Source organism: Rhinoderma darwinii, chromosome 3, assembly GCF_050947455.1.
Source record: "Rhinoderma darwinii isolate aRhiDar2 chromosome 3, aRhiDar2.hap1, whole genome shotgun sequence".
Classification (NCBI taxonomy): domain Eukaryota; kingdom Metazoa; phylum Chordata; class Amphibia; order Anura; family Rhinodermatidae; genus Rhinoderma; species Rhinoderma darwinii.
In genome coordinates this window covers 184,971,885-185,116,063 of record NC_134689.1, presented here as the reverse complement: position 1 = coordinate 185,116,063, position 144,179 = coordinate 184,971,885, and positions in this window count along the sequence as shown.

Here is a 144,179-nt window from a genome sequence, read left to right as displayed (position 1 = left end):
TATTGGAAGCATAAAAGAAATGAAATGAAGCAATATATTCATTACAGATTTAGGCCTCATACACACGAACGTAAAAACGCCCGTAATCACGGGGCGTAATTACAGCCCGTAATTACCGGCCCATAGATTTCTATTGGCCACGGGTACCTTCCCGTTTGCTTACGGGAAGGTGCCCGGGCCATTGAAAAATATAGAACATGTCCTATTTCAGGCTGTAATTACGGCACGGACAGGCCCATATAGCTTCATGCTCACTTCAGTCTTTTTCATCAGGGTGCTAGCACCCTGACCCATTCATTTCAATGGGGCCATGCACACTTTAGTTTTTTTGACGGTCCCGTTGCTCCGTTCCGACAAAAGTAGAGCATGTCCTACTTTGGTCCAAGATTCCATGTCTGTGAGGCCCATGCAAGTCAATGGGGCCGTCAAAAAAACTGAAGGCACATGGAAGGCATCCGTGTGCCGTCCGTGTGTGAAGGAGCCGTTGCCTAGCAATGGCCAGGTCAGCAGAGGTACACATAGAGACAGATACTGCACTGCACTAATCGGCAGCCCCTTCTCTCAGTCAGCACTGATAGAGAGAAGAGGCTGCAGATCAGTGCTGGAACGCAGCTATATTAAGAAAAATAAGTTCATACGTACCCCAGCCGTTGTCTTGGTGACGCGTCCCTCTTCTGACATCCAGTCCGACCTCCCTGGATGACGCGGCAGTCCATTTGACCGCTGCAGCCTGTGATTGGCTGCAGTGGTCACATGGTCTGAAACGTCATCTCAGGAGGCCGGACTTGAGGAAGAAGCAGGCAAGCAGGAAGTTCTGGGTAAGTAGTAACTTTTTTTTTGTTGCACGTTTTTTTTAATAAACCATTAATCTATAGCTATATATGGTATTTTCTGTCCAGCGGTAGTCTCTGTCCAGGGTGCTGAAAGAGTTAAGGGGCTGCACTGATCGGCAGTAACTCTTTCAGCACCCTGGACAGTGAGTACCGCTGGACAGGGAATAGCATGTGCGGCGCTCACAATATCGTGTACATAGTGTGAATGGGTTTCAGTTTCCTCTCGGAAACTGAAACACAGAAGTGTACGGTTCCAATCACGGACACATGGATCCGTGAAAAACGTCCGTGAAAACGGTGATGGAAGTGTGCATGAGGCCTAAGTCTATGGGGCTCCCATAATTACGGGTGGCTACGTGTGTGCACTCGTAATTACGGGAGCGTTGTTAGGCGACGTCAGGGGATAGTCACTGTCCAGGGTGCTGAAAGAGTTAACTGATTGGCAGTAACTCTTTCAGCACCTGGGACAGTGACTACCGCTGGAGTTAAAAGTATTAAAAGTTAACTTACCCAGAACTCCTGCTTCTTCCTCCATTCCGGCCTCCCGGGATGACGTTTCATCCCATTGGACCGCTGCAGCCAATCACAGGCCAATCACAGGCTGCAGCGGTCACATGGACTGCTTTTAAACCAATGAAAAATCGGGCTTCAAACAAACTTTCCAAAATATATATTAGATGTAAAAACATATATTTATAATAATGCATAATATGGTACTAAACAGTACAATCAAATAATAGTGCATAATAATAATAATCAAAATATGTTTACCAACAAGGAGTGAAACATAAATAAGTGAACATGCAGTGATAAGTGAACATGCAGTGATAAGTGAACACGCAGTGAAACACACAGTGACAAAAACCCATAAATAATCACAATAGTAGAAAAAACAAAATACAGTGATCTTAGTGAGAGTCATTCAAACCGAAGTATCAGCATAAAATTAAGATCCAATATACCAATCCTAAACGGGTATTTAAAATGAGAATAGTCCCATGAAGAATGGTGACAAAAATGTCAGATGTCGAGGTTTCTATGCCATATCCATCATACACGTATAGAGGAAGAAAAATAGGACAGCACACAAGGGAGGAGCCATATTAAACTTGAATATATCTGTAGGACATAGATAATAAATAAAAAAAAACCACAAAGCTTAGATAATAAATAAAAAAAACACACAAACATTAAAACATATAAAACCAACTTAAAAAGCCATTTCCGAAAACCTTGGTAATGGTAATATGAAGCACTGATAACATAGATTCTATCAATTAAACATGGACATATAGGGTGGTTATGAGTGTGAGAAAATAAATAAAGGGATCTGTAGAGCTATAAACCACTATCAGTAGAAGATAATTCTAGTATTCAAAAAGATCTTAGTCAAAAATGTTATAAAGCTATAGAAACGGTGCAAAACTAATTTTCTAATTTAGTCCTTTAGGGGAAGCAGTATCAAGTATATAAATCTATCTAGCCTCCTTCTGGGCCAGAGTTCTCTTCCAATCCCCTCCCCTACCATTAATCAATACCCGATCAATCCCCCTTACCTGTAAGTATTTACTGTTGCAGTTATGATGTATCTTGAAATGCCTAGGTAGAGTCTACAACTTTGATAAATCAGTTTCACTTTCTGCTGCTTCAATATTCACAACATGTTCCCTTACACGACGTCTTAGTTCACGTGATGTTAGTCCGACATAGACTTTAGCACGTTGTATAATATATTACACCAAATGTGTTGCATCCAATGGAATGTGTGATTTTAAATTCTCTGTTCCTACATGAATTGAGGAAATTATCAACAGTTTCCACATTTGGACATGCAACACATTTACCACAAGGCTTACAGCCCCATTTGGGGCCTTTTGTCCCAAATATTTTACCTGGGACATTACATTTATGCCGCTGACATCTATGCGAGCATGCTTCCGTGGAGTACAGCAGAATACCTGCTGCTGAACTAAATATCGCTGGCATCCCGGCCAGAGTGACCAAGCTACAGACCCCTGATGATGAGTATTGAAACGCGTAGGGTCGGTTGTGAATAGGAATTTTTTAGCATTGGGAACACTAGCATTGTTTGTATACCTTAACACTAGGAGCTTCCGGTGCGGTTATCACGGACTCTAGTGTGAATTAGGGTCAAGACTATTGTTATGCCCATTTTTCAAATGCTGATTCCGTATTGATATTCTTGTTGAACACTGAGCTATAGGAGGTTCACAATTGAATTAGAACTCAGTGTTTATTATTTAATACGTTTTTATACACACGGTGGGGCTTTTTCACAGTGGTGATTGTACCCCTGTTTTTAGAGAGTTATAAATAAATGTTATATTTTACTCATATATTACACCAGTGAATCCTTTAAAATTGTTATGTTGTGGGAGCACAATTGAATATATCTTTGAAATACAGTGAATTAGACATTACATGGGTAATAACTCCGGACCAATAGATCTTTCAAATTTTTGGATCTTCGATAGGTTATCGACGGTACCTTTGGTATGTATTGGTTCAGTATTTCATCTGTCTGTAGGATATCCCAATATTTGTTAAGCGCAGCTCTCATTTCACGGCACCCAGAGTTGTATGGGGATATAAATCTTACAATGTCAGGTTGCTGTTTGGAAATTCTTCTGGGCATCAGTAAGTCATCACGTCTTGAGGTTTTCGCTTTCTTATAGCCCTGTCTAATTGACTGTTCACTATAACCACAGTTCTCCTGTTCTCCTAAGTTCTCCTGAGTCCAGTGGCTTGATTTTCAAAGCTACAGTCATCAGAGCACATTCTGCGTATTCTCAAAAATTGTCCTACAGGTATACTGTTAATCAAATTGGATGGATGAGACGAATCGGCATGTAAAAGGAAAGTCACAGAGGTGGATTTTCTATGTGCATCAGTTTCTATTTGTCCATCGTTGGTCACATGAAATTGTACATCTAGGAAATCCATCTTAGTTCTTCCGGATGTATATGTCAGCTTGATATTCATTAAGTTGTTATTTAGACTATGCCTAAAACATTTCAGTTCCTGAGATGTACCCTGTCAGATAAAAATATCATCAATATAACGCCCCCATAGATGAACCCTCTCAATAAGAGGCGTGGGCTCAGTAAGCAATATCTGACATTCCCACAGCACCAGGAAAAGGTAAGCATATGAGGGTGCACATGACGCCCCCATTGCTGTGCCCTGGAGCTGTAGGTACACAGACTTCTTAAAGAGAAAAAAGTTATGAGTCAGGGAAAACTCAAGCAGTTGGAGAATGAGCTTACCCAGATCAGGATCGACTTCAGATGTATGCAGAAAGTAACTTGCTGCTTCCAATCCGTCACTATGACGTATTGAGGTGTATAACGATTAAACGTCACCAGTGACAATAGTCATATCAGGTTCCAAGTAGATACCATTCATCTTACGTAGAATGTCAGTCGTATCCTTCAAGTAAGATGGTAAAGTCTCAACTAGAAGACGCAAAATAAAATCAATGAATATGGGTTCACAAATCCCATTAAATCCGGATACAATCAGTCTTCCGGGAGGCAGCGTTGCATGCTTATGGATCTTAGGATCATTGGGCATTAGTCCCTCATATTGTTTTTTACTTATAATCCCTTCAGACACGGCTTTTGATATAATAATCTCAAACTCAGTTTGTAATTTACTCAATGGATTAAACGTGATTAGCTTATAGCACGTTGAGTCACGAAGTTGTCTAAAAGCCTCTCTTTCATGCATGCCTTTTGGCCAGATGACGACGTTGTCCCCTCATCAGATGGTTTAATAACAACGTCGTTCTTCTGGCTCAATTCTTTAATGGCAGTACGTTGCTGATGGGTGCAATTATCATGCCTGATGGCTCTTGGGATACGCTTGAATTACTCACTGACCAGTTTAACAAACAGGTCAATGTATGGATAAAGAGACAATGCAGGGAATTTTTGGGATTTAGGTAAAACTATAGAGGGAAACTTACCCCTAGGTTTCACAGTCTGTCCCTCCATAAGATCCTCAAGAGCTTTCAATGTTTCTTGATCCTCCCGTGTAGAAAAGATGTGAGATGTTGTATCTCGATGAAAAATCCTTTTAAATATACATTTTCTTGCAAATAGGTGCAAATCCTTTATTGCTGTAAAATGGTCAAAACCATCAGAAGGAGCAAGCGAAAGACCAAAACTGAGAACCTCAGTCTGAGCCCTGGTTAAAGTAACATTAAAACTGGGAACCTCAGTCTGAGCCCTGGTTAAAGTAACATTAGATAAATTAATTAGCTTAAGTTTGGTGTCTTTGTTATCATATCTCGCATTCCCAAAAGTGTGACCCTCCTCTGCGTTTTGGCTGTGATCTTTTCGTTACATAAGATTTCATCTTGCCATAACGTGTTTTAAGACTCTGGGTAGAGTGAGTTTAAGTCGTCGATTCCGCTCCACATGATGTATACCAGGGGTCTCAAGCACGCGGCCCGCGTGCCGCATTTTGCCCCTGGGGCTGTCATCTGCGGCCCGCGGGACACAGAGCCGCTAGTATCGGCTCTGCTCCGAGACTCTGGAATTCCCTGACATCGCTGCCCATATATGGACAGTGTGTCAGGGTCTTGCCCAGAGCGGAGCAGAGCGCTGGTGTCGGCTCTGCTCCTGGACTCTGTGGAATTCCCTGACATCGCTGTCCACATATGAACAGCGATGTCTGGGGCTTTCCCAGAGCCGGAGTCCCGGGCAGAGCGCTAGTACAGGCTCTGCTCCGGGACTCTGTGGAATTCCCTGACATCGCTGCCCATATATGGACAGTGTGTCAGGGTCTTGCCCAGAGCGGAGCAGAGCGCTGGTGTCGGCTCTGCTCCTGGACTCTGTGGAATTCCCTGACATCGCTGTCCACATATGAACAGCGATGTCTGGCGCTTCCCCAGAGCCGGAGTCCCGAGCAGAGCGCTGGTGTCGGCTCTGCTCCGGGACTCTGTGGAATTCCCTGACATCGCTGTCCACATATGAACAGCGATGTCTGGGGCTTCCCCAGAGCGGAGTCCCGGGCAGAGCGCTAGTATAGGCTCTGCTCCGGGACGCTGCGGAATTCCCTGACATATCTGCGCATATTGACAGTGTGTCAGGGTCTTCCCCAGAGCGGAGTCCCGGGCAGAGCGCTAGTATCGGCTCTGCTCCGGGACTCTGTGGAATTCCCTGACATCGCTGCCCATATATGGACAGTGTGTCAGGGTCTTCCCCAGAGCGGAGTCCCGGGCAGAGCGCTATTATCGGCTCTGCTCCGGGACTCTGGGGTTGACCCTGACATCTCTGTCCATATATGGACAGTGATGTCAGGAGCAGAGCTGGAATCCCAGGCAGAGTGCCAGAAGCGGCTCTGCTCCGGGACTCCAGCTCTGGGCAAGCCCCTGACATCACTGTGGCAGAATGTACAGAGGGCACTGTGGCAGCATCTACAGAGGGCACTGTGGCAGAATGTACAGAGGGCACTGTGGCAGAATGTACAGAGGGCATTGTGGCAGCCTCTACAGAGGGCACTGTGGCAGCCTCTACAGAGGGCACTGTGGCAGCCTCTACAGAGGGCACTGTGGCAGCCTCTACAGTGGGCACTGTGGCAGCCTCTACAGAGGGCACTGTGGCATTATCTACAAGTGGGTGTGTGGCAGTATCTGAAGAGGACACTGGCATTATCTAGGGGTGTGTTGCCTTATCTACAGAGGGCACTGTGGCCTTATCTACAGAGGGCACTGTGGCCTTATCTACAGAGGGCACTGTGGCCTTATCTACAGAGGGCACTGTGGCCTTATCTACAGAGGGCACTGTGGCCTTATCTACAGAGGGCACTGTGGCCTTATCTACAGAGGGCACTGTGGCCTTATCTACAGAGGGCACTGTGGCCTTATCTACAGAGGGCACTGTGGCCTTATCTACAGAGGGCACTTCGGCAGCATCCACAGAGGGCACTGCGGCAACATCCACAGAGGGCACTGCGGCAGCATCCACAGAGGGCACTGCGGCAGCATCCATAGAGGGCACAGCGGCAGCATCCACCGAGGGCACTGCGGCAGCATCCACCGAGGGCACTGCGGCAGCATCCACCGAGGGCACTGCGGCAGCATCCACCGAGGGCACTGCTGCACTATCTAAAAAGGGGCTGCCCAATCTTGACATGTGTGCTAACTGAGCCGCCGGACTGCATTTAGCAACACTTAAACTGGAAAGCTGGATTGTTGAAATAAGCCAGTGGAGAAATATCTCAAATTTTAAACCTAGCGCTATTATTATAGTAATGTAGTGTTATAGTAGTTCAAATAACTAATTGATTAACAATAATTTTGTATTGTATCAAATTTGAAAATAATGCGGCCCGACCACTTCCCTTTTTTTCTATATGCGGCCCACTTACCCGGCCGAGTTTGAGACCCCTGATGTATACGGTGATACTGATGGAGTTCTACTCCTAGTTCTCTACTTCCATATGTACATATGTCCTGTTTGCATATCCATCATATCCCTTTTATTTTTTTTATTTATTATCTATGTCCTACAGATATATTCAAGTTTAATATGGCTCCTCCCCTTTGTGCTGCCCTATTTTTCTTCCTCTATACGTGTATGATGGATATGGCGTAGAATCCTGAACATCTGACATTTTTGTCACCATTCTTCATAGGACTATTCTCATTTTAAATACCCGTTTAGGTTTGGTATATTGGATCTTAATTTTATGCTGATACTTCGGTTTGGATGACACTCACTAATATCAATGTTTTTTGTTTTTTCTACTTTTCTACTATTGTGATTATTTATGTTTTTTTGTCACTGTGTGTTTCACTGCGTGTTCACTTATCACTGCATATTCACTTATCACTGCATATTCACTTATTTGTGTTTCACTCCTTATTGGTAAAAATATTTTGTTTATTATTATTATGCACTATTATTTGATTATACTGTTTAGTACCATATTATGCATTAATCTAAATATATGTTTTTACATGATTTTGTACACATTACATATGGATTGCACATGATGTAATACAGCGTCATATTATACATGTCCCTGTTCACACATTAATTGTTCTGCATTTATTTATTTATATTATTTTTTTATTTTATTTTATTTATTGCGGATTGAATTTTAATATTTTATTCTATCAGCATGGGGACTTTTATTTAACTTATTGTCATCAGATCTGTGTTAGTGTATCCTGAATGTATAATAATGACCGTATATAATGTTATACGCTGTGGATTCAGATATTGGTGGATGAAAAACAATTTTTTCATTAGCGGTCACATGAAATCTGATATGTTCGGATCTTATATTAATCGTGACATTTATTCAATGTTTTCCTATTTTGTCTTGTACTCTATGCACATGCGCGGCATCCTGGCCACCCTCCCATTCACCCCTCCCTCCACCCTTGTGGTGGGACGGGCGTCTAGTGATGGTGGCCATCTTGCATGCGTTCCAATGCACTCATGGGCTAATGTGCTTATGATGAGTATTTCCCAGGTGGCTGACTGTGCTCCCACTCGTCCCTGCCCCTCCCTTTGTGAGTGACGGGACAGTGTGATTGCGGTTAGCTGCACCTGGGTTTTGTTCTGTGAACAAACTCACAGATCCACACCCTCTTGTTTCCATGCGATGATACTTGGGAGGCATCTGCCAATGGGATTATATTATGTAGGACTTTAAAGGTAAATTGCTGTTTGTTACCAGCTGTATGTTTCAGCCGTTCATTGGTGGGTTGTGCTTTATATACCCGCATATCTGTACTCCTTGGTATAGTCCCTGGAAGAAGCTACGTGCGAAACAGGTGTTTCCCCCATAGTTCTGGTCTGTATGCCTCCTTAATTGTACCTTTTTGCTGTCTGGTTTTTTATATTACTTTGCTTTGGATGGTTCCTATCCATATTCATCGTATTAGTTATGTACCAGTCTTTGCATTCACTATTTGCACTTTACTATAGAGGCTGTGGGACCCGACCTATGTGGGGATCCTTTTTCTATGGGTAATGTTACTGCCAATGTACTTATTTTTAATGATTTTGTCTTTCAATAAAATATTGTCTATTTTTCGCTAAGAATGGTTCATGTGTGATTTCTTATATAGGTGTTCATATTCGTATATCACACGGTTCATTTGAGTTGCTATATGCATGTATTAGCCCAACTATTTTAGTAGGTGTTTTCAATATATATGGTAGATACGTGACATTATTCCCTCCCTCTCCTTGTTCACCCCTACTTTCCACCCCCCTCCTCATATTTTCTTCCTTTTCTACGATTTTCTTACCCCCTCTCTTTCCTCCCTTCCTCATACTGTTCCTTCTCCATATTTTACCTTACTTATGTTGAGATATACAAATTATATGTTACATGCCTCATTGCTCAACTATTTTGTATACTTTTACAATGCAGATGTATGTATTACTCTTGATATTTCTTACTACACGTATTGTATTCCTCTTATTTTTGTTTTGTTCATTAAAACTAATAAAAACAGTTTGAAAACAAACATAAAGGCATAGTTGGGTGCGTTTGGTGTGGAAGAACTTGACTGGCCCACACAGAGCCCTGACCTCAGCTACATAGAATGCCTTTGGGATAAACTAAAACGGAGATTTTGAGCCAGGTCCTCTCATCCAACATCAGTGTCTGACCTTAACAAATGCTCTTCTGGATAAATGGACAAAATTCCCACAGACACACTCTTGTAGAAATCCTTCCAAGAAGAGTGGAAGCTTTGTTAGCTGCAAAGGGGGACCAACTCGATATTAATGCCTATAGATGTAGAATGGGATGTTATAAAAGCTCCTGTAGGTGTAATTTGTAGGTTTGACAAAACTTTTATCCACATAGTTTTACATTATTGCCTATTGAAGCCAATAATTAAAAAAAAATTACAAAAATATACAAATCAAGTAACTAAGTTTGAAGAGGACATGTCTATTTTAGTAACTAATTGTATTTCCCATGAAATAACAATTCTGGAGCATGTAACACTGTGCAGGGACAAACCTGTTTGATAAGAGGAATGGTACACCCAGTTGTCAAATTATTCATAAATTTCTAGGAAGAATAACAGAGGAATGGCACAACACAGAGTTCTAAGAATTGTTATTTTGTGGGGAATATGAATATTTACTAAAGCAGACATGTCAGGAGAAGTGACAAGTCGTCTTTAAGCTGGGCCCTCATTCACATGGCCCCAAAGCAGCTTAATGGGCCAGGTCTATGATATATACAGTGAAGGAAATAAGTATTTGATCCCTTGCTGATTTTGTAAGTTTGCCCACTGTCAAAGTCATGAACAGTCTAGAATTTTTAGGCTAGGTTAATTTTACCAGTGAGAGATAGATTATATATGGAAAAAAAAAAAGAAAATCACATAGTCAAAATTATATATATTTATTTGCATTGTGCACAGAGAAATAAGTATTTGATCCCCTACCAACCATTAAGAGTTCAGCCTCCTCCAGACCAGTTACACGCTCCAAATCAACTTGGTGCCTGCATTAAAGACAGCTCTCTTAAATGGTCACCTGTATAAAAGACTCCGGTCCACAGACTCAATTAATCAGTCTGACTCTAACCTCTACAACATGGGCAAGACCAAAGAGCTTTCTAAGGATGTCAGGGACAAGATCATAGACCTGCACAAGGCTGGAATGGGCTACAAAACCATAAGTAAGATGCTGGGTGAGAAGGAGACAACTGTTGGTGCAATAGTAAGAAAATGGAAGACATACAAAATGACTGTCAATCGACATCGATCTGGGGCTCCATGCAAAATCTCACCTCGTGGGGTATCCTTGATCCTGAGGAAGGTGAGAGCTCAGCCGAAAACTACACGGGGGGAACTTGTTAATGATCTCAAGGCAGCTGGGACCACAGTCACCAAGAAAACCATTGGTAACACAGTATGCGTAATGGATTAAAATCCTGCAGTGCCCGCAAGGTCCCCCTGCTCAAGAAGGCACATGTACAGGCCCGTCTGAAGTTTGCAAATGAACATCTGGATGATTCTGAGAGTGATTGGGAGAAGGTGCTGTGGTCAGATGAGACTAAAATTGAGCTCTTTGGCATTAACTCAACTCGCCGTGTTTGGAGGAAGAGAAATGCTGCCTATGACCCAAAGAACACCGTCCCCACTGTCAAGCATGGAGGTGGAAACATTATGTTTTGGGGGTGTTTCTCTGCTAAGGGCACAGGACTACTTCACCGCATCAATGGGAGAATGGATGGAGCCATGTACCGTCAAATCCTGAGTGACAACCTCCTTCCCTCCACCAGGACATTAAAAATGGCTCGTGGCTGGGTCTTCCAGCATGACAATGACCCGAAACATACAGCCAAGGCAACAAAGGAGTGGCACAAAAAGAAGCACATTAAGGTCATGGAGTGGCCTAGCCAGTCTCCAGACCTAAATCCCATCGAAAACTTATGGAGGGAGCTGAAGATCCGAGTTGCCAAGCGACAGCCTCGAAATCTTAATGATTTAAAGAGTGGGCAAAAATTCCATCTAACGTGTGCAAACCTCATCATCAACTACAAAAACCGTCTGACTACTGTGCTTGCCAACAAGGGTTTTGCCACCAAGTATTAAAGAGGCTCTGTCACCAGATTTTGCAACCCCTATCTGCTATTGCAGCAGATAGGCGCTGCAATGTAGATTACAGTAACGTTTTTATTTTTAAAAAACGAGCATTTTTGGCCAAGTTATGACCATTTTTGTAGTTATGCAAATGAGGCTTGCAAAAGTCCAAGTGGGTGTGTTTAAAAGTAAAAGTCCAAGTGGGCGTGTATTATGTGCGTACATCGGGGCGTTTTTAATACTTTCACTAGCTGGGCGCTCTGAAGAGAAGTAACATCCTCTTCTCTTCAGAACGCCCAGCTTCTCACAGGTCCTGCATCGTGTCGGCACCAGAGGCTACAGTTGATTCTGCAGCAGCATCAGCGTTTGCAGGTAAGTCGATCTTACCTGCAAACGCTGATGCTGCCGCAGTGCCCTCCGCAGATGCTGCCGCAGTGCCCTCCGCCGATGCTTCCGCAGTGCCCTCCGCAGATGCTGCCGCAGTGATGTCAGGGGCTTGCCCAGAGCTGAAGTCCCGGAGCAGAGCCGCTTCTAGCACACTGCCTGGGATTCCAGCTCTGCTCCTGACATCACTGTCCATATATGGACAGAGATGTCAGGGGCAAACCCAGAGCTGGAGTCCCGGGCAGAGCGCTAGTAGGCTCTTCCTGGGACTCCAGCTGTGGTCTTGACATCACTGGGACTCCTGCTCTGGGGAATTCCACAGAGTCCCGGAGCAGAGCCTGTACTAGCGCTCTGCTCGGGACTCCTCTCTGGGGAAGACCCAGACACACTGTCCATATATGGACAGTGATGTCAGGGATTTCCACAGAGTCCCGGAGCAGAGCCTGTACTAGAGCTTTGCACTTGACTCCTGCTCTGGGGAAGCCCCAGACATCGCGTGTCCAAACATGGACAGCTATGTCAGGGAATTCCACAGAGTCCCGGAGCAGAGCCTGTACTAGCGCTCTGCTCGGGACTCCGCTCTGGGGAAGACCCTGACACACTGTTCATATATGGACAGCGATGTCATGGAATTCCACAGAGTCCCGGAGCAGAGCCTGTACTAGCGCTCTGCTCGGGACTCCACTCTGGGGAAGACCCTAACACACTGTCCATATATGGACAGCGATGTCAGGGAATTCCACAGAGTCCCAGAGCAGAGCCTGTACTAGCGCTCTGCTCGGGACTCCGCTCTGGGGAAGACCCTGACACACTGTCCATATATGGACAGCGATGTCAGGGAATTCCACAGAGTCCCGGAGCAGAGCCGATACTAGCGCTCTGCATGGGACTCCGGCTCTGGGGAAGCCCCAGACATCGCTGTTCATATGTGGACAGCGATGTCAGGGAATTCCAGAGTCTAGCGGCTCTGTGTCCTGCGGGCCGCAGATGACAGCCCCAGGGGCCGAATGCTGCCCGCGTGCTTGAGACCCCTGGTGTAGACAGTAAGGCTAAGGTCACATCTCATTTTTACTCTATGTCTGACGTGCATGTTTTGACATGAGAAAACATTGTCAAAACCTGTACCACAACGTGCACCTTGCTTTCTATGGTCAGGACGGATGCCCTAATGGTGTAGTTTGTGGATACGTTTTGTTTGCTTACGTTGTATCCTTTTTTTTTCTCCATGTCCTGAAAAAAGCGTAGTCTACTATGCGTTTCAGTACTTTTCCAAAACCTATACGTTTTTGTCTGTATTGAAGTCAATAGCAACGTATGGACGATGTATGCAATATTAAACCCTACGTTTGCATACGTGAAACGTATACGTTTTTGTAACCTTATATGGGAAATGTTGACTTTACAGTGTTTGATTTAGCTAAAGAACAAAAAAAGTATACATTTTTATAAGTAAGAACGGACACAAGCGTATAAAAACGTATACGACATATACCACAAAAAAATTAAGCATATGTTACAAATGCATACATTTTTGTAACTTTAAAAACGTATACGTCGTGGTATACCACGAACATGTGCACAAAACGAGATGTGAACTTAGCCTAAACAGTAGATTTAAATTAAGAAAGAGATAATGCTTATTTTGTTTTACTGTGATTGAAATTGAATTTATATCAGCCTTTAATACTGTAAATGATTTTACAGCACTTAAATAAACATTACTTATTAAACCTGCATAATAGGTAAATTGCTTGTTGACAAGGATAGAGATGAGCGAACCGGGACAACCGAACCCGGTTTCGGTCCGAACTTCCGGTAAAGTTCGGTTCGCAGCGAATCCGAACTTCACCGGGTTCGGCCGAACCCGTTTTGACCGAACCCGGTCAAAAACATTATACAAATCGGCAGCCACTTATCTCTATCAATCACTGATAGAGAAAAGAGGCTGCTGATTAAAAATAAAATAAAAAGCATTTCATACGTACCTGGTCGTTGTCTTGTTGACGAGTCCCTCTTCTTCCTCCAGTCCGACCTTTTCTGACGCGGCAGCCTGTGATTGGCTGCAGAGGCCTCTGCAGCCTGTGATTGGCTGCAGAGGCCGCGGCAGCCTGTGATTGGCTGCTGCGCTCACATGGGCTGCATCGTCATCAAGGAATGTCGGGCCGGATGTCGAGAGGGACGCGTCACCAAGGCAACGGCCAGGAGACCGGACTGGAGGAAGCAGAAAGTTCTCGGTAAGTATGAACGTCTTTTTTTTTACAGGTACTGTGATCGGTAGTCACTGTCCAGGGTACTGAAACAGTTACTGCCGATCAGTTAACTCTTTCAACACCCTGGACAGTGACTATTTAGGGTATGTGCACACACACTAATTACGTCCGTAAATGACGGACGTATTTCGGCCGCAAGTACCGGACCGAACACAGTGCAGGGAGCCGGGCTCCTAGCATCATAGTTATGTACGATGCTAGGAGTCCCTGCCTCTCTGCAGGACAACTGTCCCGTACTGTAATCATGTTTTCAGTACGGGACAGTAGTTCCACGGAGAGGCAGGGACTCCTAGCATCGTACATAAATATGATGCTAGGAGCCCGGCTCCCTGCAGGGTGTTCGGTCCGGTACTTGCGGCCGAAATACGTCCGTCAATTACGGACGTAATTAGTGTGTGTGCACATACCCTTACTGACGTCGCCTAGCAACGCTGCCGTAATGACGGGTGCACACATGTAGCCACCCGTCATTACGGGGCCTCATGCACACGACCATAAAAACACCCGTTATCACGGGTCGTAATTACGACCCGAAATAGCGGGCCCATAGACTTCTGTTAGCCACGGGTACCTTCCCGTTTTCTCACGAGAAGGTGCCCGTGCCGTTAAAAAGATAGAACATGTTCTATTTTTTTATTTTACGGGCCGTGCTCGTAATTACGACTCGTAACTACGGGCAGCCGGCCGCTTTTGCGAACCGTGCTGTCATTATAATTATAGCAGCACGGCCCGTAAAATAGAAAAATAGAACATGTTCTATTTTTTTAACGGCACGGGCACCTTCCCGTGAGAATACGGAAAGGTACCCGTGGGTAACAGAAGTCTATGAGCCCGTTATTGCGGGTCGTAATTACGACCCGCAATAACGGGTGTTTTTACGGTCGTGTGCATGATGGGAGCACGGCTCGGAAAAACGAACGGCTGCCCGTGCTCATCTCCTGAAATAATCTGTGCTGCCTTAAACTCTGTGGACAGGTCAGGATCCTGTTTCTTTTAAATGCTGCTAGGGAACCCGCTCGATCCACTATATAAGGCTACGCTACAGTGCAGCATTTAAAAGAAACAGGATCCTGACCTGTCCACAGAGTTTAAGGCAGCACAGAGTATTTCAGGAGATGAGCGTGCAGATTCAGTGCTGTTGTGAACTCTGCTCTTACCATTACGTAGCTCTCAGTCTGTTATCTCTCCTCCACTCCTGTCCTCAAGAACACCTTCACATGATTGGCAAGTCACCACGTAATGGTAAGAGCAGAGTTCACAGCAGTACAGAGTATTTCAGGAGATGAGCGTGCGGATCTTGTGCGTGGTGGTGACTTGCCAATCATGTGAACGTGTTATAGAGGACAGGAGTGGAGGAGATGTAACAGACTGAGCTACGTAATGGTAAGAACAGAGTTCACAGCAGCACAGAGTATTTCAGGAGAGGAGCGTGCAGATTCAGTGCTGCTGTGAACTCTGCTCTTACCATTACGTAGCTCAGTCTGTTACCTCTCCTCCACTCCTGTCCTCAATAACACCTTCACATGATTGGCAAGTCACCACCCCGCACAAGATCCGCACGCTCATCTCCTGAAATACTCTGTGCTGCTGTGAACTCTGCTCTTACCATTACGTGGTGACTTGCCAATCATGTGAAGGTGTTCTGGAGGACAGGAGTGGAGGAGAGGTAACAGACTGAGAGCTACGTAATGGTAAGTTCAGAGTTCGCAGCAGCACTGAATCTGCACGCTCATCTCCTGAAATACTCTGTGCTGCCTTAAACTCTATGGACAGGTCAGGATCCTGTTTCTTTTAAATGCTGCACTGTAGCGCAGCCTTATATAGTGGATCGAGCGGGTTCCCCAGCAGCATTTAAAAGAAACCGTGTTTGTGTATGTGTGTGTTTGTGTATATATGTGTGTTTGGGTATGTGACTTTGTCTGTTTTTGTTTTTATATGTGTGTGTGTATTTATGGGTGTGTTTGTGTATATGTGTTTTGTGTATATGTTTGTGTATATATGGGTGTATATGTTTGTGTGTAGATGTTTGTGTGTGTTTTTGTATATGTGTATATGAGTGTGTGTTTGTGTGTATATATGGGTGTGTTTGTGTATATGTGTTTGTGTATATGTGTGTTTGGGTATGTGTGTTTTTGTTTGTATATGTGTTTGTGTATATGTGTTCGTGTATGTGTGTATAACTGTGTGTGTGTGTGTTTGGATATGTGTGTTTTTGTTTGTATATGTGTGAGTTCGTGTATATGTGTGTGTTTGTCTGTTTATGTGTGTGTGTATATCTTGTTGTGTTTGTGTATATATGTGTGTGTCTGTGTATGGTTGTTTGTTTGTGTGTGCGTGTATATATGTGTGTAGGTGAGTAGAAGTATTGGTATTGTTCACATTGATAACTGTTTTTTTATGTTGTTGCAGATTTTGATGTACCGATTGGACTACATCTTCGATTCGTTGGACTACTGCGTAGATCTACGTTTTTTCAAATTTTAATAAAATGGTTAACGAGGGTTTTGTTGGGGATTTCTTATTTCAATAAAAAAGAATTGTCTTTGTGGTTTTTTTTCAAACTTTATTAGTGCCTAGATAATGGCAGTTGGCCGATTGACAGCGTCCATTATTAAGGCGGTTCTTAGTGTTAGCCGGTGCAGAGGCTAGCACTAACCACCCATTATTACCCCGGTACCCACCACCACCAGGGGTGCCGGGAAGAGCTTGGTACGATCCAGTACCCGACCATCTGTTGTGATGGTCGGGTACTGGGGCGGCCGTAGGCTGGTATTATGAGGCTGGGAAGGGCCAAAATCAGTGGACCTTCCCACCCTTGTAATGCTAGGCTGCTGCTGCTGTGTTGTATCGGGCTGGTTATAAAAATGGGGGGGACCCCCACGTCGTTTTTTTTTTGGAATTTAACAAATTTAGCAATAGACGGGTCCCCCACATTTTTAATAACCAGCCATATACAAGGCCGCAGCAGTCTGGCATTACATGGGTGGGAAGGGCCACTGGTTTTGTCCATTCCCAGGCTAATAACACTGTGTTGTATGTGGCTGGTTATGATAAATTGGGTGGAACCCCATGTCTTTTTAAAAAAAAAAATGTAAATAAATAAATAATTTAAAAAAATGACGTGGGGTCCCCCCCCACTTTTATAACCAGCCAGATACAACACAGCAGCAGCAGCCTAGCATTACAAGGGTGGGAAGGTCCACTGTTTTTGGCCCTTCCCAGCCTCATAATACCAGCCTGCGGCCGCCCCAGGGCCCGACCATCACAACAGATGGTCGGGTACTGGATCGTACCTGGCTCTTCCCGGCACCCCTGGTGGTGGTGGGTACCGGGGTAATAATGGTGGTTAGTGTTAGCCTCTGCACCGGCTAACAATAAGCCTCGCCTTAGTAATGGATGTTGTCACTCAGACAGCGGCCATTACTAAAGTGGTAATAATAAAATTTGAAAAGAAAAAGACAAAGATATAGATAAAATATTTTATTGAAATAAAGCACCCCCAACACAACCCTCATTAACCATTTTATTGTAGAAAAAAAAAACGTCATCTAAGTAGTCCTCGAAACCGACGTAGTCCAAACACCAAACCTGTAAAAATGAAATAAAACATGTCGTAGGCTTAGATTCAGTTTAATGTGTGATACTGACTGTTATACCATGTATAGAAGCCTCCCGTGAAGTTGACTTAGATACAGGGCGCCAGCAGACAGTATCATACATGGCCATACATACATATATACAAATATACATACATACATATATACAAACATACATACATATATACAAGCATGCACATATATACATACATGCAAACATACACACATATATACATGCAAACTATCATACATACATACACACACACATGAAAACATACATACTTACAAACAAACATGCAAAGATACATACATACATATATACAAGCATGCACAAATATACATGCAAACATAAATACATGCAAACATAATTACATACATGCACATATATATAAACATACATGCAAAAATAAAAACATGCAAACATACATACATGCACATATATACATACATACATGACAACATACATACATGCAAACATACATACATGCAAACATACATACACACATGCAAACATATATACATGCAAATATACATACAAACATGCACATGTATACATACATGCCAACATACATGCAAACATACATGCACATATATACATACATACATGACAACATACATACATGCAAATATACATACATACACACATGCACATATATACATACATGCCAACATACATGCACATATATACATACATGACAACATACATACATATATATATACACACATGCAAATATACATACAAACATGCATACATACATGCAAACATACATTCATGCAAACACACATACATGCAAACATACATACATACATACAAATATACATACACACATGCACATATATACATACATGACAACATACATACATACATGACAACATACATGCAAAAATACATACATGCAAACATACATACATACATACATGCAAATATATACATGCAAATATACATACAAACATGCACATATATACATACATGCCAACATACATGCAAACATACATGCACATATATACATACATACATGACAACATACATACATGCAAATATACATACATACACACATGCACATATATACATACATGCCAACATACATGCACATATATACATACATGACAACATACATACATACATGACAACATACATACATATATATATATATACACACATGCAAATATACATACAAACATGCATACATACATGCAAACATACATTCATGCAAACATACATACATACATACAAATATACATACACACATGCACATATATACATACATGACAACATACATACATGACAACATACATGCAAAAATACATACATGCAAACATACATACATACATACATGCAAATATATACATGCAAATATACATACAAACATGCACATATATACATACATGCCAACATACATGCACAGATATACATACATACATACATGACAACATACATACATGCCAACATACATACATACATACATACATACATGCCAAAAAATAATAATAATACGTTCATACTTACTTTCCTCCTGTCCGGCCTCCAGCGATGACGTTTCATTCATGTCGCCGCTGCAGCCTGTGATTGGCTGCAGAGGCGGTCACGTGGGATGAAGCGTCATCCTGACGTGCGTGACCGCCACTACAGCCTGTGATTGGCTGCAGCGGCGAAAGGGATGAAACGTCATCGCTGGAGGCCGGACAGGAGGAAAGTAAGTACGAACGTATATTTTTTATTTTTTTATTGCATTTAAATTGTATTTTCCGCGCGCCGAGCATGTACTGTGAAGGTTGCTGAAAGAGTTAGTGCAGCCCATTAACTCTATCAGCACCCTGGACAGTAGCATGCTCGGCGCACGTAAGTGACAGGTTCGGTCAGAACTAGTTCGGTCCGAACCGAACTTTTTTGTGAAATTCGGCGAACTAGCCGAACCGAACTTTTGATAAGTTCGCTCATCTCTAGACAAGGATCTCACATTTGTGAAATTACCTTTATGTTCTACAGCAGAAATACTTCCTGAAGCAAATTGAAATATCTTAAAAAGGGAACGTTATCCTACCACAGTGTAATCGAATAAAATAATCTATTTGATAGACATAGCTGCTTAGATTTATGTTTTCTTTAAATATAACCTATTTTTATGATTTATGTTTATGATTATTTGATCATATGGCAAAAGGAAAGCAAAAACATGTGCAAATCAGATCAAAAACTGGGAAGGTCAAATGCGCATTAGGCCGATAAATACTGTGTAGCGGTGGCAGAGGCTCAAATGAATGTCTGTTGATGGGAGAACAAATGTACCAGTCTATTGTCTGAGCTATAAATGAAGAGCAATAATACAGTTACCAGCTCTTAGGTCCTGGTGTAAAAGCTTATTTTCCAGTAGGGTCAATCAGCACCATATATAATATTGTAAAAGTTACAATAGCGCACTATAAAAATAAAGAATTCATGTGTAACATCAGATAGCTCTGTCTAGCATCACTACAATGCTTTGAAACTAGCCTGTAATACAAATATTTAGATCCAGCTGCAGAGTTACATGTGAGTGGCTACAAACAGATTACTCACAAATAATAAGGGAGAGGAGCACACAGCAACAAAGTAATGGGGAGTAGTTAAGTATTTATTAAAGAATGAGAGGGGGGAGTAACAGACACTTGGTGGACTACTCTTACTGGCAGTCTGGCATCATGACACTAAGATTGGCATCAGTATTGTGACTGGCCCTTAGGATAACTCCAGCTAGCGCTGTATGGAAGCACACTGTGGAGGTCACTGTATGGAAGCACGCTGTGGCTGTTACTGTATGGGAACACATTGTATGGGAGCATCGTTGATGTTATTCAATCAGTGATTGACATCAGACTCCTTTGTTTTCAGAAAGAGAATCTGCAAAATCTATCGTTTGTATTGCAAGGAAAAATTTACCCGCTTCTTTAAATTATTACGAATATTATTATCAAGGTGTATAAACGCATTCGGTCCTATGCGTTTATATATTAACCAAACTCCTTAGTGACGTCTAATATTCTTATATTTTATACTAGCAGGTACATATACCATGTAATGTGTGTGTGTGTATATATATATATATATATATATATATATATATATATATATGAGTGTATATATATATATATATATATATATATATATATTGTGAGGGTTTAGCATCAGGAGAGATTGGTACAGCGGTTTCTTTGTAGCCAGAGACAGGGACACTGTGCATTAAAAGTCATAACAGGGCTTTGCCTGTGTTTTATTCTTGTCAAAGTAACAGCCTCTTGTACAACAAGGCAAAATACAAAATAAATCCTGCTCGTCTGAGCACTAACTAAACAAGATATTATCTAACTATACCAAGTGCCTTCCTACCAGGCACTGGACACAAAGTAACACAGGTCTTTACTCACATAGCATACAGGCTACTCCAGCCTTAGTAGTCTCCAGTCTGAGTCAGGGGTGAGACTCCCACACACTGTGTCTGCACCTTTTTATACACAGGCTACAGGTGCAGCTAATTGAGCAGCAGCCTTCTCCTACAAACAGAGATGGACTAGGGATTGGGGAACCCACCCTGCTCTTCTCCAATCCAACTCCAGGCCCTTTTTTCCGGCTTTTCCTTAAGCCGAGATTGGAAAACTAGAGCTTTCTATTGCAAGAACTACTCATTCCCTGGAGCCTAGGATACATATGACAGGATTCTAGGGGAAATGTACCTTCCCTCAATGACTTTACCTGTCACTGTCTCACATACCCTCTTCCTCTGTTGGAGCCCGTGGGATCGGACACATTTAGCTACAAGGCAGTGTGTCCTAGACAAAGCGTCAGCATTGACCTGCAGTTTTCCTGCTCTGTGTTCCACAGTATATTTGAAGTTCTGCAAAGTAAGAAACCACCGTGTAACTCTTGCATTTCTCTCTTTAGCTTGACACATCCACGTAAGAGGAGAGTGGTCTGTAACCAACCTAAACTGACGACCCAATAAATAATATCTCAGGGACTCAAGTGCCCACTTAATTGCCAAGCACTCCCGTTCAACTATGCTATAGTTTTTCTCAGCCGGGGTAAGTTTTCTGCTCAAATAGGTCACAGGATGTTCCTCACCACCCACCTCTTGTGACAGAACTGCTCCGAGCCCCACATTAGAAGCATCAGTTTGGACAACAAACTCCTTTTTGAAGTCAGGAGTGACTAAGACTGGTTGGTTACACAGGGCCAGTTTCAACTCTTGAAAGGCGCTTTCAGCCTTGGTGTCCCACTTGACCATGACAGACTTACTTCCCTTGGTAAGATCTGTCAGGGGCGCTGCTGTGCTGGCAAAGTTTGGAATGAACCTGCGGTAATAACCTACAATTCCTAGAAAAGCTCTGACCTGCTTTTTGGTTGAGGGCTGGGGCCAGTTTTGGATAGCCTCAACTTTGTTGACCTGTGGCTTTATCACCCCTCTCCCAATTATGTACCCCAGATACCGTGCTTCCTCCAAACCTAAGGAACATTTCTTTGGGTTTGCTGTTAACCCCGCGGCTCTGAGGGAGTTTAGTACTGCTTGTACTTTTGGTAAGTGGCTTTCCCAGTCATCACTAAAGATTATAATGTCGTCCAGATATGCCGAAGCATACCGACGATGGGGTTTGATTACTATATCCATTAACCTTTGAAAGGTCGCTGGAGCCCCATGTAGCCCAAATGGTAAACAAACATATTGAAACAGACCATCCGGGGTGATGAACACAGTTTTCTCTTTGGCACCCTCCGTGAGGGGTACTTGCCAATAGCCTTTGGTTAAATCAAGTGTTGAAAAATACCTTGAATGGCCCAGTCTCTCTATTAACTCGTCAACTCTTGGCATTGGGTATGCGTCAAACTTTGACATCTCATTTAACTTGGGGAAGTCGTTACAGAAACGTAATGACCCATCTGGTTTCGGAATCAATACAATGGGACCTGACCATTCACTTTTTGACTCTTCAATAATCCCAAGGTCTAGCATTTTCTTGACCTCCTCAGATATGGCTTGTCTACGAGCTTCAGGGACTCTGTAGGGTTTCAAGTGGACCCGAACCTGAGGCTCGGTCACAATGTCATGTTTTATTATACTAGTCTGTCCTGGCAGTTCTGAAAACACGTCTGTGTTTCTCTGCACAAACTCTTTTGTCTCCTGTTTCTGTGGCTTTGCGAGGGATTCTGACACATACACATCTGGGTTAGGACTATAGGGGGTCCTTACTGCCACGAGGGTCTCTCTTTCTTTCCATGGCTTAATTAAGTTTACATGGTATAACTGCACTGTCTTCCTTTTACCTGGTTGGTAAACTTTATAATTTACATCCCCCACCTTTTCAATTATCTCATACGGCCCTTGCCATCGAGCAAGAAATTTGCTTTCTACGGTTGGCACTAAGACCAACACTCGATCACCAGAGTTAAAATTTCTAACTTTAGCCGTTCGGTTATACACCCTGCTCTGAGCATCCTGAGCTTGCTCCAAGTGTTCCTTAACTATCGGCATGACTGCAGCGATTCGGTCTTGCATCAACGTGACATGCTCAATTACACTCCTATAAGGTGTGGACTCTTGCTCCCAGGTTTCCTTGGCTATGTCCAGGAGACCACGGGGTTGTCTGCCGTATACAAGTTCGAAAGGAGAAAACCCTGTGGATGATTGAGGAACTTCACGTAGAGCGAACATCAAATAGGGCAGAAGATAGTCCCAATCCTTCCCATCCTTACTAACCACCCTCCTCAACATGCCTTTTAATGTCTTATTGAATCTTTCGACAAGACCATCAGTTTGAGGGTGATATATAGAGGTACGCAGGTGTTTAATTTTCAGCAGTTTACATAATTCCTTGGTGATTTTGGACATAAAGGGAGTTCCCTGATCGGTAAGGATTTCCTTAGGTAAACCAGTACGGGAAAACATAAAAAATAACTCTCTTGCAATGGCTTTTGAAGAGGAATTTCGCAAAGGGACTGCCTCAGGGTAGTGTGTGGCATAGTCCAACACCACTAGGATATATTGATGTCCTCTAGAGGATTTGACTAAAGGGCCGACCAGATCCATGGCAATTCTTTCAAAAGGGATCCCAATGATAGGCAAAGGCACGAGCGGACTCCTAAAATGTGGCTTAGGAGCCGTTATCTGACACTCCGGGCAGGACTCGCAATACCTCTGAACTTCCGTATATACCCCCGGCCAGAAGAATCATTGTAAGATACGCTCTCTGGTCTTTTCGCAACCTAGATGTCCACCCAGCACGTGTTTATGAGCCAGGTCCAACACCGTTCTACGATACGGTTGGGGTATCACCAGCTGTTCAACAACCTCCCCACGTACGTTATCTATCCGATACAGCAAATCCTGGTTAACCGCCATGTGTGGAAACACCTTATCAGCCCCTGGATGTTGAGGCACTCCATTTAATATCTTAGTATTTTCCCTGGCTTTTACCAATGTGGGATCGCTAAATTGAGCGGTCCCAAAATTGTTACGTGATACATTTAACTCTGGTATCTCAGAAATTTCCTCCTGCTCATCTGTTTCACCAGCAAAAACAGACAGAGGAAATGTATCAGGCTCAGTGGTCACCCCTACTGCTGGCACCTCAGCATCTTCGTTAAAGGGTTCTGGGCTAATCACAGCGCACACATTAATACCATCATTAACATTTACAGTGGAGGTTACATCTTACTTCCTCCACAAGTCCCAGAACACTGGGAAGTCTCTCCCCAGGATCACACTGTGCATCAGGGACTTGACCACACCCACTTCATGGCAAGCGGTTCCACAGGAAGTCTCTAGAGTGAAGAAAGCGGTGGGGTATTCTTTAGTGTCCCCATGTATGCACAGGACCCCTATACTATGTCCGCTGAATGTTCCAGGGTCTATCAGGCTGGCATGCACCAGGGTAACCAGACTCCCAGAATCCAGCAAGGCACTCACAGTACACCCTTCCACTTTTACGACACACAATTGTTGCTCAGTCTCGTAAACAGTCTTAGCAGAACAAACAGGACGTGCAAACAAGGATATTCGCCTTGCTGCATCACAGTCCATTGGCTCAGTAGTCAGGGGACAATTGGCAGCAATATGCCCAGGTCCATAACACCGCCAGCACTGTATGCGGCCCCGGTCCCCAACTTAAGACCCTGGTCTGGCCTTCAGTGTCTCTCTGGGATTTCTTCCCTCCGTCTGCTCCCCTTCTGAGCCACCTCCCTTAAAGACATTTCTCACCCCTCTAGTAAATGGAACAGTCTTACCGGGTGCTCCGCACGATTTGCTGTTCCTGGGGTTAGAACATCCAGGCGGTACTTCTTGGAGTAGATCCTGAGTAGCTCTGTACCTTTCAATCAGGTTCACCAGCTGTTCCGCATCTGTAGGATCTCCTTGACCGACCCAACGCTGAACCTTCGGTGGTAAGGAGCGGATGTATTTGTCAAGCACCACTCTCTCCACGATCTGCGCAGGCGTTGATTCCTCTGGCTCTAGCCATTTCCTTGCAAGATGGACAAGATCATACATTTGTGATCGCGCAGGTAGGTGTTCCACGAAAGTCCAGTTGTGCACCCGTCGAGCACGCACATTCATATTAACACCCAGACGGGCAAGGATCTCACCCTTCAGCTTGGAGTAATCCCTGGCATCCTGCTCATTGAGATCAAAGTACGCCTTTTGCGGCTCTCCGGTTAGGAAAGGTGCCACCACTGCTGCCCACTGATCTGAAGGTAACTTCTCTCGTTCTGCCACTCGCTCAAACACCATGAGATAGGCCTCAACGTCGTCGGTGGATGTCATCTTCTGCAGAGATGTCTGTACCGCTGCACGAGTGGTTTGGCGCAAACCATGAGGCCCCGCTGACCTCTCCACTGAGGCTTGAATTTGGTCTTGCAAATAGCGATTAATTTGCTGCTGTTCTTTTAAGGCCAGTCTGTGGGCTTCACCCAGCAGAATATTGGTTTCAGCCTGTGCACGCATGGCTTCCTCATGCACCATTCGCTGAGTCGCGCTGGCTTCTTGCAGAGCTGTGCTTATCTTCCCCTGGTTGATATTAGCCTGAATCAGCTGTTTAAGTATTTCATCCATTTTAACAGTCTCTTTTAGCCCTGTTGCCACCTTCACCCAAGACATACACTTCCAAGCACTCTCGGGGAGAAAAAATTGTGTTGTTGCCCCTAGCAACAATTTTCCACTTGGAGCAGCAAAAGTCCTTTTAAATAGGTGTATGTCTCTTTAAGACCGTGCCCGTGTTCTCCACCATATGTAAGGGTTTAGCATCAGGAGAGGTTGGTACAGCGGTTTCTTTGTAGCCAGAGACAGGGACACCGTGCATTAAAAGTCATAACAGGGCTTTGCCTGTGTTTTATTCTTGTCAAAGAAACAGCCTCTTGTACAACAAGGCAAAATACAAAATAAATCCTGCTCGTCTGAGCACTAACTAAACAAGATATTATCTAACTATACCAAGTGCCTTCCTACCAGGCACTGGACACAAAGTAACACAGGCCTTTACTCACATAGCATACAGGCTACTCCAGCCTTTGTAGTCTCCTGTCTGAGTCAGGGGTGAGACTCCCACACACTGTGTCTGCACCTTTTTATACACAGGCTACAGGTACAGCTAATTGAGCAGCAGCCTTGTCCTACAAACAGAGATGGACTAGGGATTGGGGAACCCACCCTGCTCTTCTCCAATCCAACTCCAGTCCCTTTTTTCCGGCTTTTCCTTAAGCCGAGATTGGAAAACTAGAGCTTTCTATTGCAAGAACTACTCATTCCCTGGAGCCTAGGATACATATGACTGGATTCTAGGGGAAATGTACCTTCCCTCAATGACTTTACCTGTCACTGTCTCACAATATATATATATATATATATATATATATATATATATATATATATATATATATATATATATATTATATATATATATATATATATATATATATATATAGCAGGAACAAAGAACAAGTAAGGGCACCAGGACTTCAATGTAGGGGAGATGTTGGTTTATTCACCACCAGGTGGAAAGAATGAGCATTTATATAGCACACAAGAAAATGGCGACTGCACTTTGTGAACACTAATGCAACTTAAGCCACTTAATATAAATATATATGCATTACTGCTAAATATACTAACAATAGGGAGGTTCTTAGCGCACATTTTGATAAAATTGTGTGAGCTAACCTGCCACGACAAGGCGACCTCTATGAGGTGGGAACCAACGTGGCACATACACCCAGAACTGGGACTAAGCCTACATTACTTGGGGATGGAAGGAACCAGCATTAAACTAATTAAAATCACCCAGGACAGAATGGGAGGAGTGCAAGATCAATAATGGAGGCAGTCACTAACCCCACATATATGAATCACATTAACAACACAAAAATTTGAACAGCACATTCCAACAAAATTAAACAAATTGTGTATACAGGTGCAAGAACGCCTGTGACTGAAAATGTATAGAGCACACAAGAAAATGGCAACAGAACTCTGCAAACAATAATGCCACCTAAGCCACTAAATATAAATAAATATCCATTAGTGCTAAATCTACTTACAATAGGGAGGTTCTTAGCGCACATTTTGATCAAATTGTGTGAGCTAACCTGCCACGACAAGGCGACCTCTATGAGGTGGGAACCTACGCAGCACATACACCCAGAACTGGAACTAAGCCTACATATACTTGGGGATGGTAGGAACCAGCATTAAACAAATTAAAATCACCCAGGACAGAATGGGAGGAGTGCAAGATCAAAAATGGAGGCAGTCACTAAACCCACATATATCAATCACATAAGCAACACAAAAATTTGAACAGCACATTCCAACAAAATGAAACAAAATGTGTCTACATGTGTAAGAACGCCTGCGACTGCAAATGTATTCAGCACACAAGAAAATGAAAACAGCACACTGTGAACACTAATGCCACCTAAGCCACTAAATGTAAATAAATAAATATGCATTACTGCTAAATCTACTTACAATAGGGAGGTTCTTAGCGCACATTTTGATCAAATAGTGTGAGCCTATCTGCCACGACAAGGCGACCTCTATACATATATATATATATATATGTATAGAGGAAAAGTTTTGGAATTGTGGAAATCACAGGATCGATAGACATAAGGAAATGCAAATGAAAAAATGGATTTAAAATATTCCAAACATCTTGATTTATTAAGTATTGAGTATAAGTGCCACACGCAGAAATACATGCACTTACACGCCTTGGCCTGCTATCAATGAGGTTATTAGTGGTTGTCTGAGGAATGTTATGCCACACTGAATGCACTTGGGCACGCAAATCATCAAGATTGGCTGGTGGCAGCTCCCTTTGCAATTGCCAACCAATGACATCCTAGATGTGCTTGATGGGAGGCAAGTCAGGAGATGCTGAAGGCCATGGTAGCACGTTTACGCCACGTAGGCTGCTCACAGTAGCACAAGAAGCATGCAGCCTGGCGCTGTACTTTTTGAAAAAAACGCTTCTGGGACACTTTGAGAAATGGCTGTACCACTGGTTCCATGACCAAATCAATGTAACGCTGAGCTGTTAGTGAACCTGAAAAGAAGACTAGAGGGGTCCGGCTACCGTACATTATGCCATCCCACATCATAATCCGGGGAGTAGGACCGGTGTACCTTGTTAAGGCCTTTTCTTGGCGTTTCTCACGTGGTCTCCAGACCAATCTCCAGTCATCATTATGTGCGAGACAAAAGCGGGACTCATAGCTGAAGACCTCCATTCCAGCCTCCATTGATGTCTTGCTGTGCACCATGATTGCGTTGAGAGCGGTGGCGTGTGGTCAATGGAACACCTGTAGCTGGATGTCTGTCTCAAAGCCCAATGTCATGCAAATGCCTTCTGATGGTATGTGTCGACACTGGTTGCCGCCCTAGGCTTGAGATGGGATGTCCAATTTCACTTGCAGTACAGAATGGATCACTACGCACCATTCTTTCAATCACATGATCCATCCATGCAGAGGTTCGCGTCTGCGCACGTCTTTCTGTTATTCCTTTTCGTTGTCGTTCTCCCAAACTCCAGGACACGCTACGTTGAACAGTGGTGACATCTCGGCCCTGGTGCGTAGTGATCTGCCGGAGTGATAAACCATGGTCCCCCAGGTAAATGGATTCTGTCCCTTTCAGTTTGCGACAAGTGGTGATAACTGGTAAGCTGACGAACAGGAGGCATCGCACAATCATCCCACACCACTTGATCTGATTTTTGAGGTTTCATGTGGCTAAAAAACTTTGCTTTCAATATCGCATTTATGCCCCTCCCACATGCCACAGATTGGAGCTAGCTGCTTGAAAATGTGATCATTTGCAGATCTTAGTGACACCTGCTACTTCCTCGATTTGCATAATCTTATGACTTGCCCTTCTTGGTGCTGCAATTTCAATGCTGAGGAGTGCAGATAATGAGATAAAAAATTAAAGAAAAAAAAAAAACATCACCAAAAATTATGTTAAAAATTAATACCCAAATTAGGCTTGCTGTTCCTCTGCTATTGTGATTATTATGCTGAACTTTGATATAGCTGGAAGGCTTGACTTAAGTTCTGCCTCGCTGCCTACTAAACCGTATACCCAGCTTTGCTACATTATTATTACCATATCCTTGGCTTGTCTGACTACTCTTTTGAACTACTTCCCATGGTACAACATACCTGGTTTTGCTCAACTTTCCTTACCAGTCCTGAGCTACCCTACTACCTGTTACGTCTCACCCTGGTACTGCATATGTGTATCTGTTTCCCATTGCTGGATTAGGGACTGCCTGACCACACTTCTGTTCTTCAAACCTCCATTATACTCTCCCAAGTATGTTTAGAGACTTTTAACCTGTGTTGTTGCCTATAGCAATTATACTTCTGACTCCTATTTGGTATGATCCTCCTTCTACTGGTCGTTGTCCAAGGAATCAACAACCGGTCCAGTTAGAGGCACCTAAGTCTAGAGCGAACTGAATACCATGACCCTAACTAAACTAATTGTAAAGGTTAAATTGTGCCTGGTTTGTTCTTTTCATGTGTATTGGAGGAATCTGTTATCACTGCACTTTATTGGATGGACACAAAGCTATTCATATTAAAAACCATTCTCCATATGTGTGAGATATTCTTCCCAAAAATACCTCAGTAATACAGCATCCAATGGAGCATGCCATGATATTTCTTGGTTATTTTTGGTCAGATTCATACGGAATATGACCAATAAAGTCTCCGAATGCATATCTTTGGTTCTCCTTTTACTTTTCTGAACAAAACGGAACCTTAATATGACCTGACTATTGTCCTAGTATAAGCTACTGTGGTAACTATCATTTTCAGCCATGACTAGTGGACATTTCATTATTAAGCTAATCCCATTCCTTTTGTAATTTATAAGCATCTATTGGTTTTGTTATTTGCAACTAACAGCTATCAGCCTAGTATGCCCACATCCAAAGTTTCTCATTTCTGTGGTCAAACCGTGATCTGACCTTTATCCTATGAAATATAACTAGGCCCACAAACAGACTAAATGTTTAACCTATGACTTATAATAATAATAATAATAATCTTTATTTATATAGCGCCAACATATTACGTAGCACTTTACAATTTAGAGGGAACATGAAACAAACAATATCAGACATTACATAGTGACAACGTTAATTTACAATTCAAGCCTGAGGAGTGAGGACCTTGCTCGCAAGAGCTTACAATCTATGAGGAAATAAGGGAGACACAAAGTGTAACAGTGTTTGTTCTGTACAATAGTCCGGCCATTTTTATACACATGGGGTGGTAACATAAAGCTGCATGAGTCGGTCACCAGCCAGTCTCCGTGTATGACTGACACGATGAGAAGGAGTGTGAGGGAATCTTATTCTGATGACTAATCTAAAAGGAGGGCCATGGAAAGGAGTCCGATTAGGGAATGTTATAGGCCTGTCTAAGTAGATGTGTTTTCAGGGCACGTTTAAAACTGTGGATATTGGGAATTAATCTGATTGTCTGGGGTAGCACATTCCAGGGGACTGGTGCAGCACGAGAAAAATCTTGGATACGGGAATGGGAGGTTCGGATTATGGAGGATTTTAATGTAAGGTTGTTAGTGGAACGGAGAGCCCGAGTAGGATGGTAGACAGAGATGAGGGAGGAGATGTAAGGAGGTGCAGCACTGTGGAGAGCTTTGTGGGTGAGAGTAATAAGTTTGAATTTTATTCTGAAGGGGATGGGCAACCAGTGCAGTGACTGGCACAGGGTAGAGGCGTTGGTGTAGCGGTTGGTCATAAATATGAGCCTGGCTGCTGCATTGAGAGTTTTGGCTGTTTCCTCAGTAAGAAAAGGGCGGATTCTGGAGATGTTTTTGAGGTGAAAATGACAGGAGCGTGAAAGCGATTGAATGTGAGGAGTAAAGGAAAGATCTGAGTCAAAAATAGCCCAGAGACAGCGGGCGTGCTGCTTAGGAGTTATGATAGTGCCACACACAGAGATAGAGACATCAGGTTTAGGGAGGTTAGTAGATGGTGGGAACACAAGGAGCTCAGTTTTAGAAAGATTCAATTTCAGATAGAGAGAGGACATGATGTTAGAGACAGCGGACAGACAATCACTGGTGTTCTGTATTAGAGCAGGGGTGATGTCACGGGAAGAGGCATATAATTGGGTGTCATCAGCGTAGAGATGGTACTGGAAGCCAAATCTGCTGATGGTTTGTCCAATAGGGGCTGTGTAGAGAGAAATGAGGAGCGGACCTAGGACTGATCCCTGAGGAACCACGATAGCAAGAGGAAGAGGAGAAGAAGTGGAACCAGCAAATGACACACTGAATAAGCGGTCAGAGAGATAGGAGGAAAACCAAGAGAGAGCCGTGTCCTTGAGGCCAATAGAGTGGAGCATGTTAAGTAGGAGTTTGTGGTCCACAGTGTCAAAGGCTGCAGAGAGATCCAGAAGAATCAGGAGAGAGGATTTACCCTCCGATTTAGCCGCCAAGAGATCATTTGAGACTTTAGTAAGGGCAGTTTCTGTGGAGTGTTGAGTGCGGAAACCAGATTGTAAGAGGTCAAGAATGGAATTGGCAGAGAGATAGTGGATAAGGCGAGAATAGACCAAGCGTTCCAGGAGTTTGGAGATGAAGGGCAGATTAGAGACTGGTCGGTAGTTATCAGCGCTGGATGGGTCAAGAGTTGTTTTTTTCAGTAATGGGTTTATAATGGCATGTTTAAAAGAGGAGGGAAAGATACCAGAGGAAAGAGAGAGGTTAAATATTTTAGTCAGGTGACTAGTGACAGCTGGGGAGAGGGACTGGAGGAGGTGTGAGGGGATAGGATCACTAGGACAGGTAGTAGGACGAGAAGAACAGAGGAGCCTAGAGACTTCTTCTTCTGTTATTGGGTCAAATGCTGAAAGTGAAGAAGAGGGAGTGCAGGAGGGAAGGGGATCGATGTTACTAGGAGACTGGGAGATAATATCATGGCGGATGTTGTCAATTTTAACTTTAAAATAAGTGGCCAGGTCTTCAGCACTGAGATCTGTGATTGGCGTCTGCAATTTAGGACTAAGGAGGGAGTGAAAAGTATCAAAGAGGCATTTTGGATTATTAGATAGTGTGGAGATGAGAGAAGTGAAATAGACTTGTTTGGCGCGGTGAAGGGCAGAGTTGTAAGTTTTGAGCATAAATTTGTAATGGAGGAAGTCTGCAGACAACTGCGATTTTCTCCACAGTCGTTCGGCACATCTTAAGCACCGCTGAAGAAAGCGGGATTGAGGCGTGTGCCAGGGTTGTCGTCGTCTTTGTCGGGGGATCGGAGTGTAGGGGGGGCTTCTTCATCCAATGCATTCTTGAGAGTGTTATTGTAAAGTTTGGCAGCCAGATTGCAACAGAAGAGGGAAGTTATAGGGGACAATGAGGACTGTAGACTGTCTATGATTTTTTGAGTGTTAATGGCATGTAAATTTCTGTATGTCTGATATGTAGGCATGGCCTTAGAAGGCAGAGAATATTTGATAGTAAAGGAGAGAAGCTTATGGTCAGAAAGCGGGAGAGGAGAGTTAATAAAGTCAGAAACTGAGCAGAGACTGAAGAAGACCAGGTCAAGCGAATGCCCGTCTTCATGTGTAGGAGAGTTAGTAAGTTGTGACAGACCTAGGGAGGAGGTTAAAGATAAAAACTGGGAGGCAGATGAGAAGATTGGGTTATCAATGGGGATGTTGAAGTCACCCATGATGAGAGTGGGTGTTTCAGAGGATAGAAATTGTGGAAGCCAGGCAGCAAAATGATCCAGGAATTGGCGGGGTGAGCCCGGGGGGCGGTAAACAACTGCCACTCGGAGGAAAAAAGGGTGAAAGAGTCTGAGGGTGTGGACTTCAAAAGAGGGAAATGTGAGTGAGGGGACCGGGGGAATGACCTGGAAGGTGCAGTGTGGGGAAAGAAGTATACCTACTCCTCCACCCTGCCTGTTCTCAGGTCTTGGGGCATGAGAGAACTGGAGCCCACCATAAGATAGCGGGGGAAGCAGTGTCAGAAAGGTGTAGCCATGTTTCTGTATGGTGAATCTAATAATTAGAATGTGTGCTAGTTTGTTTGATTTGGTAATGCAGCTTACCTGTCACTTTCCCTGTCCAACTGCCATGTATAACTGCCAGGACACTTTGACAATATGACACTTAGACAGAGACGACTTCTGATGTCGTGCCCCCCTGCACGACTTATAAATATATTGTTGTATCACTGACATCTAAAAAAATGTGTGTCTTGGTCAGTATATTTTTAGAAAAGTTTACCTGTTAGGGATCTGCCAGGTACTACGTCTAGGTATACTCCTGAGATTAATCAATCCACACCTGAGGCCAGACCTGTTCGACTGACACCATCTCCCACCAACCAGGGTGGCAGGCTCAGGAGTGGGAGAGCCTATCGCGGCCTGGTCAGTCGGAGTTAGCTCCGCCCCCTGTCCTTTATTACCTGCCGTGTTCTCTTCCTCAGTGCTTGTAATTCTTCTGGATTCCTGGCGTCACTGCTGCTTGCTCCAGCCTGCTTCTGCCGTGCTTCTGCCTTGCTGCAGTTCCGCTTAACATGCTTTGCTTTGCCCCTGGCTTGCTTCCTTCTCCGTGCTCACTTTGGTATACTCCACTTCATCCTGGTCCTGACTACTCATTCACCGCTCCGTTTCCTCGCGGCGTTCCGTGGCTACTGCCCCTTCCCTTGCGTGTTCCCTGTTTGTTCTCCCGTGCACTTAGACAGCGTAGGGACCGCCGCCCAGTTGTACCCCGTCGCCTAGGGCGGGTCGTTGCAAGTAGGCAGGGACAGGGCGGTGGGTAGATTAGGGCTCACTTTCCCTTCACCTCCTTCCTGCCATTACATAATTACAAGCCCCTACCTAGTCTACCATTTCTCCTACGCTGACGCTATCATGGACCCCCTTGAGACCCTGACCCAGCAGATGCAGGGCCTCTCCCTACAGGTCCAGGCCCTGGCCCAGAGGGTCAACCAGGGTGACGCTGCCTTAGTAGTACCCCTCACCTCACCTCTAGAACCCGACCTCAAGTTACCTGACCGGTTCTCAGGGGACCGTAAGACGTTTCTCTCCTTCCGGGAGAGTTGCAGACTGTATTTCCGCCTAAAACCCCACTCCTCAGGTTCCGAGAACCAGCGGGTGGGTATCATCATATCCCGACTCCAGGAAGGGCCCCAAGAGTGGGCCTTCTCCTTGGCTCCTGACGCCCCTGAACTTTCCTCTGTTGATAGTTTTTTCTCTGCCCTCGGACTCATTTACGACGAGACTGACAGGACTGCTTTAGCCGAGAGTCAGCTGGTGACCTTACGTCAGGGTAGGAGACCTGTTGAGGAATACTGTTCTGATTTTAGAAAGTGGTGCGTAGCTTCTCGGTGGAACGATCCGGCCCTAAGGTGCCAGTTTAGGTTAGGATTATCTGACACCCTGAAGGATCTGCTGGTTAGCTACCCCTCTTCTGACTCCCTTGACCAGGTTATGGCCCTAGCAGTACGACTTGACCGACGTCTCAGGGAACGTCAGCTTGAACGCTTCAATGTGCTCCCCTCTGACTTTTCTGCGATCCCCCCCGAGGTCCCGTCTCCTCGCCCCTCCACGGAGGACTCGGAGGTACCTATGCAACTCGGGGCCTCCATGTCCCCTCGACAACGTAGGGAGTTTCGCAGAATGAATGGTCTCTGCTTCTACTGTGGGGACGACAAGCATCTACTGAACACCTGTCCCAGGCGCAAGAATAAGAAGCCGGAAAACTTCCGCGCCTAAGTGATCATCGGGGAGGTCACTTGGGCGCACAGGTATTTCCCGTTAATGTGAAACGCAATCAAATTTTGCTTCCCTTTCAGGTCTCGTTTGCTGGCCAGTCTGCCACGGGCAGCGCTTTCGTGGATTCTGGCTCATCTGCTAATATCATGTCTGTGGAATTTGCTATGTCTCTAAAGATGCCTTTTATTGATTTACCTTATCCTATCCCTGTAGTAGGTATCGACTCAACTCCCCTTGCTAATGGTTATTTTACTCAGCATACTCCTGTTTTTGAACTCCTGGTTGGCTCCATGTATTTGGAGCAGTGCTCTGTACTGGTGATGCAGGGATTATCGTCTGATCTGGTATTAGGTCTTCCCTGGTTGCAGTTGAATAATCCCAAGTTTGATTGGAATACTGGGGATCTCACCAAATGGGGTAGTGAATGTCTTATGTCATGTCTTTCTGTTAACTCTATTTCTCCCCGGGAGGAGGTAAACACGCTTCCTGAGTTTGTTCAGGACTTCGCCGATGTGTTTTCTAAGGAGGCCTCCGAGGTGTTGCCCCCCCCATAGAGATTATGATTGCGCCATCGATTTGGTGCCTGGTGCCAAGCTTCCTAAGGGTAGGATATTTAATCTTTCATGTCCTGAACGTGAAGCTATGAGGGTGTATATCCAAGAATGCCTGGCCAAGGGTTTCATTCGCCCCTCGACTTCTCCTGTAGGTGCTGGCTTCTTCTTCGTGGGGAAGAAGGATGGTGGTCTTAGGCCGCGCATTGATTATCGTAACCGGAATAAGGTCACCGTAAGGAACCAGTACCCACTTCCTTTGATTCCGGATCTTTTTAATCAGGTTCAGGGAGCCCAATGGTTTTCTAAGTTCGATCTACGGGGGGCATATAACCTTATCCGCATCAAAGAGGGGGATGAGTGGAAAACTGCGTTCAACACACCCGAGGGTCATTTCGAATACCTGGTCATGCCCTTTGGGTTGTGTAATGCCCCTGCTGTCTTCCAGAATTTTATTAATGAAATCCTGAGAGATTACCTGGGTAATTTTCTTGTTGTGTACCTTGATGACATACTGGTGTTTTCCAAGGACTGGTCCTCCCACGTGGAGCATGTCAGGAAGGTGCTCCAGGTCCTTCGGGAGAATAATCTGTTTGCTAAGACTGAAAAATGTGTCTTTGGGGTACAGGAGATACCATTTTTAGGGCAAATCCTCACTCCTCATGAATTCCGCATGGACCCTGCCAAGGTTCAGGCTGTGGCGGAATGGGTCCAACCTGCCTCCCTTAAGGCGTTACAGTGTTTTTTAGGGTTCGCCAACTATTACAGGAGATTTATTGCCAACTTCTCGGTCGTCGCTAAGCCTCTTACGGACCTTACTCGCAAGGGTGCTGATGTCCTCCATTGGCCCCTTGAGGCCGTCCAGGCCTTTGAGACCCTCAAGAAGTGCTTTATCTCGGCCCCCGTGCTGATTCAGCCCAACCAAGAGGAGCCATTTATTGTGGAGGTTGACGCATCCGAGGTGGGAGTGGGGGCCGTCTTGTCCCAGGGTACCAGCTCCCTCACCCATCTCCGCCCCTGTGCTTACTTCTCTAGGAAGTTTTCGCCCACGGAGAGTAACTATGATATTGGCAACAGCGAACTTCTAGCCATTAAATGGGCTTTTGAAGAGTGGCGGCACTTCCTGGAGGGGGCCAGACACCAGGTAACGGTCCTTACGGATCACAAGAATCTGGTTTTCCTAGAATCGGCCCGGAGGCTTAATCCTAGACAAGCTCGGTGGGCACTATTCTTTACCAGATTTAATTTCTTGGTTACCTATAGGGCTGGGTCCAAGAATATTAAGGCTGATGCTCTGTCACGTAGTTTCATGGCCAATCCTCCTTCCGAGAAGGATCCTGCTTGTATTTTACCCCCTGGTATAATCGTTTCTGCCACGGATTCTGATTTAGCTTCTGATATCGCGGCTGATCAGGGTGCAGCTCCCGGGAACGTCCCTGGGGACAAACTGTTTGTTCCCCTGCAATACCGGCTAAAGGTACTCAGGGAAAACCATGACTCCGCTCTATCTGGTCATCCTGGCATCTTGGGCACCAAACACCTCATTACCAGAAACTATTGGTGGCCTGGGTTGCCTAAAGACGTTAGGGCTTACGTCGCCGCTTGTGAGGTTTGCGCTAGGTCCAAAACCCCTAGGTCCCGACCTGCGGGCCTACTACGTTCCTTGCCCATTCCCCAGAGACCTTGGACCCATATCTCCATGGATTTTATCACCGATTTGCCTCCATCTCAGGGCAAGTCGGTGGTGTGGGTGGTAGTAGACCGCTTCAGCAAGATGTGCCACTTTGTGCCCCTTAAGAAGCTACCTAACGCCAAGACGTTAGCTTCTTTGTTTGTGAAACACATCCTGCGTCTCCATGGGGCCCCAGTCAATATCGTTTCTGACAGAGGGGTACAATTTGTTTCCTTATTTTGGAGAGCTTTTTGTAAAAAGTTGGAGATTGATCGGTCCTTCTCCTCCGCCTTCCATCCCGAAACTAATGGCCAAACGGAAAGGACTAACCAATCCCTGGAACAATATTTAAGGTGTTTCATCTCTGACTGTCAATTCGATTGGGTCTCATTCCTTCCCCTTGCTGAATTTTCCCTGAATAACCGGGTCAGTAACTCGTCAGGGGTCTCCACATTTTTCTGTAATTTCGGGTTTAACCCAAGGTTCTCCTCCGTTTCCCCTGGTTGTTCCAATAATCCTGAGGTAGAGGATGTTCATCGGGAACTGTGCACGGTCTGGGCACAGGTTCAGAAGAACCTAGAGGCGTCCCAGAGCGCACAAAAGATTCAGGCGGATAGTAGACGTTCTGCTAACCCCCGGTTTGTCGTCGGGGATTTGGTCTGGTTGTCGTCCAGGAACTTGCGCCTTAAGGTCCCGTCCAGGAAGTTTGCTCCCCGATTTATTGGACCTTATAAGATCATTGAAGTCCTCAACCCTGTATCCTTCCGTCTGGAGCTGCCCCCATCCTTTCGCATACATGACGTCTTCCATGCCTCCCTCCTTAAACGCTGCTCCCCGTCCTGGTCCCCCTAGAGGAAACCTCCTGTTCCCGTTCTCACCCCTGAGGGGGTGGAATTCGAGGTGGCCAAGATTATGGACAGTAGGATGGTCCAGGGCTCCCTCCAGTACCTGGTCTATTGTAGAGGATACGGGCCGGAGGAGAGGACTTGGGTACCTGCCCGTGATGTTCACGCTGGGGTATTGATCAGGAGGTTCCACCTTCTCTTCCCTACTAAACTCCACTTCATCCTGGTCCTGACTACTCATTCACCGCTCCGTTTCCTCGCGGCGTTCCGTGGCTACTGCCCCTTCCCTTGCGTGTTCCCTGTTTGTTCTCCCGTGCACTTAGACAGCGTAGGGACCGCCGCCCAGTTGTACCCCGTCGCCTAGGGCGGGTCGTTGCAAGTAGGCAGGGACAGGGCGGTGGGTAGATTAGGGCTCACTTTCCCTTCACCTCCTTCCTGCCATTACATTACCACTCACTGTTAGGCCTCGTTTACACGAGCATGTTATACGTCCGTGCGACGCGCGTGATTTTCACGCGTGTCATACGGACCTATAATAGACTATGGGGCCATGCAGACAGTCCGTGAATTTTGTGCAATGTGAGTCCGTTGCAAAAAACTCACGACCTGTTCTATATTTGTGCGCTGTTCGCGCATCACGCACCCATTGAAGTCAATGGGTGTGTGAAAACCACGCATGTCACACGGAAGCACTTCCGTGCGAACTGCGTGATTCGCGCAACAGCAGTGAAAAGGATGAATGAAAACAGAAAAGCACCACGTGCTTTTCTGTTTACAAACATCCAAACAGAGTGTCATAATGATTGCGGCTGCGTGAAAATCACGCAGCCGCGCATCATATGCTGCTGACACACGGAGCTGTTAAGTGCCTTTTGCGCAAGCAAAACGCCGCGTTTTTTGCGTGCGCAAAACGCACACGCTCGTGTAAACGAGGCCTAAGAAAAAGAATATAACCATATTTAATTATTTCTGTGGAACAATTTGGTTATGATTATGTGGATAGAATAAAGTATTTTGCTGTTTAAAAAAGTCCAGACTGCCTTATATTCTCACAAATATTTTTTGGAATTGTCTTACGTGAAAAATATATGAAACATAACACAAACTCCAAAATTCATTAGCATTATGTTCTGAATTCTGAAAGATGTTTACTGCTGTGTGTAGAGATTACTTCTTTGATGAAGTAAGCTTTCATGGGTTTGCTCATTATCATTAATTTAAGGAACAACTTCTTTTATTGAGCACCATTCATTTCCATGTTAGATTCATTCTTGCTTAACAGTAATTGATTTTCATTTTGCGTTAATTCACATACGCTGAAACTGTAACATTTAAAATAATTAAAACATATTGGCTTCATGAAAATGCTTATGCAAGAGCCACACAATAATGCAATGTCTTTTCTCAATTAACAATATTAGATTTATCCAATTGGGAATTTCATTATGGCAGGTTAATTTAACCATTTTGTACTTTAATTTGCTAAAAGTGATGAGATTTTGGCAGATAGATCCCAGATAAATTTTCATATCGCAAGCAATGCATCTGGGGTATGGTGCACGTACAGTGAGCAGATAACTAACATTTTACAACAGTTATTATTTCTAAATATTGAATTGATCAAACATACAAATAAAATATTTAAAGAAACAAGTAAATATACTGTATATATTTTTTTTATAGTCATGCAATATTGCTTATATCCAAGCTGTATTATTTATCAATGACATCACAAATCAAATATCGCTGCCTACTGAATTTCCATCAGACTCCTGTGCACTCAAAGTGACACGACACTTCCCAATCACCAGGCAAACAGCAAAAGCTAATATGGTGCCAGGAGATAGGCAACAGCTTGGCAGATGTGCCAGAGTTTATCCAAAGTGTTATAGTAGTTAGAAAAAAATATAGCTTTCCCCTTCAAAAAAACATAATAGAGTGATTAGTATAAGAATAAAAAGTAAACTCACTCAAGTTGAAAGAAAGATAACATCATGTGCACTTCAAGACGCCAAATAGAGCAGGATCTTCAGTAGTACCTATAAATACATAATAGAAATAAATCACATTACTTTACTTACCTAAAATAAATATCCTCAAGGTGTTTTGTTAATTAGTATACTTAATAGTTGTATATGTGTAGCACGCAGGTGTTCTTCTATTTTGTTGTTGTCTCTTAATTTTTATCCATGGTCCCCCTTGTTCAAGGAGGACTGTTTGTAACACTCAAAATTACAAATACCATGACCTGAAGCAAACCTGATTCCATAAAGACCACAATAGCAATGTATGCCAAATAATAAACACAATAAATACATTACATGACTTCCATATACCACCAAATAAAATATCCACTTCATTTTTCCAATGTTTTTTTCTTAGCATCTGTAGATGTTCAGCTTTTCAGTTCTTTGAATCAGACCACCAGATCGTTTGTACATTGTTATCCCAAACTTGTCTTCAATTTTGGAAACTAAATATAAAGAGGGAGATTTTTTAAAAGTGGCGTTTCATAGTCTTTATATAAATATTGCTTGAGTAAGATGCACTTTATTTATTAAGAGGCGTACCCCGTAGGCACATCTCCGGCTGTTCGAGTGCTTGAAAGGGAAATCAATGCCAGAAAAAACAAAAAAAAGGGGGTAATATCTAGGACATATCCAGCACTCTTCAGAGTAAAGAAAAATGTATTAATTAAATGTACTATATTGCTATAAGGTGAAAAAACCATTCCCCAGCATATTGCATTGAATTGAATACAAGTAAAATACCACCTGGCCAGGTGTACCTATATAGTGCCAAATAATATTTACTGCAGTTTACCTATATCAAAAGACCCATAGGGCAACAATACATATCAAGATATACAGAATAGACTGATATAGAAGCCCAAAAGTATTCGGCACACAATGTTGTAGTTAGAAGAAAATCTTGTTTTATTAGAAATATGCCAATGACTTAGTGCATCGTTTTGGTCATTATGACCTTCATCAGGCACTGAGTCGTTCTGGCAGTGGGTTTATCCTGTAGTTGGTGCTTGGGAATCTAGTTGTGGCTAGCCGCTAGTAATGGCGCCATTACTTAATTATAACGGACCCATGGTCCACCGATACAATGCATAAGCAGTTCTGCAAACAGACGATCATGCACTTAATAGATGGTCAGAAAAAGAAATCCATTAATACTCATCTGTCGTTGTTTTCAATTCATGTCCGGACAGAATGAAGTGCGGCTCCCATATTTAGCAGCAGGCAAGCATATAGATAAGTAACAATATTTGCCCATTCATATTGTCAAATGCATTTCAGCGCCATCGGCACTTCCTCAGAGTCGCTGGATCACGTTCCCAGCATTCAGTTGTATTATAGAGGTACATTTAAAGATATATTACCTATTTAGAAATCGTTATGTTTTGATTTTGGTTATTAATCCATGGAGTCACCAAAACCCCCATTTATATTGTTAATACATCATGTATATTTATTTACTTAACCAAGATATCTTAAAAGTAGCTTTAAACATTTTATAGAGATAAATATCTATCAACACATATAGAAAATAATCCAACATTTATAGATAAAATATTAGAGAATTCTTAGAATATATTAACTGGTTGCCGACACTGGACTACAATACCCGTCCTGAGCGGCGGATACTTCGCGCATTAGGAAGAGCATCCTCGTCCTGTGTGACAGCCAGTGTCTGCGTGCCACGATGAGCAGTGCAGCGGCTGTAATACACAGCCGCAGCCCCGCTCTATTGGCGGAGAGAAGAGAAATCTCTTCTCTCCGCCGTTAACCCCTTGAATGCCGCGATCAAAGCTGATTGCGGCATTCAAAGTAAATAAGAGGAGGGGGGGACTGCCCTTTGATCGAGTCACAGAAAATCCCTGTGACGCGATCAATGGCTATACCTGGTATGGGCAGACAGCCCAGGGTCCATTGAAGGACCCCAGGGCTGTCTGACCATATTTCCTGCTGTTAGGGCATACTTAGGTATGCCCTAACAACTGCCTGTGTACAATCAGTACACAGGCTAATGTACTGGCATATACAGTAGATATATGCCAGTACATTAAAGTTCAAAAATCAAAATCAAAATGAAAAATCGCTTTATAGGATTTAAAAAAAAAGTAAAATTAAAAAAAAAAGTTTTGTTAAATAAAAAAATAGTAAAAAAAATACACAGAAATACAAATTTTTTCCAATGAATAAACTTTTCAAAATATATGTCCCAAAACATAAAATAATAGATGCATATTTGGTATCGCCATGTCTGTAACAACCTGTACAATAAATGTTTAATGTTACTTATGATGATTGGTGTATGGTGTAAAAAATAAATAAAGAAAACTGCAGCGGAACTGCTTTTTTTCTACGTTTTTGACAAAATAAAAATTTATAGAAATTAAATGATAATGTAAATGTACCCAAAAAATGGTACCTACATAAAGAACAACTCGTCCCGCAAAAAACAAAGTCTCATACAGCTACGTCAGACAAAAAATGAAAAAGTTATAAGCGCCGGGATGCAAAGAGGGAAATATAAAAAAAATTGTTCGGTCCCCAAGGCTAAAAGTGTCCTTAACCGATTAAGGGAGGTGTCCCTCTACCCATGTAAACATATTCAATAAGATATTACTAAATAGCCACAGGATTAGATAGATTATGAATCAATACTTTGTCCCCTTTCATGAGAGAAAATTAAAAATATTCATTATAAAGATAGATTTAAAAAAATCTTTTGGACAAAGAGAGGACTAAGATAGATCTGTGAGGGATGGCAGAGAGTTAGTCAGGGACCTAAAAAAGTCACAGACCAAATCCCTGCCCTCCTTGACAGCGAAAAGTCCAATATAACTGGGAAAGAGTCTACAAATCAGAGACTGGGTCCCAAATAACCCTATCAAAGCAGAGAAAGGTTCCAAGTATTATATAATCCTTTAATTCCCAAGTATCATCCCATAAACATATTCAGACAAGCAATAAGATAAGAAAATTTCTTAATGGATCCTGGAGAGGTGGCAATCAAATCGGGCGCTGGGACCACAGCCAACCCAAAAGAGGTCCACCCTGCAGGGACCCAATGAAAACAGGGTCAACGAAAGTAACAGATTTAATTTCCTCATTCAGAACATTAAGGAAAAGGAAACCCAGGGTATAGATCCACAAAGTTTCCTATTTATAAAGTTAATATGTCTTAGGACGTGGAACAAGTTAAAAGAGTCTGTCAAAGATGGCGGGGAGTCAGTCAGGGACTATCTAGGCCTGTGGCTATTTAGGGATATCTTATTGAATATGCTCCCCCTTCTCTCCCCCTTATTTCTGTAGGGAGAGGGACACCTCCCTAAAATATATTCTTAGAATTCTCTGTAAGATGTTATCTATAAATGTTGAATTATTTTCTATATGTATTGATAGATATTTATCTTTAAAAAATTATTAAAGCTACTATTAAGATACCTTGGTTTATTAAATAAATATACATGATGTATTAACAATATAAATGGAGGTTTTGGTGACTCCATGGATTAATAACCAAAATCAAAACATAACAATTTCTAAATAGGTAATATACCTCTATAATACAACTAAATGTTGGGAACGTGATCCAGCGGCTCTGCGTAAGTCTTGATGGTGATGAAATGCGTCAGCCTTTTGCACAGTTGCGAGTGACGTCATCACACCGGACTCCCTCAGCGTGGTTGAACGCTACACCACGCTGAGAATCACGCTGTTGTATCTGCCACGCTGGCCCCTAGAAACCAGGCTCAGTTTATCATATAGCGATTACTCACTAAAACACATTGCATTTGCTTGAGTGAAGCATTTAACAATATGGATGGGCAAATATCGTTACTTTCCTATCTGCTTGCCTGCTGCTAAATATGGGAGCCGCACTTCATTCTGTCCGGACATGAATTGAAAACAAAGACAGATGAGTATTAATGGATTTCTTTTTCTGACCATCTATTAAGTGCATGATCGTCTGTTTGCAGAACCTCTTATTCATTGTACCGGTGGACCATGGGTCCGTTATAATCAAGGATGTTATCTGCATCCATTTGTGCAATAGGACTGCTTTTGAAAAATATGCACCATGAAATAGAAATGCTAAAAGAGTTAATCGCTATATCCAGTGGACTTATTCTCCATACTTTATAGTGCCAATATAATTAGATTCTCATTGGGACACTGTGTTATTCCATCTGGACAATACTTTATAATCCAGCCTGTTGGGCTTCAGTTTATTCTGTATATCTTGATGCACATACACATTGCCCGATGTGTCTTTTTGGTATAGGTAAACTGCAGTAAATGTTATTTGGCACTATATAGGTACACCCGGAGAGGTGGTATTTTAATTGTATTCAATTCAATATGCTGGGGAATGTTTTTTTCACCTTATATTAATATAGTCAATTTAATAAATGTATTTTTCTTTACTCTGACGAGTGCTGGATATGTCCTAGATATTAACCCTTTTTTTTTCTTTTTATCATTTCTCTTTTCTGGGACGGCACCGTGTAGCATTTTGGCTACATTAGTAAGGGACTCCTATTTAGAAATTCTACTATATTTTGCGAGGCTTCTCTGACGCCCGTAAATTTTGAGCTGTGCTTCATTTAGTTCAATGAAGAACGGCTCAAATTACGTCTGAAAGAAGTGTCCTGCACTTCTTTTGACGAGCCTGTATTTTTACGCGTCGTCGTTTGACAACTGTCAAACGACAACGCGTAAATGACAGGTCGTCAGCACAGTACGTCGGCAAACCCTTTCAAATGAATGGGCAGATGTTTGCCGACGTATTGTAGCCCTGTTTTCAGACGTAAAACGAGGCATAATACGCCTCATTTACGTCTGAAAATAGGTCGTGTGAACCCAGCCTAAGTATTTCCTATGCAAAAGAAAATTGCAGTACCTCGCTTGCATACATATCCTCAGCCATTACTGACTTGAACAGGAATTAGAAGGCTATGCCAACCTTTGTTTCCCTTTTTTTTTTTAATTAAATGTATGTGTGATGTGATTAAGAACATTTTTCAAATTTACATTTATTAAAAATGTTCTTTACTTTTTTGTATGGACTCTAGTCCGTTGGTCTGACGGCTTGGCTGACAGAAGCTCCTGTCTGCCTTTAACATGCAGGATAACCCGAATACAAATCACATCTAAGTTCAGTTGTCACCTTTAGTCTTGTCCCCTTTAAAAGTCAGTCACTGATTTTGGATAGCAAACCTGAGACTTTTACTGCAAAATGGGGGAATGTAGTAACTATTCTCCATTGTGGAGAAACCCCTTTTTTGGGGAATTATACCAATTAGAAGGCATGCAAGGATGGGAGCAGAAAGGAATACTTATTTTAAGTCAATTATACGAGAAAATGACCCTGAAATCTTTCCAGCAATTAAAGGATGAATTTCACTTAGAACAGGGGATGTTTTACCAATTTTTACAGATTCGCCACGCTCTAGATTTCCAGAAAAACTCGGTGGATTTGACTATTCATGCCTTGGCAGTTTTGGAGAATGTTGCTAAAGCGCCTGCTACTAAGGGGTTGATTTCTTTAGTAGATAGGATTATGCGGTCTAAGCACTAAGGTGATCTTATGGAACACATAAAGGTGAAACGAGAACAGGATTTAGGCCCCATACCCAAAGACTATTGGGAGGAGATCCTGGCATCACCAGGAAATCTGTCCTTGAATATAGCACAGAGCAGATCTCAAATGTTTTTGTTACATGGAGTGTATAGGACGCCATTGGTTCTAAAAAGAATGGGAGTTAGGATGGATGTTATGTGCCCTAGGTGCCCGGTGGACAAAGCGGACATTTTTCATATGTTCTGGGCCTGTGGTGCTCTCAGGACCCTTTTGGAGGAAGTGGTGGAGCTGATTTGGCTGGTTTATGAAACAATGCTTCCAGATGATCCAAAGGTGCTGCTTCTTGGGAATTTAGGGGATCTGGAAGGGGACTGGCAGGAAAGATTGGCCATAGCCAAGATTCTATATCAGGTCCGGAAAGGAATAGTAAAACATTGCTTAGAAGCTTGCCCACCTTCCATGGGAGAAATTGTCAGGGCTGTCAATCATATTATTCTGATGGAGTATAAAATATACAAGAAAAGGGGAACTGTCAAGAAATTTGAAGGCCAATGGGCTAAATGGATTGATGACTCACGATTGGCTTCGCCTGCCCTGCTCAGGATGGCCTGTGATACAGGACAGGATAGCAGTACTGGTACGTATCATAACTAATACAGGAAGGTCCTTAAGAGGAGTACTTGTGGTCGGGGGACGGCCTTAATATAATTATTGACGTACTCGGACACGGGACAATTGTATAAAGAAACACAGGTGGCTGCTTATTCAATTACGTTGGGAATGTTTTGTCAATTTTCTTGAACTGATTGGAAACTGACTAAGGCCAGAGGGTATAGGGTTGTATGGGGATGGGGGGCTGTTAAGGAAGATTTGCTTCTTTTGTTTATGGAATTCCTGTATACATGTATTATGTTATGTATGAAGACATTGATGTGATATGCTGGATTTCTTGTATTATGTAACGTTAATAAACTTGAATTGATTAGAAAAAAACAAACCTGAGAAATTGATAACAACACAATGAGTAAAAACATGTATTTTATCCCCATTTAGCCCCTTCAAACAGCTGATCGGCGGAATGCTATAAAAGTCGGACCCCCACCACTCAGATATTGATGACCTATACTGAGAAGAGGACTTCAATTTGAATCCCTTTAAACTGTCTTTTCCTCTTCCAACATTTTGGGAAAACCTTATCAATTATCTTATTCCTTATTACTTGATGTACCCGTGTTATTTTTAAGCTTACAAGTTTGGTAGTATGGTAATATCACCCACTCTTTAACATCTGATTGGTTAAAATCATAGAGCTGTATAAGAGCAGTTTTCCAGTCATTTTAGTCTCGGTCTGTGTAAAGCTTTATAGCCCAGGATCACACACACAGTTTTCATGCAGTTTTTGGATCAGTTTTTTGAGTCAAACACAGTAGTGGACACAAAAAAAGGACATGCCTCAATCTTTTCTTTATACCTTTCCTTCCTTTTGGGTCCACTTTTGGCTTTGGCTCAAAAAAAAATAGCCGAAAACTGTACCAAAAACTGTATTCCAACTATGTGTGTGATCCTGGCCTAAACATGGCCATGGACTGTTTTCCTGTATGTGTAAGCACCTGCATTACATGGTACCAAACATAAATGTCTAGTACTAATACTCAATCTATTTTTCCTGAGACCCTTTCCTACATGCTGTTTCTTAAAACTAAAAATGTCTTATTTTTTTTAATGAATTTTTAACAGGCTTAGATGATCTTCATATTGCAAAGCATGCCTTCTGACATCCAAACTGTATTATTCATAAGTCCCAGTGCATAAATTAAATCCATATATTTCAAAGAAATACTTTTTTTTCTGGGAAACTAAAATAGTATTTCTAGTTAATCGCTTCCTCTACAACTTTAAAAAAGGTTGTGAAGGTTAAAGTGCTGAATGTTTGAATTTCATACTTTTTTTTTTTAACATTGAAACAGAGGAACCTGTGTTCAGAAACAATTTCAGGCTTACTGAATTTATCTGTAATTTTATTCTCTCTAAAGACTGTTAGAGCATAGTAGAAATAAATTGTGTCATCCAGGTAGACAAGCGATCAACTGAAATCCCTACTGGGTAGTCCAGTAAGGTAAAAAGAATGAAGCAAGTAACACATATGGTGCTAATAAAATATTGTTAAATGGGTACAATGCATTAGTGCTATTTTAATTAATGTTCACGTAAATATAACTTGTAGTATTAAATTAACCTAAGCAATAGACAGAATAAGACAAATGTCCACTTTAAGCCCCTGTAAGACATTTCAATGTCTAAAGTTTTGTTTTTTTACATTGTTGCACTGTGGCATTCACTTTAAAGGGGTATTTCCATAATCATATCTCAAATGCTAGTAAACTTAAAATTAGCAACGTTACCAAATACCTTGAATTTTCAAATCTTTACTATGCTGAGCAACCCTCTTTGTATTTCGCTCGTTGCCTAGGGTTGAGACCACTGCTCCAGTCCTTCAGCAGTGGCCGCGCTTACACACTGTTTACCTTTCTGCTACAGTAAAGGATGGCCAGGGTCTCGCGAGTGCACCTACCGGTGAATGCACAGTGGCTTTTGGCCTGGCTGACTCTCTCCAGCTGTAATCAGATCTGTGGAGGGGGTTGAAATGGTGGATAACAAAATAAAACCGTGTAGGGGCAAACAAAGATTGTAAGGAGGACGAGGTAGGATCGCCTCAACCACGCTTACAATGCCTGGTTGAGATGAGGGATCAGCAAGGTTTACTCCCGAGACTGCTAATACTATAGTGTATCTAGCTGCATCGGAAGTGCGCACAAAGAAGGCAGCACAGTTTGATTGACATAAAGTGCGTATCGCCCCATTTGCTCCCACTGAGGTGAATGTGCTGCAAGGAAAAAGGATAAAAAAAAAGAAAACAAAAGACACTTCTCCGGGTAATATAATGGATTGGATGGCATAATTAGACCTAGATTTGAATGTTTATTAACTAAAATAAAGGCTTTAGGTAGGAATAACCCTTTAAACTAGGTTGTAAGAGCAGTGAAAATATAGAAAAGGATTGAATTGCTTCTTTACAAGGAATTGTATCAAAGTTATTACAAATAAATTAAAAAGATAGAGTGACTGTTCCACTCAACTACAGAAAGTTAATTGAAATATATAGATCCAGAGAGGACTTCTTATCTGTTCTTTAAGGTTAAATTAGCAAATATCTCACTGAGGAAAAACGACGCTCTTTTTATAAAAGATGGCTGGACCATTGTACAAACAAAGACTTTTATCCCTTGTGTTATCCCCTATTTCCTCATAGATGGTAAGCTCTTGTGAGCAGGGTACTCACTTCTTGATTTGTTAATTAGTTTGTTGCTCTGTAATGTCTGATTTTGTTCATACATGTTCCCTCTGAATTGTAGAGTGCTGGGGAATTTATATATATATATTTATACAGTATATATACACAGTCAAGTCACATTATTATGACCACCAGCTAATATCCAGAGTAACCGGTGTGTGCAGCACAGACAGCAGCTAGATGCACTGGGAGTGACTCAATAAGCTGCTGGTACGTTGTCTCAAGTATCTGGAGACATGCTGACTGCAGTGCATCCCACATTTACCAGAGGCTGGTGGGGGAGGATACATAGAGCGAACAAGATAACCTAGGTGTTCCCACAGATGCTCAATTAGGTTCAAGTTTGAATTAGGGGGCCAGGAAAGTATGGATGTAGCCAGTGGCGGATTATCATTAGGGCGGTTCGGGCGGCTGCCCGGGGGTCCAAGGCTACCAGGGGGCCCATGGCCGCTTGAACCGCACAAGACCGCACGGGGCCCCGGTGCTAGCGGCAGCCACATTCATTTGTATCTGAGTCCTCAGATACAAATGAATATTATAGGCTGCAGGCCACATTAGGCTTGCAGCCTGTCAGGCGCTGGGAAGACTCACTGCGCAGGCCGGCGTGATGAGGTACTGCATCACGCCAGTCTGCGCATGCGTCTAGTCCAGAGGTTTCACATGCGTCCAGCTTGATCGGTCGCCACGAGAATGCAGCAAGGTAAGTAAAATATCAATTTATTTTTTTAGGTGGGGGTAGCGCTGTGCATATATTCAACGGGGGGGAGTGCTCCGTGACACTATATACAAGGGGGGGGGGTTCTCTGTGACACTATATACAAGTGGGGAGTGCTGGGTGGCCCTATATACAAGGGGGAGGGTAGCACTGTGTGGGCCTATATACAAGGGGGAGGGGAGCGCTGTGTGACACTATATACAAAGGGGGGGAGTGCTCTGTGACACTATATACAAGGGGGGGAGTTCTCTGTTACACTATATACAAGGGGGAGGGGAGCGCTGTGTGGCACTATATACAAAGGGGGGAGCACTGTGTGCACTATATACAAGGGGGAGCGCTAAGTGGCCCTATATACAAGGGGGGAGCACTATGTGGCCCTATATACAAGGGGGAGCGCTAAGTGGCCCTATATGCCAGGGGGAGCTCTGTGTAACACTGTATACAAGGGGGGGGCTGTGTGGCGCTATCCACAGTGGTATGTGTGTGGCGCTCTTTACAGGGGGGGCTCTGTGGTGCTATTTACAAGAGGGGGAGGGTTGTATGGCACTTTCTATAGGGGGCTGTGTGTAACGCTCTCTACAGGGGGATGTGTGTGGTGCTAGCTATAGGGGGGGGGTGTAATATCTACAGGGGCTATGTGTGGCGCTATCTGTGGGGGGTGTAATATCTACAGGGTCTGTATGTGGCACTATGTACAGAGGGCTGTGTGTGGCACTATGTACAGGGGGCTGTGTGTATGTGGTGTTTTACAGTGTGTGGTATTATAATATTCAGGCGCACAGACTTTGGTGCTATTATATTTAGGGGCACAGTATGTGGCACCATGATAATTTTATTTTCGTTTATAGGTGTGGAAATGTTGAAAAAGTGAGGAGCCGCAGACATCTGAGTGGCAGATTCTGCAGAAACGGTTCATGGCCAGGAGAAGTCGTCATGAGCTCTGGACCGGATGGATAAGAAAAGAGGAAACAAACTACTAGAATCTGAGACGTCGTCACCTGTGAGTCACCAGATATATAGAGAATCTGTCACCTCTCCTGACATGTTTATTATAGGAAATCCTTGTATTTCACAAAAAGTCTTTGTGCAGTCCAGGACTGATAGACAATTCCCCTTGTCAGGAGGATGTGTCCCAGCACAGTGTGATACTGTCAGTATGTAGGGACACAGCCCTGTGACAAGGGGAATCGTAACTCCCATTTGTTAATGCTTTCCCAAAAAGGTAGTGTTAACAATAGTTTCGGCGCGGAAGGGCGGCAGTGCGGAAGGGGGGCCCAAGTTTGGGTAACAGCCCAGGGCCCATGGTCTACTTAATCCGCCACTGGATGTAGCCATCTTTATCTTGACTCTGATAACTTGCTGCAGATTAATATCACATAACAAAAGCCATTGAAAAGTCATTGAAAAGATAAAGGATCTTGCCACTGTGTATTTAATGCGTTAAAAGTCAAGATGAAGATGGCTACATCTATAATTGGAAGTCTTGGTCATGCTCTTCCAACCACTGTTGGACATTTCTAGCCGTGTGACATGTTGCACTGTCTTGCTGGAAAGATCTGAAACTATGGATTCATACCCAAATCGGTTCTGGGATTCCTTTCACTTGGATGAGTGGGCCCAGAGAATGCCATGAAAAAATTCCCCAGACGATAAAGCTGCCGCCACCAGTTAATTTGTTAAGTGGATTTTAGGGCCTTATATATTAGAAACCCTTGATAAGTCACCCCATTTTAAAAACTTCACCCCTCAAAGTATTCAAAACAGCATTTAGAAAGTTTCTTAACCCTTTAGATGTTTCACAGGAATTAAGGCAAAGTAGATGTGAAGTTTTAAAATTTCTTTTTTTTGTTTTGCAGAAATAAATTTGTATCTATTTTTTTTGTAACACAGAAAGTTTTACCAGAGAAACCCAACTCAATATATATTGCCCAGATTCTGCAGTTTTTAGAAATACCCCACATGTGGCCCTAGTGCACTTGACTGAAGCACAGGCCTCAGAGACAAAGGAGCACCTAGAGGATTTTGGGGCCTCCTTTTATTAGAAAATATTTTAGGCACCATGTCGGGTCTGAAAGGCTCTTGCGGCACCAAAACAGTGGAAATCCCCCAAAAGTGACCCCATTTTGGAAACTATACCCCTTGAGGAAATTATCTAGGGGTATAGTGAGCATTTTGACACCGCAGGTTTTTTGCAGAAATTATTGGAAGTAAGCAGTGAAAATGAAAATCTACATTCTTTCAAAGAAAATGTAGGATTAGCTAATTTTTTCTAATTTCCACAAGGACTAAAAGGAGAAAATGCACCACTACTTTTGTAAAGCAATTTCTCCCGAGTAAAACAATATCCCACATTTGGTCATAAAAGGCTGTTTGGACACACGGCAGGGCTTAGAAGGGAAAGAGCGCCATTTGGCTTTTGGAGCTCAAATTTAGCAGGAATGGTTTGCGGAGACCACGTCACATTTGCAATGCCCCTAAGGGACCAAAACAGTGAAAACACCAAAAAAGTGACTCCATTTAGGAAACTACACCCCTTGAAGAATCCATCTAGGGGTGTAGTGAGCATTTTGAAACCACAGGGGTTTCATAGATTTTATTAGAATTGGGCAGCGAAGATAAAAAAAAATCCTTTTTTTCCAATAAGACGTAGATTTAGCTCAACATTTTTCATTTTCTCAACAAATAAAGGAATAATAGAACTCCAACATTTGTAAAGCAACTTCTCTGGAGTACGGCAATACCCCATTTGTGGTCATAAACTGCTGTTTGGGCACACGGCAAGGATCAGAAGAGAAGGAGCACAGATTTTGTTGTATTGGTTTCTTGACACTATGTCACTTTTGCAAAGCTCCTAAGGTACAGTTGAAACTCCCCAAAAGTGACTCGATTCACGAAACTACACCCCTTGAGGAATTCATCTAGGGGTGTAGTGAGCATTTTGACCCCACAGGTGTGTCATAGATTTTATTAGAATTGGGCAGTGAAAATAAAAAAAAAACTTTTTCTTCAATAAGATGTAGTTTTAGCTGAAAATGTTTAATTTTCTCAACAAAGAAATGAGAAAAAGCACCCGAACGCTTGTAAAGCAACTTCTCCTGTGTACGGCAATACCCCATATGTGGTCATAAACTGCTTTTTGGGCACAGAGTAGGGCTCATTAGGGAAGGGGCGCCATTTGGCTTTTCGAGTACAGATTTTGCTGGATTGGTTTCTGGGCGCTATGTCGCATTTGCAACGTCCCTGTGGGACCAAAACAGTGGATCCCCCCCAGAAGTGACCCCATTTTGGAAACTACACCCCTCAAGGTATTCACCTAGGGGTGTAGTGAGCATATTAACCCCACAGGTGATTGGCAGAAATTGGTGTGCACTCGATGTTGCAGAGTGAAAATGGGATTTTTTCCATAGATATGCCAATATGTGGAGCTTAGCTTGTGCCACTGGAGACACACACCCCAAAAATTGTTAAAAGGGTTCTCCCGGGTATGGCGATGCCATATATGTGGAAGTAAACTGCTGTTTGGGCACACTGTAGGGTTCAGAAGGGAGGTAGCGCCATTTGGCTTTTGGATTTTGCTTGTAGTAGTTTTCAGTTTATAATGTGGGGGTACATGTAAGCCGGGCGGAGTATATAAGGGGCATAGTCAGGTGGTATAATAATGGGGTAAAAAAAAACAATAAAATAATCCATAGATGTGTGTTACGCTGTGACACAATCCTTTCTGCACAGGCCGGTGTCGCACTAATAAATGGTCCTTACTTATTCCCCTTTTGGTCCACACTCGGGATTTTTGCAGTTTGAGGAATTTTGCTTAGAAGTGTTGTCCTGGTATAATACGGGCACCCTTCCAGCAGATATGTTTGGGCCCTCCCCTTCCTGGTTCCCTAATTTTAGGGGCCTTGATAATTCACCACTTGAAACAGAAGAAACGTTCCCCTCGGGCCGACACAACTGCATATTTTTATTTCCTGGCTTATTGGAGCCTTAACTAATTTTATTTTTTCATAGACATAGTGGTATGACGGCTGTTTTCTTTGCGGGACGAGCTGTAGTTTTTATTGTTGGGGTACATGCGACTTTTTGATCACTTGTTATCCTTTTTTTTTTGGGAGGCAAGGTGACCAAAAAACAGCAATTCTGGCATATTTTTTAAATTATTTTTATACAGCGTTCACCATGCGTTTTAAATTACATGTTACCTTTATACTGCAGGTCAGTCCGATTCCAGTGATACCTAATTTATAGCACTTTTTATGTTTTACAACTTTTTGCACAATAAAATAACTTTTGTAAAGAGAATGGATTTTTTCTGTCGCCAAGTTGTGAGAGCCATAACGGTTTTAATTTTTTCATCGACGGAGCTGTATGAGGGCTTGTTTTTAGCAAGACGAGTTATAGTTTTTCTAGGTACCATTTTTGGGTACATGCGACTTTTTGATCACTTTTTATTTCAATTTTTGGAAGACTGAGTGACCAAAAAATAGCAATTATGTCAATATTATTTAGGTTCGTTTTTTTACGGCGTTCACTGTGCGGAATAAATAACATAATATTTTTATAGTTAACGTCGTTACGGTCGCAGCGATACCAAATATGTATGGCTTTATTATTTTTTTCAATAATAAATGACTTGATAAGGGAAAAAGGGCGATTGTGTTTTGTGTTATTATTTGAAACTTTTATTGTAATTTTGCCAACTTTTGTTTTTACATTTTTTACACTTTTTTTACACTTTTCTTTAGTCCCACTAGGGGACTTGAAGGTCCAACTGTTTGTTTGATGTTCTAATACATTGCACTACCTATGTAGTGCAATGTATTAGAACTGTCAGTTGTTCACTGACAGCAAGCCGATTAGGCTCCACCTCCAGGCGGGGCCTAATCGGCTTCCGTAATGGCAGATAGGAAGCCATTGTTAGGCATCTTGTTGCCATAGTAACAGTAGCCAGCCTTGCCATCGCATGGCAGGGCTGCCGATTTCATACAAACCACTTTGATGCAGCGATTGTATTGAATCGCTGCATTGAAGGGGTTAATGGTAGGAATCGGAGCTAGCTCCGGTTACTGCCGATAGATCGGGGTGTCCGCTGTAACATACAGCGGACACCCACTGCTGATGACGCTGGTTTAGCTTCTGAGCCGGAAGCTGAGCCGGGGCCATCTTGCCGATGGTACCGGAAGCCTCCTGGGCCCTGCCGACGATGAGGCATAGCAGGGTTCCGTTACTGGCAGACCAGGATGTAAGTATTAGCCCTCCGATCGCCTTTGCAGCCACCGGCAACCCAGCGATCACGTTGCTGGGGTGCCGGTGGCTATAAACTCCTCACATGCTGCGATCTCTATTGAACGCAGCATGTGAGGGGTTAATCGGTCGGATCGGAGGCTAGCTCTGGTCCTGGCCGATACCTCAGGGTGCCAGCTGTAACATTCAGCTGTCACCCAGCGGTAATGTCGCTGGCTCAGCTCCTGGGCCAGCTCCATCTCTTTCACGTACAGTTACGTGGAATTGCGGGAAAACACCATCTCCCATCACGTAACTGTATGTGAAATTGCGGGAAGGGGTTAAGTGCATTCTATGTGCCATAACATACCTCAGACAACCATTAATAACCTCATTGATAGAATGTCAAGGTATGTATTTCTACGCGTGGCGTTCATACTAGATATTGAATAAATCAAGATGTTTGGAATATTTTGTATTTTATCATTAACATGTCTATTGATCCTGTGATTTCCACAATTCCAATGCTTTTCCTTTTTGATGTTGCATTTTCAATGTTGAGGTGTGTATATTAAAACTTAATCCTAAAATCTTGCCGGTTTTTTACTCTGGCCACTCCGGCTCACTATAGACTGAAATGTTCGAACTTTTTCTATGGTCTATGTGGCTACTGTAAAGCCTATCTCTGAATGCTGTTAACAACAACAACTCAGGCAAGATGGCTGCCCTCAAAATCAGGTACAGAAAATAGAGTAAAAAAAGTTCGAATATGTTTCACTATCTGGTTTTAAATAGTAATAAATGATACATTCCCTTTAACACCAAGAACTGTCACTGAGGCAAGCCTATTGCGGGGTAATTACATTACAGTAGTACATCTAAATATGCAGGTCTTGAAATAATAATACAATAATAATACCTTCATAGTTACAGTGTGTTGAGGAAGTTATGGCTCAAAATATATTGGACTCAAATTTTAGACAAGTGTTCCAACAGACACTCACTACAGGAATTTATCCAGATTATAGATTATATTGATATATTGGAGAGAAGTATTCTCTCTTCAACTGACATGAATAAACACAAGCATTTACTGTAAGTTCCCAATGCTCCCAACAGTCCCAACTATTCCCCTTTGCAGCATGTACGCAGGGATAGCCCTAATTATTTTCCATTATAGGGGCACCTTGAATTGTTAACTGGAAGTGGCAACCCCTGGTATGAATATATTGGCAGTAGAATCTATTGACCACCAATTTCACTGAAAGATTGATAGCTTTGAATGGACCTAGATCTGAGGCAATGGACTACTAAAGGTACCACATGCATATCTAAATTCTGGGAAAATAATAATTTTTGTATCGTTTAGTGTACTTATGGTACTATATGACTTACCTGGACAGGATTTACCTTGCTTACTCAACTTTAAATACTCACATTTCTTCTGAGTTTTGAAGCTGAAATATCACAAAGTTTATCAAAATGCTATGGCATTTTGAATAATGAAGACATTAGCCCAATGGAAATAATCACCAATAAGTGGAAACCTTGGCCTCCAATTCTTTTTCTCTGAATGGGAACAATCCTTCACTATGATATTTAAGTTTCCAAATGCACAATGCACAAAGCACTTGGACATATATAGAAAAATCCCATTCAGGTGATAGATACCTTTTGTTAATATAAAAAGTTTTGCTCAGAAATCAGAAAAGCTCCCCAATGTGTTGTAGATGCACCAAAGCTGAAGGTAACTAGTTAACTTTTGGCGGCATTGTCCTTCAATTACCAAGATATGGAGTCAAGTGTCTATATTCTTAACCAACTTATATAAACATTAAGTTTCTTTAACCTCTGCCATGGCACTGGTATTAACAGGATTTGAAAATTACCTAATTCAACATAGAACAATTATTAACCATGTGGTAATTGTAGTTAGATCCAAAATGGCAAAACTCCCTAATACGGTATTTAAAAATAGGTTTTTAAACCAGATGACTCATTTAAGGTAAGGGCTAATGTTTTCCAGTTTGGGTAATATACTTAAAGAGAACCGGTTACCTACCCAAACAACTACAATTGACATCTAATTTAGATTGCAGGCACCTCACAGATTCTGCCAATTTTTATCTTTTTCTTCTAGCCCCCACCGTTGCTGAGATATCGGTGGCGTTATTTCTGGTGTCCGATATGCAAATAAGGCCTTTGACTGTCAAGTGGGTGGGTAACACCTGTCACTTGATAAGCGGTAACCACCCACGGTGGAGGCTAGAAGAAGTGACTGAAAAAGCATCAGAATCTGTGAGGCCAGTGGCGTAACTATAGGGGTCGCAGCGGTCGGAATTGTGACCGGGCCCCCCCGCACCACATCAATGAAAAGTTACTATAGTAACTGGGGCCTATGTAATAAACTACATGGGCCAATGTTACTATAGTAACTGACAGTACTTAGCCCCCCTCTTTCCAGAGCGCAGCAGAGTTTCTGACATCACAACGCTCTGCGCAGCGCATGACGTCACGACGCTATGCACTGCGTACAACATCCCGACTCTTGAAAGAGTGAGGACCTCTGCTGCGGCCAAACAGGGGGGTAAGTTTAAGATTAGTGTCTTGCCGAAAATGATGGGTTGGGCTCGGACTCCCGGGACCTCCGCCAGTCAGCTGTTTTGAAGGAGGTGCAGCAGCTCGTACCAGCGCTACTTCCCCTTCATTCTGGTCAATTCCGGTCATTTCCAGAAATGAAGGGGAAGCAGCCCCTTCTAAACAGCTGATTGGCGGGGGTCCCAGGAGTCAGACCCCGACCCATCAGCTATTGATGGCCTTTCCTGAGGATAGGCCATCAATGTTTAGGGACTGGACAACCCCTTTTTAGCCTACCATGGGGTAGGCTTAGATACAGGGCTCCAGCAGACAGTAATTTTATACTGTATAAGATTACTGTCTGCTGGACCCTGTATCTAAGCCTACCTTAGGCTTAGATATAGGGTCCAACAAACAGTATCACACATGCACACAGGCCCTGTATCTAAGGCCCTGTTCACATCACCTTTGCCCTTCCATTGAGAGGTTCCGTCTGAGGTTTCCGTCGGGTTAACCCTTCAATGGAAAGGCAAACGAAAACCTTAGCTTCCGTTTGCATCACCATTGATCTCAATGGTGACGGAAACTTTGCTTATGGTTTCCGTTTGTCACCGTTGTGAATGGGTTCTGTTGTTTTGGCTGTATCAATAGCGCAGTCGACAATGCAAAACAACTGGATCCTGTCACAGCGGTGACAAACAGAATAAGGGAAACGGAAGCTGAGGTTTCAGTTTGCCTTTCTGTTGAGGGGTTAATCCAACGGAACCCCTCAACAAAAGGGCTGCGGTGATGTGAACAGGCCCTTACTAATGTTTGTTTTTGTGTTTTTTTACAGGTTCGGTCATTGGACTATGTCGGATTCGAGGACTTCTTAGATGATGGCTTTTTTATTCTCAATAAAATGGATAACGAGGGTTGTGTGGGGGTTTTTATTTCAAGAAATCTATTTTTTCTATGTTTTTGTATTTTTTTTAAACTTTATTACTACCGCTTTATTAATAGCTGTTGGCTGATTGATAGCGTCCATTACTAAGGCGGGGCTTAGTATTAGCCGGTGAAGAGGCTAACACTAACCCCCATTATTAATAATATAATAATAATAATAAATCTTTATTTATATAGCGCCATCATTTTACGCAGCACTTTACAATTTAGATGGAACATAAACAGACAATATCAGACAGTACATAGTGACAAAGCTAATTTACAATTCAGACAGGAGGATTAAGGACCCTGCTCACAAGATCTTACAATATATTAGGAAATAAGGGAGACACAATGTGTAAAAGTGTTTGTTCAGTACAATGGTCCAGCCATCTTTTATAAACATGGGGTAGTACACATAAAGCTGCATGAGCCAGTCACCAGCCAGTATCCTGGTATGACAGACATGATATGCAGTAAGGTGCAAGGAGTGTGAGGGAATCTTATTCTGATGACTAATGGGGCCAAGGAAAGGAATCAGATTAGGGAATGTTAGAGGCCTGTCTATAAAGATGCGTTTTCAGGACACGTTTAAAACTGTGGATATTGAGAATTAATCTAATTGTCTGTGGTAGCGCATTCCAAAGGACTGGTGCAGCACGAGAAAAATCTTGGAGACAGGAATGGGAGGTTCAGATTATAGAGGATTTTAATCTAAGGTAGTTGGCAGAACGTAGAGCGTGAGTAGACTGGTAGACAGAGATGAGGTACGAGATGTAAGGATTATTACCCCAGTACCCACCACCACCAGGGGTGCCGGGAAGAGTTAAAGTGCAGACTCTCAGATTTACTTTGAAGGTATTTATATCCTAATTTGAGGAAGGGTTTACAAATTACAGCTCTTTAATATGTAGCTCAAGGGACTAAAGGTAATTGGACAATTATCTCAAAAGCTATTTAATGGGTTGCATGGGCTATTCCCTCGTTAATCCATCATCAATTAAGCAGGTTAAGGGTCTGGAGTTGATTCCAGGTGTGGCATTTGCATTTGGAAGCTGTTGCTGTGATCCCACAACATGAGGTCTAAGGAGCTCTCAATGCAAGTGAAACAGACCATTGTTTGGCTGGAAAAAAATAAAGAAATTCATCAGCGAGATAGCACCAATGTTAGGAGGGGCCAAATCAACAGTTTGGTAAATTGTTGTAACAAAACAGCGCACTGGTGATCTCGTGAACTCCAAAAGGCCTGGACATCCATGGAAGACAACAGTGGTGGATGATAGCAGAATCCTTTCCATGGTGTAGAAAAACCCCTTCACAACCTCTACTCAAGTGAAGAACACTCTCCTGGAAGTAGGTGTATAAGTATCTAAGTCTGCCATAAAGCAGGCTGATGAATTCTGAAGTGTTCAGGGATCTACTTCCTGCTCAGATTCAACCAAATGCAGCAAGATTAATTGGACGTCGCTTCACAGTACAGATGGACAATGACCCAAAACATACTGCGAAGCAACCCAGGAGTTTTTTAAGGCAAAAAAGTGCAATATTCTGCAATGGCCAAGTTCAATCACCAGATCTCACCCTGATCGAGCATGCATTTCACTTGCTTAAGACAAAACTTAAGGCAGAAAGACCCACAAACAAGCAACAACTGAAGACAGCTGCAGTAAAGGTCTGGCAAAGCATCACAAAGGTTCCAGTCTTCAGGCAGTCATTGCCTGCAAAGGATTCTCTACAAAGTATTAAAAAAACACATTTTATTTATTGTAATGTTAATTTGTCCAATTACTTTTGAGCCCCTGAAATGAGGAGGCTGTGTAGCAAAATGGTTGCAATTCCTAAACGTTTCACAGGATGTTTTTGTTCAACCCCTTGAATTAAACCTGAAAGTATACACTTCAATTGCATCTCAGTTGTTTCATTTCAAATCCAATGTGGTGGCATGCAAATCATGAAGATTGTGTCCAAATAATTCTGGACATAACTGTATATTTACACATATACACACACATACATACACGCACACATTTTCTTGGGGGGGGACACATATGTATTAGGAGGATAAGTGAGCAGGAAAAAAAGCAGTGTAGATTCAGGTAACGGTGCCAGGCTCAGGAGGACAAGGAACGAGTTGATGAAGGGACCAGTCCAGTCCAGAAACGCGTCGTCGTTCAAATAAAAGATTACCTTGATCAAATATACCTGTGAACTCGTTCCTTGTCCTCCTGAGCCTGGCGCCATTACACGATACTACACTGCTTTTTTGCTGCTCATTTATCCTCTATATGCTCTGTCCCCGGTACAAAGGAATCTACTACCGAGGGACCGCAGTGGGTGGCAGCCGGCAACCAACATCACTTCACTCCACGCATAGCCTCGGAGGAGTGCCGTTGATCCCTCACCTTTTTCATCCCAGTGTGCAACATATGTATTGGGGCGTTTCCCCTGATATTTTAAGTCCTTAGTGACGCCTCTGGCTGCTAGTGCTGCATTGTTGGATCACTTAGGAGACCCAGCGATGCAGCTGAAAGCTGCGGGCCATTGGCCATGAGAAGTTTGTGGGAGGGGGCCCAAGAAAAACCCTTGCATCGGGGCCCATGAGCCTTTAGCTACGACCCTGTGTGAGGCGCCTGCAATCTAACTGAGATATCAACTGCAGTTTTTTGGGCAGGTTACAGGTTTTCTTTAAGAATAGTAAAAAGGAGACTGCACATTGGTTATGTGGAAGAATTTCTAACTGTGCTGATAGTTTGAACATATTGACAACAGCTCAAATGCTTGCTCTTCTGCTTGACTATGGAAGTTGAGGGTTAATGAGGAAGAAATGTATTGCCATTCATGTACAGTATGTATTTATTTTCCATGCACAATTAATAACATATTGAAACATGAATATTAGGGGTTTTTAGTTCATACTGGTTCAAAGGAGCAGTTCATAAAAAGGAAGAAGGCCAATACTTAAAAAAATATTTTCGCTTCCTCACTGCGGGCAAATAGAATGTTGTTGCATGCTTAAATATTCTTCGGGAAGCAAACGTCCTTTACTCTCATGACAAATTCAAGATCCCTTATTATGTCGGCATATTATTGTAATAATGCAGGCAGTCCGTGTTCTCCTTTAAGCTGTTCACTCCGGAAAAGAAAGAGTTAAAACAACATACTAATGCCGATCAACAAGTGTAATAACAGCTCTACTTGTTGGCAGCGACTCTCTAATTTTCACAGCGCACAGCTCAGGCCCTGCTCGCAACATAAATATGCCTGATTAACAAACAAGAGGTATAATTATCATACAACTCTTCTGTTTCCATACTTTTCTAGAAGTACTCTTGTTCCTATATTTAAAACTGTACTCAATAAACATAACTTAATATAACAAACATCAAAACAAATTTATTACATATTTACTCAATCATAACTAAAATGCCATTGGCACCTGGAAGTCCTGCACAACTCCAGTTCTCAAAAAAACCACACATTGGCGTTACTATAGGGGTCGCAGCAGTCGCAACTGCGACTGGGCCCGAAGCCATGGGGGGCCCGTGGCCCCCCCACCACATCAATAAAAAGTTACTATAGTAACTGGGGCCTTTGTAATAAACTACACGGGCCCCCGTTACCATAGTAACTGACAGTACTTACCTTTCTCGTTCCGGAGTGCAGCGGAGATCCTGATGTCACAGCGCTGTGCGCAGCAAATTATGTCACAACACTAAGCGCTGAGCACAACATCCTGAAACCGGATTGAGTTAGGACCTCCGCTGCGGCCGAAGAGGAGGGTTAGATTAATATTACTGTCTGTGTGTTAATATTACAATCTGGAGCTGATGGGTCGGGGTCTGACTCCCGGGACCACCGCCAAACAGCTGTTTTAAAGAGGGTGCAGCCGCTCGTACGAGCGCTACTTCCCCTTCATTCCGGTCACTTTCTCACACTGTGGATCGCCGACACGGGAGTGTCAGCGATTCACAGTGTGAGCCAGTAAGGGAAATGAAGGAGAAGTACGAGCGGCTGCTCCCTCTTCAAAAAAGCTGATTGGTGGGGGTCCCGGGAGTAAGACCCCGACCTATCAGCTATTGATGGCCTATCCTGAGGACAGACCATCAATGTTTAGGGTCTGGACAACCCCTTTAAGCCTACCATGTGGTAGGCTTAGATACAGGGCCCCAGCAGACAGTAATCTTATACTGTATAAGATTAATGTCTGCTGGACCCTGTATCTAAGCCTACCTTGTGGTAGGCTTAGATACAGGGTCCAACAAACAGTATCACACGTGCACATGGGCCCTGTATCTAAGCCTACCATATGTGTTACTAATGTTATTTTTTTGTGTTTGTGTTTATTTGCAGGTTTGGTCATTGGACTACGTCGCATTCGAGGACTACTTCAATGACAACTTTCTTTTATTATCGATAAAATGGTTAACGAGGGTTGTGTGTTTTTTTTTTATTTCAATAAATGTGTTTTTTCTATGTCTTTGTATTTTTTTTTTAAACTTTATTACTACTGCCTTAGTAATGGCCGCTGACTGATTGACAGCCTCTATTACTAAAGCAGGGCTTAGTGTTAGCCGGTAAAAAAGCTAACACTAACCCCCATTATTACCTCGGTACCCACAGCCACCAGGGGTACCTTGAAGAGTCGGGTACGATTCAGTACCCGACCATCTGTAGCGATGGTCGGGCACTGGGGTGGCCGCAGGCTGGTATTATTAGGCTGAAAAAAGGCCAAACACAGTGGCCCTTCCCACCCTAGTAATCCTAGGCTCCCGCTGCTCTGTTGTATCTGGCTGGTTACGAAAAAAGGGGGAGGGGAGGGCCCACATCATTTTAATTTTTTAAAAATAAATAAATAACTAAATAAATTGGAAAGAAGGATGTGGGGTTCCCCCATTTTTATAACCAGCCAAATACAACATATCAGCAGCAGCCTAGCATTACCAGGGTAGGAAGGCCCACTGTTTTTGGGCTTTCCCAGCCTAATAATACCAGCCTGCGGCCGCGCGAGTGCCCCTCCAGCACTACAGATGGTCAGGTACTGGATCATACCTGGCTCTTCCCGGTCCTCCTGGTGGCGGTGGATACTGGGGTAATAATGGGGGTTAATGTTATCCTCTGCAGCGGCTAACACTAAGCCCCACCTTAGTAATGGATGTTGTCAATCAGCCAGCAGCCATTACTAAGGTGGTAGTAATAAAGTTTAGACAAATACAAGGACATAGAATAAATATTTTATTGAAATAAAAATCCCACACACAACCCTAGTTATCCATTTTATTGAGAATTTAAAAAATGCCGTTATCGAAGTAGTCCTCGAATCTGAAGTAGTCCAATAACCGAACCTATAAAAAACACACACACACACACACACACACACACAAAAATAATTAGTAACACATAAAAAAGCAAAACAATTCTTATACTTACATTTCCTGTGTCCAGCGCTGGAGCCGCAATGTCAGGGAGCTGGGCCTCATATCTAATCCTATCATATACTGTCTGCTGAGCCAATGTATCTAATCCTATAATTTGTGATACTGTCTGCTGAGCCACTGTCCTATCCATAGCTATAGAGCCGTAGTGCTATAAATATGCTGTCTCCTATATACACATATGCATACACATTTTTTTGGGGGGTATATGTATTGGGGCTATTTCCCCTGTCGTTTCTAGACCTTAGTGACGCCCCCGGCTGCTAGTACTGCATCGTTGGGTCACTTAGGAGACCCAGTGATGCAGCTGAAAGCTGCGGGTTGTCGGCCATGAGAAGTTTGTGGGGAGCCCAAGAAGAACCTTTGCATCGGGGCCCATGAGCCTTTAGCTATGCCCCTGAAACCACCCATACTATTACATAGCATCAAAAGCGTAAGTTGAAGCTCCCAGGCCCCAATGCAAAATCTATTACAGGGACACCACATAACATATATCATTTATAATACTGGTGTCTTTCTATGCGGCTCTCAGGCTCTAGGGCCCGGGTGCGACTACCTCTGCACCCCCCCCCCCCACAGCTACGCCCCTCCATAGCAGTTAAATACAGAGCACATAATGCAAATATGGATATATTAGAGTAAAACATGATTTAGCTGTGCAAGCCTATTATAAATTGTCGTATTCAACTGTGACAAATTATCTATTTCAACTGGTGCTTATTACTACTGAATATCTATAACATTTTAAAGAAGAAACATGTTATTATTAATATTTTTCTACCTAATGCCATGTAATAATGACCAATATGTGCATTTGTTTGCAATGGACCTGTACCAATATTATTTAAAAAGTTTAGATATTTATAATAATAGAAAGTAACAAAAAATAATAATAAAAAAACAAAAACCCACACACATTATTTGACAGGCCATAAAAACTATTTCTCATTTAGGAACATTTTTGATAATGATGTTCTCTTAAAATGCAATAATGCTAATTAATTATCAAACTAATTTTGGTTGGATACTTAATGTCTTAGCACTCTACCCTTTTTGATAGCAAACAACAGGATCCATGCCCAGGAGAGAGTAGAAGAGAGCTCTGCTCACATCCATTATCTGCATCTTGACATTAATTACTTTTAGTTATTACTTTTAGACATTAGTCATTTGGTGCTCTTAGACCATTTAATAAAAAATGTATTCTTTCTAAACAGAACGTAGCAAAATGTATGTAAGTGAAACTTAATTACTCTGATTTTAATAACGTCAGCTCCTTTGTTTTATTTCTAAGAAACGTTCAACACAATCTATGGGGATTAAAACAGCATATAATGTAGTGCTGGACCATTTGGCACTCAGAAAAATTAATTGTATCAATTATTATTAAAAAAAAAAAAGCATTATCGATCCAGATAACCACTATAGTATTTAGACTTTTTATTTTCACTTTTTTCCTTGTGCTTTTCAATGTGTCACAAAGTTGAACCACAGAGCAGAAGAAATATTCACAACTTTAATTCGACAGAATGCTTCTAGCCTTTCTACAAGCATCACACTGTGGATGATGTGGAGTTGCAATTACCAAGAGCAGAAGAGAGATCTATTTTGAAACATATTGATATAGTGTTCAAAATTGCCCATGTTAATAACTATTGGTTTCTCCCTGATAGAACTGGAACTGAAGATGCTTTTATGTCACAGTGCCAATCCCATTATATTTGATGCAAAAAAAGACACAATTTCACATTTAATTAAAAAGATTGTAAAGTAAAAACGGTGAGAAAGAATATTCATTTATTCCCCCTGGTTCTCCCTTAAATTTATTTAAATTAATGATTAGATGCATATAATTTCACTTAAGTCATCAGAAAAGATGAAAGAAGAAAAGTGCTGCCAGTGCTCAATAAGTCTGGAAGTTATCAATGGGAGGTGATGTGTTTTAGGCACAAGTTTAAAAATGTGAACCACAGCAACAATTCTCAATATGTAACAGTTCAGACCTTAGGAAAAAAACAAGTACAACGTGTTCCATTTTTTTAAAAAAACTATAGGGACTTGGGATATATTTTTTTTTTTAAACTCGTTTTATTAAAAGTAACTGTCAGAGTCAATCCATCACATACATCAGGAGAACATTATACATTCAATAGTGCATATGTCAGAAGACTCAATATATACAAAGGGATTACTCGCAGGTATCCATCATAATAACCCGTGGTTCGCAGACCACACACATAATACAGGATTCTCAATGCATTCCACCCCGACTTTTATTACATTACATCATGAGAATAGGAATACTCCCACATTTCAATATTCTATCACCCCGCCCCAATCCTCTTGTACATCATACCCTGGAGCACCTGGACATGTCATCCTCCCTAGTCTTTTACCCTCTCCCACCCCCAGCTTGTGCCAGAGCAGCTGTCAGCCCTTGGACTGTACAATGAGTGAGGCTCGATGAGCACCACCCATCCCAGATCAGATCAAATTTAGCTGGCTTTCCCCAGTGTTTATACACTATTTTCTCAAATGGAAGCATGTCATTGACCATTTTGCGCCATTGCGCTACTGTCGGGATCCTATCCGCCATCCATCTCATGGCCACCGCCTTTCTTGCCATAAACAGTGTTTCTCTGAGAAAGATCTTCTCATATACTGACCATTGCTCCTCATTTAGCAGTCCCAATAAACACATCTCCGGCCTGCAAGTTATCGTCCTCCCCATCACTGCCGTTAATAATGCAACCACCTCCTCCCAAAAACGAAGAATCCGGTGACAACCCCACATTAGGTGTATAAAGTCTGCCCTCATCTCTCCACACCTATGACATTGTGAGGACTCCAATCTTCCCATACGATGTAACTTTACGGGCGTTAAATAACATTGGTGGATGATGAACAGTTGCACAAGTTTATTATTTGCAGCTGGTGAAACCAGCAGATGGGAGCCCTGCGCCTCCCTCCATTCCTCTGCTGTGAGTTGTGGGATTAATGCACGCCACCTATCCTCCACCCCCAGGGGCTCCATTTGCATTTTAGCCTCCATTAGATAAGAATAAATTTGGGAAATAGCACCCCTTGTAAACGGCGTGCACAGCCTCACCACCAAGTCACAACTAGAGTATGTCACGGAGTTCAATGGGAATTGTGCCATTAGAGCATGATGAAGCTGTATGCAATATAATTCATCCCCTGGCGGTATATTGAATGCTGCCCGAATCTCGCTCACCGTCATCACCGACCCTTCTTCCGTTAGCAGTTGTGATACAGTAACTACCTCTCTAGATGACCAGTAACGTTTCCCCACCAACCCATGCAAATGAGAAAAGCTCGGGTTATCCCACAGCGGATTCTCCGCCACCACCCCCACACATCCCAGTACATCTTTAGCCTGTTGCCAGACTCGTCTCGCCAGCTTATGTAAGGGTAACAGGGAGCGGTGCCTAAAATCATGCGGCTCCAGTATCGGCCATAGAGTTTTTAAGCCCAGTACTCGGGCTAGACGATTCTCAGCATTAGTCTTTAGGGGGGGGGAGACCCAAGAGATCAAGTACCTTAGCTGCCCCGCCAAATAATATAGAAAAACATCCGGTAACGCAGCCCCCGCCTCATCTTTAGGTCTTTGTAGAATCGACAACTTGAGTTTAGATCTCCCCCCCCCCACACAAACGGCGCAAACAACGAGTTTATTATTTTAAAGAACCTTTTAGGCACCAACACATCCATGTGCTCCAGCACATACAAGAACTTTGGCATTACTATCATTTTTAATAGATTGACACGTCCTGCTACTGACAAAGGCAGGCCCTTCCACACCTGTATTTTGTCCCTTAGATACGTAACCAAGGGCGCTATATTTAACCCATACGATCTAGTGCTATCTCTAGCAATATTAATCCCCAGGTACTTGAGCTCTGATCTTACCGGCAGTCCGCTAAACTGGGTGCCCCATCCACAATTATCCTGTCTCAACGGCATCAGATACGATTTAGACCAATTAATTAGTAACCCTGAGTATCTTCCAAAATCGTTAATAAGGGAAATAGCTCTGGGGAGGGTGGCATTGGGGTTCGCCATAAACAACGCCATATCGTCCGCATATAATCCTATCCGGTCCTCTCTGTCTCCTATTCTAATTCCCATATATGCAGGATCCTTCCTAATTTTAAGAGCCAGTGGTTCAATGGCTAAAGCGAAGAGAAGTGGCGAAAGAGGGCATCCCTGCCTCGTGCCCCTATGGAGGCCAAAGGAAGGGGACAGGGCCCCATTCACCAACACCTGCGCTCGTGGAGATTTATATATCAAGGAAACCCAATTGATAAATCTCTCCCCAAACCCAAATCTTCGCAGTACTGCCAGCAGATAAGGCCATTCTACTGAGTCAAATGCCTTTGCCGCGTCCAGAGATGCCACTGCCCAGTCCTGCTGTTCCTCCCATCCGATCTGTGTCACCACCTGTACCCGCCTAATATTTTCTGAGGTGGACTTGCCAGGTATAAAGCCACACTGGTCTGAATGGATGATCTCTTTTATCACTCTGCAGAGCCTACTAGCTAACATCTTAGTCAAGATTTTGTAATCCACTGTCAGCAATGAGATCGGTCTATATGAACCACATTCTTCTGGTTTTTTGTCTGGCTTCAGCAACACAATTATGGTGGTGTCACACATGGATTCCGGAAGAGCGGAATTCTGATAGCTGTGTTCAAACAGGGCCAGCAATTGGGGGGCCAGCAGCTCTCCATATTGTAAATATACCTCCAGAGGAATACCATCCGGCCCTGAAGCCTTCCCCTTAGCCAATGAATCCATTCCCTCCAAAACCTCATCTAACGTAAATGGAGCCTCAAGCGATGCCACCCCCTCCGCTGTCAATGAAGGAAACGATATTCCGTCCAAGTAGCTCTCCATCTCCTCCATCCTATAATCAACTTTCGATGCATACAGCTGATCATAAAACTGTGTAAATTGCTCGAGAATCTCTCCCGGGGAGGTGTAGATCTCATCTCCAGGCCCCGCTATGCCCATCACCGGGGGGGATCTAGAGCTGTTCCGTACCATTTGTGCCAGAATTTTACCCGATTGGTTGCCCAGTTCAAAATGGGATTGTTTGCTAAAGAATAAGCTACGCGATGTCTTATCCCTCAGGATCTGCAAATACTGTCTACCTAAATCCAGCCATGCATTCCGGTTAGCTGGTGTGGGATCCTGAACAAATGCCCCTTCCGCCTGTGAACATTGATATGCTATGTCCTCCTCCTGCAGGGCGGATGCTCGTTTTACATAGGATATGGAGGATCGGAGACACCCCCTTAAATAGGCCTTGAGGGTATCCCACACCAGTGACCGATTTTCCATCTGAGCATGCGCTTCTATAAAAATTGATAACTGATCCGGTATGCGATCATTCTGTTGGATGAGCTGAAGCCAAAACGGATGTATTTTACCCATCCCCCTTCTGCCTACCTGTGGCCTTTTTAATGTCAATAATATCGGGCTATGATCCGAGATCCCCCTCGGTAAATGATCCACTGATTCTATCTCCTGGAAAACCGCATGTGATCCAAATATATAATCAATTCTGGACAGCGCGTTGTACTGCAAGGTGTGGCATGTAAATTCTCTGATCCCTTCATGTGTCACCCTCCACAAGTCTATCCATCCCATTTCCTTTACCAACATGCTCAACTGAGTGGGACTACCAGGGCCTCTACTCCCATTCCCCGGCAGTCTATCCATACCTGGGTCCATAACCAAGTTGAGATCCCCCATCATGATCACTCGAACCCCGGGGTGTGCTGCCACAAACCGGACGGCTTCCTGAATTACTGCCAATGAGGCTGGTGGAGGATTATACACCCCCATGATCACATATGGGCAATCATCTAGAACCGCGTGTAAAAAAATGTACCGCCCCTCCGGGTCTACACTGGATTGTAGCAATTTCCAACGAAGCTCTGCGTGTACTAAGATGGCCACCCCTCTGGAGTACGAAGTGTGCGAAGCGTGTCCCACCCACTGTACCCAGGGCTTATTCAGAATCGACACAGTGTCCGGTGTCATGTGTGTTTCTTGTAGACACGTTATATGTGGACGCTGTCCCCGCACAGTAGCAAATATCATATGCCTCTTTTCAGGAGACCCCATTCCCCGGACATTCCAGGACATTAACCGTAATCCTGCCATTTCATACTGTTAACACACATTGGAGCATTACTGCCCTGAAACCTATCCCCCAGCCCCTGAGTAACAATTATCCCAGTCCCGTATGCATTGCCCTCCATGACTCGTAGGTATGCAATATCTAAGCCGTGTTCTGCTGTAATGTGAATTGACTCAATATCCTTCATAACAACTTCAAAAACAAACATTGCTCAACAGGAGCTAACCTTTGTAGCCTATACTCTAGGGCAGGGGTCGGGAACCTATGGCTCGCGAGCCAGATATGGCTCTTTTGATGGCCGTATCTGGCTCGCAGACAGGGCTCCTACCCAGTGGCGGATTATCATATGGGCGTTTCGGGCGGCCGCCCGAGGCTCCCAGGGGGCCCATGGCAGCCCGAAACGCACATTATCTCCTAAATCTATTCAGCGCGCTAGCGCTGCTAACGGCCGAAGATGGGGAGGAGCAGGGAATTCGCCGGTATCCAGGGGTAGGACACGCCTCCCTGACAGTGCGGGCCGCCGCCATTGAGTAACAGAACAGCGACGGACGGCTGTTCTGTTACTCCAAAGCAGCAAGAGAAGAGCCGGCGGGCGGTCACCGGCGCTGAGGTCAGTACAGGATTATCCTCCTGCCCAACTGGTTCCCGACCGCTGGCTGTATTTTTACGGCCAGCGGTCAGGGACGGGTGCTTAAAACCCGAGCCATAGACTTTCTACGGCTCGGGTTTTAACTTGCTGCCCGCGCGATCGGGCAGCTGAATGTCGGGTCTCCGGCTGTCAGTGACTGCCGGGGACCCTGAGGAGAAGACAGAAGCAGCTTTCGCTGCTTCTTTCTTCTCCGATGTCTTCTTACACAGCGTTCAATGAACGCTGTGTACAGGAATAGAGACAGCAGCAGCGGCGCTGTCTCTATTCCTCCCGGTGATCATGTGACAGGTCACATGATCGCCGGGTGCCGTTAGTGGCAGACTGTTGCTGGGTCTTACTAGACCCAGCACAGCCCTATTAGTGACAATCGTCACTGTGAGAGGGCTGATTTCCCCTGTAACTGGGGCTGCTGTGCAGCTCCAGTTACAGTGGAAAAACATGGTGTAAAACAAAGAGAAAGTAGATATAAAGTTCCCCAAAGGTCTTTTTTGACCTTTGAGGATCAGAACATAGTAATAAAAAATAGTAAAGTGCAAAAAAAAAATATAATAATAAATACACATAAAATACCCACCCCAAAAAAAACGTTCCCCCCGCCAATCATTGTTGTAACGCTAGCGCTGACCCAATTACCCTAATATAGACATGTAATATATTAAAATTTACGGTAGACAATGACGATCACAAATAAAAGGTCTATTTTAGGGTAAAACAATGTTATTACCAAAAAAAAATACAAGGGGGAGCGCTGTGTGGCACTATATACAAGGGGGAGCTCTGTGTGGCACTATATACAAGGGGGAGCGCTGTGTGACACTATATACAAGGGGGAGCGCTGTGAGGCACTATATACAAGGGGGAGCGCTGTGAGGCACTATATACAAGGGTGAGCGCTGTGAGGCACTATATACAAGGGTGAGCGCTGTGAGGCACTATATACAAGGGGGAGCGCTGTGAGGCACTATATACAAGGGGGAGCGCTGTGAGGCACTATATACAAGGGGGAGCGCTGTGAGGCACTATATACAAGGGGGAGCGCTGTGTGGCACTATATACAAGGGTGAGCGCTGTGAGGCACTATATACAAGGGTGAGCGCTGTGAGGCACTATATACAAGGGGGAGCGCTGTGAGGCACTATATACAAGGGGGAGCGCTGTGAGGCACTATATACAAGGGGGAGCGCTGTGAGGCACTATATACAAGGGGGAGCGCTGTGAGGCACTATATACAAGGGGGAGCGCTGTGAGGCACTATATACAAGGGGGAGCGCTGTGAGGCACTATATACAAGGGGGAGCGCTGTGAGGCACTATATACAAGGGGGAGCGCTGTGAGGCACTATATACAAGGGGGAGCGCTGTGAGGCAAGGGGGGGCTGTGTAGTGCTATCCACCGTGGTATGTGTGTGGCGCTCTTTATAGGGGGGGCTTTTTGGTGCTATTTACAAGAGGGGGAGGGCTGTGTGGCGCTCTCTACAGGGGGGCTGTATGGCACTATCTATAGGGGGCTGTGTGTAACGCTCTCTACGAGGGGGATGTGTGATATATAGAGGGGGCTGTGTATGGCGATATCTATGGGGGTGTGTAATATCTACAGGGGCTGTGTGTGGCACTATGTACAGGGGGCTGTGTGTATGGTGTTTTACAGTGTGTGGTATTATATTCAGGCGCGCAGTGTTTGGTGCTATTATATTTAGGGGTACACTATGTGGCACCATGATAACTTTATTTTCGTTTATAGGTGTGGAAATGTTGGAAAAGTGAGGAGACGTCTAAGTGGCAAATTCTGCAGAAATGAGTCATGGCCGGGAGAAGTCGTCATGAGCGCTGGACCGGATGGAGAAGAAAAGAGGGAAAAAACTACTAGAATCTGAGACGTCGTCACCTGTGAGTCACTAGATTTATAGAGAATCTGTCACCTCTCCTGGCATGTTTATTATAGGAAATCCTTGTATTTCACAAAAAGTCTTTCTGCGGTCCAGGACTGATAGACAATTCCCCTTGTCAGGAGGTTGTGTCCCTGCACAGTGTGATCCTGTCAGTATGTAGGGACACCGCGCTGTGACAAGGGGAATCGTAACACTGTTAATGCTTGCCCAAAAAGGTAGTGTTAAAAATAGTTACGGTGAGGAAGGGGGGCCCAAGTTTGGGTAACAGCCCAGGGCCCATGGTCTACTTAATCCGCCACTGCTCCTACCTGTCTATGGGAAGGATGCATGCACCGCGCTCCATCAGCCCGTGCACCGCGCTCCATCAGGCCGCGGTGCACGCTGATATTGGTAGTTCTTTGATGGCCTGATAAGCATTGGCGGCAGTGGTGAGCGGCAGGGAGCATGGACTACATTTCCCATAACTCCCTGCATAGCCGCGCCGTCTGCAAGCACGCACCTGCGTCCCCTAGTGAAGCGGCATTCTTTCTTCTGCGAATGCCTCAAAGCTGGCATTCTCTCAACATCAGGTGGGAAGAATGCCAGCTTCCAGTCATGCGCAGGAAAAAGAAGAAGCCAGACTGCTGGACTGATGTCATGCATCGCAAGCTCACAATGTAAGTTATTTATTTAATTTTTTTACTGCTAATTACCATTGTTTCAGTCCAGTTGTGGCTTTATACAGCAGGGAGGAGCATTCCTTGCTGTACTAAGTGAACATTGGAGCGATTGATCTGTCAATGGCCCTTTAAACATATTGTACGGCTCTCGCGGAATTATATTTCAAAATATGTGGCGTTTACGGCTCTCTTAGCCAAAAAGGTTCCTGACCCCTGCTCTAGGGGGTAGTTTCTACGGCTAGCGTGCTTCTGCCGTAAATACACTGTCTGTATAAGTGTAGCACACCCCCGAGCCAGCATCCCCAGGCTCTTTTAAAGACATTTTAATACCTGACGTATAATATCGGTCCCCCATACCTTCAATTTAGAACATATAAGGATGTTACTATGGGCCTTAAACTGCCCACCTTATAACATGGGCCTCATGCCCCCCATAACAAGTTGCAGACAATACGGTACATCATCACATCATTATCTTAGAAGGATACTTTTAGCTGGAACGTCCGTGCTATAAGCAATATGGGGTATCCATGAGTTCCATATGTCAGATATAACTTCCATCCTGCATAGCCACAGCTCTCATCTTCGGGGAGATTGCCTATGCTTTCTTGTAATCCATTCTTCCGCCTCAGTTGGATTCGTAAAGAATATGGCTCTGTCTCCATCCACAACCCGCAATCTAGCCGGATATGCCATCGAATAAGGAATCTGCAGGTCCCGTAGTCGGCGCTTGATAGGGACATAAGACGCCCTCTGTCTCTGCAAATCAGGAGAAAAATCCGGGTATATGGACACAGAAGCATTTCCAAATCGAATCCCTCCGGCCTTCCGAGCTTCCAGCAGAACCGTATCCCGATCTTTGCAGTTCAGCATCCGAGCAAGCAGAGGTCTTGGGGGAGCACCCGGAGGTGGTAATCGTGCTGGAACCCTGTGCGCCCTTTCTACCGCATACGCCAACGAGAATGGCGCATCTGGGAAGGTCTCCTTCAGCCATTTCTCCACAAACTCTCCCGATCTCTGCCCCTCTGCCCTCTCCGGCAGCCCCACAATGCGGAGATTATTACGGCGTGATCTATTTTCCAGATCGTCGGCTTTCTGGCGCCACAAATCCACTTTACGGTGCAGGTCTTGTATAGCCGCAGGCATATTAGCAGTGAGATCTTCCAAGGCTGAAATCCTGCCCTCCGTCTCCGTCACTCTTTCCCGCACATTCTGCAGGTCTTGCCTCAATAGTCCCACGTCCACTCTCACCTCATCTATCTTGGCCGTGAGTGTCGTACGTGTCTCAAGGATGGCTGTCAGCAGCTTATCCGATGCCTCCTGCAACGTGAGTCCCGCATCCTGTTCCGGGGGAGCTGATGTGGATGTCCCTGCCATTGCCGCGGCCTGCCCAGCAGAGCACCCGCCAGCGCCATCTTGGATCACCACGCGGGCATAGGATTTCAGTTTTTCCGCCGCATCCATCGCTTTAGGCGGGCTCATCTTTTTTTTGGGAGATGTCCTTCCCTTCCGACGTAGCTGGTAAGGAATTTTGGCAACTTTCACGGATTACAGTACCGTCAGGAGGATATAATGCAGGATGCCGGCCCGGAGCTATCGCCACACACGTCCTCTCACATCAGTAGCTGGCCACGCCCCCCCCTTGGGATAGATTTTAATATATATATATATATATATATATATATATATATATATATATATTTTGGGCTTACTCTCTTATACTATGCATTACGTTCTAGATACTTTTAATGTTCCTTAATAAAGATAACATAACCATTATAACAGTTAATATACATTGAGAATGCAAGCACAGTCAGTAAGCCTTTGGATATTATAAATTGTTGCATGAAGGCCTATTTAAGACAGCCATAATAAAGCTGCAACACAAACTAGAATCCACACCCCTGCAGTTCTACTAAGCCGAGCTTAGGTGAACATAGGGTTCTATCCAAAACTGGTTTTATATTGCGTAAATTGATAATAAAAGGCAAACAGCAGTTGATACCTCTCCAGAAAGCCAGGACAGGGCAACAGTTGCAGTGGACTTCTGGCCTACTCCACTCCGCAAAGTTGGCACCTCATTATAAGAATGAGTGATACAGTACATCATGAGGTCACATCTGCCACATTGACGTTATAAATGGCTGTTTCCAGAGTTTGCCTTTGGAAACAGTTAAATGTTGTTTCACAGTGCTTATATAAGCAGTGCCAAATATCAGCTTAGGACACAGAAACGAAGAAGCCTACTGCCTGTGTATTAAATCGAATGGCTGGAAGTAAAGGAAACACTTGCCAAATATTTTAAATTAAAAACAAGCCTTGTGAGCTTGTTATACACACATGTATATTCTAGTATATATACTGTGTGTGTGTGTGTATATATATATTAACCGGTTCAGGACCGGGCTATTTTGATCCTTCAGGACCAGACACCGATTAGCCCTTTTTAGCACTCGTTAAACGGCTATAACTTTTTTATTTGTGTTGTTTTTTTTCCATAGACAATGCAGGTTTCTTTTTTTATCATTTTTATACACATCATTTTTGCTATTTTTAGGCTTAAAGTTTGAAATTATAGTAAAAAAACAAGTTGTTTTTTTTACATTTTAGCTATTTTTTTCTGGTAATAACATAATTTTACCCTAAAATAGACCTTTTATTTGTGATCGTCATTGTCTACTATAAATATTAATATATTACATGTCTATATTAGGGTAATTGGCTCAGGGCTAGCGGTACTACAATGATTGGCGGGGGAAAGTTTTTTTGGGGTGGGTATTTTATGTGTATTTATTATAAAAAAAATATTTGCACTTTGCTTTACTTTTATTTTTTTTTATTACTATGTTCTGTCCCTCAAATGTCAGAAAAGACATTTGGGGGAATTTTTTTTTCTTCTTTTACACCATGTTATTCCACTGTAACTTGGGCTGCACAGCAGCCCCAGTTACAGGGGAAATCAGCCCTCTCATAGTGACTATTGTCACTAATAGGGCTGTGCTGGGTTTAGTAAGACCCAGCAGCAGTCTTCCACTAACGGCATCCCGGCGATCATGTGACCAGTCACATGATCACCGGGACCAATAGAGACATTCATATACACAGCCCTCATTGACACCCGCCATTTGCTCGTGCAGCAAGCTAAAACCTGCACCGCAAATAGTCTATGGCGCGGGTTTTAAGGATCCTGACCGCTGGCCGTAAATACACAGTCAGTGGTCGGGAACCTGTTAAAGGGGTTGTCCGACTTCAGCAAAATATTGGTATTTTATGTGCAATTGAAAAGCTATACACTTTTCCAATATACTATACTTTCTGTATTAACTCCTCATGTTTTTTGTGATCTCTGCTTGTTGTTATTCAGAAGGAACCTTTATTATTTTCTTACATTGGATAGAATTTTGTTCATGGTCATGTGATGCAAAGCCCAACAGGACTGGATACAACCATCTGACACAATAGCAGCAAAAAGGAGATACAGACAGCACATCCAAAAAAGCAAGGAACTTTTATTCACCAATGCGACGTTTCAGCTCAACAGAGCCTTGCTTGAGAAAGGACACAGGTGTTCGGCTGGTTACAGTTACCGTATGTGTATCAGAGCTGTGTCTTCTAACGATCCCAGCACCTGTGTGTTCATCACATGATCATGGACAGAATTGTATCCATGGGAAGTAAACAATGATGGTTCCTACTGAATAACAACAAGCAGAGATCTTAAAAACCGTGAGGAATTAAAACAGAAAGCATATTAGGAAATTGTATAGCTTTTAATTATACTGGATAACTCCTGTAAATATAATAATAATAATAATGATAATAAAATTAAGGCTGTTGCATTCAAATTATGGTGTATTATCATCTGTTCTCAATAGGAATAGCTGTCATTTTGGTGAGCTGTGTATTAGATTCTTAATAGAAGTAAGCAAACACTAGATAATTATCTTACCATTATTTTCTCATCAATTCATTTTGATGTGGTTTCCACACTGTGCATAGAATCTGTCCCTTAGTTAACAAATTTAGTTTTAATTAACATAATTTTTAAGGAATAATAGACAATCTTTCTTCCTAATATTTTTCTCACCTGCTCTTATGCACAGCATGTTTCTGCTCCTTTGTAAATCTCTAGTGTACTGAGGAATTATTTTGTGTATTAAAACCCAGCAGGGTATTTAAACCTTACCCAGTCAGAGCTATCATATGTGATATAGCTCTGCAAATATCTTGCTTATTTATTTCACAGCCTTCAAAGCTTTATTTTCTTAAATTAATATAAAAAATATCATTAATGTAGAAAGATGCATGGCATTTTCTGTATATAATTTAGATTTACTGCTAGGAAGGTTTTACCGTTCTGCATGGCTAGGTTTCTAAATCGTAGTTCTTTTAACCATTGTATATTTACAGAATGTGTAGATCTGCATTCTGTAATGTTACTATTTGTCAGCACAAATGACCGTTATTAAGTCAAGTTTAGGGAGTTGATTCCAGTTCATGTTACTTTGGCAATAGCAACAATAGCTCCAGATTATCCAATAGACGTGCATCCAAGCCATGTTTACCAAGGGGCATAGTATGCCAAGCCTGGATACTGAGTGGTATGGTTTGTGGTGTCTGGTCAGTATAGTGATAATAGTTTTTGGCACAATTTTTCTTGACCCAGTAGCAGTGTGTAAGGCAAAGACGCTTGCTGTGGTAAAAGGGGAATTCCTCTTTTATAAAGTGATGGCATCTCCTAGGGATATACCATCACTTTAAAAGATGGGGCTAACCATTTAATACCTGATGCGATCTGAGCCTGGTGCAATGGTCAAGACTTAGATGCAGTATTGAGTTTGTGCTGCCGACAAGTTGCCACTTGGCACAGCACAATAGGTAACATTATACAATGCACTAAGATATACAGTAGCTATAGTGGGCACATTGTGTTCACTCTCCAGGTTATCAGTGGGACAGTGTTTGGGGCCCAGGTTAACCTTTGGATAATTTCCCATGAATAAGTCAAGTCCGTGGTAGCATAATAGCATAATGTTTAGTTTCAAAAGGTATTTATTGGCTTATGAATGAACATGAAATACAAAAAGTCACATATTAAGAACAATGACCCCAATGCAGGGGGCAAGATAGTCTTTTCACATACAAAGGGGGGAAAAAAACAACATAAAGAAAGAATATCTATAAAAATAAAAAAGGAAAACATTAAGGAAATAACAAATTTGTGGATGTCCACGAGGCATAGTGTTGACAAATATAATTTAGTGACAAAAAAATAATAATGAATAGCGTGTAGTGACCCAGCAAAATTTTGACTATTCCCTGTTGACCCGGTGGCCTAGTGCCCCATTACTATGAGCTCAGACAGAGTAATTAACAGAGTGAGTAGTTGATACCCTATGTGAGTACTAGTCAAAAGACTATCATATATGTCTGTGGCTCCATGCTTTATACAGGCAGTACATTATTGTTACTACTATAATTATAATAATAATAATTATTATTTATTATTAAAATAATAATTGCTGTTATTTTGTTCTCTGCTAAGGTAAAATATGCATAATAGTACAAACTGTGTTGTATTAATGTAGTGTTACACAAAAATGTTGTTAGTTAAAATTGTTACAAATTAAAGGCACCTTATTTTTGGAGTAGCAACAACATTTAGAAGGCCTAATAATATCACCAGTATTTTTGTTCTAAATACCATATAAAAAAAAAGTGTGGATTTATAGTTGCTGTATCTGCACTGGATACATGTATAAGAAGTAGAACATTTACAGGAACACCGGTGCAGCCCTGGTTTAAAATAAACATGTCTATTGATCTTCATTGGATATTTTGAGGCATTTGGCACATGTGAAATATTTAAAAATGGTTTTCAACAATGTCATATAGAATTTAAATGCCATTAGAATGATATGTGCTCCATTGTTTGCATAGAATATTATATTAGTGTACTATGAATGTGTCAAATATTCAACAATTTTCAACTGCAAATATTCACGTAGACTGGACTTTTTCAGTCGATTTAGAGAATGCAAGACTAGAATATCATCATTTCATTTGTTGCTATCTTTTTTCATCACTGACTGAATTATTGCTTTCTCTGAAATTGTGAGTGCTAAGCCTTTCTAAAAAAAATTGTAACCAAAGGGTTTGACACAACTGTAAATGTTACATTAAGAAAATTCTGCAAGAAACCAGGCAACAATAAAGAAACGCAGTAAAAGAGCTCTCCAACATCCCGGGCTTATCTGTAAAAGAGTTGTTGAAACAACAATGACTTTGGATATGTATCCTGACAGTAGGTTAGCAGCAATAAAAATCTTTCTGAACTCTAACACCAATTGTTTTAACGTCTCCTTTCTAGTTTTGTACATCATGCCAAACCTTACTCAGAAACAAAACACTGGAAGAGGTTGCACTTCTAATAGTGTACTCAAAATGAAGCAGCTTCCATTTTGTCATATTATATGAAACAGTCGCTGACAGATCCTTGAATGATTTCAGTTGGTATGAAAAAGATGTCAAAATAATAGTTTTGGCATCAACTATAGGCTGTATTCCTACTAGTGTTTCTCATGTTCTTATTTAATAGGAAAAAATCCTTAACGTTTGTTATGGAATATGCATACATGCATTTGTTCTGATTTTTTAGTAAAAAATTCTTCTTTATATACTGCCTTCTTTTTTTTTTTTTTTTTTAAACAGATTCACTGTCTTATCAGTTTAATGGTAAGTTCCCCAGGTTCACCAGGGAACTCCTGGGATGACTTCTTGTCCCATGGGATACTTCAGCCTGTGATTGGCTGAAGCAGTCACATGGGACAAACAGCATTCGAGAAGATTGGCTCAACAGAGACCAGTTGGGGCAGCTTTGATGTATACCTACAGTAGTATGGTATTTTATTAAAAACATTTTTTTGCTATTTTTGCGGCGAAAATGCAATTATTCCACAGCAAAAAAAATTCAACATTTGCCATTTGTTGCAGATTTTCACTTCCGCATTGAACTCAATAGGGAAAATCTAAACCAAACGGCAACCATTCCGCAGCATTTAAAAAACCTCATCGCAGTTCAATTTATGCATGGAGATTTTTCACAGCATGTGTAAAGGATCTGCCAGGCACAGCTTCGGGGTTAACGCCCATAGATAATCAGTCTGCACCTGCTTCTATGTCTGTGAGACTGACTCCATCTTCCACCACTCAGGGTGGCAGGCTTAGGAGTGGGAGAACCTATCACAGCCTGGACAGACGGAGCTAGCTCCCGCCCTCTGTCTATTTATACCTGCCTTTCCTGTTCCTCCTTTGCTTGTGATTCTTTTCGTTTGGTTTCCTGGCCCTGCTGCAGCGTCTTGTACTATTGTCCTTGCTTCATATTGACCCCGGCTTGCTGACTACTCTCCTGCTCTGCGTTTGGTACCTCGTGCTCTCCTGGTTTGACTCGGCTTGTTTACTTCTCTTGTTGCTCACGGTGTTGCCGTGGGCAACTGCCCCTTTCTCCCCCTAGCTCTGTGTACCCTTGTCTGTTTGTCTGTCGTGCACTTATTGAGCGTAGGGACTGTCGCCCAGTTGTACCCCGTCGCCTAGGGCGGGTCGTTGCAAGTAGGCAGGGACTGAGTGGCGGGTAGATCAGGGCTCACTTGTCTGTCTCCCCACCCCCCGTCATTACAGCATGTGGATGAGATTTGTTAACCCTCAACAACTTTTCTACTACTGTAATAATCGGGCAGACAATCTGCAATTACGCTACGTCAGAGCACCCACCCAGAAAAGGGCGAACCCAGTACCACTGGATACCTAATTTCAATCTCCTATATGTCCCTCACATCAGCTGTCTAAGCAAGCTCTTCAGGGACATTAAATATTTTATCTTGGCTCAGGGATAGCATAGTAGCATATATTGGCAGTGGCCATTGCCAATACATGCAGTTATTTTGTCCCTGTGCTGTGGGGCCGTTCTTTTCAGGGTGGGTGCTCCGACATAGTACTAATAGGGCTCAGAAAAAAAGGGCTAAAAAATGTAGGGTGAGAAGAGGTGATAACTAATGCACCAACCGACATTCAGGGTATATTCACACGGCTTATTTTCAGCTATTTTTTGGGCCGTAAACGCTCTGAAAAACAGCTGAAAAAATGGAAGCTAAACGTCTCCAAACATCTGCCCATTGATTTCAATGGGAAAAACAGCGTTTCTTTATAAAAAATAAATAAAAATTAATTCCTGTAATAAGAAGTGCATGTCACTTTTTGAGCCGTTTTTGGAGCCGTTTTCATTGTGTGAATAGAAAAACAGCTCCAAAAATGGCCATAAAAAAACGCATCAAAAAATGTTTAATGCTTAAATAATGGCTGAAATTCAGAGGCTGTTTTCCCTTGAAAACAGCTCCATATTTTACAGCCGTTGTTCGTGTGAGGGTATGCGCACACGATGAGAGGCTTTTACGTCTGAAAAGACAGACTGTTTTCAGGAGAAAACAGCTGCCTCGTTTCAGACGTAAAAGCTCGTCCTCGCATTATGCGAGGCGTCTGTGACGCTCGTAAATCTTGAGCTGCTCTTCATTGACTTCAATGAAGAACGGCTCAAATTACGTTGCAAAGAAGTGCCCTGCACTTCTTTGCCGAGGCAGTCAATTTACGCGTCGTCGTTTGACAGCTGTCAAACGACGACACGTAAATTACAGGTTGTCTGCACAGTACGTCGGCAAACCCATTCAAATGAATGGGCAGATGTTTGCCGACGTATTGTAGCCCTATTTTCAGGCGTAAATCGAGGCATAATACGCCTCGTTTACGCCTGAAAAGAGGTCGTGTGAACCCAGCCTGAACATTGCCTCAGTCAGACCAACTAACCACTGGACCGAGAATAATCAGATCTCCATTACTATTCTTCAGACCAATGAACCATGGTCTGGATCTTGTTGTTTTTTAAATTTCAAGAATTGTTTTCTTAACAATCTTAAATAAAAGTGATGTTTTAGGATTTTTTTACCCCTAATTTTTTGTTGAATTTTGATACGGGAGGTAATATTGTGGGTGTCCAACCCATATGGGATCTTGAATATACACTATTAGAAAACAGATTAATACCTATTTAATTTTTTATAAGCTGTTCAAGTCCCGAATACACAGCCCTTGTTCTAAAGCTGTATACATGGCCGTACAGTTCTATTAAAAATCTAAATTTAGAATACATAATCTGTTTTATCACAGTTTTTATTGATACCATATGTTCCCTTTAGATGTCAATATACCATGGATAAATATGCAGCATATGTATTTGAGTCTGGTAAATGATTATACCTGCTTTTTTATATTTATTTGTTGCGGGGTCATGAGAGAAAATAAGGCTGACATACAGCTGGAAAATAATGACAGAATATTTCCAGAGCATAGAGATTAAAATCTCAGTACAGACACAATATGGAAATAAATTGTGAGGTAAATAGAGCAAAAACAAACCATATTCAATGTCCATATTTAATGTAAATTATTAAATTTTCATTATGTAAGCAGAATTTTTCATGTGGTACCTGATGTCTCTAGAACATGGTTTAAAGCATCAGGGTGCATTAATCTTAAAGAACAACATATGGATTTTAGTAATTGTCGTCATCCTGTATCTGCAATACCACTCTGAAATGTGTCAACTGTGACGCTGATCATTGCTATGTCTGTATTATAATAATTAGTAACATGATGTCATGAGCAGTAAGTGTGATTCCATGTGGTACTACAATACACAGAAAGCATTTTTTTTACTGTTGATCAGTCATACTATTGAAAGTTATTATATTAGTCGTTATGTGTACTATTTTAGTTCTAGTCATATAATACTTTTTCTGTTTTAATAAAATAGGAACAAAACCTGAAACCAGACTATTAGAAAAAAAATTAGAAATTGATTTATAGCAAGACTGCAGATAGGGCTATTTTACCATAAAATTAGTATCCACTAGATTTAAGCCAATTTAAGCTTGTAAAGATAAATTTTCACCGACAACTTTAATGGCAATGTCCACAGCTTCCAATTAACATTTCAGACTCATTCTTGACAGCATCAAATTGTAGTTATGTTCTAAGCGGAGCTTAATGTATTGTGGTAATTCATGGTGGGTCAGCATACAAACTGCAATGTTCCAGCAGTTGTAACCTGGAAGTAATAGTTCCAGGAATTCATACTACCATAATATTACAATAATCAATCAAGCACAAAGCAGATAGTGAACTGAGCTTTTAATGTAGATAAAAGTAACATCACTTTAGCAAAAAAGACAATGCAGCAGTTTTGTAAAAATTACATGCACAAAACACTATGTAAATTCCAAAGTCATTGCCTCTGCTAAAATGCTATTATCTTTGGAAAACAGACAATTTAGATTTACTGTGGACAAACATTACTCAAGCCACTCCTTTACCCGTCTTAGCTGGACACATTAATAACATTATTTAAAAAAAAAAAAAAGGCACCCTTCAGCTTCCCCTAGGAGCTGCCCATATGCATGTAATATATGGCTTTGACTTATTACAGTGTGCCAAAAGAACATAAAGGCTTAAATCCCCTTAACCCCTTAATGACCAGCCTATTTTGGACCTTAATGACCAAGCCATTTTTGACGTTTTTCCATCGTCGCATTCCAAGAGCTATAACTCTTTTATTTTTGCGTCGACATAGCTGTGTAAGGTCTTGTTTTTTGCGGGACAAGTTGTATTTTTTAATAGCACCATTTTGGGGGACATATTATTTATTGATTAACTTTTATTAACTTTTATTTGGGGGGAAATAGAAAAAAAACTGAAATTTCGCCACTCTTTTTCGCGTCTTAAATCTACGCCGTTTACGTGTGATATAAATAACACAATAACTTTATTCAGCGGGTTGTTACGATTGCAACGATACCAAATTTGTATAGTTTTTGTATGTTTTACTACTTTTACACAGTAAAAACGCATTTTTTTCAAAATTATTTGTTTTTGTGTCTCCATATTTGAAGAGCCGTAACGTTTTTAATTTTTCGCCGATGCGGTTGTATGAGGGCTTTTTTTTTGCGGGAAGACTTGTAGTTTTTATTGGTACCATTTTGGAGTAGATGCGACTTTTTGATCACTTTTTATCACATTTTTTTTACGTCAGGATTCACAGAAAACAGCAATTTTTCCGTCGTTTTTTATTACATTTTTTACGGCGTTCACCGTGCGGGTTAAATAATGTAATAGATTTATATTCGGGGTCGTTACGGACGCGGCAATACCAAATATGTGTAACTTTTTAACTTTATTTTGTTTTTTTAATAGTAAAGCATTTTGTAAGGGGAAAAGCTGGGTTTTTCATTTTTTTCACATTTTTTTTTAAATTAACTTTATTAAAAAAAAAAAATCACTTTTTTACTAGTCCCACTAGGGGACTACAATATGCGATTCTGCGATCACATTTATAATACACTGCAATACTTTTGTATTTCAGTGTATTACTGCCTGTCCGTTTCACACGGACAGGCATCTGCTAGGTCATGCCTGCGGCATGACCTAGCAGGCATTCATGACAGGCAGACCTGGGGGCCTTTATTAGACCCCTGGCTGCCATTAGAGACACAGACACTCGGCGATCGGGATGAGGAGGAGCTCCCTCCCTCTCTCCAAAACCACTCAGATGCGGTGCTCGCTATTGAGCACCGCATCTGAGGGGTTAACCGTGTGAGATCGATACTAATATCGATCTCACACGGCAGAGCAGGGACGCTCCCAGCCCTCAGCTGCCTCTAGCAGCTGAGAGCAGGGAGATTTGACAGCTACCTGCTCTGTTTACTTATTCCGATGCCGCGACGTAAAAAGTCTATGGCATCGGAATAAGGCCCGTTAGTGACCGACGTAGAAACACGATGGGCCGGTCACTAACGGGTTAAAGGACGACCGATTGTCTCAGGGATAGACAGCTTATCCCAAAACATCAGTATTTATGTGGATAATATACTATGGGACTTTGTTATGGGTCTTCCCTCATATGTAAGAGACACTACGGACATCCTTAAGAGACTTGAGGGGATAGAGCTCCCATCTGGAGCACTACTGGCAAGCCTGGATGTTGAGGCACTGTACAGCTATTATTTAAATCAGGCTGTTAAAATATACTCATACATTTAATATTTTGTTGCTGTTTGTTTTTATGTGATTATCCATATAAAAATGTTTGCAATATTCTAGTTTTTACGCTGGGTATTTAATGACAGCACTATTGTACTGGTGGAGGTCTAGATGAGACTAAACCTACACAAACAACACGAACCAAGGCGTAAATTGTATTAAATCGTACAAACATAATAAAAAGCATACATTAGTTTGGATAAAACCAGAAACAGAAAACCTTCACAAAGAAGGAGTAAAAAACTTGTTGTGGGTGACCTGTAGTGGTGAGTGATATGTAGACTAATTCCAGCACACCACCACGGAGCCGACGCGCATTTCACTAAGTCTGCATCAGGGAAAGCCTTAGTGAAGCGCGCATTGGGTCCGTGGTGGTGTGCTGGAACTGGTTCTCACGGACTTGGTTTTTATGCTATACTCTGTATGTATTATTGTTCTTGGGATGGTGTTTATTCAATATGGGACTAATATTGCTATATATTTATACTCTTCACTTTCTTTATCTACTATAAGTTCCTGCTCACACAGAATTTTTGTACACGTTTTTTGATGCGGAAACCGCTTTGGTAAAACGCGCCAAAAAACGGCCGGAAATGCCTCCCATTGATTTCAATGGGAGGCAAAGGAGTTTTTTTCCCGCGAGCAGAAAAAACATCTTGCGGGAAAAAGAAGCGACATGCCCTATCTTCGGGCGTTTACGTCTCTGACCTCCTATTGACAATTAGCTCCCATTCATTTTAGCTGCTATAAAGCACACACACTTTGCTGCACTGTAAGTACATATAAAACAGGGTGTGTGTATCGCCAATATGGACGCCCCAGCGTTTTTGACGTGTTTTTTTTAGCTATGTCGTGTGTGTGTGTGTGTGTGTGTGTGTGTGTGTGTGTGTGTGTGTGAGAAAAATAGATATTTTTGGAAAATCGGATCTAAAGATTGTGAGCCTCATTGAGAAAGGGACCGATGACAATCTTTGTACAACGTTTCTGAATATGTTGCCACTATATAAGCAGTAATTCGACCGGCACCCTGAGGTATGCATGTGGTTTACAATGTCTTTATGTGTGGCCCTCAGTTGGAATTGAGCAATGTGCAATGTTTCTGTTCTATATTATTCCTTAATGATACAAGTAGTCCCGGTAGCATTTAGGTCAGGGCTATATCGTGACATTTATCACCAGTGGTGTAACTAAAGTCCTTTTTCTAGATTTTTGTCTACATGAAAGTACTTAGTACTTATTAAATATGGCTCCATTATTTTCGCACTTGACTGGTCCGGCCCATGAAAAGATTAGACTTTGAAGCGAATGTGCACTATGTTACAGCCACATTGCATCTCACTTATTTGCAGGCAGATGGAACGCAATGCATTGTAATGCATTGTAATGCACTGTAATGCACTGTAATGACAGGGATAGGGAAACAGACAAGTGAGCCCTAATCTACCCGCCACTCAGTCCCTGCCTACTTGCAACGACCCGCCCTAGGCGACGGGGTACAACTGGGCGACGGTCCCTACACTCAATAAGTGCACGACAGACAACAGACAAGGAAACACAGAACAAAGGGAAACGGGGCAGTTGCCCACGGCAACACCGTGAGCAACAAGAGTAGTAAACGAGCCGAGTCAAACCAGGAGAGTACGAGGTGCCAAACGGAGAGCAGGAGAGTAGTGAACAAGCCGAGTGAAACCAGGAGTGTACGAGGTACCAAACGCAGAGCAGAAGAGTAGTCAGTAAGTCAATACGAAGCAGGGACAAGTAGTTCAAGAAGCTGCAGCAGGACCAGGAAACCAACAGAGAAGAATCACAAGCAAGGAGGAACAGGAAAGGCAGGTATAAATAGACAGAGGGCGGGAGCTAGCTCCGTCTGGCCAGGCTGTGATAGGCTCTCCCACTCCTAAGCCTGCCATCCTGAGTGGTGGAAGATGGAGTCAGCCTCACAGATATAGAAGCAAGTGCAGACTGATTACCTATGGGCGTGGATACAGAAGCTGTGCCTGGCAGATCCTTAACACCCACATTGGCATATAGCTTCAGCCTTGCTTAGAGCTCCAGAGTACAAGGAGTTGCAATGTTTTATATAAATAGATCTAATACATTTCAATCTAGGAGAGTAATATGCATGTTGCAACATTTTATAGCGGCCTTTACAAGTAATAAAATGTGAAAATGTGGCCCTCAGATGAAAAAAGGTTGTACAGCCCTGCTATAGACCATTTACTGTCTAAGGGAAGTTTTGACAGTAGAGTAAACCTGACAGCATCAAAGGTTGGTTATTAATGTACATTAAAATGCCCTGCATCACTATTTTAGTTTTCTGTTCCATCATAGGAATGAAAATGTGAAACTACTGAAGTTGCTGGATACATCACGTGACACACACTGTGAAGGATAGTCTATTTGCTTATATTCTCTGTATTAAATTACATTATGAATTATCAAGCAGGATGCCGAATTACGAAGATATTTATTCTCCATTGTTTTAATGACCTTTCTTCTACATAGTTCTGCTTGAGTCTCAAAGAAATGTGTTATCTCTATGTGTTCATCGTGTGGTCTTCATGCATCCATGGCTAGCGGGTTGGCTTAACGCCCAGACATAAAGTGCAACTATTTGTCGTTATTGCAACAAACTCCCTCATGGGAAAGAACATTTAACATCACTATTGTATGCTTGTTTCCAGGTGTTACCTGATGTCAAAATTTTAATAAAGAATTATAATAATGCATTTGAAATATTCTCATGTATGCTCTAATTGGTTAACCTCAAGCCTACACCCATTTTGAATGATATTATTGTAATTGAGTTTGGCAATAAACACCCAGAGGAGTATTTTGAGCATAACAGCAGCTTCTGTGTGTTATTTCTCCTCTCTTGATATATATTGGTATGAAATTTCCTGATTAGGATGCTGGATAAAGTTCCTGGCGTGAGTGTCTGTTGGAACACTCGTCTAAATTTCAGTCTAATATATTTTGAGCCATTGACTTCCACAACAGTAATGGTGCCGAAACAACCCAGGAGATTGCTCGACTGATAGCTGTCGCTGGAGAGGTCTGACTTTACATCTATGAATTACACAAAAACCGTGGTAGGTAAGGAGCTTATTCTTACACCATTCACACATGTATTGCGCAAGCCTTGGAACATCTTCTGGACGGGGCACTTTATCCAGTAATGGTATGAGAGGATGGATCCAAAAAGGTATGTTGAAACTTTTTGCGTGATGAAAGATTGCAGGTGCATACGTAATCCTGAACTGTTGATATGAAAGACATGAGAGAATTTTTTGCCGAAAATTACATTGTTAACCAGAAAAAGTTGAGAGAATTTGTAAGTGACATGTGAAGTTTTTGAAATGAAAGCATTGTAGTTTGGACAGTGAGAAAAAAACAGTTTGCTTCTCTGTTGTAGTGTGTTATTTGTTATTTAGTTGTTGTGTAAAATCGCTAAGGATTAATAGTTATCCTGTTACCCGTTTGCTCTGAGATAATGGCTGGGAGGTACTGACTGTGTGTGGATGACAGAAAAGTTGGATATTTGTAAGTAATATCCTGTAGTACCACAAGGGCTTCAATTGGTAAGTCCTCCTGATAATGGAGAATCCAGTGCTATAAGGAAAGCTTTGAATGTTGTTTTGAATAATCATTGACACACTTTTAGCACACACTGCCAGCTTGTAATATTGTGTGTAAGGGTCCTTAAAAACCATCAGTTATATGCATTGTCAGACTGGCATAAGGTGGGAATCTGTACAGACTGATTTCTAGCACTCATTTGATAATCCGGCATGGACTTTTGATGTAGTATAACATCCAAAGTCAGTCAGTCTGTATTAATATAACATCAGACTGCCGGCTTGAATACCATTGTAAAATAACATCCTGTATTCATTGAATGACCCTGACACTTATCTCAATTGCCATCTGTGTCATAGTACTATAACTACCTACACAAATTACAGTGAAAGACATTTGTATTGGCTAACACCCAGGGCCCCTAAATAAATTATCACCAAAATACATCACAGGCTGTATGAACCATAAGCTATACCTTGACAGTGAGGGGTTTGTAGATGTTTGAAATGAATGTGACCAACTCCTGCTTCATTCAATGGAGGTTCACGAATGTTGATTGTGTTGAAGCATTTGCTCTTGTAATTGTTGATTGGCAGTATTTGGTCTGTTCTTGATGTTCAAAACAGTGAGGGATCAGAGGAAAGGATACCCCACTGCTAGAATGTCTGGAGGAACGACTTTTGATATTGTATTGGTAAGACAGTCTAGGAGATATACTGGTCTGAGATATCTGTCGGCAGACGTGGCCAGTTTGCCTGGAGGTTGGGAATTTACCGGAGATTACCCTACTGTTCTCTGACCATGGGGTCAGGATAAAGTGAGACAAAAATGCGGGACAGCCTTGGGGCATGGGTCCCGGCCATCATTATAGTAGAATGAGACTTTAATAGTAAAGAATGTTAAAGAGTGATGGGAGTTGGATATTGTGACGTTAGAAGAATGTGAAGGAAAAATAACACACTGTAAAAAAAATTGCTGAAGAGGCTGGCCGCGGTAAGATGGTTGTTTGCATGTGATAAATGGAATGGTTTGTGGAAAGTTGAGTAATTGATGGGGAATGGCCAGGAGATAAACTTTGTAAACTAGGCATAAGTTAGAATGACAAAGTTAGTGATTACAGGTCGTTACACGTAAGTTGGTGTGAGAAAGAACAATTTGAATACAGGTGTAAATTTTGATAGCAAGAGTGAAGAAAACGGAGCAGCCAAGTACATTGCAGTGACTAATGTGGGTCAGAACAGCGGGAGTATAATGTGAACGGGTGTGATGTTACATCTGTGTGATGTGTGAGACATGTGTGTAATGTAACATGTGTGAAGTTTGAAACTAGTGGCAACAATATAGCAGATCTATATTGTATGCTCTTATTTTTAACAGCAGTACTGCCTACATTTTTTTGTGTCTTGCGTATGGGGTTAAAATCAGTTCCTCTCCTCTGTGCAAAGCAATGTTTCTTATCTCTGCGCATGCACTGTTGTCCGTAAGTACACAGAGTGATAAAAATATTACAGCCAGCTGAATTTGTCTGCAAAAAGAAAAAAGTTACCTTACATATTCATGTATTATGATATGATTAGATTTAATGTTGAAATTTTTCAAAGTTAATTCAAATTAATTAAAATACAGATATTGTGAGACACGGGGTCTTGAAAATGTATTTACCCCTACTGTTCCCTATTCTTCCATATAGTTTATTGGTTTGCAGTAATAAATATTAGCAGATATATTAGTTTCTGTTTTATTGGATAAATAATTACAATTCTTCTTTTTATTTTCACACATGCAGGCAAGTGCTATAGTACTGCCTAAATGTTATTTTTAAAAATGTATGATGTTTTAAAGTAAATGGTTGTAAGTTATTTAAAAGATAAAAATGTAGTTTTGTCAGGAGAAAGTAATTTTTGTTCCAGGCTATTGTGTATTATAGGGGGCCGAACTAGTGCCCCCCAGATAGAGTGCCCAACCTTACTATGTTGAGATATGTAGTTTTGAACCCAGCTACATTACTTTCGCAGAGTCCAAAAAGAAGGGAGTAGTGAGGAGTCTGATCATGGTGAGACTCATCAGGTACAAATTGTTTTGTATCTTGTTTTGTTTTGAATTAATGAATTTGGTTCTAGGAGGTCTACAATATCTGTATGAGACCCCAATGAGTAATCTAGATTAAATGTGTAAGAGAGTAACCCAGATTTTGAGTTTTTCTGTGTAGATGGTCCCAGATCCTTCCAGGACGGTAAATATGGCACTGGGTATGCTTTGCTGTAGTCTCCACCCAATATGAGGTATTGTGTAAGGGACCATCCCCCTTCAGCAAATCTGCACAGGAGGCCAAGGTGACGTTACTCACAGATGAGTCTTTACAGATTTAGATGGGAAGAAGGCAAAAATTGCCTGAACATTGTTAATTTGATGGCAGATTTTAGTAAAATAATTTGATTTTTGTGTTAATCAGGTATTTACAGGACCTGGTAGGGCTGAGATTTACCAGTGTACTGGATTATCAGATGAATGTGGAAAAATAAAACTCCACCCTTTTGAAATAGTTTATCTATATGTAACATGGTTTTCCAATGTAAATTTGTAATGTAGAAATACTTCATCATATACTTCATCATAATCATCAATATGTACAAGACAGGATACACCAGGTAAATTACCCAGAAACCACGCTCACCTTCTTGTTTATCTCAAGAAGTAGAGCTGGAGGTGCTCGCTGAGGCTTGTAACCTGGCAAAAGGTAAGACGACCAACATTTACACTGACTCTAGGTACGCTTTTGGCATTGCCCACAATTATGGGCCCATTGGTAGTAGGACCTTTGTTGGATTATCGGGTAAGCCAATTGAGAGAGCAAGAGATGACAGACCTGACAACAAGGGAATGTGCAGCCAGGTATCGGAAAATTGGCCCTGGATTCAATAATGCCACCACTAGGTTTGTAGCAGCCTGCATGATATGTGCATGGCATGACATAGGTAAAACAGCAAAGGTAGATATGAAAAGTGCACCCTGGCCAGATTACTCGTCCCAGCGACTGCAGAACATACGACTACCCAAGGTAGGTGTTTATGAAAATGTGCTCGTATGTGTAGACCTGTTCTCAGGGAGGCCTAAAGCCTGGCCAGTATTTTCCCCACTGCAGAAGTTGTGTGTAGTGACGGGAAAAGTTTTTACCCAAAGTATTAAACTGGTGTTTGTACAATGATAAGATATCAGCAGTTTCCAGATGTTATTCCAAAGTTAGTTTGTTTAATAATGGTATTCAAGAAATGTTGTGGGAATATTGTGGGAATAATAAATACTGAGGTTAAGTTTTATGTAAAGTTCTAGATCAGCGTGCCTTAGCATTGGACTATTGGAGGCATGCGTCAGATAAAACGTATGGCATCGGAATATTCCCATTTGAAAAATTTTTGGGTTGTGAAAGGAAAATTTTAGAGCAGAAAATTCTGTGCAGTATATATATATATATATATATATATACATATATATATATATATATATATATATATATATATATATATATATAAAAAGAAGACAAATCAGTTTGCATGTAGTTACTGCTCAATGTGAACGTTTAATGTAAAGATGTTATTTGTTAATGTTTTTCTTCAACGGAATTATCTGATTAAGATCAATTAATGATTATGCAATGAAAAAGATTGTTCTCCACAGGAAGTGTTCAACTGGGAGCGAAAGGCGTGAAAACCAGATTCTAACAGAATGTGGATGGATAAAGGGAGGTAAACCAGTAGCACCCAAGGCACGCTTGATGGCACTTGCTTTGATGGTATGTGACCTCACATATGCCCCCAAGGATCGATTTGGTAAGATCTAATTGGTGTGTCCCAGGTATTTACAGCTGTTGCTGCTAAATTCTGTTAGAGCTGTTTGATTTGCCTACAGAACAGTCCTGGCAGACCGGTGCCAACCTCATCATACCCGCCTCCCACGAAGAGAAGAGATTAGACCTTGAGAGGCCTTCCCAGGAAATACAAATCAGAGTAAGAAAAAAATTGGTTTAATACACTTGTCACATAAACATATGATATCTGTGTATATTTCTGTTTGGTAGGGGTTCTTACAGGCAATTAGCTCAAAACAAGGTACAAATTCTGCTGAAAAGTGTAACACCAAGTGCAAATAAAATATACCTAGTAACTTCACATTTTCTAGATGCCCTGTCCATTGGGACAGAGAAGTGTTTCATATATAAACGTGTTTGTTTTATTTAGTTTAAGAGCCTGGCATTGTTATTGTATGTACTTAGAACAATTTTTATACTAAGTAAATGTTATCACCAGATTAGCATTTATTTTAACAATTGACAAAGGTTGGGTCCCCAGCAAGTGCCAGTAAACATGAACTAAAAGACTTTTAACATGTTGAACTACATCACTGAGATACGGTAGGCGCAGCCTGTGCCAATACAACAGGTTTGTCATAAACTGACGGCAGTGTCACAATTCTAAGCAGCCGTGCAGACAAGCAACTTGCCAGAGGAAGAGCACAGATGCGGAGGGTTTTTGGTAGTCACAATAAAACTCCACTACTCTGTCTACGTGGGATCTCACCCCAGGCTCACAGCATGAGGTGCTGTATACAGCCCGGTGATGTATACTAAAGAGACAGTGTCTGACAGATGAGAAGGACCAAACCAAGTCCTGATGACATCAGCAAATGTCAAAGTAAAGCAAAGGTCAAAGTAAAGCAAAGACCAAAAACCTGAGTGAACCCGTCAGCAGCATCCAAGTGTTTTAATAAGTAAGTGACCAGGAGAAGGGTAATAATAAATACCCCACTGGATACCACCGTACAGTCTGACTCCACAATTATCTGTGTTACCCTAAGGGCGACAGTCAGTGAAGAACAGAAGAGGATGAAAATGTACAGGACTTGTCAATGCACTGGTGGTACCCTATACTCAAACCTGAGATTGGTGATGGCATTATATTATTAGTTGTGGCCCTATTGATATATTGTATGAGGTTTATAATCATAATATATAATTTCTGTAATTTAATTTGAGAAAAAGGGGTGTTTGTGAATTATGGTCTATTTGCTTATATTCTCTGTATTCAATTACATTATGAATTATCAAGCAGGATGCCAAATTATGAAGATATTTATTCTCCATTATTTTAATGATCTTTCCTCTACATAGTTCTGCTCGAGTCTCAAATAAATGTGTTATCTCTATGTGTTCATCGTGTGGTCTTCATGCATCCATGGCTAGCGGGATGGCTGAATGCCCAGACATAAAGTGCAACTATTTGCCGTTATCGTAACAAACTCCCTCATGGGAAAGAACATTTGACACCACTATTGTATGCTTGTTTCCAGGTGTTACCTGATGTCAGCATTTTAAGGAAGAATTATAATAATGCATTTGAAATATTCTCATGTATGCTATTGGCTGAGAAGAATTATTGTCACATTGCCTCTGATTGGTTAACCTCAATTTTACACCCCTTTTGAATGATATTATTGTAATAGAGTTTGGCAATAAATCCCCAGTGGAGTATTTTGAGTATACCAGCAGCGTCTGTGTATTATTTCTTTTCTCTCTATATATATCGGTATGAAATCTCCAGATTAGGTTGCTGGGTAAATTTCCGGGCTTGAGTGTCTGATGGAACACTCGTCTAAATTTCAGTCTAATATATTTTGAGCCATTGACTTCCACAACACGCACCAACGGCGCCGGCACAACCACATTGACTTTAGTGGTTTTCGTCTGGTTTGCGTCATAGTCTTCGGCATTTTAACAGAAAAATAGCCCATCATGCTACACATTTGTTTGATGGAATTTTGACGTAATCTGTGATGAAGGCTTCTAACGGAGCCTCCAAAGCAGATGTGAACACAGCCTTAAATTAATATAAATTTTTTTGGTCTTATTAGCTTTCTACTAAAGCATTTCAAGGGAAAAAATCTTGAAGTGTTCACTAGATGAATAAAGCATATGGCAGAGGATTGTAACTGCAGACAAGAATAACATACTTGTTGCATTCTTGTTACTCCAGTAATAACTCAGCCTTTCACAGTACCTACTTGTAATGCTTTTCAGATATATAGGATTGCTTTGGATAAGCTGTTCTGAGACAAAGATACAGTGAAGTAGAACAATACAGTTATTCACTATTTTATCCAGTGTTACATGCAGGAATAGCTATTTTATTTTCTAAGGTAACCCAGCCTTTATATCTTAAAGAAAAATAAATAATTATCATTAACCATTTATAGACCAAACTCATCTTCAAGAAATTCTCAGCCATCTGTCGCATATAGACTCTCTTGTCAAAAATCATATTCGTTTAATGTGTACGTTTTTAAACTGGATGGCTGTGACGGATGCTATCTGCCGGCCACCCATCGCCTATTGTATTGAATTGGTATGGTGATGAATTGTATAACTTAACGCAATTAAAGAAAAGTTAAAGGGGTTGGCCACTTTAGGTATTGTAACAGCCGCCATTGCCCTCTGCCGTTTACTATTTCTCAATGTGTTCCTTCTTCTGGACAGCGACTCTCCTCCCCTCTGGATTCTGATTGTGGCAGCCTCCCTTGTCCACTGCGGCTGTTAGGGTGCACATGCACTGACCCTTCTGCTAAAGGGCAAGCGTGACAATATGCCTCCCAACTTTTCCAAACTATAAAAGGGTTCCACTCACTTTGCTTTTATGCCTGAGCAGTTAGGTTAATCCTATCTAGTCTAATGATTCCCTGTGTTATACTTTGTTAGATTTCCTGTGGATGCCCTCCGCCTATACCTTTGACTTTTCTTGCCTGCCGTCAGCCGTGCCCTCGTGCTTGTGTACCGTGACCAACCTCAGCCATCTGCCCTGACCTTTGGCTTTACCAACCATGAGTGCACATCTGCTACCTGTCCTGACTTATGCTATACCTGATCACAAATTCTTTCTGCTATTTTTGGACTATACCTGTAAACGTCGGCTGTTGCCAAGGGAGACTACTCAGGGACAGCGACCTGGGGTTCCCCAGCAGCGAAGTACAGATCCCTGTATAGGAATTAAAGGGTGAATACCTGTGTTCCCCTTAGACTCTGCTCCCCAGTTTTGCCCCAAGTCAAATCTCTTGGTCACACAGTGGATTTACAAATTTCTCTGCAGGCCCCGTGACAGTCTCATTATTAACGGGCCCTGTGACAGGTATTCTATTTCCAAAAAAGAGTCAAAAATGTAAATAGGCAACTTAATAATATATTATTTTTAGCAGTGCTGCAGCGTTTTTGTTATGTGTGAAGTCTTACCTCCTTGCTTCTTATATCCTTCTCCCCAGACTAATCTGTCCATAATATGGCCGCTGATGGAGGGACACATGGTGAGAGACGTCAGTCTGCAATGTCTGATGAAAATTACAGTGCATGTGCTAGTTTCCCGGCTATCCAGGGCCTGCGCATGTGCAGAGGAAATTAGCACATGCACAGTAGGTTTCATCGGAGATTGCAGACTCATGTCTCTCATCATGTGTCCCACCTTCAGCGGCCATTTTATGAATGAAGTGCAGCGCTGTTGGGGGAGAAGCATATGAAAACCAGTGGTTGTGGCTTCACATAAAGCAAAAACGCTACAGGACTGCTGAAAAAAAAGAATAGTAAGCTGCCTATTTTAATGTTTGACTCTGTTTTGGAAATGGTATACCTAAAGTAGCCAACCCCTTTAAGGATGGACACTTCTGTAAATTCATATGTCTGTTAAAATGTTGATTTTCTCTGTAAAACAGCCTGAAATCCAGCGTTTACGCCCCGAAATACGCCTGAAAACACAGCGTGTGAACATACACTTAGTTTACATAAAAAGTTGAGTACGTTTTTAAACCCATTTTATTTTGTACTGATGCTGAGTAACGGTTTGTATTATTGTAAAGAGCTGCATTCACAATTCTGCAAGCTTCAGAGCTGAGATTTCCCAGCTTTATTTGCTGGCTGATTGTCTGCACATAGCTTGTTCATTTGATTTGCATTCTGGGAAGTGCCATCTTTACACCATGGACTGTACTTTAGAAGCTCAGCTAAGCTCTTTGGGGTGAATGTCAACTTGCTTGTCATCAACCATTAGGCTGTGTTCACACGACCTATTTTCAGATGTAAACGAGGCGTATTATGCCTCCTTTTACGTCTGAAAATAGGGCTACAATACGTCGGCAAACATCTGCCCATTCATTTGAATGGGTTTGCCGACGTATTGTGCAGACGGCCTGTAATTTACGTTTCGTCGTTTGACAGCTGTCAAACGACGACGCGTAATTTGACTGCCTCTGCAAAGAAGTGCAGGGCACTTCTTTGCAACGTAATTTGAGCCGTTCTTCATTGAACTCAATGAAGAGCAGCTCAAGATATACGAGCGTCACAGACGCCTTGTATATTACGAGGAGGAGCATTTACGGCTGAAACGACGCAGCTGTTTTCTTCTGAAAACAGGCTGTCATTTCAGCCATAAAAGCCAGCTAGCGTGTGAACATAGCCTTAGAATTGTGAATACAGCTCCTAGTTATAATTTACAATCAATGCAAGATATGTAATTTAATGTATCTGTAAAGTATTATTATTATTTTTTTTAGGTAGACTTTCTCTATATATGTTAACTCTGAATTACACATGCCAGGAAATCCATTGCCAGACAATTTTGTTCTGCTAGTTATTCTAACTATATTAAACATAAACACTATATTATATGCACAATGCTATCAAATAAATATGAAGCATACTGCAAAGCTCTATGCAGAATGATCTGTGTGTCAATAGGAGGGGAGATAAAACAACATTTTTTTCCTCAGTGATTAACGGCTGGATACACAGCACCCAGATAATCACTGCTGAAAGGGGTGGGGAGTGGTAGTGGAGCGCTCCTCTCATGAATACAGTGGACTCATGCATAAAGCACTATTTTTCGCGTGAAGACATCAGACACCTAGACGGAACCCGACGGACCTCATTGTAAGTCAACAGGGTCCGTCGGGAGCCGCTGGTGTCTGTTGTGTTACGGATTTGGGACTGGCTTTGGTTCTAAACAGAAGCCAAAACACAAATGTGAATAGTCTAACTGCTGAGGAAATATCGTATTCATATATACACCTTAAAGTCTTTAGATATTTAGTCATTATCAAATATTTTGCAATAAACAGCTTTATCATTCAAAATTCTGTCCATAAGAAAACCCAAAGGTATCTGATGTTGCTCTACCTGCTCAGCGTACAAAAGAGTCAATGTAATAGAAGCCTTGCCAACAACCCTACAGTATTTGTGCTTCATTCAGATTCCTTAGTGATTGATTCCTTGCGGCACATTCTAATCCTGTCCTGAAGTGTTCTACTTGATTTCTGAAACGTACTTGATGCTTATCTCTTACAATAGATTAATCTTTAACATTGATGCTGTAAATTAAGTGCATTTGTGTCGCTGTAAGGAGAGACTTTCTCAGCCATGCTAATGAAAGTAAGTGCCTATTTGGACAGATGTCCAATTATATTTGGACAGCTATCCAATTACATGTCCTTTTTAAAAATCTTGGCAACTATCTGAAAGGTACTTTGTCCTAATTTATAAGCATAAGAGTGTTTAAATATTTTCCCTTTTTCTTGTTTTACCGCAGAAAAGATAGTAGTGGTCACTTGGTGTGTGTTTAATCTATCCATCCATCCATCCATCCATCCATCCATTTATCCATCCATCCATCCATCCATCCAATCTATCTAAATAGAATCCAGCAGCACAGGCTTAAATGAAAGGGGGTGCAAGCCTTAGGGAACTGACCACTGTCTCTCTAGACAAAAAGCAGTAAATAGGCAGCACTCACAAAGGATTATGGTGAAAAAAGAGGGTGTTTTATTGACCTCAAAAGTGCAATGTTTCGGCTCACACAACCTGAGACATTCTCACGCGAGACATTTTAGTTTAATTAATCAGATTTAAGTACGGATATAAAAAGTTTAACTTGACTCTGATAACTTGCCGCAGTGTCAAATCACACAACAAAAGCCAGTGAATGCCATTGAAAAAGTCAAATTAAAGTTTCTTGCCACAGTGTATTTCTAATATTTCAGGTCTAGTTCACATCGCGTTTGGTCCTACATTTAGCATGTCAATTTTTAAGGAAGGAATAGCATAGTAGAGTACACTTTAAGGCTGGATTCACACGAGCGTGTGCGTTTTGCGCAGGCAAAAAACGTGGCATTTTGCCTGCGCAAAATGCACTTAACAGCTCCGTGTGGCCTCAGTATATGATGCGCGGCTGCGTGCTTTTCGCGCAGCCGCCATCATTATGACACTCCGTTTGGATGTTTGTAAACAGAAAAGCACGTGGTGCTTTTCTGTTTTCATTCATCCTTTTCACAGCAGTTGCGCGAATCGCGCAGTTCGCACGGAAGTGCTTCCGTGTGGCATGCGTGGTTTTCACGCACCCATTGACTTCAATGGGTGCGTGATGCGTGAAAAACGCGCAAAGAACGGACATGTCGTGACTTTTACGCAGCAGACCAATGCTGCGTAAAAATCACACACATGTCTGCACGGCCCCATAGACTAATATAGGTCCGTGCGACGCGCGTGAAAATCACGCACGTTGCACGGACGTATATCACGTTCGTCTGAATAAGCCCTTATATCCCACCATATTCCGCAAAAAATAGGGGCATATAGGAGTCGGATGCCACTGTATGGCATCCGTTACACGCCTCCCTTAAATATATGCGTTGGGTAGTTCCAGTGACGTAACTGTCCATATATAGACAATTATCGTTGGAGTTAGCCGATGCAGCAGAGTCTGCCCTGCCAACTCGCACGGCGCCTGCAACCACAAGTCCACAGCTGCTATTTTTGCCTGTGGAAGCTATGTCATTGGAACGTCCCTAGGGTAGCCCAAGTGATGTAATGGGCCTGTTTCGTCACTTGGACTACCCCACGGAAACTTCAGTGACGTAGCTTCCCCGGGCAGAGATAGCAGCCAGAGACTCAGGCTGCTATAACCCCGTCCCGCTTTTGGGCGTGACTGTACGTCCAGATACAAAGTGCGTTCCCGCACATGGGCGTACAGTCACACCCTGTAGATAAAGCGAGCACAGGAGCTGTGCGCGCTTTATCTTCAGCAGCTGTCAGTTGTCATACACAGCTGACATCCCGCTGCAATGGCTGCAATGGCTGTTACCGCCGATCGCAGCCATTTAATCCCTTCTATGCTGCTGTCAATGGCGTCCGCTGCATTGAAGTGGTTGAGAGAGGGAGGGAGCTCCCTCTGGGCCCCCCGTGATGGATCGCGGGTGGCGATGGTTGCTATGGCAACCAGGAAGCCGTTGCCCAGGTACGGAAGCCTATTAGGTCCTGCCCGAGGCAGGACCTAATAGGCTAACTTTCAGATGATGAATGACAGTTACAATACACTGCACTACATAAGTAGTGAAGTGTATTGTACCGGGGATCAGAGGACCAGATCTTCAAGTCCCCAGGTCATTGTAAAAGAAAAAGTGAAAAAAGTAAAAAAAAAATTTGAAAGAAAAATTAATAAAAGTTTTAACTAATAAAAACAATAATCGCTCTGTTTCCCTGATCAACTCCTTTATTATTAGAAAAAATATGAAAACATGAAAAAAAACTATACATAATAGGTATTGCCGCGTTCGGAACGGCCTGATCTATAAAAATTTAACATTATTTTTACCGCATGGTGAACACCGTAAAAATTTGTAATAAAAAACCATGACAGCATTTTATTTTTTGATCCTCTTGTCTCAAAAAATGTAATACAAAGTGATCAAAATGTTGCAAGTAATGCAAAATGGTACCAAAATAAACTACAGTTTGTCACGCATAAAACAAGCCCTCCCGCAGCGATATCAACCAAAAAATAAAAAAGTTATGGCTGTCAGAAAATGGCGACACTAAAACATGATTTCTTTTAGAAAAGAGTATTTCTTATTGTGGGAACATAGTGAAACGTAAAAAAAACTATATAAATTTGGTGTCGCTGTAATCGTATCGACCTACAGAATAAAGTTAACATGTTGTTTATACTGCACGGTGAACACTGTAAAAAAAAACAAAAAAAAACAAGTGCTAGAATGGCTGTTTTTTGGTTACCTCATCTCCCAAAAAATGGAATAAATAGTGATAAAAAAAAAATCGCATATACCCCAAAATGAAATCAATAAAAATGACAGCTCGTTCCACAAAAAACGCGCCCTCACACAGCTCCGTCAATGGAAAAATAACACGTTATGACTCTCAAAACGCAATGATGCTAAATGACGGCCCAGACTCATTTTTTAGGTCAAGTAGAATTTCACTAAATACCCCACATCATCATTTGCTGGACCCCACAGGTGGAACCCGTAGATGCAGCGGAGATGAGGAAACTTTAGGGCCTTGTGCTGCTTATAGGGCTAGTGAAGAAGTCAAATATAAGGCAATACTGGAGCGCAGATATTTTGTATAATACCCAATAAACCCGGCCTGTGTATAAAGGATAGGTTCAAAGTGTACCACACCAATCCATGGATTCATCATTCACCCCATTATTACACCATCCTATTATGACCTGTTGCACTCCGCTCAGCTTACATATGCCCTTGATGTACTCCACCCAGCTTACATATACCCTGATGTACTCCGCCCAGCTTACATATACACCCACATTATAAGCTGAAATACCAGTAAAACACCAAGCAAAATCTGCTCTTCAAAAGCCAAATGGTGGTCCAAATGAGCCTGGCAGTGTGCCCAAACTGCAATTTATGACCACATATGGGGTATTACTGTATTCTGGAGAACCCGCTTAACAATTTATGGGATGTGTGTCTACGGTGGTACAAACTGGGCACAACACATTGGGCACTGAAATGGCATATCTGTGGAAACCAGCAATTTTCAATCTGTAACATCTATTGTTTACTCATTTTTGCAAAACACTTGTGGGGTCAAAATGCTCACTACACCCCTAGATAAATTCTTTGAGGGATCTAGTTTCCAAAATGGGGTAATTTTTCGGGAGTACCACTGTACTGATACTATAGGTCAATGCAACATGGTGTCAAAAAACAAATCTTGTAAAATGTCCACTCCAAATACTAAATGGCGCTCCTTCCCTTTAGAACCTTGCTGTGTGTCCAAATAGCAGTTTATGACCACATGTGGGGTATTTTCCTACTCTGGAGAGAATGCTTTACAAATGTTATGGTGCTTTTTCTCTTTTATTTGTTGAGAAAATGAAAATTTTTGTAACTAATGCTACGTGTTATTGGAAAATAATGTAATTTTTCATTTTCACTGCCCATTTGTTATAAAATCTATGAGACACCTGTGGGGTTAAAATGCTCACTACCCCCCTAGATGAATTCCTCAATGGGTGTAGTTTGCCAAATGGAGTCACTTTTGGGGAGTTTCCACTGTACTGGTACCTAAGGGGCTTTGCAAATGCGACATGGTGCAGAAAAACCAATCCAGCAAAATCTGTACTCCAAAAGCTAAATGGCGTGCCTTCCCTTCTGAGCCCTGATGTGTATTCATACAGTGATTTATTACCACATATGGGGTATTTCCGTACTCTGGAGAAGTTGCTTTTCAAATGTTATGGTGCTTTTTCTCCTTTATTTGATGAGAAAATGAAACATTTTGACCTAAAGCTACATCTTAGTGGAAAAAAATGGAATTTTTAATGCACAATTCTAATGAAATCTATGAAACACCTGGGGGTCAAAATGCTCACTACACCCCTAGTTGAATAGCCTTTTGAAATTTTCTTGAAAATGTGAGAAATTGCTGCTAAACTTATAAGCCTTGTAACGTTCTAACAAAATAAAAGGATGTTCAAAAAATGATGCAAACATTAATTAGACATATGGGAAATGTTAACTAGTCACTATTTTGTGTGGTATAATTATCTGTCTTACAAGCAGATACATTTGAATTTAGAAAAATGCTAATTTTTGCAAATTTTCTCAAAATTTTGGTGTTTTTCAAAAATAAATATTGAATTTATCGACCAAATTTTTTCACTAACATAAAGTACAATATGTCACGAGAAAACAATCTCAGAATCGCTCGGATAGGTAAAAGAATTCAGGAGTTATTACCACATAAAGTGACACATGTCAGATTTAAAAAATGGGGCTGTGTCATATGGTCCAAAAGTGGCCGCATCCTTAAGGGGTTAAAGTTCTTGCTGTTGCAGGGATTATATGGCTGCCAGAGTGCTTCTGATGCTCTGGCCGGGGACTCTGGCATTGTAATGTTCCTAACCTCACTGTCTATATACATGGACAGGGACATCAGGAGCTTCCCTAGGGATTGAATTCCTGTCCAGAGCGCTTCCGACACTCTGGCCAGTGACTCCGGCATTGCAAAGCTCCTGACATCATTGTCCATATATGGACAGTGATTTCAGGAGCTTCCTCAGGCACAGTGGTTCAGATAGGGCTCTACCAAGGGGGTTTGTGCAACATTGCAGCATAGATACACGAAACGCGCGGCATTTCTTAGGCATTTCTTCCACACCACACCAATGGGTAAGATGCTCTGACTTATTTATTTGGGACTCATTTTCCTTAACTTGGGGCAAATGCCCTCTACGACTCTGTATTGAATTTAAAGAGGCTCTGTCACCAGATTTTGCAGCCCCTATCTCCTATTGCAGCAGATCGGCGCTGCAATGTAGATAAGAGTAACGTTTTTTGTTTTTTTAAATGAGCATTTTTGGCCAAGTTATGACCATTTTTATATTTATGCAAATGAGGCTTCCTAAAGTACAACTGGGCGTGTTTAAAGTAAAAGTACAACTGGGCGTGTATTATGTGCGTACATCGGGGCGTGTTTACTTCTTTTACTAGCTGGGCGTTGTGTATAGAAGTGTCATCCACTTCTCTTCACAACGCCCAGCTTCTGGCAGTGCAGACACACAGCGTGTTCTCGAGAGATCACGCTGTGACGTCACTCACTTCCTGCCCCAGGTCCTGCATCGTGTCGGACGAGCGAGGACACATCGGCACCAGAGGCTACAGTTGATTCTGCAGCAGCATCAGCGTTTGCAGGTAAGTAGCTACATCGACTTACCTGCAAACGCCGATGCTGCTGCAGAATCAAATGTAGCCTCTGATGTATGGGGCCATGAAATTCCTGATGGTGACCCTGACTGCAATATTTCAAGATGTTTTATGTGTATAGTCAAATAGCTAAAATAAAAAACACCACCAAATTTTTTTTTCAAAAAGTGTGTATAATAAAAACCTGATTTAAATAATATGTCATTTTCTGAGAATACATTCTCTTTATGGGGTTAACATAATAAATATTTAACTATTCCATATTCCTGGCTATTATCAAGCAAAGCCAAAAACAGGTAAATGGTTATATAGCAATGTACAGTCAAATCAGGATAACAATAAATATCAAAATACCAACTTTAGTAAGCAAAATTAATGACTAGCAGAGACTGCTGAGAACAGAATGGTTAAAGGATGAACCTGTTTGAGAATTACCAGTATGTGAGTGGAGAAGTTTTAGCAATATTTACAAAAAGCTCAGATTATGCAGAGTATCTGACTGGAAAGATAAAGCTTTATGATGACCAGTGATACCCCGTGGTGAGTTCCTGACATAACCAGCTGAAATAAAGAACAAACTTGGCAGTCAGTAGTTGGGATATTGTAATGTTTTTTGTCAGCTCAGCTTTTTTATTGGTTCCCCACGTGAACTGAAGCTTACATCATGTCTAAAGTATGACATCATAAATCACACAATCTTTCATAACATTGCTGCAAAACCTGAAACTATGTAATGAGAACTGACATATATTTAAAAAGGTAAAACTCCCTCAAGTTATACCAAATACCAGCCAAAGTCACCATACAGCCCTAGCCTTATAGTAGATCAGGCACTCAGATGCAACAGGAAAATATAGTTAATAAGACGCATTGAGACTTATATAAAAATATGTCTCTGGCTGAAAAATGACACAGTTTTACCCCAAAAATAAACGGTTTCTTTTTTTATTCTGTAACAAAAGTGCGTAGCCAAGCAGTTCCAGTAATATATTGCAACATATTTTTCATGCCATTACTTGAAGTGTAACAAACTTTAAAAAAAACTTCTGACATGAAACCCACTGAGACCCACACCAATCCCTAAAACGAAGTGGCAGAAATGCTAGGGTGACCACTGTTCTGCTTAGTTTCTAATTGGCTTTTATCAGACTAGGGTTTACGGGCTCAATGGAAAGTTTATCAGTCCACACACCGCTCGCTCGGCTTTCTAAGGAAATCCGATCAGAAACAAAGCTTTGTTTTAGCGATCAGTTGTAGATCCCCACCGATCAAAACTTCTGACATTTCACTATGACTTGTCAAACGTGTTTAAAAGTTTAGTTACCCTTTAATTTACTGTATTTTTTTACCAATGTGGCATACATGTACAAAAGGGAAGACTTCTTATCCGGACTCGCCTCCTATTTTAAGATACATCAACTGTATGAAAAGCTGTGTAATTTATTTTTAATATGCTGCACCCACTAGTATATCGTAATCTACCACAATAATAGTAAAAGGTGTCATAAAACCTACACTACTAAGACATGACCCTACTTTTCTAATAATTCGTTTTCTATCCAAGGGTGTGTATAGCATAGAGTCAAACCAAGCAGATGCTATGGAGAGAGGGTACAGCCCTGGTCTGTCTATTCCCCTTTTTTTGGGGTGGCGAGAATTATATCCTAAGGAACTACATTGTTTGAAAACAAGGGGGTAAAGGATTGTCCCAAAGTTCATGGATAGGGTGTGGAGGGGGAAAAAAACACTATGTACACCACTGAGGAATCTGCAAATCATAATGAAATAAAAAAAGCCATCTTAGGCTATGTTCACACGGGGTCTTTTGCCGAGTTTTTTGACGCGGAAACCGCGTCGCAAAACTCGGCAGAAACGGCCCGAGAACGCCTCCCATTGATTTCAATGGGAGGCGTCGGCGTCTTTTTCCCGCGAGCAGTAAAACTGCCTCGCGGGAAAAAGAAGCGACATGCCCTATCTTCGGGCGCTTCCGCCTCCGACCTCCCATTGACTTCAATGGGAGGCAGGAGAAAGCGTGTTTTATGCCCGCGGCGCTCAATGGCCGCGGGCGAAAAACGGCGCGATAATTGCTGTTCACACGGAGTATTTTGGGGGAGGAATATCTGCCTCAAAATTCCGTTTGGAACTTTGAGGCAGATATTCCTCCCCCAAAATACTCCGTGTGAACATAGCCTTACACGATCATACATCCTTTGTTCCAGCAGGAATCATATTAGTATTTGCACATCAAAACAACATGCTCAGTATTTTTCTAAATAGTCTCTGGAGGATTTATATATAATGCATTGTTTGTGTATTTTGGTTACTGATTAAAAAGTGGATTAATATCTATGCAGAAATGAAATAAATTAGAGTCAAGCATAACAGCTGGTGAATATTAATGTATTATTAATTGACACCTTGAGAAAAATATCAAAAAAGCAAAGGCAGCAACTGTAAGTGAATCAATATTGCGTTGAATGCTTAAAACATTTATGTCCTGCGTGGAGAATTGTCAGCTGAACCTAACAAATTCGTAACACAAAAGCCAAATAAATAAGTCCTCTAGGAGTGGGGATCACAATAAGGAATCTATTATTAAATATATGTACATGTAAACGCACTGTTAATGGATTAATGATGATTCTACATCTTGGAGTGATTCCCACAAGAACAACCATGAATATCATACAACAGTCTTCCATCCATTAGCATTGGAAATGACAATGGAGTATATGTGTATAAATAGAGATATTGATCATATCTTTTTATATGTGGTCTCATTATGTTAAATGGTGTGAAAAGAATCACATCTGTTAACAAATTCTTGATTCATTACAGTAATGATGCACAGCCAAATGTTACCGGTATTACAAATGCTAACAATAACTCAATATGAAACATAAAGGACTTGACAAACTGTATAATATTAAAGATATATAAAAAAAAAAAAATGAAAAGGCTTATTACCATACAAGAAGTGCACTTGTAACATACTCCGGCCATTATGTAAAAAAAAACTACAGTAGTTTAGGCAAAAAAGAATGCAATTGCCAATAGCAACCATTCAGTTACTCTTTTTTAAATTTATTTTTTCCTCTATGCGGAACTGAAAAAATGAAAGATGGCATCTGAATGGTGGCTATGAGCAGCTCCTTCATTATTTTTCTCTAGTTTTGCATAGTTTTAGTGAATAGCCACCCTTTAATACCTTTTTATGGTTTTTGTTTTATCTTTATTGGTTTACAGATTTGTTCTGATTCATATATTAATTTATCTTTATAATGGTCAGAGCTCTGTTTTTCTGATTAAGAGCTCCGAATCCATACACATAGAGCTAAAACATAACATGCTGGCTTTCTACAGGCACCACTAGAGTGAGTTAAGAAGCTCAGTTATACTGCTATCCATTGGACTCAATTATAAGACAGTATGCAGTAAGCTTGTAAGCTCCCTCTAGTGGTGGCAGCAGGTATCCCGCTTGTTATGTTTTAAATCTATGCATTTACAGGTGATTTGGAGCTTTGTATGAGAAAAACACAACTATGACCATTATAAAGATATATAAAGAAAATAATTAGCACAGATTGTTAACCTAAAAACTACATGGTGTTAAAATGTAAAGATCCACTTTAAGGGGGTTTCCCCATCATGGACATTTATAGCATATCCACAGGATAATTGTATTGATACATTTTTCCTTTATTATAATGATTAGAAAAATATCCTAGTTCCATTCTATGTACAAACTATATGAATTCTTAGTTTCACATTATATTTTTACTTTTATTCTTTGTTTTTAAGGTCTATCAATTCATACTTTGTTTGAGCGTGTATACCTGTTTTTTTTTCAATAGTTTCAATCATGTTCAAATTAAAAGGAACACGAAGAGGATTTCATTTTAATGGTAATACTATAGCTAGAATAATTAAAATGTTTATAACAATTGATGTTGAGAATGAGAATTCTATATTAGAAATTAAATAACACGCTTTCTCTGTTAGAAAAGTCCATTAAGTTGTGTAGCCATTAGTTTAAATCGGAAAGCTATCAAAATTAAATAGACAGAAAATATTTCAAATGTTTAGTGTTCAAAGGGAAAAAACATGTTGCTGTTTTCCACCACTGTCTAGGCCCACTATTATTAGGGTCAGTTCACACAGAATTTTTTTCAGGCAGAAAATTCTGCCTGGAAAAATCAGCTCTGGTTTTTTTGAAGTGGTTTTGTACCACCCGTGTTTTTTGCTGCGGTTTTTAGCCATTTTTTGAGACCTTATTTTACCTCTTTCTTCAACAGGCAAAGGAAAAAAACACATCCAAAACTGCGTCAAAAAACGGAGTCGGCCGTTAGCAGAGTTTTTTTCCCATATCCCATTGATTTCAGTGGTGTTTTTGAGGCAGAAAACGCCTCAAGAAAGGTCATGTCGCATTTTCTTACCGCCAGTGGACAGAAACCGCTCAGTAAAAAAAAACGCCTCTGAGATTTTTTTGGTGCTGATTCCGACTCAGTTTCCCCATCAAAATCAGCTCCAAAATACTCAGTGTGAACAGGGCCTTAGACAGCCTTTGTATGCCATATAATTATAAAAAAACAAACAAACACTTAATACATGGTCACACTGAGTCCTCCAAAGCAGGAGACACTCTTAGAAGCAGTTCTTCATTATGGCAAATAAAGGGGATGTCCCTCTAAGATGCCCTAATAATGTGAAATGTCCAAATGGGTCTTTCTTGTCCAGGAGTGGAATGGTGCAGCAGAGAGTAAATGTATGCAGTTTGTGCTACGTATTTACTCTGATTACAATTGTCTAAAACCATTACCACATATTTCTCTATACCATTTCACCCTGTGCAAATACACCCATAAAAAAAAGATTGTAGGGAAATGTGGAAATGTAGGGAATGTAGAATCTCTCAGATTCTAGTGTGAATACAGCATTGATCAGATTTTTACCTGTTCGTATAATGTTCATATAACTCATCATTTATATAAAACTATTTAACATATAGAATTTATGAAAAGATATATAATGGATATTTTTTTATATATATATATATATATATATATATATATATACATACACACACACACACACACAAACACACACACGGTACTGAAGTTAGCTCCTACTAAACATAAATTCTCTTTCTGAATACTATTTTAGAATATTTCCAATTTTATCCCCTTAAGGACGCAGCCTTGTTTTGGCCTTAAGGCTCAGAGCCCATTTTTCAAATCTGACATATTTCACTTTATGTGGTAATAACGTCGGAATGCTTAAACCTATCCAAGCGATTCTGAGATAGTTTTCTCGTAACACATTGGGCTTCATGTTCGTGGTAAAATTTGGTTGATATATTCAGTGTTTATTGGTGAAAATGTTGATAAAAATAGCATTTTTCAGAATTTAAATGCATCTGCTTTTAAAACAGACAGTTATACCACCCAAAATAGTTACTAGTTCACATTTCCCATATGTCTACTTTAGATTGGCATCGTTTTTCGATCATTCTTTTATTTTTCTTGGACGTTACAAGGCTTAGAACATAAACAGCAATTTCTCATATTTTTAAGAAAATTTCAAAAGCCTTTTTTTTAAGGTACTTGTTCAGTTCTGAAGTGGCTTTGAGGGGCCTATATATTAGAAACCCTGATAAAACACCCATTTTAAAAACTAGACCCCTTCAAAACAGCATTTAGAAAGTTTTTTTTAACTACTCAGGCATTTCACAGGAATTAAAGCAAAGTGGAGGTGAAATTTGCAAATTTCATTTTTCTTGCTGAATTTCAATTTTATTACATTTTTTTCTGTAACACAGAAGGTTTTACCAGAGAAACACTACTAAATATGTATTTTCCAGATACTGCAGTTTTTAGAAATGTCCCACATGTGGCTCTAGTGTTCTTGTGGACTAAAACACAAGCCCTAGAAGCAAAGAAGCACCTAGTGCATTTTGAGGCCTCTTTTTTATTAGAATATATTTTAGGCAGCATGCCAGGTTTGAAGAGGTGTTGAGGTGCCAAAACAGTAGGAATCCCCCAATAGTGACCCCATTTTGGAAACTACACCCCTCAAGGAATTCATTTATGTTTGTTGTTATCATTTTGACCACACAGTTTTTTCACAGCACCTATTTGAATTGGGCTGTGGAATTAAAAAAATGACATTTTTTCCAATAAGATGTCATTTGTGATCAAAATTTCTTATTTTCACAGGGAACAAAATTCCCCATTTTGTTGCCCAATTTGTCCTTAGTGCGGAAATACCACATTTGTGGTGATAAACTGCTGTTTGGGCCCATGGGAGGGCTCAGAAGGAAAGGAGCGCTATGTGTTTGTTGGAGTCCAGATTTTGCTGGATTGGTTTTCGGGTGCCATGTCGCATTTGCAGAGCCCCAGAGGTATCAAAGCAATAGAAACCCACCAGAAGAGACCCCATTTTGGAAACTACACCCCTCAAGGAATTATTTTTTGGTTGTTGTTATAATTTTGACCGCACAGGTTTTTCACAGCACCTATTTGAATTGGGCTGTGAAATTAAAAAAATTACATTTTTTCCAATAAGATGTCATTTTTGATCAACATTTCTTATTTTCACAGGGAACAAAATACCCCATTTTGTTGCCCAATTTGTCCTTAGTGCGGCAATACCCCATTTGTGGTGATAAACTGCGGTTTGGTCCCATGGCAGGACTCAGAAGGAAAGGACCACCATTTGGCCTACTGGAGCTTTTCTGGTGCTAAGTCATGTATGCAGAAGCCCCTGAGGTACCAGTACAGTTGAAACCCCTGAGAAGTGACCCCATTTTAACAACTACACCCCTTAAGACATTCATCTAGAGGTGTAGTGAGCATTTTGACCCCACAGGTACTGTGTGAAAGATAATGCGCAACAGATGGTGCATAGTGAGATTTGCAATTTTCTATATATATATATATGCCATGTCAGTGTCCGATATATTGTGCCCAGCATGTGCCACCGGAGATTTATACCCCATAAGCTGTAATGTGGGTTCTCCCGGGTACGGCAATACCCTACATGTGGCTGTTATTAGCTGCCTGGGCACACGGCGGGGCTCAGAAGGAAAGGCCACCATTTGGCCTACTGGAGCTTTTCTGGTGCTAAGTCATGTATGCAGAAGCCCCTGAGGTACCAGTACAGTTGAAACCCCCGAGAAGTGACCCCATTTTAAAAACTACACCCCTTAAGACATTCATCTAGAGGTGTAGTGAGAATTTTGACCCTACAGGTATTGTGTAAAAAATAATGCGCAGCAGATGGTGCAGAGAGAGATTTGCAATTTTCTATATATATATATGCCATGTCAGTGTCCGATATAGTGTGCCCAGCATGTGCCACCGGAGATATACACCCCATAAGCTGTAATGTGGGTTCTCCCTGGTACGGCAATACCCTACATGTGGCTGTTATTAGCTGCCTGAGCACACGGCAGGGATCAGAAGGAAAGGCCACCATTTGGCCTACTGGAGCTTTTCTGGTGCTAAGTCATGTATGCAGAAGCCCCTGAGGTACCAGTACAGTTGAAACCCCCAAGAAGTGACCCCATTTTAAAAACTACACCCCTTAAGACATTCATGTAGAGGTGTAGTGAGAATTTTGACCCCACAGGTACTGTGTAAAAGATAATGCGCAGCAGATGGTGCAGAGTGAGATTTGCAATTTTCTATATATATATATGCCATGTTAGTGTCTGATATATTGTGCCCAGCATGTGCCACCGGAGATATACACCCTATAAGCTGTAATGTGGGTTCTCCCAGGTACGGCAATACCCTACATGTGGCTGTTATCAGCTGCCTGGGCACACGGCAGGGCTCAGAAAGGAAAGATGAGGGGGATAAGCTGTGCGGAGTGCAACAGGGTAAATTAAAAATTAAGGGATATATGATAAATTCGAAAACAATCTTTCAGAGCCCTGGTTTTTCGGGACACAAGTCGCATTGGTATGTGGTGTCCTTCCTTATCCCCCTCTTTGAGCAGACTGTGCACCTCTTTTGACTTTTTCCCTTCTTGCCAGTTTGGGGAACTTCTCCTGGAAAGTGTTGCCCTGGTACAATGCGTGTGGCCTCGCTTCCAGAAGTACTGGGTGCTCCCTCTTCTTGGTCCCTAAAGATTAGGTTCTTGATAACCACCTCTTGAAATTCCAGGAAAGTTCCCCTCTGGCCTGCACATCGACGTAGCATGTACGCATTGTACAATGCCATCTGTATGATGTGCACGGCCAGCTTCTCATACCACACCCTCGATTTCCGCATGACAATGTAGGGCTTCAGGACTTGATCTGACAAGTCAACCCCTCCCATGTACCTATTGTAGTCCAGGATGCAGTCTGGTTTGGGGGTCTCTGTACTGGTACCTCATACAGATACATGGGTACTGGTGTGGCCATGTATTGTTGTCAATACAGGAACATCTCTCTTGTCCTTGTACTTGACACACAATATGTTGCTGCTAGAATATGCCCTGCTCTCACCCCTTCTGAGTGTTTTCCCAAGCAGAGTCTTAGGGAGGCCTCTCAGATTTTTTCTAGCAATGCCGCATGCCACAGTACTTCTGGAAGCGAGGCACTTGAAGAGTGGGACGCTGGTATAAAAATTATCCAGGTAGAGATGGTAACCCTGGTCCAGCAGTGGGTGCACCAAATCCCACACAATTTTTGCATTAATTCCCAGTAAAGGGGGGCATTCTGGTGGCTGAATACTGATGTCCTTCCCTTCATATATCCTAAATTTGTACGTATACCCTGATGCACTCTCGGACAGCTTATACAGTTTCACACCATACCTTGCCCTCTTACTCGGCAGGTACTGGCGGAATTGAAGCCTCCCTTTAAAATGTACCAGGGACTCATCAATAGAAATACACTTCTCGAGGGTGTATGCTTGGGCAAACCGGGCACTGAAATAGTCTAATAGGGGTCTCAGTTTGTACAAACGGTCAAAACTGGGGTCATTTTGGGGGTGGGCACTGCTCATTATCCGTATAATGTAAGAAGCATAGTATTGCCTCATAATGCATCCTGGACATGGCCATACGGTACATCGGGGTGTGGTATAAGATGTCCGTGCTCCAGTAGGTCCTAATGGACGGCTTTTTGAGAAGCCCCAAGTTCAAGTGAAGTCCCCACAACTTGCCCAACTCTGCTGCATCTACAGGGGTCCACCTGTGGGATTGGGCATAAAATGATGTGGGGTTCTTAGTAATATACTGTTGGGCATATAAATTAGTCTGGGAGACCATAAGATTTATAAAGTCATCAGTGAAGAAGAACTTTAAAAAGTCTATTTCGGTCCCCCGTTCTCCCTATCGCTGCCAGCGATCACACATGTATACCCTATCCTGTGGAGAGGGGATACATGTATTTTGTAGGACACACTGTAGGTCACATTTTTTTGGGAGGGGGGACACTGTATGGCGTTCCCTACAGGGGGGATGCTGTATGGCGTTCCCTACAGGGGGGGCTGTATGGCATTCCCTACAGGGGGGCTGTATGGCGTTCCCTACAGGGGGGCTGTATGGCGTTCCCTACAGGGGGGGGCTGTATGGCGTTCCCTACAGGGGGCTGTATGGCGTTCTCTACAGGGGGTCTGTATGGCGTTCTCTACAGGGGGGCTGTATGGCGTTCTCTACAGGGGGGGCTGTATGGCATTAACGCCATACAGCCCCCCCTGTAGAGGACGCCATACAGCCCCCCCTGTAGATAACGCCATACAGCCCCCCTGTAGATAACGCCATACAGCCCCCACTGTAGGGAACGCCATACAGCCCCCTCTGTAGATAACGCCATACAGCCCCCTCTGTAGATAACGCCATACAGACCCCCCTGTAGATAATGCCATACAGACCCCCCTGTAGATAACGCCATACAGCCCCCTCTGTAGATAACGCCATACAGCCCCCTCTGTAGATAACGCCATACAGACCCCCCTGTAGATAACGCCATACAGATCCCCCTGTAGATAACGCCATACAGACCCCACTGTAGAGAACGCCATACAGCCACCCTGTAGATAACGCCATACAGCCCCCACTGTAGAGAACGCCATACAGCCCCCCTGTAGATAACGCCATACAGCCCCCACTGTAGAGAACGCCATACAGCCCCCTTTGTAGATAACGCCATACAGCCCCCTCTGTAGATAACGCCATACAGACCCCCTGTAGATAACGCCATACAGACCCCCCTGTAGATAACGCCATACAGATCCCCCTGTAGATAACGCCATACAGCCCCCCTGTAGATAACACCATACAGACCCCCCATGTAGATAACGCCATACAGACCCCCCTGTAGATAACGCCATACAGACCCCCTGTAGATAACGCAATACAGCCACCACAGTAGATAACGCCATACAGCCCCCTCTGTAGATAACGCCATACAGACCTCCTGTAGATAACGCCATACAGACCCCCCTGTAGATAACGCCATACAGATCCCCCTGTAAATAACGCCATACAGCCCCCCTGTAGATAACACCATACAGACCCCCCATGTAGATAACGCCATACAGACCCCCCTGTAGATATTGCCATACAGACCCCCTGTAGATAACGCCATACAGACCCCCCTGTAGATAACGCCATACAAATCCCCCTGTAGATAACGCCATACAGCCCCCCTGTAGATAACACCATACAGACCCCCCATGTAGATAACGCCATACAGACCCCCCTGTAGATAACACCATACAGACCCCCTGTAGATAACGCAATACAGCCACCACTGTAGAGAACGCCATACAGCCCCCCTGTAGATAACGCCATACAGCCCCCACTGTAGGGAACGCCATACAGCCCCCTCTGTAGATAACGCCATACAGCCCCCTCTGTAGATAACGCCATACAGACCCCCCTGTAGATAATGCCATACAGACCCCCCTGTAGATAACGCCATACAGCCCCCTCTGTAGATAACGCCATACAGCCCCCTCTGTAGATAACGCCATACAGACCCCCCTGTAGATAACGCCATACAGATCCCCCTGTAGATAACGCCATACAGACCCCACTGTAGAGAACGCCATACAGCCACCCTGTAGATAACGCCATACAGCCCCCACTGTAGAGAACGCCATACAGCCCCCCTGTAGATAACGCCATACAGCCCCCACTGTAGAGAACGCCATACAGCCCCCTTTGTAGATAACGCCATACAGCCCCCTCTGTAGATAACGCCATACAGACCCCCTGTAGATAACGCCATACAGACCCCCCTGTAGATAACGCCATACAGATCCCCCTGTAGATAACGCCATACAGCCCCCCTGTAGATAACACCATACAGACCCCCCATGTAGATAACGCCATACAGACCCCCCTGTAGATAACGCCATACAGACCCCCTGTAGATAACGCAATACAGCCACCACAGTAGATAACGCCATACAGCCCCCTCTGTAGATAACGCCATACAGACCTCCTGTAGATAACGCCATACAGACCCCCCTGTAGATAACGCCATACAGATCCCCCTGTAAATAACGCCATACAGCCCCCCTGTAGATAACACCATACAGACCCCCCATGTAGATAACGCCATACAGACCCCCCTGTAGATATTGCCATACAGACCCCCTGTAGATAACGCCATACAGACCCCCCTGTAGATAACGCCATACAAATCCCCCTGTAGATAACGCCATACAGCCCCCCTGTAGATAACACCATACAGACCCCCCATGTAGATAACGCCATACAGACCCCCCTGTAGATAACACCATACAGACCCCCTGTAGATAACGCAATACAGCCACCACTGTAGAGAACGCCATACAGCCCCCCTGTAGATAACGTCATACAGCCCCCTCTGTAGATAAAGCCATACAGCCCTCCCTGTAGATAACGCCATACAGCCCCCTCTGTAGATAACGCCATACAGCCCCCTCTGTAGAGAACGCCATACAGCCCCCCCTGTAGATAACGCCATACAGCCCCCACTGTAGAGAACGCCATACAGGCCCCTTTGTAGATATCTACAAAGGGGGCTTTATGGCGTTATCTACAGGGGGATGTATGGCGTTATCTACAGGGGGGGCTGTGTGGCGTTATCTACAGGGGGATGTATGGCGCTATCTACAGAGGGGGCTGTATGGCGTTATCTACAGGGGGGGCTGTAAAAAAGGCACTATCTACAAGGGGGGGTTGTCTGACACCCAGGGGAGGGGCGGCCCCAGTCAAAAGTTTGCTATGGGGCCCAGTCTTTGCTAGTTACGCCCCTGCCTAACACTAAACCTAACTACAGTGACGGGTGCCTGACACTAAAACTATCTAGATTATTCCGAGCTTCCCTGATGCTAAACCTAACTACGGTGATGGACCCTTAACACTAGATCTAACTACGGTGATGGATTCCTGACACTAAATTCCCTGACGCTATACTTAACTACGCTAACGTAGTATGCTTCTCTATTCCATCATGAGGGATCCCGCAGAAAAAAGTATACCACGTGGTATACATTTTCTTACATGGGAGCCTATCTGTGACGGATGCCACTGTATGGCATCTGTCACAGGTATACAATAAAGGTATACTTTGGGGAGCTTTCCCAGGGCCGGAATCCCCGGGAGAGCATCAGGTAGCGCTCAGCACGGGAAATCTGACCCAGGGAAGCCCCTGAAGTCACTGTCCATGTATGGACAGTGAAATCAGGGGCTTTCAACTATGGAGTCCCTGGCCAGAGTATCAGTAGCGCTCTGGCTGAGCACTTCGGGACTGGTGAAGCCCTTGAAATCACTGTATGCCTATACAGTGGGATATGTCGGTTCCTTCCGTTAGAGGTGTACATCAGGACTCCTCCCGATGTATACCTTCGACAGAAGTAAAAAAACGTAATGTGAACAGGCCCTAAAAGTTAAAACTCAGCTTTTAAGTCATATGTCGGAAGTGGAATGGGGATAAACCTGTGTGTTAACAAAACAAAATGAGCAGAATATTGAACAAGTATTGAAAGCAGCTACTGAATGTATATAAATGGTGAACACAACATGAAATAACGTGAAATCGATGCAAAAGCAGTAAAGCAAAGTACTGCCAAAGTTAATCAACTTTCTATTTACATTGCAATTGAAACTTTGTATTTAAAGTTATGCCTCATGCACACAACCGTTGTGCCACTTAGGCCGTTTTTGACGGCATCCGAGTGGCACCCGATAGTCTTCACGGACCCATTCACTTTAGCGGGTGAATCGGGTCCGTGAAGAATGGTCCGAGGCTCCGATCCGAGGACAGATAGAACATGTCCTATCTTTCCTCGGATCACTGACGAGACTCGGACGGCACACACGGTCGTGTGCATCAGACCATAGAGTCTCACTTTAAATATAAGTGTGTTGTCTGACTGGGCAATCACCAAATTAAGGAATTGCTATCATTCGATTAGAGAAGAAATTCCTTTACATGCATGAAATAAAATGTATGCCTCTAAAACTTTAATAAACAGGCTTTTCCATTGCCAATACATTTATGTAAAACTATAATTAATAAAATAATTAACATGATAAACATGTAACATAGAAAGTTAAAGTTAATTTATCATTAGTCTAAAATTGGCTTCAGCCTTTGTGAAGCTCTGCCATTGTTCCGATTTACAACATATTAGGTTTCTTGACCATAAATATTATTTAGAACTATGGGTACATCTAGGGCAGATCATTCTTAATAAAGTTGAATAAACCTATCCTTAGGTATTTTATGCAAACTCAAGAGAAGAGAATGATTAATTTACATAAATAGAATATATTACCATTCATACTTTTGATCGGAAGGTTTAATTCAATTGCAGGAGGATCCCAAACCTGACATGAGAAAGCAAGTGAAAGGAGCTGACATCATAAGGATAGGTTTACTGTCATTCTACTGCCTTTCAGTGTCACTTCTTGACATGCTCTTAAAAGAACTGAATTCAATACCTGACAGTTACCTCCGGCTAAAAAAAACTATTTATGTGTCTTGTCTATTAAATCCTTCTCGATAAATATAGGTTTTAGGGATTCCTGCACAAACACTTCATAATATATTCTGCAAGTTAACAAGTAACTATTTTTTAATCATGTGTATATGAAATTACAGTTACTTTACACGTTAAATAGTTAGCAGGTTTTTCATGATCACTATAGTATAAACTCATAGTTTGGCTGATAGGGCATAAATGAAATATGATTATAGTAATAGTTGCTCTTTTGACTGACAGTAATAACAATTGGCTCGGGGGAACGATGTGAATGGGCGTGACCGTCAGGTCTGGCGTGGGGACGCTGACTGTGGGCACCATGTAATTATGGCGTATGGTATGTCACTGGATATGGAGAAGAGTGGTATATCAAGGATACCACTCTTCTCCATCTGTTCACACACCTATTTTAACTATATCGAAATGCTTTAATCTCTCACGTCACTGTTCCCAAAGGAAACAACTTGGCTAAACATTGTGTTTGAAGGTGGGGTAAGGTGATACAGCAGCACATCCCGGGATACATGTCAAAATTCAGGTTTGAGAAATAGCATGATTTGTATGCATATTTATCTTCTATTGTGTACCCTTGCTATAAAACATTAACGTTGTGCGTTTGCTTTGGCCGCATCAGTAACCCCCTCTTTGACTCATTTGTTTGATCACTTTTCCAGTGAGAAGTGTTTAAACCACATCCATTATTACATGGACACCTATATTCAGGTAGATGGTGTATTGTAACTGCTGTGTCCCTCACCTCTTGCTTTTATTCTTGTCTTGTGGTATATGTTTTTAATATTTGCGCTCAGTTGAATCTAGTGCTAATAATGTATTATATTTTGGTTTACTATACATGTATATAATTCATTTATTCATGGGAATGAGAGGGACTTTGTTTTAGGTTATAGTGATTAGTATGAGCTCAAGCCACACAGTCCTTTAGACTGTTTCTTTGGATGTCAGGGTCCCCATTTCTGCTTTGGTTGTAGGTTTAATGACAGTAATATTAGACTGATGGATAAAGCTTTCTGGGTGGTTGAAGCAGGGGCTAAATTATTATTTTCCGGGGCCCCTCAAAAATGAAAAAAAATAAAAATTAACTTACTACTCTTGTATTCCTTGTCTGCAGGGGGCCCACCCTGGATCCCCCCAGGCTGCCACATCAGCCCTGGTCTGTGCCGTATACAAGGCCCTGACACCAAGCTGTATAAGGACGTTTCTGTGATGCAGCACACAACGTCCAGCGTCAAAACCTTGTGTGCTCTGTCACATATAACATCCAGGACTTTGTATATGGAGAGGCACAGATCTTAGGGGATCCAAGGCGAAGGCAATCGTTACGCCCCTGGGTGAAAGTCACTTTGGGGAAAGATCAAGAAGAAATTCCTCACACAAGACAAATAGAAATGACATAGTTGGATCAAAGGGTGAGTTTTCTACTAGGGATTTATTAGTGTCTATAGAGTATATATCTTCTCTATATATAAAGAAACAAAGAGATGGAGCTGCAAAGTGAGTAAGCCTTCTCAGGCGGGTGCCGGTTTCAAGGCACGCGACTACTTCACCTTTTTTACACAATTTAAAATAAACACGGATGGAAGCAGCAGTCCATGGAGAAGGGTCAACAAAAGTTATTTTATTCACCCGGTGTTCACAATAGCAACTTTCCACCCTCTCAATGAGGGCATTCTCAACCTTACTGTGTATATATATACATATATATAAACATACACACACACACACGCACGCACGCACGCACGCACACACACAGTGTTCTCTTCCTGCACTACATGTATTGTACTCCTATCTACCTGTACTACATGTACTATGCTGCCCTCTACCTGTACTACATGTATAGTACTGCTCTCTACCTGTATTACATGTACTATACTGCTCTCTACCTGTACTATATGTACTGTACTGCTCTTTACCTGTACTACATGTACTGTACTGCTCTCTACCTGTGCTACATGTACTGAGCAGCTCTCTACCTGTACTACATGTATTGTACTGCTCTCTACCTGTACTACATGTATTATACTGCTCTCTACCTGTACTACATGTATGGTACTGCTCTCTACCTGTGCTACATGTATTGTACTGCTCCCTACCTGTACTACATGTATTGTACTGCTCTCTACCTGTACTACATGTACTATACTGCTCTCTACCTGTACTACATGTACTGTACTGCTCTCTACCTGTACTACATGGACTGTACTGCTCTCTACCTGTACTACATGTACTGCTCTCTACCCGTACTACATGTACTGTACTGCTCTCTACCTGTACTAAATTTACTATACTGCTCTCTACATGTACTGTACTGTTCTCTACCTCTACTACATGTACTGTACTGCTCTCTGCCTGTATTACATGTATAATACTGCCCTCTACCTGTACTAAATTGACTATACTGCTCTCTACATGTACTACATGTACTGTACTGTTCTCTACCTTTACTACATGTACTGTACTGCTCTCTACCTGTACTACATGTACTGTACTGTACTGTTCCCTACCTTTACTACATGTACTTTACTGCCCTCTACCTGTGCTACATGTACTGTACTGCTCTCTACTTGTACCACATGTACTATACTGCCCTCTACCTGTATTACATGTATTGTACTCCTCTCTACCTGTACTACATGTACTCTACTGCTCTCTACCTGTGCTACATGTACTATACTGCTATCTACCTATATTACATGTACAGTACAGCTGTCTACCTGTGCTACATGTACTATACTGCTCTCTACCTGTGCTACATGTATTGTACTGCTCTCCACCTGTGCTACATGTACTGTACTGCTCTCTCCCTGTACTACATGTACTGTACTGCTCTCTACCTGTACTGCATGTATTGTACTGCTCTCTACCTGTATTACATGCATTGTACTCCTATCTACCTCTACTACATGCAATTTACTGCTCTCTTTAGTGCCGGCGGCCGCAGGTCTCACTCACCCCAGCGGAAGCCAGCTTGTTTATCCGCATTGCCAGCGTCTTCCTGCCCAGGGATGCCGGCATGCTCTGCTCTCTCCTCCACTCTTGCCTGTAGGGTGTACACACGCTGGTCCCCGCTCTTAAAGTTCCAGCACGCGCACCAGGAATATTGCCCCCAGCTTTTCCAAGCACATCCTGGACCATTTAAGAAACTCTGCTTACTTTCTCAGTGCCTGAGCAATGTTAGTTCTAACCCATAGTTAGTCTGCGAAGGTTCTGTATCCAGTTCCCTGTAACCTATGTCTGTGTCTATCCAGTCCCCATATCCAGTCCTGTATTCTGAGTACAGTGTCCGTGTTAAATCCAGTATCCTTGTCCAGTGTCTGTGATGAGTCCAGCATCCGTGTCCAGTGCCCGTGATGACTCCAGTGTCCGTGACCAGTTCAGCTTCCGAGAATACAGCACAAGCCAGCTTCCGATAATCCAGCACAAGCCAGCTTCTGATAATCCAGCACAAAACAGTTTCCAATAATCCAGCACAAAACAGCTTCCAGTAATCCAGCACAAACCAGTTTCCAGTAATCTGGCACCAGCCTGCTATCAAGCTACCTTTGACTAACTGTCATATATTTGTCTGGAAAGCAGCTACTTCATTATTTTGAGTAGCCCAGTGGGTTCACATTCCCCGTGCTCGTGACACTCTCTACCTGTACTACATGTACTGTACTGCTCTCTACCTGTACTACATGTATTATACCGCTCTCTACCTGTACTACATGTAATGTACTGCTCGATACCTGTACTACATGTACTGTACGGCTTTCTACCTGTATTACCTGCACTGTACTACTACCTATCTGTACTACATGTACTGAACTGCTCTCTACCTGTATTACATGTACTGTACTGCTCTTTACCTGGACTACATGTACTGTACTGCTCTCTACCTGTACTACATGTATAGTACTGCTCTCTACCTGTACTACATGTACTCTACTGCTCTCTACCTGTATTAATATCTACCTGTACTACATGTACTATACTGTTCTCCAAATGTGCTCCATGTACTGTTCTGACCTCTACCTGTACTACATATACTGTACTGCTCTCTACCTGTACTACATATGCTGTACTGCTCTCTACCTGTACTACATGTACTGTACTGATCTCCAACTGTACTACATATGTAGCCATCTTTAACTTCACTTTTAACTCATTAAATAATCAAGTGGCAAGATCCTATTAACTTGATTTTTTCAATGACCTTCAATGGCTTTTGTTGTGTGATATCATGATGCAGCAAATGATCAGAGTCAAGATAAATATGGCTAAATCCGTACATGTACTGTACTGCCCTCTACCTTTATAACATGTACTGAACTGCCCTCTACCTGTATTATGTGTACTGTACTGCCCTCTACCTGTATTACATGTACTGTACTGCCCTCTACCTGTATTACATGTACTGTACTGCTCTCTACCTGTACTACATGTACTTTACTTCTCTCTACCTGTATTACATGTACTATACTGCTCTCTATCGCTATTGCATTTACTGTACTGCTCTCTACCTGTATTACATGCACTGTACTGTTCTCTACCTGAATTACATGCACTGTACTACTATTTACCTGCACTGCATGCACTGTACTGCTCTCTACTATACATGTTGAGCATGTATAGAAATGCTATCTACCCATACTACTTGTATTGTCCTATCTGTTTGTGCCAGAAGGAGCTGATGATTTTGAAACCTAAAGAAGCTTCAGTCCTCAACATAGAAAGGTTTAAGAATTGTTCCTAAATTAAAGCTACATTATTATAAACTATAAATGTATACTGTACATAATGAACTTTACTTGTAAACTAATATAACGCATTCACTATTTCTGCAAAAAAACTATTTCTGACATAGATATGCTTGAATGGCTATGGTTCAAAACTTTTTCCACGCAGTTTATACAGCTTGTTTTTTTTTTATTTGTGATTTTGTTATATATATCACTGCAGTTGCTTTATAATTGAAGATTTCTATGGACAAAGATACATAGTGAAGGACAGGAAAGCAAAAATAATATCCAGTGAAGGGATAGTAGGGGTTTGCGTATCAATCATATAGCGAGTTCATAATGCTCAAATGGTGTGCATTTATATATAACAATAATTCTATGTTTTTCGTAATTTCAGTTGCTTTTGACATCTTTTGCGTTTTCTCTTATCCTCTTGTCTCGTCTGCTTATGACCTGCAGATGCCTGTTAACAAGAGGAGACCGACAAACAATACATTTTATGCCATTATAAAAAGACCCTATCAACGGCAAACAAGTAAATTCTCACTATTCGTGCAGTCGCTGAATATGTTTACACAGTACATTGCACAATGATTGGGACTGTTGGCTCGAAATAGCGATCATTTTACACAATATTCATCCCGTGTAAAAGGCCCTCAACATAGAAACTAGGAAATGACTAAGCCTTAAAGAGGCTCTGTCACCAGATTTTCAAACCCCTATCTCCTATTGCAGGTGATTGGCACTGCAATGTAGATAACAGTAACGTTTTTCTTTTTCAAAAACGAGCATTTTTGGCCAAGTTATGAGCATTTTTATATTTATGCAAATGAACCTTTCTTATGGACAAATGGGCGTTTTTAATCTTATTTCCAACTGGGCGTGTATTGTGTTCGTTACATCTGGGTGTGTTTACTTGTTTTACTAGCTGGGCGTTGTGAATGGAAGTGTATGATGCTGACGAATCAGCATCATCCACTTCTCTTCGTTACCACCCAGCTTCTGGCAGTTCACAGACACACAGCGTGTCCTCGCTCGTCCGACGCGATGAAGTTCCTGTGGGAGGAAGTGAGTGATGTCACAGCGTGATCTCGTGAGGACACGCTGTGTGTCTGTGAACTGCCAGAAGCTGGGTGGTAACGAAAAGAAGTGGATGATGCTGATTCGTCAGCATCATACACTTCTATTCACAACGCCCAGCTAGTAAAACAAGTAAACACGCCCAGATGTAACGAACACAATACACGCCCAGTTGGAAATAAGATTAAAAACGCCCAGTTGTCCATAAGAAAGGCTCATTTGCATAAATATAAAAATGCTCATAACTTGGCCAAAAATGCTCGTTTTTGAAAAAGAAAAACGTTACTGTTATCTACATTGCAGCGCCGCTCACCTGCAATAGGAGATAGGGGTTGCAAAATCTGGTAACAGAGCCTCTTTAAGTAGACACTATGACAAAGTAAATGCTTCTCCTGAAAGTCTCTGTGTGATGAGTATTAACATGTAGCCATAGTATTCCTAGTACATTAGCAAAACATTTGATATTGCTATTTAACTTTTAGGTTAGGGGTGAGTTCATCCAGTGGTTTTTAACGAGTTTTTTTTACGTGGAAACCGCGATTTTCCTCCTGCAAAAAGCTCCGTGTGAACTCACCCTAAGGACTATATGTTGCATTTATTGTCCTTTATTATGACATTGTTCAAAAACATTATAGGTTTTTAGTAAAAATTACCATTTTAATTCAGTATTCCACACAAACCTAGACCAATATTTAAAAGACAGATCATCAAACAGCAAATTGTTCAGATTATATAACAAATACAACAAAACCCTTGGTCTTTTCCCTGTCAGTGGAATAATAGTCAAACTCATAGCCTAAGGCATCAAACTGAGTAACCTTGCAAATGACAAGTAAAATCTGAACAGAATAAAATCTCAATTTTGTCATCATTGGGGAAGTAACAACATGAAAATGATCCACTTCATTATATATTAGAACATGCTGTTATGTTACTAAAACATATGCCATACAAACCCCATAAGGCAAACAAAACAGTAATAAAGATTTAGCTCACAGACCTAAAATGCATTTTATGCACACATTTTCTGAGATATGAAACACTTTGGATAGGTCTGTAAAATGGTTATTTTATCCAAAATATTCTGAAATCCACTGTCAGTTGTAGATATAGTTTTCTATTAAATGAACTGTATAGCATGTATTCTCTATAAGGAACTGTTTCAAATGAGAAGCTTCAATATAAACACTGTACTATTAAAATATAATAGTTAGACCTTCTAACATTGCAAGTACAGTATATATAATGTCACAAATCTGTTAGACGTCTTTAAATACTTGGATGATGTATTGTATGTTGCTTTGTAACTTTGGGCAGAAAATTTATTTTATAACCACATTATTTTTTCAAACAGGTTCTTTTATCTAAACAGGTCTAAAATGCTGTGCTGATTAAAATCATAATATATTCTTATATGGTATGGAGGTCTGTATTTTCTTTTCTACATAGCAAAATCTCCCACTTTCCTTAACAAATCATAGAGTTAAAGGGAATGTGTCGCTAGAAATATATATATTTTTTTCCAGTTAAACAATTAGTATTTGAGTGATTACACAAGTCAGGAAATATTATAAATTAGATTCTAATTGATAACATTTCCATGTGCTGGGCACTAGAGGGAGCAGTTCCCAAAATTGCAGCATGGTCACTGTGGTAAGGCAGCCTCATTGATTTATGCTGCAAATTTGGGGTAGACACACTCTCTCTAGTGTCCTCACACAATCCCCCTTCCCTTATTCCGGCTAGTGCCAGGAGAAGGAGGGGTTTGAATCCTGAAACCTCCTACACTGTGTTCCGCCATTTTCTGAGCGACTGCACAGTGTAGGAGGATTAAATACAGGGCTCAACAGACAGTATCACACGAACATAATACACACATCACATACACGAACATGAATTACCTGCTCCTGCCGCCGCCGCCTCCGCTGGTCTACGCTCCTATTCCTTGCGCCTTCGCTTCGGTCCACATGAAAATGGCGCCGGATTTAGCTCTGTGAACGAGCTTCGTTTTGGTCTGTGTGGGAGTGGCGCATGCGCCGTTCCCACACAGACGGCGTACGCTCCTGAGAATGGAACGGCTCCCGTTCACATTCTCTATGGGGTTGTATGTGCCGTATTCCATCTCTGTATGTGTCGTTAATCGACACATACAGAGATGAAAAAAAAATGGCAGCCCTCATAGAGAAGTAAAAGTTTGAACACAGTAAAAATTAGAAAGTGACAACACTAATAAATACAATTTTTGTTTATATTTTATTAAAAGCAATATAATAATAATAAAAAAAATCATGACACCTTCCCTTTAAATGACACAATGTTACAATTCTGTCTGCTTGCAGCCAATGGAATGGGAGCTTACTGAGTTCCCATTGAACTCAATAATAAATCCACCTTCATTTGGCCCCTAAGCCCCCTCTAGAGGTGAAGGCAGGCAGACAGATTTTCATCATAGCCATTTCATTAGTAAACTTTATATTTATGAAGGGAATTTGGAGCTGTGCAGATAAACAGAGCTAAGACTATAAAGATACTGTATGTTCTGAAATTCATCACTACAACATTTTAGACCTATTAAGTAAAAAAAATAAATAAGGTACAACTGTCAAGATTTTCTTTCCCAGTATTTCTCATTCCCAAAACTGTTGTGGGCACGAGGGGTTATCATCGGCATCATAGAAGATCACCTAAACTGTTGGAGGTTATAACAGACCTCAGACCCCTGCGCATGCCTGTGCACCCGACATTAAATTCCTGATCTGCTAGATCTTCCCTGGTAAACTGTAAATGCGATTAATGTGACATGGAAGGGTCTAGGAGTAACAATATAACAGTAGACCATGCAAAACCGCAGGGAGGAGCCGCAGCGTGCTGAAGCACGTGGTGTGCAAAAATTGACTATTCTCTATTGCATCACTCACTGCAGTATCAGCACAAGTACTGCACGTTGCGACCTTCATGAAATGGGGTTCTTTGGTCAATCAGCTGCATATAATCCATCGCCATGTGCAATGCCAATTGTCAGCTAGAGTTGTCTAAGGTATGCCACCAATGGACTTTGAAGCATTGAAAACCTGTTATCTGGAGTGATGAATTATGTTTCACTATCTGGCAGTCTGATGGATAAATTTGGTTTTGGTGGATGGCAGGAAAATGTTAGCTACTGGAATGCATAGTGCCTACTGTAAAATGTGGTGAAGGAGGGATAATGGTCTACAGCAGTTTTTTAGGGTTTTAGCTTTCTCCCTTATTTCCAAGGGTAATGTCAATGCTACAGTATGCAAAGACATTTTAGACAATTGAATGCTTCCAACTTTGTTGCATCAGTTTGCAGAAGGTCCTCTCCTGTTACATCATGACTGCACATGCACAAAGTGAGGTCCAGAAAGACATGCTCGGTGTGGAGGAACTTGATTGGCCTGCACAGGGCTCTGACCTTAAAGAACAACTACAATTTTGTTTTTCATAAATCAATAGTACAAGTGAAGATAAGACACTTTGTAATGCATCTTATTGCAGAAAATGCCTCTTTCTCCACTTATCAAACTCCTCACCTCCTCCCACTGCCTACTGCAGTGATCACTCACTCACTGATTTTAATGATAAAATTCGTACACAAAAGTCCATATACTGAGGGAACAGGCTACAGCTGCTGCCAGAGCCTGCATTATCGGGCCCCCATCCTCTTAGTGCCCCCTGCACACTATAGCAGCCATAGCGGGCGGCACAGGTCCCCTCATGCACGTTAGTGTCGATAGCACCAGGGGGGCCACAGTGCTAGCGACTGCCACATTCAATTGTATCTGCATCCTCAGGAAGCAAATAGGGTTGAACACCCTATGCTACGGGCCACGTTAGAGCTGCAGCCTATAAGGCGCCGGGAAGAGTACCTGCGTAGGCCGGCGTGATGTCGTCATGTCACAGTATTATGATGGCCTGCGCAAGTTTCCTGCCCGTAGGCTGTGAAGCGCTCCGTCCATCGTGGGACCAGGGCTAGGTAAGTAAACATTTTAATATTTTTTTGGGCTGTGTGGCACTATATACAACTGGAGGGGGGAACTGTGCGGCACTATATACAAGGGGAGGGGGTAGCTATGTGGCACTATATACAAGGGAAGGGGAAGCTGTGTGGCACTATATGCAAGGAGAGGGGAGCTGTGTTGCACTATATACAAGGGAGGAGGTCTGTGTGGCACTATATACAAGGGGGATTACTCTGTGGCACTATGTACAAGGGAGAGGGGCTATGTGGCACTATATACAAGGGGGGCTGTTTGGCACTATATACAAGTTGGGGGCTGTGTAACACAATATACAAGGGACTGTGTGGCACTATAGACAAGGGAAGGGGGAGCTGTGTGGCACTGTATACAAGGGGAGGGGGGAGATGTGTGGCACTATATACAGGGCAGAGGAGCTGTGTGGTACTATATACAAGGGGAAGGACTGTGTGGCACTATATACAAGGGGGCTGTGGGGCACTATATACAGGGGGGCTGTGTGGCACTGTATACAAGGGAGAGGGATGTGTGGCACTATAAGCAAGGAGAGAGGGAGCTGTGTGGCACTATATATAAGGAGAGGGGGCAGCTGTGTGGCACTATATACAAGGGGGAAGACTTTGTGGCACTATATACAAGGGGGCCTGTGTGGAACTATATACAAGGGAGGGGGCTGTGTGGAACTATATTCAAGAGGGGGCAGTGTGGCACTATACAGTGAAGGAAATAAGTATTTGATCCCTTGCTGATTTTGTAAGTTTGCCCACTGTCAAAGACATGAACAGTCTAGAATTTTTAGGCTAGGTTAATTTTACCAGTGAGAGATAGATTATATAAAAAAAACAAACAGAAAATCACATAGTCAAAATTATATATATTTATTTGCATTGTGCACAGAGAAATAAGTATTTGATCTCTTTGGCAAACAAGACTTAATACTTGGTGGCAAAACCCTTGTTGGCAAGCACAGCAGTCAGACGTTTTTTTGTAGTTGATGATGAGGTTTGCACACATGTTAGATGGAATTTTGGCCCACTCCTCTTTGCAGATCATCTGTAAATCATTAAGATTTCGAGGCTGTCACTTGGCAACTCAGATCTTCAGCTCCCTCCATAAGTTTTCGATGGGATTAAGGTCTGGAGACTGGCTAGGCCACTCCATGACCTTAATGTGCTTCTTTTTGAGCCACTCCTTTGTTGCCTTGGCTGTATGTTTCGGGTTATTGTCGTGCTCGAAGACACAGCCACGAGCCATTTTTAATGTCCTGGTGGAGGGAAGGAGGTTGTCACTCAGGATTTGACGGTACATGGCTCCATCCATTCTCCCATTGATGCGGTGAAGTAGTCCTGTGCCCTTAGCAGAGAAACACCCCCAAAACATAATGTTTCCACCTCCATGCTTGACAGTGGGGACGGTGTTCTTTGGGTCATAGGCAGCATTTCTCTTCCTCCAAACATGGCGAGTTGAGTTAATGCCAAAGAGCTCAATTTTAGTCTCATCTGACCACAGCACCTTCTCCCAATCACTCTCAGAATCATCCAGATGTTCATTTGCAAACTTCAGACGGGCCTGTACATGTGCCTTCTTGAGCAGGGGGACCTTGCAGGCACTGCAGGATTTTAATCCATTATGGCGTAATGTGTTACCAATGGTTTTCTTGGTGACTGTGGTCCCAGCTGCCTTGAGATCATTAACAAGTTCCCCCCGTGTAGTTTTCGGCTGAGCTCTCACCTTCCTCAGGATCAAGGATACCCCACGAGGTGAGATTTTGCATGGAGCCCCAGATCGATGTCGATTGACATTCAATTTGTATGTCTTCCATTTTCTTACTATTGCACCAACAGTTGTCTCCTTCTCACCCAGCGTCTTACTTATGATTTTGTAGCCCATTCCAGCCTTGTGCAGGTCTATGATCTTGACACTCATTGTTTGTAGAGCAAAAGGTCAGGACAAGCAGCAGAGGTTTGTCAGAGGTCACAAGCAAGTAGTCAGGGCAGGCGGCAGGAAGGATAGTCAAAGGTACAAGCTGAGGTCAATTTCAGGAAATCCTACAAAGTATAGCAGGTATCACTAGAATAACTAGCAAGAACCTCATTGCTCAGGAAATGGTGGACAGGGAGAGGTTCCTTCTATACCTTGGGAAAGCCGGGTACTTGGCAAGCACTAGCCTTCTAAGAAAGGGGAGTCAGCATGTGTTTGCACAGGCACTAGAAAGTGCACGAGACACAGAGGGAAAGTGATGGCGAGGGAGGTTGAGAACAGCAGAAAGAGAGGCAGGACGTGGCGTCGGCCAGGAGTATCCGCGGTTATTAACCTCAAAGACTAATACAACCATTAATATCCCAATACAGCGACCCAATATTGGTCACATACCAGTTCTACACTGGTATTTTGCAGAGTAAAATATGGCTGTGAATAGAGTGCAATGAATACAGTACAATTATATGCAGTGACCCACAGTAGTTCACTTTCCCTTTTCTCTCTGTCCGACATGACGACTTCTCCCAGGCCAAGACTCTTCTATACAGAGTTTGCTGCCCAGATGTGTTTAGAACGTCACTGTTCCAGCACATCCTTACCCTGTACAAAAACTTCCCATCCTACTGCCCCCTTTACCATTGTCTTACAGCTGCAAAAATCGTGCCGCAGAGATAGTACTAAAAATAATAGTGTCACACAGATTGTGCCCCACACTGTATTATTACCCCTTAGTGAACTACAAAGTGCTAGTGCCCCCTTTGTGCAGTAAATATTAATAGTGCCCCACACAGTAAGTGTGCCCACTTTGTGCCCCACACACTTTTATAGTACCCTCTTTGTGTGGCACATAGTAACGGTGCTAATGCACCCTTAGAACCCCTCACACAATAAGGATCCCTTCAGTGTCCCCTCACAGTATTAATGCCCCCTTAGCTCCCACCACATAGAAAAGATGACCCCCTAGTGCCCCCACATAGAAACAATTCCCACTTAGTGCTTTACTCACAGTAATTATGCCCACTTAGTGCCCCTTCACAGAGATGATGTCCTCTTATTGTCTCCACATAGTAAAAATGCCCCCTTAGTGCCCAACACAGTAAAAATGCTGCTTAGTTTCCTAACAGAGTAAGTATGCCCCCATTAGTGCCCCACAAAGAAATGATGCCCCATTAGTGCCTCACTTACAGTAATGATGCCTACTTAGTGCCGTCTTTAGAGTGATCTTGCCTTAGTATCCCTCACACAGTAACGATGCTCCCTTATTGCCCCCTCACAGTAATAATCGCCCGTTAGTGCCCCTCCACATAGTAATAATGCCCCCTTGGTGTCTAAACTTAGTAAGGAGGTCCCCTTAGTGCATCTATCACAGTAATGACTCCTAGCTAGTGTGCCTTTACAGTAATGATGCCCCCTTAGTGCCCCCTAGTAGTGATGCTCCGTTAATGCTCCCCACACAGTAGTGATATCCCCTTAGTGGCCATAAAGCAGTGATGCCGCCTTGGTACATCCCCACACAGAAATACAGACCCTTAAAATAATAAAAGTAATACTCGCATAGCACTGTTCCTACATTGAATAAAGTAACTCAATCTTCAGTCCTTTTCTGGCCTCGGTGCAGGCAGGGGTTGACATGATGAAGTAACTGAATCGCGATGGCCTGCGCTGAGGTCAGGGCTCAGTGACTAATTGAGGATGCAGTTCAATGTGGTGTCAGGTGGCTCGGGCCTCCCCTGAACCGCGGGCTCTGTAGGCAGGGGTCGACGTGATGAAGTAACTGCATCACAATGGCCTGCACTGAGGTTAGAGGTCAGGGGTCAGTGACTAATTGAGGATGTAGTTCAATGTGGTGTCAGGTGGCTCGGGCCCCCCTGAACCGCGGGCTTTGTAGCAGCTCCTATGGCTGCTACAGCGTTAGTTACATCAATTCTCCTCTCCATCTCTAACTCTTAGATGGATTTATGTAATTTTTGTTATTTGTCTGCTAACTTCTTGACTCCTCACAGGAACTGCCCTTACTAAAGTCTCAAGTGATCTCCTGATGGCTGAATCTAATAGCAAATGCTTTCTATTGTTTCTTTTGAATCTCTCTGCAGTCTTTGACACTGTAGACCACTAAATTCTCATCAGTATGCTCCACTCTATTGGTCTTAGGAATACTGCTCTCTCTTGGCTTTCCTCCAACCTCTCTGACGGCTTGATCAGTGTATCTTTGGCTGTTTCTGCATTTTCTCCTCTTCCCCATGCTGTTGGGGTTCCTCAGGCATCACTCCTAGGTCGCCTCTTTTCGCAGCCCCTTATGGACAAACTGTCAGCAGATTTGGCTTCCAGTAATATCTCTATACCGATGACACCCAATTATATACATCTTCCAAAGACATCCCCCCTCTATAATACAAAACATTGGTGACTGTCTGTCAGCTGTCTCTATGTCCTCTCTGTGTCTGAAACTGAATCTTTCTAAAACTGAGCTCCCTGTGTTTCCACTATCCACTAACCTACCAAAGCCTGATGTCTGCACCTCAAGAAATATCATCTTGCGATAAAAATTTTATGATAATTCTCGCAATGATGGTCAAAAGATGACCTTTAATAACATATTATGTTGAGTTGATATTGTTAACATAATTCTATTCTTCATTAACATAAAATTACCATTTTTATAAAATTTATGATGACCCTTTCTAGATTTCTGTAATAACTCTATACATCATCTATTCACACCCCTTGAAAAAGCAATCTACGCGAAACGCGCGTTGGGGTTTCTCTCCACACTTGGGAGCTGTTACAACTGAGGAGCCACATGGGTTAGTACTTGCTGGTCTTTTTTCACTAAAGACTACTATATTTTTTCTGTCGTATTGTTACCAGGTTACCTGTATACTTAGACAATTGTCTGAAAGAGGTTATCTTTATCACTGGTTCTTGTTCTGAACTAATTATTTTTGGTACTGAGTGTGTTCAGACTACTTATTACTATAAATAAATCACTACCTCTATATTCCCCAGCATCATTCACAGAGATGTAGTATACTGGGAATTTGTAGACCTATTGTCTGGACACAAGGGTTCCGTTAGCCTTTTTACTGGGTTCTAGAGATTTTTTGTAAAGTATATGACATCTTTCTGGTAACTCTTTTTGGGAAATCTTCCCGATTATATGTGACATATACAAATTGTACTAATCTAAGCAACTGTGTGGCTCCATACTGTCTCCTATTTCAGAGATATACAGTCTTTAGGTTTGTAGTCTGTTTTTAATTATGTATTTCTGTACGTTCCAATAAAATTTGTATTTTTGATAATTTGTGTTTCTTACTAAAATAGTTCCGACTCCTTGTTCTCGTGTATTTAGTATATGATGTTTGGAGTTTCTATTTCGACTACTGGGGAGCTGGGAATTGTTGCACTTGCTGGCAGCTCAACCCATATGACATTATAGTCCCATGAGGCATTTTGTGTATAATATCTATACATCAGAACCAATTAATCTTCTTTTATAAACTTATAAAACAAATATATCAGTTAGTACATATAATAAGTATAGTTAAACATTTAGGTTTATTCAGGTAAATTCAGGTATATTGATATGATTAATTCCATCATTATGTAAATTCCTACATAAATTAATTGTTTAAAGTATTAAACCCTATCTATCAATATCATTTTGCTGCATAGACTAGTATAAACTGTGACTACATAAAATTTTGTAATATATGTTATTACGGGGGAAAGAGGCACCTTACTAACCTTCCAGTAACCACTGGAGTAGGGAGATGCAGCTGCAGTTTCTCTATTTCTTTCTGTGTTTGCATGAGACTGTATTTAGTGAGAGACAAGGGATGGCAGAAGTTCATTACCAAATGAAGTATTGTTTCAACTTATTGATCATATTATGGCAATTTTATGTTTTGAGATGGAAAGCATTTACTATAAGAAACGCCAATTGAATTTAATAGTTTCACAATTTTGGATTTCTCCCTTCAAATGGTTAAGTATATGTTTTGTTAATTATCAGCATCACTGAAGCTCAGTCACCCTTATGAGGTTAGCCTGGATTAATTTATAGGCTTGGTTTCATTACTTGTTTTAATGAAAAAATACATGCTGCTTTAATAAAGAAAATTAAATACCCAGCGGCATGAAATCTACAAATGTAAATTACATTTCCCTTTATTTTTTGCTATAAACATTAAAAATACTCATTTTTGTATAAGGAAAACTTGGTATGAGTTACGACATAGCTCCATATCCAATAGATGCAGGGACTTGTTTAGATAGCGAATTTATGCCTTTCATAATTAAAACAAATGTACATTCTAAGGCTGAATTGTGCCTACTGTTGTGTCCATCTGTTTCCATTGGCACAAATAAGTCTAACAGGTTTACAACAATTTTTTTTGTAAACAAATTCTGTTCATAGTATATCCTGCCTTATCCTGCCTTATCCTGCGCGCTTTAATATTTGTCATTTTCCAGCATGAGTTTCTTATCCATATTACACAGTATATACAGTGTAATAAGTACAAATGAAAATAATACATTATCCTATGCCTAATAATGGATGGGATTCCCCGTGGGCCTTCCATTTGTGTTGTGAGCAGAGGATAGCAGGGTTGCAAAGTATGTTACCAACTCACAATCAAATTACAATGAACATATATAACTATAAATTAATACTGGAATTAGAAAAAAGCTGTAGACAATGAACATACCTCCCCATGCAATCCAGTGCTGACATCTGGTGGCATAGAAAACATCAGCAGAGAGCAATACCAGTATGCAAAATCAAAGAACCCTGTAAACTTCTGTCGTTGCTCCGCACATCTGAAAATAGAAAACTTTCCATAAGACATTCCATACATGAAGCTTCAATATTGGCCAGATATATGCCAGAAAAGTGTTCATTGTAGGACAACATTTATGAAAAACAAACCTCAATGCCAAAATGTATAATTATTTCCCATGTATGATGCATAAGCAGTAAAAAAAAAAAAAAAAGGAAAAAAGGGAATATAATGGACTGTTAATGCTTGGAAACGTTTTGCTTGATGCTTTTTCATTTTTCAATTAATTTTTCACAGTGCTATTTCTCTTTATATCAGTGGAGAGAGGGACTTGGAATATCCTATTCTTGGTGGAAACCTGTACCAGGTTATGAAGAGTTAAAATTTGATGCTTTGATGAAAAATATCATAGCTTCATATTTAAGGCCCACAAATAGAAAAATTAAAGGCACCATCCCAGCTGGACAGTCCCTTCTCAAAAGCAAATCACCCCAACTATCAGCTTATTGCCGTGGACACTGCTGCTGAAGCAGGGGCGTCCATATTTTTCCCTGCTGTGGCTGCTGAGGGGAAAATGTAGTTCTATATGGTGTGGGGAAGTGTCTTGAGTTTATTCCTAAAGCTATCCTGTAACTATAATTAAATGTTAATTTTGCCCCCATTTACTTTCCGTAGTGACTGTCGATCTGGATTTTTCACACACAACAATCACAAAACACACTTCTTATTAAGGTGGCTCCATGAATGTGAAAATGAATTTAGTGTACTCCATTAGTCTGCCCAATCATCAGAAGTCTGTCTCATTGGGAACCAATGGAATATGGTGTAACTGGAGATTTGCAGTGTAAACATATAAACAAATATGTAGCAACTGTAATAATGTCAAAGTGGACCACAATCCTAAGGCCATGTTCAGACGTGGCGGAATTTCTCCGCTGCAAATGTTGGTGCAGATTTGGGGCAATTACGCAATGAATCTGCACCAAAATTTTCATATTTGACAGGTAATTCAGACGTTGCAGATATCACAGCGGACTTGCCACAGATTTCAGTTTTTGCATTGCAAATTCTGCAGCACAGCCTAATTTTCGCACAATTATTTTCTGCAACGTCTGAACTAACTTTCCTAAAAATGTATAGAAAGAAATGAAAAAAACGGCTGCTGCAGAATTCCACTGCGGACTGTCCACAGCGGAATTCAACAGCAATTCCGCCACGTCTGAATGTTCCCTAAGGAATGTTTTTAGCACCTTGCTGAATTTATATAATGAATATATTAGTCTATTCTGTAGGAAGTTTAACCAAAACATAGAAAGATTTACGAATTAAAGTGGCCACTGAGTGTAAGTACTATATGTATTGAGTAGAATTGCTACTTCTGTAACATTGTAAAAGGGATAGTTACATAGTTGACACGGTTGAAAAAAGACACAGAACCATCAAGTCCGACCTATAATCCTACCGTGTTAATCCAGAGGAAGGCAAAACCTCAATGAGGTTGATGCCAATTGCTTCATTAGGGGAGAAATTCCTCCTTGACCCCAAACATGGCAATCAGAATAAATCCGTGGATCAAAATCCCATTTCCAGAATCTAGTACTCATAACCTGTAATATTATATTTTTTCAAGAAATGTATCAAGGCCCTTTTTGACCTGCCTATAAAAGGGGTGCAAAATCTAAATAAAGCTGCAGATGACAATCAGTTTTTAGTTGTTTAACTTTATGGCATATATAACATTGGCCAAAACCAACATGTGCCAAATCTCTAAACCCATTTCAGTAAATTCACATATGAGGGAGTAATACAGGGTATATAAAAAAAATGCAGTTCCAAAGAATTCTCCAATCTATAAAAATATTGATGAACTCCCCCCTATGTTATTATTTCACTATGGTATTCACGTAAAATGATAGAGAAAATTAGCTTTTGAGAGAACTTCTGATCTTTCATAGATAATGGACACTGATTCCATATGATTGGCAACCCTATTAGATTAATTCCTTCAAACTGCCATGCAACACTCATAATACACAAATTGGCTATTTAGGACATAAATAAATCCATGCTCAAATTAACACTAAAATAGAGACAAGGAAATGCATAACTGGAGAATTTTATGCAGGAAATGTGCATTATATTCCGACAATGTACAGGAAAATAATAGCATAGAAAGTAGTTACCTCTTAAAGTGTTCGATAGATAAATTTGCTGGTTTAAATCTAATATCATAATTTGGCAATAATCTTGCAAAAAAGGAGTTTGCATTGGACAATCTTTACTTATTAGAAGGGTCCCTTGTTAATAAGCCGCTACAAACTTTTCCCTGCTAGGACACCCAGCAATCAGCTGTAATTTGTGGGGCAACCTGGCAGTAAATATTCACTTACCCTGCAGCGCCACCACAGGTAAAACTAAGCATTATACAGTGTCTCTGTAATGAAGGACATGACAGGTCCTCCAGCAAGAGACACTCTTTGTAACTACTCTTCACTCTGGCCATTTGGAAGAGGATCTCCGTTTTCAATTCATTATGCCTTAATAGGGTATATGATACTGAGTTTCCAAACAGACAACCCAGTTAAGACATGAAAACAATAATACAGAAAAGAGGGATACATTATACAGATGTGTAATTTTATTACTCTAATTTTCCCATGTGCTTATATAAAAATAACTGTAATGTGTTGCATGAACATACCAGCAATTTTAACCATGAAATTGGTTGAGCTTTCATTTATTTCAGAGATGTAGAGATACTACTATCAAGAGCTGTGAAATTAACGTAGTCACATGCTGTTTTATATGCTCAAGGGATGAAGGTAAAATCAGATTTTACTACTATTTTCATCATCTTAATTACTATAAAAGTGAATTTTGAAAGTATAAAACACCTGCATTAGCCATAAAAACACCAAACATTACACATTCCACTTCATCCGTTTTATATGTCACCTATGTCACTATGCAGATTTTCAGACATATGTTTGCTAGTAAAAATGTTCTCTACGCTTCTGTCTTCTGTTATTTCATGTCATCCCTGGGCCTCATTCCCGTACTTTAAAGAGTGAGAATTAGATTTGACTAATTTGATTAATTTTCAATTTTTTTTATATATAAATTATTATTAGTAGTAGTATTTAAAGGACACATTATAATATTTATTATATTATATATATTATATTATTATAATTATTATTACATTATAATTTATGTTAGAGTTTATTTCCCTTTTGTACCAGGAGCTGTCATTGTATCCTCAGTTATAGGGGAAAACGATGACATTTATGACAAAGAGAATTGTACTGGGCCAATAATGCTGCCCATACACATTATATTTTTGTCGATGGATCCCGCTAAAATCGGCACCATTTGCCAACAATCTAATGTGTCTAAGGGCATGTTCAGAAGTGGAAAAAAAAATTTCTGCTGCAGATTTTGCTGCAAATTCACAGCAATTATGCAGCGTTTGCATACTTGATAGTTTGTTCAGACATTGTGGATTTCCACAGCGGACTTGCCGCAGATTTCAGCCTTTGAATTTCCATGGCTGAAATCCATAGTGAAATTCCTCTGCTTCTCTGCTGGAGGCCATGCATGCTGCGGAATGGAAATAACGTCTGCACTAATTTACCTAAAAAGCCATACAAAGTAATGGAAAAAAAAAGTCTGCTGCGGATTTCCACTGCAGAGCGTCCCTAACAGTTCCTGACTGTTCCTTAACAGAACATGTCAGCAGAGAAGAGGTTGGATTTCATGTTGGATTTCATGTTATGCTGGTAGATAAGCTGCTGCTTAAAGCGCATATTTATTTTAGAAGGCCAGGGAGATACCCCGAGGTTAAATGCACATTTGTGTGTGTGTAGCCAGCTTTACAGGGTCACACACACAGTTTTGATGCAGTTTTTGGCTCAGTTTATTGAGCCAAACACAGTAGTGTACAAAAAAGAAATTGGATGCATCAGTCTTTGCTTTATACCAGTCTTTCCTTTGGGATCCACTTCTGGCTTGGGCTCAATTAGTTTTTTGTTTTTTTTAACAAAAACTGCCTTTAAAAACGACATCAAAACTATGTGTGTGATTTTGGCCTAAGACCCAGCAGCTCTCTTCAATGCCTGGTGATAACATGGCTCTGCTGCTTCCAGTTTTAGATACATAGACCCAAAAAAGCTGAAAATTATGTGCACATCATATTTGAAGAAAATTTTGCAATTTTTCCAAGCACTCACCAGTTTTGAAAAGTTGTTGTGGTATACTAAAAGTGGCCATAATCCACAACTTTCAGACAAAATTTTTAATACTAAAGCCAAAAAATTATGCAAATTTTAGCACAAATCTATTCATTTTCTGACTTTAGGTCATGCCAAAATGCGTCAAATGTATTAAGAGGCATGTACCTTTTAATAAATTTGACACCATTAACTCCACTTATCCATTTTTTTAGACTGGCGTATGAAGGCAAGTCTGAATAAATGTGGGCCATTGTGTTCATTTACAACTTTAAGTGAGTACAGAACCCCTCCTGTGTCCCCAGGGATTCCATCTGCTATTCTTAGATGATATAAAAAGTTGAGCTAAAGAAGAAGAGTAAAGAACGTTATAACGTAATGTAGGCATTTTAATAATATGAAAGTATAAACTACTGTTATTATTAAACAATGGCTGCCACTTTTGTATAAATATAATTTTTTGCTTAATATCATAGACTTTATTTTTTATTTGTTTGACTGTCAAATTGTTAAATTGTTTGTTGCATTTGTGAATTATTAACTTTTTATGACCATTCAGACAGAACATTTAAATGGTTTGTAGAGAGGAACATACACAAATCCGGTTACTTGAAACATTCTATATAATTTGGCTTGGCTTAGAAATAATCTGCATATTTTACAGAGTTAATGACATTGGCAGTCCATTTAAATTCTCTGTTAAAAAAATCACTTACATCCCACCTTGTGTTTATCCCACTGGATATTGATTAAGCTTTTGTTGTGAACAAATATAGCCATTGTTACACATTGTGTTCTCATCTTTCCTGATATTTAGATAAGTTATGCACAACGCTATAATGTAGACCAAAGTTATCTAACTTACACTATTGAAAACAGTAGAAAGCACTGGCTATGTTAGCAAATAATAGGGGAGATTTATTAAGACTGGAGTTTAATATGCCAGTCTTAGGCTGGGTTCACACGTGGCGGAATTTCACTTATATTCCGCTGCGGACACTCCGCAGCGTTAATCCGCAGCGGAGCCGTTTGTCCATTGACTTCCACTTTAATTTAGCAGTGTTCGTTTAGACGATGCGTAAAATTCCGCTGCGGAGCATAGGCTGCGGAGCGGAATTTGGTGTCCGCAGCATGCTCTGTTGCGGAGCAGTGGCGGACTCATGGCGGAATTTCTCCATTGACTTCAATGGAGATTCTAATTTCCGCAATGAAGTCCGCAGCTGTCATGCACATGTTATGTGTGCTGCGGATGTGTCTTGCTTTTTTAACTTGACATTTCTTCATTCTGGCTGGACCTATGTATTTCTAGGTCTACAGCCAGACTGAGGAAGTCAATGGGGCTCCCGTAATGACGGGAGCGTTGCTAGGAGACGTCAGTAAATAGTCACTGTCCAGGGTGCTGAAAGAGTTAAGCGATCGGCAGTAACTGTTTCTGCACCCGGGACAGTGACTACCGATCACAATATACAGCTATCTGTAAAAAAAAATGAAGTTCATACTTACCGAGAACTCCCTGCTTCTGTCTCCAGTCCGGCCTCCCAGGATGACGTTTCAGTCTAAGTGACGGCTGCAGCCAATCACAGGCCAATAACAGGCTGCAGCGGTCACATGGACTGCCGCGTCATCCAGGGAGGTCGTTCTGGATGCCGAAGGAGGGACGCGTCACCAAGACAACGGCCGGTAAGTATGAATTTCTTTGACTTTCACAAGGGAAAGTGCTGTCCCTTCTCTCTATCCTGCACTGATAGGGAGAAGGGAAGTACTTTTACCGCAGTCCGCAGCAGCTAGTCCGCATCAATTTACTGCACATTTTGTGCAGATCCGCAGCAGAATCTGCAACGCAGATTCTGTGCGGCATTGATGCGGACAGTTGCGGAGGAAATCCGCCACGTGTGGTCATGCCCTTAAACCGTTCGCTTTAGTAAGTTGCGACACATTCATAAGAAGGCAAACGCCCATTAATAGATGTGTTGCATTTTTCGGCTGGTCGTGTGCCACAATTCTGGAGTTGCAATCACGGCCAGTCCCAATCCAGATAAAAGAAAAGAAAAGATACTCACCGCTTTGCTTCTCCCCTCTCAAAGCAGGATGCGACTGATAAATGGTACTGTAGCCAAGCAGCATCAGGGCCTTATATGCAATGCAGCACTCAACGTCTTGAGTGCTGAGTCACATACAACGACCTGACGCTGCCCAGCATCAGTACCTTGTATGAGCTGCGGCCTGCAGTGAGAGCGTGGGGGGAGAAGTGGTGCGGTGAGTACATAATTTTTTTTTATTATTTTGTTGTCCAATGGGGAAGGGTGTCAGACTGATTTGGTGGTGGCAAGGTATGGGGCCTGTCATGCAAGATCCCACAGAGTGGCTGTAGATTTCTGCTATTGACTCTACTTTCTGGCGTAAATTTTAGAAAATCTGTCAAGCCACTAGTGGACCTACCCCCTTTGTTAAGCCATAACCCCTTTTTCAAAAATGTCAACCTCGATTTTCTATGACAGGAAACTGGCGTAGAAAGGTTAATAAATTCTCCCCAGTGAGTTTGTGTCTTCATTAAAATATGTGGCCACAATGAGGATTGTAAGAAAGCCAAGAATATTTACCTCCTTTACTAATGATATGCCACAATCTACCAATTATTTGGCCTGACCCATGAAAAGGAATTCATGTGGCTTCAAAAAAGAATAGCAGAATGTTAAATCCACAAGTCAAATAATTTACAAAATGGCCTCCATAGAAATTAAACAATAAAATTTTCTGTATTTGATTTATTGTTATAGATAAGCTATCAATGCATATGGTGTTATGTATAATATTTTGAAATTTCATTTTATTTTGTAGGGATATCTAACATGTTACATCGTAGGTTGTATGGTCTCTATAGGAACTTATTCTTCGTGATGATTCACATGCTGCTACAGGCTTACGTTGCTATGTCAGTGTTTTCCTATATATTATAATCAATTACGGCTGGTCAACTAGAACAAGACTAATCTGGTTTCCATAAATCTTGCAATATTTGACCAAATACCAATGATTTTTCTTTTTATTTAAAGGCTATATGTTTGACTATAAATGTAACATTTTCAGAAAGTCTATTAACCCGTTAGTGACTGCCAATACGCCTTTTAACGGCAGCCACTAACGGGCTTTATTCTGATGCATACGCCTTTTTACGGCACTGCATCAGGATAAAGTAAACAGAGCAGGGAGCGTCCCTGCTCTACCGTGTGAGATCGATATTAGTATCGATCTCACCCGTTTAACCCCTCCGATGCGGTGCACAATAGCGTGCACCGCATCTGAGTGGTTTTGGAGAGAGGGAGGGAGCTCCCTCTCTCTCCCACCGACACCCGGCGATACGATCGCCAAGTGTCTGTGTCTCTAATGGCAGCCGGGGGCCTAATAAAGGCCCCCAGGTCTGCCTGGAGCGAATGCCTGCTAGATCATGCCGGAGGCATGACCTAGCAGATGCCTGTCCGTTTTAAACGGACAGGCAGTAATACACTGCAATACAAAAGTATTGCAGTGTATTATAATAGCGATCGGAGAATCGCATATTAAAGTCCCCTAGTGGGACTAGTAAAAAAAAAAGTTTAATAAAGTTAATTTTAAAAAAAATGTGAAAAAAATGAAAAACCCAGCTTTTCCCCTTACAAAATGCTTTACTATTAAAAAAACAAAATAAGGTAAAAAAGTCACACATATTTGGTATCGCCGTGTCCGTAACGACCCCGACTATAAATCTATTACATTATTTAACTCGCACGGTGAACGCCGTAAAAAATGTAATAAAAGACTATGGAAAAATTGCTGTTTTCTGTGAATCCTGACTTAAAACAAATGTGATAAAAAGTGATCAAAAAGTCGCATCTACTCCAAAATGGTACCAATAAAAACTACAAGTCTTCCCGCAAAAAAAAAGCCCTCATACAACCGCATGGGCGTAAAAATAAAAACGTTACGGCTCTTCAAATATGGAGACACAATAACAACTAATTTTGAAAAAAAAGCGTTTTTACTGTGTAAAAGTAGTAAAACATACAAAAACTATACAAATTTGGTATCGTTGCAATCGTAACAACCCGCTAAATAAAGTTATTGTGTTATTTATATCACACGGTAAACGGCGTAGATTTAAGACGCGAAAAAGTGTGGCGAAATTTCAGGTTTTTTTCTATTCCCCCCCAAAAAAAGTTAATAAAAGTTCATCAATAAATAATATGTCCCCCAAAATGGTGCTATTAAGAAATACCACTTGTCCCGCAAAAAACAAGACCTTATACAGCTATGTCGACGCAAAAATAAAAACGTTATAGCTCTTGGAATGCGACGATGGAAAAACGTAAAAAATGGCTTGGTCATTAAGGTTTAAAATAGGCTGGTCATTAAGGGGTTAAACACTGCCAATTTTTATATAAAATACCAATTTTCTTAAATTATAATATGAACAAATAAAGGGGTTGTCCAGTTTCAGCAAATTATTGTTATCTTTTTTATATAATTAAAAGTTATACAATTTTCCAATAAACTTTCTGCATTAATTCCTCATGGTTTTCAAGATCTGATTGTTGTTATTCAGTAGAAACATTCAGGATATGTTCGCACGCTTAACAAAAAATGGCTGAAAATACGGAGCTGTTTTCAAGAGAAAACAGACACTGATTTTCAGACGTTTTTTAAAGGCTTTTTTTCGAGCTGTTTTTCTATTGAGACAATGAAAAATTGCTCCAAAAACGGCTCAAGAAGTGACATGCACTTCTTTTTACGGGGCGTCTTTTTACGCGCCATTATTTGCAAATGAGGCGCAAAAAAACACCCCGCTGAAACCGACCGCCATATTTCCATTGAAATCAATGGGCAGATGTTTGTAGGCATTCTGCTTCCGATTTTTCAGCCATTTTTCGGGACGTTTACGGCTAGAAAAATGGATGAAAATAGCCCCTGTGAACATACCCTTTTTGTTTACTTCCAGTGAATAAAACTCTGTCCCTGGTCATGTGATGGACACAAAGGTGCTGGGATCATTAGAAGACACAGATCTAATACATATACTGTAGCTGTAACGAGCGGTGCACCCGTGTGTCCATTACATGACAAGGAACAGAATTATATCCACTGGAAGTAAATAATAAATGTTCCTACTGAATTATACAGAGATCTTGAAAACCGTGTGAAATTAATACAGAGCGTATATTAGAAAATGTATACAAAAAATAACTTTCATTTGCTCAAAGCAAATAAACACCTTTGACCCCTTAGGGTCTGGCCTATTTTGGGACTTCAGGACCAAGCAATTTTTCATTTTCTCATTACTGTATTTCAGAAATAATGGTGTCATAAGTATAGTAACCCTCCAAAAATAGTGCCACACAAATAGCTCCACTGAAACCAATAAAGTGAGATAAATAGT